General features: G+C 35.2%; 9 protein-coding genes and 4 pseudogenes across 15 annotated transcripts; 10 read left to right on the forward strand and 3 right to left on the reverse strand.

The window, feature by feature from the left end:
- Nucleotides 1-537: 537 nt before the first annotated feature.
- Nucleotides 538-18,465, forward strand: LOC110721450 (annotated as a pseudogene).
- LOC110721448 lies at nt 10,692-18,145 on the forward strand (annotated as a pseudogene).
- Nucleotides 18,466-18,704: 239 nt separating the features above from the next.
- LOC110721449 (arginase 1, mitochondrial-like) lies at nt 18,705-23,560 on the reverse strand. The gene is made up of 7 exons (XM_021900597.1): nt 23,417-23,560; nt 22,090-22,232; nt 21,784-21,943; nt 21,212-21,345; nt 20,522-20,731; nt 19,855-19,965; nt 18,705-19,167 (listed from the first exon to the last, which is right to left on the reverse strand). The coding sequence occupies exons 2-7, from the start codon at nt 22,228-22,230 to the stop codon at nt 18,907-18,909; spliced, it is 1,017 nt and encodes a 338-aa protein (XP_021756289.1). The 5' UTR covers nt 22,231-22,232; nt 23,417-23,560; the 3' UTR covers nt 18,705-18,906.
- A 146-nt stretch (nt 23,561-23,706) lies between these two features.
- On the forward strand, nt 23,707-27,987 carry LOC110721447 (annotated as a pseudogene).
- A 2,483-nt stretch (nt 27,988-30,470) lies between these two features.
- Nucleotides 30,471-33,092, forward strand: LOC110721451 (protein GRAVITROPIC IN THE LIGHT 1-like). The gene is made up of 2 exons (XM_021900599.1): nt 30,471-30,672; nt 31,398-33,092. Exon 2 carries the CDS (start codon nt 31,453-31,455, stop codon nt 32,719-32,721), a length of 1,269 nt encoding a protein of 422 aa, XP_021756291.1. The 5' UTR covers nt 30,471-30,672; nt 31,398-31,452; the 3' UTR covers nt 32,722-33,092.
- A 2,603-nt stretch (nt 33,093-35,695) lies between these two features.
- LOC110721330 (pectinesterase inhibitor 11-like) lies at nt 35,696-36,945 on the forward strand. The gene has a single exon (XM_021900468.1). It carries the CDS (start codon nt 35,904-35,906, stop codon nt 36,528-36,530), a length of 627 nt encoding a protein of 208 aa, XP_021756160.1. The 5' UTR covers nt 35,696-35,903; the 3' UTR covers nt 36,531-36,945.
- Nucleotides 36,946-39,729: 2,784 nt separating this feature from the next.
- LOC110721452 (tubulin-folding cofactor D-like) lies at nt 39,730-56,435 on the forward strand. Its single transcript, XM_021900600.1, has 17 exons — nt 39,730-40,025; nt 41,309-41,856; nt 43,554-43,656; nt 43,935-44,111; nt 44,996-45,187; nt 46,519-46,635; nt 47,126-47,230; nt 48,365-48,535; nt 48,612-48,827; nt 49,995-50,193; nt 51,851-52,056; nt 52,135-52,359; nt 52,439-52,996; nt 53,071-53,340; nt 54,681-54,725; nt 55,179-55,364; nt 55,860-56,435. Exons 1-17 carry the CDS (start codon nt 39,807-39,809, stop codon nt 56,148-56,150), a joined length of 3,828 nt encoding a protein of 1,275 aa, XP_021756292.1. The 5' UTR covers nt 39,730-39,806; the 3' UTR covers nt 56,151-56,435.
- On the forward strand, nt 56,157-63,071 carry LOC110721265 (annotated as a pseudogene).
- A 5,637-nt stretch (nt 63,072-68,708) lies between these two features.
- Nucleotides 68,709-81,520, reverse strand: LOC110721453. Of its 4 annotated transcripts, none has more exons than XM_021900603.1 (19): nt 80,296-81,520; nt 78,181-78,720; nt 75,847-77,862; nt 75,652-75,768; nt 75,321-75,503; nt 75,160-75,222; nt 74,374-74,445; nt 74,016-74,276; nt 73,454-73,573; nt 72,808-72,867; nt 71,936-71,976; nt 71,730-71,807; nt 71,529-71,613; nt 70,858-71,021; nt 70,627-70,751; nt 70,180-70,244; nt 69,726-69,871; nt 69,057-69,621; nt 68,709-68,964 (listed from the first exon to the last, which is right to left on the reverse strand). In XM_021900603.1, the coding sequence occupies exons 1-14, from the start codon at nt 81,202-81,204 to the stop codon at nt 70,896-70,898; spliced, it is 4,671 nt and encodes a 1,556-aa protein (XP_021756295.1). In that variant the 5' UTR covers nt 81,205-81,520; the 3' UTR covers nt 68,709-68,964; nt 69,057-69,621; nt 69,726-69,871; nt 70,180-70,244; nt 70,627-70,751; nt 70,858-70,895. The 4 variants fall into 4 exon arrangements, with proteins under 4 accessions (XP_021756295.1, XP_021756294.1, XP_021756293.1 ...); XM_021900602.1 differs by adding an exon at nt 70,323-70,394 and having other exon boundaries at nt 68,709-69,621; XM_021900601.1 differs by having other exon boundaries at nt 68,709-69,621.
- A 3,153-nt stretch (nt 81,521-84,673) lies between these two features.
- Nucleotides 84,674-87,749, forward strand: LOC110721457 (SPX domain-containing protein 3-like). Its single transcript, XM_021900610.1, has 3 exons — nt 84,674-85,000; nt 86,851-87,016; nt 87,207-87,749. Exons 1-3 carry the CDS (start codon nt 84,749-84,751, stop codon nt 87,572-87,574), a joined length of 786 nt encoding a protein of 261 aa, XP_021756302.1. The 5' UTR covers nt 84,674-84,748; the 3' UTR covers nt 87,575-87,749.
- Nucleotides 87,750-88,078: 329 nt separating this feature from the next.
- Nucleotides 88,079-91,137, forward strand: LOC110721456. Its single transcript, XM_021900609.1, has 2 exons — nt 88,079-88,392; nt 89,820-91,137. Exon 2 carries the CDS (start codon nt 89,870-89,872, stop codon nt 90,845-90,847), a length of 978 nt encoding a protein of 325 aa, XP_021756301.1. The 5' UTR covers nt 88,079-88,392; nt 89,820-89,869; the 3' UTR covers nt 90,848-91,137.
- A 579-nt stretch (nt 91,138-91,716) lies between these two features.
- Nucleotides 91,717-95,245, forward strand: LOC110721458 (vesicle-associated protein 1-2-like). The gene is made up of 8 exons (XM_021900611.1): nt 91,717-92,025; nt 92,128-92,198; nt 92,318-92,399; nt 92,857-92,972; nt 93,197-93,340; nt 93,444-93,485; nt 93,939-94,016; nt 94,806-95,245. The coding sequence occupies exons 1-8, from the start codon at nt 91,974-91,976 to the stop codon at nt 94,914-94,916; spliced, it is 696 nt and encodes a 231-aa protein (XP_021756303.1). The 5' UTR covers nt 91,717-91,973; the 3' UTR covers nt 94,917-95,245.
- On the reverse strand, nt 95,160-100,183 carry LOC110721454 (serrate RNA effector molecule homolog). 4 transcript variants are annotated; one of them, XM_021900607.1, is made up of 7 exons: nt 98,751-99,731; nt 96,487-96,582; nt 96,081-96,230; nt 95,929-95,989; nt 95,596-95,720; nt 95,397-95,480; nt 95,160-95,299 (listed from the first exon to the last, which is right to left on the reverse strand). In XM_021900607.1, the coding sequence occupies exons 1-6, from the start codon at nt 99,156-99,158 to the stop codon at nt 95,412-95,414; spliced, it is 909 nt and encodes a 302-aa protein (XP_021756299.1). In that variant the 5' UTR covers nt 99,159-99,731; the 3' UTR covers nt 95,160-95,299; nt 95,397-95,411. The 4 variants fall into 4 exon arrangements, with proteins under 4 accessions (XP_021756299.1, XP_021756300.1, XP_021756298.1 ...); XM_021900608.1 differs by having other exon boundaries at nt 95,209-95,299; nt 95,408-95,480; nt 98,751-99,732; XM_021900606.1 differs by lacking the exons at nt 95,160-95,299; nt 95,397-95,480; nt 95,596-95,720; ... (1 more) ...; nt 96,081-96,230; nt 96,487-96,582 and adding exons at nt 96,724-97,386; nt 97,465-97,560; nt 97,638-97,733; nt 97,865-98,011 and having other exon boundaries at nt 98,751-100,183.
- Between the last annotated feature and the right edge of the window lie 6,258 nt (nt 100,184-106,441).

Genomic DNA, 106,441 nt, shown 5'->3' on the forward strand with positions numbered 1-106,441 from the left:
GAAGGCTTTTACTTCCCGTTCAAATTGAGTCTTAATATATGTTCGAACACGAAAAAATAAGTTGTAAACTTGGGACTTGGATGAGATAGGAAATGTCCATCGAAAATTCGTGTAATTGTCAAGAAATAGAACATAATATTTGTGACCAAGAAATAGAACATAATATTTACATAATAGAAAATTCGTGTAATTGTCAAGAAATAAAACATAATATTTACATAATAATTACCAAGAAATAGAACATACTATTTACATAATAGAAAATTCGTGTAATTGTCAAAAAATAGAACATAATATATACATAATATTTACATAATATTTACCAAGAAATAGAATATAATATATACATAATAGAAAGTTCGTGTAATTGTCAAAAAATAGAACAGAAAGTTCGTGTAATTGTCAAAAAATAGAACATAATATATACATAATATTTACATAATATTTGTCAAAAAATAGAACATAATATTTACATAATAGAAAATTCGTGAAATTATCAAGAAATAGAACATAATATTTACATAATATAACACCTCGTTCTTCAGCTACTTCTACGTCGCCTTAAACATGGGTTCCTTAATAGGAGAGACAATTTTGGTATACATTGAGACAATGGGAGATTGGGTGCTTGGATTTTGGATATTACTTGTTGTGGTATTGCTGCTTTGATTTTGCTGTTTAGTGGAACTATGAGATATAGGCATTTTAAGCCTAGTGGTAACCCAATCTCTAGGTTCTTTCAAGTGATTGTGGCATCATTTAGGAAAATGAGCCTTGAAGTTCCTCAACATGGTGAAGGGCTTTATGAGATTCAAGGAAAGGATAGTGATATGATTGGAGCTCGAAAATTACTCCACTCGAATGGGTTCAAGTAAGTAATCATCTCGCTTCATAATCATCCACTCTTTTTGTAAGTAAATAAAAATTCACACTGTAACTTAGATTGTACTAAAATAATAAGTCACTTTCTAAATTGAATAAATAATATTCCGATACTACCCCTAATATAAACGAAAGTATATTCTACTAAACTTAGCTTCCTCTGTTCCTTATTCAGTGTAATTTCTCTCCTTGCAGGTTTCTCGATAGAGCAGCAATCATCACACCGGTAGACACGTCCTTCATACCAGAGAAGACATCCCCTACGAACCCTTGGCGGCTATGCACAGTCACTCAAGTCGAGGAAGTAAAATGCATCTTAAGATTACTACCCATATGGCTATGTACCATACTATCTTCAGTTGTTTTCATCCAAATGTTGTCTCTCTTCATTGAGCAAGGAGCCACCATGAACACCGCGATAGGAGCCTTCCACTTCCCCCCCAGCAAGTATGACTGCTTTTGACATAATCAGTACATCGACCTTCATCATCTTTTATGACAAACTCATAGTCCCTCTTTATGTTAAGCTCACAAAGAGGAAGCCAAAGCCCCCAAGCGAGCTACAAAGGATCGGTGTTGGACTATCGATTGCAGTTGTTGCAATAATAGTAGCAGGGTTATTGGAACAACAAAGGAGGAAATACGTTACTTTGAGTGGGGAGGATATTAGTCCTTTGAGTATCTTTTGGAAAACTCCACAGTATGTTCTAGTAGGAATTGCTGAAGCCTTTGTCTATGTGGCTCAATGGGAGTTTTTCTCCTCGCAAACACCCGATGGTATAAAGAGTATTGGACTAGGATTATCGATGTCTTCTTCAGCGATGGGAAGCTACTTATGCAGCTTGATGTTGTCTGTAGTAATGCGTATTACCACGAGGAATGGAAAGCCAGGTTGGGTGCCTCCCAACTTGAATGACGGGCACTTAGACAGGTTCTTCTTCCTCTCAGCTGCTTTAACTGCAGGAAATCTAGGGTTCTATGTATTTTGTGCAAGAAGGTACAAGTCTATCTCCTTAGAGAAGCGAGAAGGTGGTAAAGAAACGGAAACCATTGTACCGTAAGGTGAAAAGTGGAAAGAGTTGTAAGCTAAAAGTACTATCATAAATTATAAATCAAAATATGCTAAAAGTACTAGACTCTGCGTAAAAGGATCCATACAAACAAATTATGAGCAACCAGAAGTATCCCATTTTCCAATAAGGTCGATTATCATGTTACCTACTGTTCGAACATGAGAAGAAGTACTTAGATAACAAATTAATATTATCATAAATTAACTAAATTGGCAAGCAACCGTTAGAACTGTTGTTGATTGCATCACACACAGAAGAAGAATCACCTTCCACCATACTTGTGTCATATCCAGCACCTAGCCGTCTAGCCACCAAGAGCCCAAAACGTACCACCTCTGCCATAATACACCCTACCTCCCACACACCCTCAACTTGTCTTACCGCAGCCCAAACCAGCTCCTCCAGTGGTTTCTCGCCACTTCCCCCAGGCCCCAACCCCATAGAGAAAGGAGCTAGTGAAAAGTCTAGATTAGGTGATACGACTTTAGCCTGTCAAAATTTGGCGTCGTTGCTCGGGAAACGGTTTTATTTTTTTATTTCTAATTAGTATTAGAGTCTAGATTTTTTTTTTTTTAATTTTTTTATGAGTTGAAAATCTCCAAATTTTGACAGGCTAAAGTCGTATCACCTAATCAAAAGTAATTCCTAAGTCCTCTAACTAAAGTAGATAGGGAAGTAGGGTCGAATCCACTGAGAAACAATGTTCTTTTAATCCTAATTAATTATTATAATCTAAATTATCGAGTAACCAATTTATATTGTGAGAATTATACTAATAATTAAACTAAGCAAATTAAATAAGGGATAATCAATAATAAAGGTCTAGGGTATAGGTTCACCAGTAAATAATAATCCAGGGTAAAAATAACAATCAATCATTAATGCATAAATTAACCAGATTATAAAGGGTTGTCGCTACGTATTATAGTCACATAATTAATCTACCGGTATTAAATCGCATCTCTCGAATCTTGACCTAACCATTTATAGATTAACATGCCTATTGAAACTAAGCCTAAACATCAATTCTCATCTCTCAAATCTCGAATCAATATTGCAAAACTTATACAATTAAACCAGGCCTAATCTAATTGCATAGCATTAAATCAATTAATAGGAAATCAATCAATCATTAATAATCAACAATAATAAATTACCCTTTATAATATTCATGGATCCCCAAGAACCCTAGAAATAAACTACTCACACATAATAAAAATTAAACTAATCAAAACAATTAAATTAAGCATGATTAAAAGCATAAAACAAGAAGAAACAATAAATTAAATAAAATAATAAACTATCAAAACAATAAGTGACGAAAAGCATAAATATAAAACTAGCTAAAATAATAGTACGAAGTAATCCAAACTCGCTAAAAACAAAAGTGACGAAACGTAACTAACAACAGCAAAATCAATGTCTAACAAAAAACAAGTTTTTACGGAAAATAATAAACTAAGACTAAATTCAATAATGAGAATAATTAATCTCCACTAAACTAATGAAAAGCTGCGGGAAAACTTAAAACTACCTGCTAAACTAATAAAAAAACTAAAGTAATAAAAGCACTAAAAATAATGAAAAAGCTGCCCCCTACAAAACCGTGAATTGGGTTTATATAAGCAACAAAACCCAATTCCACTCAAACTCTCCCAAAAGCTGCTCCTAATCAAATACAGAGTACTATATTGGGCCCAAATCAGCGCAACCCAAATAGCTAAAGTGACAGCGTTGAAATCCGCCCAGACCGGGCCCAGTCAGCTGAAGCTACGAGCTGGGCTTCAATTCTGATTTAATTATTGGGCTCTTCTCCTTTGGGCCGTAATTCCTTCTTCTCCATATTCAAGTATTGGACTACCAACAAAACTAGTATTCCAAACGAACCAAACCCTTAATCACCGAACCAAATTTAATTAGCTCAATCTTGGGCTTCATATATATGATCATAAAATACGATCCGACTCCAATATCATTGTAGTGGCTCAATAAGCTCGGGAATTATCATAATTTTGCAAATTTCTACAAAATAATACCAACTCTACAAAAACACTAGAACAACGTATATTAGTAATAAAAATAGCTCCGTAGAGCTCAAATAAGCACAAATATGACCGTGGGACGGGGAATAAAGATATATATAAAATAGACTTATCAAACTCCCCCAAGCTAAACCTTTGCTTGTCCATAAGCAAAGCAATGAACAAATAAACCAAAACTTCACCCCAAAAATAATATAAATCAAGCACAATCGATTCAAGGCAAATCCAACAAATATGCATCAAAGTCAACCAGTCAAATCCATCCAACTACTCATCTTCCCTAACAATTGTCAAATAGAGCAAACCACAAGTGTATGTGAAATTCAAGACTAGTGCTCACACACTCTTCGCTCTTTTATGTGGCGAGTAAAAGATGTACTCGATCGCTCTCCATCCAACCCCTTTATTGTGAACAATGCCCTCCCAAACTCACGACACTCGTGTGTTTAAGAAAACAAGCACTCAACCTAGCAGTCGACTCGAAATATATCAAATCATTCTTTGCATTGGAAAACAACTAATTTCACATCCATACAACTTTATGCACAAAGGTCATAAGGTCTTCAAGGCTTGTAATGTAAGGTTAGGGTAAAAGGTAGGATAAATTTGGGAAAATGTGAGAGTAAAGCCATGCTTAAGGGAGCCAAAATCCTAATAAATAAAACCAAGAACAAAATTAAATAATGACCAATCATCTCCAACACAACTTAACTCTACCAAAAATTCACCAAACAACCAATTATATCTAAAAATTCCCAACACTTACAATCTCACTCGTATATATATAACATCATAAAAATTGAGTGATAACAAACTTTGAACTCTTTTTTTTTTCTTCTTCTCAAGCAACCTTCAATAGAACATTTGAACATCAAATAAATTTTTTTTCTTTTCTATCTCACTTGGAATTTTTTCACTTTAGAACATGTTTTTCAATATTTATTCCAATTCACAAGAATAAGAACAACTAAACAACTTCTCAAATCCACCCAAAATTGTGCAAATGAAAATGCACACTACAAACTCCCTTACCTCACTCACTAATAGCTCCCCCAAGCCAAGCTTGGGACTAGTAACCAGTGGGGCAAATTAGGCTTGTAATGAGGTTAATAAACAATAAAAGGGCACAAGCAACAACATGGGTAGCAATAAGGAAACAAATGTATCTAATATCTCTTAAGGTCACCTAAAAGAACAAATGCCTTCGCCCTCCTCATTGTGCATAATAGTGAGTTATACAAACATTACTCAAAGTTATAAACCAATACTCAACTTCATTGACATGCCAGGAACTAAAACATATTCCTAACCAAATCAACTAGTTAAGCACCAAATCCACAAATAGTTGGACAAAATTGACTCATGTTAGGACATCCAAGCAATCAAACATCAAATCATGGCTAACCTATCCACAATACTTAACATCATATACAAAGAATCAAAACAATTTTCATGTATGGGGCATAGGGAAGCATGATTTATCATTTATTGGATCGTATTTTTGTATTTTTTAATTTTTTTTCAAAGCAATTAAATCTAACCTAGAAAGCAATAAACTAAACTATACACAACAAAAACAAAAAGAGAGAGAAAAGAAAGATACCTCAATCCAAAAATCTCCCCCAAGCCAAAATCAGACAATGTCCTCATTGTCTTAAAGGGAAGCTAGTAGTCAAGGTGACTACTACTCATCATCATCACCACATCAATGCCACCAAAGCCTCGAGGATTGCAATGCATCTCTTTGGAACAAATTTGGGCAAGAATGAAACAAAGTGTTAGTGGGAAAAGATAAAAATTGAGTCATGTGCACTATTCTGATCATAACTTTTGATTTATAATTGATAATTGAGTGATTCTAATTGGGTTGGAAAGTAGACTTGAAGAGCTTTCCACTGATAGGTCACACGCAAAAATACGATAAGAAACGCAAAAGTTACGGCCTTTCAAAGTTGAGAAGTTTTGCTGATCCGTACGCGCGCCCGATCGGGCCGAGCTCTGCCCGGTCGAACCCGATTGCAGTCCAGCGTGAATGAACTCTTCTCTAGCTCAAAATATGCACAAAAACAAACTCCCACAAGTATAAGTTACACTCTCCTTACCTCTCTAAGAACCAAAAAAAAAAAAACAAAAACACGCAAAAATTAGAAAAGACTAAAATAAAAAACAATAAAATACGGGTTGCCTCCCGCAAAACGCTAGTTTATCAAGGTCCCGCTCGACCGTACTTCATCCCTCCTCAATCGGAAGAATTCAACGCCTTGAGTAACTTATCAAACGCTCCTGCAAACATTTCATTAAGCACTAGATAGAGCTTAATTGCAAGCACAGTTATCTTTACATAGAAAAAATTAGGAGCACATAAAGAGAACTCAAGGTAAAAGGAAAAATCGAAAGAAAGAGATGAAAATACACCACAACCTTCTACTTCCTCCGCTAAAAATTTAGAACTAATAGAACGAACATGGAGGTAGTTTTCGTCTTTATCATCCAATAATGACTTAATTATTGTACCCTTATGAATAAACTTATCATCAACAAAGGAATTTTCAACCACCGTTTCTACAACCAATGATTTTTCAATCACCGATTCTATAACCGATGGTTCTTCATCCTCAATCACATTCGTATTATTATAGTGTCTATAGACTTTTTCATCAAGAGCCTTCCAATAACCCTCATTTGCAACCAATCGTCTCCGAATATGATCATATGTATATGGAAAGACTCTAAAATCATCCGGAGCACGCACGAAAAACTCACTATAAGGGCATTCAGGATTTTCATGACAAAGACGATATTGACAACAACAGTAGTCAGGTGCTGCATAAAACGAATATAATTCTTGCAGTGGCGTAAGCATGGATATTTTCAACTCATAAAAAAAAATTAAAAAAAATAATCTAGACTCTAATACTAATTAGAAATAAAAAATAAAACCGTTTCCTCAATAACGGCGCCAAATTCTAGATGAGCATCCACATTACTTTAAAACGAGGAGCATAGCCACGCCGTTAACGATAGATTTTAGTTAGTTTTATGTTATTCTTTTCATCTGATCGTCTCATTTTGATACATGATACTATAGGTTAGTAAGATAAAATACTAGTATATGCCATTGGATTTGTTTTGAATATCAATCAATTGAATTGCTTGGAAAATTACAATAACATCCTCAACTTGTAACGATATAAAATTAACAAAATATAAAATTATTGATTTGAGCTTGATCCACAAATGGAATAATCTGAACATGACCCGACCTGATTTTGACTCGACCAAAACATACTTGACCCGAGAATGGTCTGACCCAAACATACCCGACCCGACCCGAGATATATACGAAACTCGAAATGACCCGACCCGAATGTTACCTGACCCGAAATGAGCCAACCCATACCCGACCCGAACGACCCATTTGCCAGGTCTAATATAGGGGGACTAACTTGTCCACTTTCAAATATATCGATCACGGTAATTAAAACACAAAAGTCTACAATATATTTTTTTTTCCAGTCAATTAATATTCAATTAAGTAGGATTAAACTTATTAAAGTTTGTAAAAAAAAAAAGTGATATTTGATATCAAATTTGATCAATCTTTCTAGTGGGATTACTTATTGTAGTTAGTAAAAAAAAAAAAGGGTAATAGTCCGTATTTGATATCAAAATTGACCAATTTTCCAAACAAGAAAAGCATATCAATGAAATGCTTATGTAGTTATTCAATTGGATTGAAAGGCATAGTTAAATTAGATTTTCTAAAAATTTGATAAGTTGATCATGAGACAAGACTAACATGAGGTATTGATGGTGTAGGGGTAAAAGTCACCCATATAATTTATACCTACTTTAATGTGGCCTACTTGTACAGAAGTATGACACTAAAAAGAACATAAATGAGTTAAAACCATACATTATAATTACCATGGTTTATAAGATTTATTAGATAATATAAATTTAATTGAAAAGGGTTCATCAGCATGGTTATGAGTTTATGACCCACATCAAACTAGCATGTAGGAAATTTGGCAAATTTCATGATTTCTTGATTAATTATATGTCATTTTGTATTAAGTGGTCCATATTATTATCATAATTATATATGATCTTACATTATTACTGTTCATTTAATTATATTGATCCAATAAAGTCCCCTCAAAAAAATATTGGACCAATAAATAAAGTAGTATTCAATTGAAGAATGATCTACATGCATTCGAAATATTTGTTGATTGCAAATAAACTAATTGTCAATGACATCCTTTGTGGTCATATACATCATTCGGATCTATGCACACAACACTCATACACTTTATAATGCATAGGGCTCATTAAGGGATGAGTAGGACCAAGATTATATATAATGGTAGGCTACATCATTCTCTTATCTCTTCAAACTAAAACCCTGGAGCACAAAGCTCTCATGCTAGCATTCAAACGACATGTACGCGTGACATGGTGTGTGTTGTTTTGTGCTCTTGATATATGAAATATTTTTTCTGATAACAGAAGTGGTATACTTTGAGAAAAGTGAAATATGCAATCTTTTAATTTCTATAAGTGGTTTGTATATCACCTACTAGTATATGAATTTGAGAGAGTATGACATAATAATGTGATATAAACTATCGGAGTAATACCAATTTTTCTTTTTAGAAAGGTAAATTTTCATTGAAGAAAAAGTCATACAACACCACAATCAACATTTTCCTAAACAAAATCAGATCTAAAAACTAACAAACTTATACTCTAAAATATTTAAATATATATAGTAGATGATATTATATTTATGAATCAATAGGAATGATGAATGAACTTTAATGTAATGCATTTTTCTAGTGTATATGGAGATTGTTGTCTTGAAATTGTCATATTTGAGATCGGTCATGGACAACATGCATGCATCCATCATAAAAATTAGACAATTTTTACATAACATTTATACATCGATTCAAACTTTTTGTTAACTTGACTCAAAAACACTATAAAAAGAATAAGAGACTAAAAAAACTCAAACTAGCTTACTACAACACTCTTGATGTAGCATATTAAAGCTAAGCTAACAACAAAAACTAGAATAAATAATGAATAGCTCAACAATAGTCAACAAATGTCCAAAGAAAATTAAAATATCTTCAACCTAAAATCCTAACAATTGAGAGCCCGAGAGTACAATATAAAAAGAATGAGGAGAAGAGACAATAAAACAACATTGATATCAACTAACATAAGTACGGTTAAACGAGTCTAACAAAGTGAGACATAGGAAGGTTTTAAAGAGATTAATAAAGGTTAGAATAATAAAGATTAAAGTTGGTGCCTAATGAATTGCACTTGAAAATAACTAAAATCCAGACTATCCAGTTGTGTACAAGTATTAGGAGATTTGTTTCCTTAATTGGTGATGTTTTTCCTAAAAGAGATTCGCAATAGATATAGTTTTTTTTTTTTTTTTTTTTTTTTTTTTTTTTTTTTTTTTTTTAAATCCATTGTTATGTTCATAATTTGATTTAAAGAGTAATTCATTATCAGCCAAAAAAAAAGAGTAATGTAAATAGGGATGTCAATGGGGCGGGGCGGGGCGGATGTTGGCTTTCCCATCCCCACCTAAAATTTTCATCCCCATCCCCGCGGCGGGTCTAAAATTCATCCCCATTCCCGCCCCGACGGGTACAATTCCAAAACCATCCCCACCCCAACCCCCACTTGGATATCCACCCCCACCTAAGACCCGCCTAATTCCTGCCTTCCAAATACACAATCCTTCATAATTAATAAAGATTGCAAAAAGAAAAAAAAATTATTGTTAATATTACACATTTTTTTGGTTTATAATATAAGTGTATTACAAAGTATTATATTTACTATTTTATTTTACATAAATTTTTTTTATAAAATAGTATAAAAGTATATAATTTTGTTTTTAAAAATATATGGATGTGGGGATGGTGCGGGTATGAAGTGGGGTAGGTGGGGATGGGGCGGGTACAAAGCGGGGCGGGTGGGGCGGGGCGGGGCGGGGATGGGGCGGGTACAACCTAAAATCCACCCCCGCCCCATCACCCATGACGGGTATGATTTTTATCCCCATCCCCGCCCCACCACCAGCCAAACCAAGATCCATCCCCGCCCCGTTGGGGCGGGGATAGGGCGGGTCTCCTATTTGACCCGCCCCACTGACATCCCTAAATGTAAAGAGACTATGAGAGTGAGTAATAGCTCAAGTGGTTAGAGATTCTGTGAAAGATAGTTCTTTGAGAGTACTCAAACAAGTGAAATTCGTCTGAAATTCTTCACGTAAGTCGAATTTTTTTACACTGTTATCTTAATAATATGATATGAGGTGGTGTTATTTTTTCAGTTTTTGACAATAGAATACTCTTATTTGCAAATAGTCATTCCACCCTTGTTCATAATTTAGTACATAATGACAAATTTAATCTAACCAATTGTACGCTTGTACCGGTTAATTTAATAATCTGCAATCTGTTTTCCAAATGAACAAATAAAAATATTGTGAGATTATGTTGTGGACGATGTACATACACTTTTGACTAATAAAGAACGAAGGGAGTATTATGTTGTTTTATATACAAGTATATTTGGTGTAGTTGGTAGGTAATTTACCTTAAGCTCATATACAATCCTACTAACGACATTGTTAATCTCACTTATCAGACCATATTTTGTCACTTATCTTGTGGTAACCATATAATCTCACTTAGTATGACATTGTTAATAAGAATCAGATCAGATTTTCTTTCACATTATATAATATCAACAATAATTAATGAAAATAAAAACTGTTACATTATTTAATTTGTTATAACATCATTTAACATGCATGTATCATTATATATAAATATATATTTTTTTTCAAAGTATTTATTTGAATATTTATCTACCTTTCCCCTCAAATTCCATATAAAATGACTAAAATACCCTTATACAAAAATGTCAGAGCCTTAATTATTTTGGTTATAAAAACAAGAGTTCCTCTGCATGGGCCAACAAATCACTTGCTGGTTTTCCTCTTCTCTCCTCATTCTTATTCTGGCATGCAGCAATCCATTTCTTTTTCACTGCCATCTGTTTCACTCTACCTCTTCACCATTTTTTCCAACCTCTACCTTTTTTTTTTCCTCTTTATCTCACAAATTAATTCCCAGAAATATAAATTAAATTAGAAGAACAAAAACAAACAAACAAAAAAAAAAAAAAAAAAAAAACAGAGAATTTGAAAGATGGAGACAAAATTGCATTCCAGTGAATCTTCTTTAGTTTGTAATGGATCCCAGGTAATATTTATTATTTTTAATTAAAAACAGCCTCTTCTTATTCCCTAATTTTATTCTATAGAACTCCATTTCTTTTTTTTTTTCTTTACATGTATAAATTCTGAAGTATTGTACTCCGTATAATTTATAATTTTGTAAAACTTTTTCTCTTTTTTCTTCTTCTTGGTTGTAAGAGCACTATCAATGGTGAGCTAAAAATTTGCTCTGGGCATTTTAGGTGGGCATAAAATTTGCTCATGCATTACAATGGTGAGCAAATGAGAAAAAGCCACAAATTGCTCATGAACATTTCTGAAAATGCCCAAGACTTGAGCATTTTTGAAGATGAATAGTGCTCTGGTGGGCCCCACAATTTGCAATGGTTATATTTTTTGAAATGCAAATTCTGAAATAAATATTTATTAAAAAAAATTAAAATTACCAACGGTCATGAAATTTAATTCTCTATAAATAGACATGCATTTTAGTATATTTTGGTATAATTTCAGAAATAACATAAATCCTCCATATTCTTCATTTTAACGATAAAAACGACACAAATAAAAAAAAATAAGTTACACAAATTTAGACTAGTTTTTATTTATTTGGAGTAATATTGTTAAAATATAAATGAAATTAATAAATAAAAAAGTGTTGTGTAGGAGAGAGAAAGTAATGGTAGGGTATTGAAAAAGTAAGAGAGAGAGAGTAGTGGGCAAGCATTTTTTTTACTCACTATTGGGAGAGAAATTGTGAAAATTTTTTGCCCATGGGCAAAACAGATTTGTTGAGAGAGAAAGTGGGTAGAGAGATAGTGAGTGGACATTTTTTTGCTCACCATTGAGAGTGATCTAAGTTTTGAATGCTCCCTTAACATACGTCACATTGGCGTTACTCTCCCCATTTTAGGAAATATATCACTTATCTGTCAAAAAAAAAGGAAATACGTAGTATATCAATTAAATACATGGTTTTTTTTTTCCTATTTTATAAATATTGTCACAAAAAATTAAATTATGTTGCCATTCAAAAGATTTTGATATTTTTCCATTCAAAAAAAAAAAAAAAAAAAAAAAGATTTTGATATTTTTTTATATACACCTGGGTGTATATAAAAAAAATTTCATAGGATTGCATACAAAGAGTAAAATAGTATTAATTTTATCAATCGTCTTTTGAGTTAATTTATAATTAAAAGTAGCAATAATTTAGTAAACATTAAATGTTTATATGCAGTTTTAATTGCTAATTATTGTTGCTTGTCTAATGCTTAGATGGGAAAACCTATCTTATAATTGCTAATTACTATAAGATCAACCTTTTTTTTTTTTGTTAATTGCTTATCAAAGATTAAACATTTGATAATCTTTTGCTTTAACATAACAATTTTCCTATAATCAAATGGAACCAATATGTTATTGAAAATGGTTGACCGGGCATTTTTCCTTGAATTTGGCGTCTACAGTACATACTCCCTACGTACGAGTGACAAGTATTGAGACTGTCTTAATCGAGTGTCAAGTATTGAGACTGTCTTAATCAATAAAAACTCCCGTCATGACAATAACAAGTGTCCGTTAGTACTTTAAACATCATGTTGATACGATCATAAGTTTTAACAACACCAACAAGACTATTGATAGTTTTAGATATCATGTTGAGGTCTAAAAGTACCGGTGAACACTTGTTATTGTCATTCATGACTAGAGTAATTATTGAAGTAGACTTTTTCTTCAATTATTTATTCGTAAATAAAGTCATTCAATATTACTAAGTGTTAATGTCTTAACAAATTTATGAGACAAGTTGTTCTCTAGCTAATTACAACTACAAAGAAAAACTTTTGAAATGACTACGTAATCGGGTCAATCCGGTTGAAATTTGGGGTATGTGCAATTAGTAATGTGTAAGATTCTGATGGTACCAACATGAACGCGAAGTCTTTATATTACAAAATTTCACTTTTTTTTTTGTTGGCAAATTTTAGAGTAGTACTTCAAAGTCAAACTATTAGAACTTCAAAAGGTCTTTTGTTTTATAAACTTTTTTTTATTTTTCTTTTATTCCTTAGTGTGGGAGGATTTGATAGCGAGTATGATTTGGTCTTGGAAAAGTATGATACAAGCCGCAAGGAGTGAAGCTTGATCATCAATTAATTAAAAAGATTGAGGAAATATATTGTACTCTCAATTATAACTAACTTGCATTTTCAAATCTACCTACCACTTAATTAATTTTCCAATAAAAGTGTACGAAAAAGGCTTATATATTTGATGATGCAATTAACTCATTATAATGTCTGGTTTTGGATGCAACTCTCTTGCTCGAAAACTCGATTACAAACTTGGATTTGGCGTTTAAAACTTAATTAACAAATGAACCGAGTTTGAACAAAGTCTTACAACTCATGTTATAAATGAGATAATTTATGAACATAGGAACATATTTCACGTATGTTTATGTACGATTAGTTTATTTTACGGTTTGACTCCACTCTATTGAATGAGTTTAATCATGAGTGAGGCAATAGTCGATGTCACTCACTTCATTTATATATAATCCAAGATAGTACGAATTTATAATTCTTCATTATTTTTGTTTGAGTAAAAATTATAATGAATTTGAGTTAACCAACCACGCTGAGTTAATAATTTGTTGATTGACTGTTATGAGCTTGATTAGCTTGTAGTACATCGTGTTATTCTATCATTAGTGGGAAAAAAAAAAATAAAAAAAAATAAAAAATGGAGCACATATAGCAGTGTACAAACATTTCTTAATGATCATAATTTGCTAGCATTAACGTTATCATATGAACTTTTTTTGTTACCTTCCAATTTATTTTGAGTGTAATAAAGAGTTATTAAGAACATTCGATTGATCACAGGGCGGTAGTAGCAGTAGTAGTAGCAGTAGTAGCGCGGAAACATGGATTTCCTACACGAAAGATGGATCACTAGATCGACATGGAAGGCCTGCAGCCAAAGGAAGAACCGGGGGGTGGAGAGCCGGGATGTTACTCTTAGGTAATACGAAGTAAATATTTTATTATGATAATTTTTGAAATCGAATTGTTGCAATTATATACACCTTGGGTTCAGATCGAGTTTTTTTTTTTTTTTTTTTTTTTTTTTTTTTTTTTTTTTTGAGAACCAGATCGAGTTTGTCCAAGTAAGGTTATGTTATTTCCTTTTATCACCCGCCATCAAAATTAATACGGTCAAAATTAATATGGTCTATTATAACTCGGGGACTAGGGAGACTCAAAGTTTGACCTCAAAAAATGAGAACAATTGTTATTTATAAAGCAGAGGTAGTAATAATATAACAACTAAATTTGTGGTCAATTGGAATTACAAATAACTGTCATTTCAATCTTTGATGAAAAAGAATGTAGGGAGAATTTTACCTAGTTCTAGTCAAAGAATAGGGAAAAACTTTATCCTCTTAAATGATGGTGCCAATTCCTAGTTAGCTAACTTGTTGGCATTCGCATACAAAATCATGAATCTTGTGAACTTAGCATGTCACCGAAAGGAAATTTCAATCCATGATATAATAAGTACAATAGATTATGATTAATTAGGTCCACCAAAAAAAATAGAGTAGTATAATTCTAGTTTGCTAATCTCTCGGTCTTTGTATATCTTAACTTTTATTATACTAGATTTATATGCATGTGATATATGCTTTAAATTTTAAACTATAAAAATTACCGGTATGAAAATAATGGCATATTATTAGAGATTTAAGGTGGACAACAAACTATTTAAGAAATTGACTTATAATACGGAGTATAATAGAGATTAAATAATTATTGATCTAAATTTTATGAATCCCAAAACTTATAATTATGTGACACCTTTTTGGTTGGTCTCATGGACCCTATGTACCTTATTTTGCTGTCAATAAATCATCATAAGTTCAACATGCGCTAAAATATGAAGTATACTATATATTGTTTAATGTTTACATAATATAAAATATTTAATTTTTGTCCAAAATTTTATTATTATGTTGTTTAGTGGCATGGGGACAATTATCACTTTGAATTCAATTAAATCATAATAGAAATTGAAGGACTCTTCCTTGTTGATGGCTAAATTTAGTACTTTTGAAAAATCATATAACCATGCGAGATTCAACCTTTTGTCACGATAAAGATAGAAGTTGAGATCGAGCAATAAAAGTTAGTCAAGAAGATAATTAAAAAGTTATTTTGGGACTTTAAAAATAGAAGTTTACTTTATACATTCATGAATGTATAACATTGGCTATGAAACATAACTTTTGTATTGAAATCTTAAGACATTATGATCACTAAGATCTCAAGATGTATTTGAAAAGGCAATCTCAAATTGTATATAAGACAAAATCCTTTAGAAAATTCTCCTTTAACGCTCCCATTTATATAAACAAAATGTTTTAACTTCTTTAATTATCTTCACACGTTTAAAGTAAATATGACCTTGAAGTAAATTAAGATATATCGACATGTGCAAATTATAACCTACCTATCAACCGTTAAATCAACATGTTGTAAGCCTATAACCATGAAATTAATGATGACATTTTAATTATGAGATGGAGATAGTAATTGCTAGGGCGACATACAACTATCTAGAATATGATGATAACGTAGTTATAATGTCTTATTTTTTTTCCGTTTTTGCTCTAAGATATGTAAGTTTTTGATGTTTTCGAAAAATAGGTAATGAAGTACTAGCCACACTAGCATTTGTGGGAGTGGAAGTGAACTTGGTGTTGTTCTCAAAATCGGTGTTGAGACAGACAAACGCCGAGGCAGCAAACACCTTCAGTATGTGGATGGGTGCGGTGTATCTCTTTTCATTGATAGGGGCTTTTCTCAGTGATTCATATTTGGGAAGATATTTCACTTGCTTAATCTTCCAAGCAGTTCTTACCATTGTGAGTATGCTGTCCTCACCCACTCTTGATCTTCATATTTTAACACGTTATGCCATGATTATTACATGTTCTTATTAAATTAAAGGGCAACTCCTAGCTAGAGAGTTGATTCAATCATCAGGTTTTGTGTTTCCTTTCATCAAAAAGAAAAGAAAAAAAAGGCACGACCTTGCCAATAATTATTTACTTCTTATGAGTATTTGATTACAAGCATTCAAATAAGCTCAAATCATATTGTCATTAGAGTTAGTATGAACAAATGAAGTTAAACAAGTGCTTCTTAATCTGTGCAGGGGTTAATTGCAAGCTCCTTGACAACCCAACATCTCCTACTAAAACCTGGTGGTTGTGGAACACTAGAGCAACAATGTGATCCTCACTCGAAATTCGAGACAGCTATATTCTTCATATCAATCTACTTAGTTGCCTTAGGTAACGGGGCAGCTGAACCTGCACTAGCTACATTCGGGGCTGATCAGTTTGATGAGGAAGATCCTGAAGAAAGCCGAGCAAAGACCTCGTTCTTCAGCTACTTCTACGTCGCCTTAAACATGGGTTCCTTAATAGGAGAGACAATTTTGGTATACATTGAGACAATGGGAGATTGGGTGCTTGGATTTTGGATATCTACTTGTTGTGGTATTGCTGCTTTGATTTTGCTGTTTAGTGGAACTATGAGATATAGGCATTTTAAGCCTAGTGGTAACCCAATCTCTAGGTTCTTTCAAGTGATTGTGGCATCATTTAGGAAAATGAGCCTTGAAGTTCCTCAACATGGTGAAGGGCTTTATGAGATTCAAGGAAAGGATAGTGATATGATTGGAGCTCGAAAATTACTCCACTCGAATGGGTTCAAGTAAGTAATCATCTCGCTTCATAATCATCCACTCTTTTTGTAAGTAAATAAAAATTCACACTGTAACTTAGATTGTACTAAAATAATAAGTCACTTTCTAAATTGAATAAATAATATTCCGATACTACCCCTAATATAAACGAAAGTATATTCTACTAAACTTAGCTTCCTCTGTTCCTTATTCAGTGTAATTTCTCTCCTTGCAGGTTTCTCGATAGAGCAGCAATCATCACACCGGTAGACACGTCCTTCATACCAGAGAAGACATCCCCTACGAACCCTTGGCGGCTATGCACAGTCACTCAAGTCGAGGAAGTAAAATGCATCTTAAGATTACTACCCATATGGCTATGTACCATACTATCTTCAGTTGTTTTCATCCAAATGTTGTCTCTCTTCATTGAGCAAGGAGCTACCATGAACACCGCGATAGGAGCCTTCCACTTCCCCCCAGCAAGTATGACTGCTTTTGACATAATCAGTACATCGACCTTCATCATCTTTTATGACAAACTCATAGTCCCTCTTTATGTTAAGCTCACAAAGAGGAAGCCAAAGCCCCCAAGCGAGCTACAAAGGATCGGTGTTGGACTATCGATTGCAGTTGTTGCAATAATAGTAGCAGGGTTATTGGAACAACAAAGGAGGAAATACGCTACTTTGAGTGGGGAGGATATTAGTCCTTTGAGTATCTTTTGGCAAACTCCACAGTATGTTCTAGTAGGAATTGCTGAAGCCTTTGTCTATGTGGCTCAATGGGAGTTTTTCTCCTCGCAAACACCCGATGGTATAAAGAGTATTGGACTAGGATTATCGATGTCTTCTTCAGCGATGGAAGCTACTTATGCAGCTTGATGTTGTCTGTAGTAATGCGTATTACCACGAGGAATGGAAAGCCAGGTTGGGTGCCTCCCAACTTGAATGACGGGCACTTAGACAGGTTCTTCTTCCTCTCAGCTGCTTTAACTGCAGTAAATCTAGGGTTCTATGTATTTTGTGCAAGAAGGTACAAGTCTATCTCCTTAGAGAAGCGAGAAGGTGGTAAAGAAACGGAAACCATTGTACCGTAAGGTAAAAAGTGGAAAGACTTGTAAGCTAAGATCATTTGTTCTAGCATTACATGTATACTTCACAGGAAACTTCAAAAAGATGATGTGGTAAACCATTGAGCTTGATTGCAGAAATAGTTCAAGTGAGGAAATTCTTGAGAGTAGCATTATACACAAGTTTTTTTTCCGAACTTTTGATCTTTCCCATTGTAACAAACTTGAGAGTAGGCGACCATGCCACATTTGACTTGAACAATAGCTAGCATCTAACTGTAAAATTTTCAAGGAATGTCATTGAACTACGTTTGTGAATTTATACTACCTTCGCAATGAGGCTATTATAAGCCTCTACAATTGCACCTAAACTGTTTTCGTCGGACCCTAAATTTTTCTTGCTCCATACTAGTTCAGTTTTAGAGAAATCGAATTGTCTTAACACTCTAATGGGTTACTCTGTACTATGCTCTGTAGAGAACCTGAATGCGGTCTTTTGCAGAGGAATTGCGCCTAAACCATAGCTGCTACGAGACTTTGTTTACTTTGTAACCACGACAATGAGCAAAAGATTGAAGATAGCTAATTAGCTATGAACCTTTTCTCACAAAATCAAAAGCTAAGCATGAATTTATTTAGATATTTGGAAATCATGCTTTCAATCTCAACGAAGTTTTGGAAGATAACAACAATTTTACAACGACAATACTACATTGAAATTAAACACGATAAACCAATTCATCTGTTGTGTAACAGAACTGTACTGGTCTAGTTTATTATATGAATGATTGAAGTTGACTATTACTTTGACATTATTGCTGATAGTTCTCTCACCAACTTGGCAGCAACCATTGCTGTCATACCATCAACAGTGTCCCTCTGAGGATTAAATTCAACCACGTCTGCAGCCACGATATCACCTTGAAGATTATGCAGAATATTGAGAACGTCACGAAAAGACAGACCTCCGGGCTCAAAGTGAGACACACCAGGTGCAAATGCCGGGTCAAGACAGTCCACATCGATTGACACGTAGACACCCTTAACTCCCTCACCCAGTTTCTGAGTCAATGCAAAAGGAGAAAAAAGTCACAAAAACGCTTGAATATCTTGATGAAGTAAAACAAGTTCACTCCACACTTCATCTTTCGCCCCAAAATTGCATGTTGGGAATTTGCACGGACATTAGGAAAGTGAAAAGGTAGATGGATAGGCATGGGAGGCAACTTTAGAGATGAAGTAGAGAGAAAAGATGCTAATATTGGAATTTATAGATTATTATGGGACATAAGGCATATTAAAGGTTTCATGGACTGAGGTAGTATGCCATCAAAGTAACACAAATAAATGACTTCGGTAATATATTGACTGACAATTGAGTACCCAAATAACATCAGGTCGTCTACAATAAGAAAATATCAAAAGCTTTGTTTAAAAAGGAAACAAGAAATTGAACACAAATCATTTAGAGAATGTACAATGTTGTTAATACTCCACCTATAACACGAAGGTTGGATTTCTTGGGCGCAAAGATTGTTAATTTAGGAAAGAGAGTTATCAAGGAAGCAAAATGAAATCTAGGAAGGGATAAAAGGATTGAAACTTAGATGTCAAACAAGTGAAGCAACTGCATAGAAAAGCATGATGTATATTTATGTGCATGAACATATATTGATACATATAAACAGTATATAATAAGTTGGCAATCATAGATTCACGAGCAGGCAGATGAGAAAGATAAGGAAATACCAAATTTTCCAAGTAATGGCGATCTTTTGAAAATGTTCTCATTTCATATTGCTCCACTCCAAATTTCTTTCCTTGCTCCCGACCTTCGCTATTTATAGATCTTATACCAACCTGAACAATTTATGACATTCTTATAGTTTCAGAGATCATTACTATGCCAAAAGGAAGTCAACAACTCTTGATTTCTGACACTTAATATCATATACCCAACAGAAAAGACACTAGGTAGTACAGTCCAGTCCATACAGGTAATGCAGGCCAATCCCAACATCCAGCCAAATGCTGATGTAAATGGTCTTCATTAAGAGATCTATTGAAATTATTCAACACAAAGCCCTGTTTTACCACCCCTCTGGTAGCTTAATATGGAGTAGCAAAGATGGTGATTAATGGCTAAAAGTCTGATTACTTAGTGGTTTCTGCAAAAACCGAGGAGTCTATAGAATATTATAATGTATCCATCTATATAATTGGTGGCCTGCAGCATGAACATACTAGATAAACCTGGTAATAGTAATCAATCTTCTCTTTTTTTTAGGATGCCTACAGGTGAGAGTGTAATTGCTTTTATAAAAGATCACAGAACACGTCACTGAAAACAAGCACAGGATGAGACTCTTTATTGTACAATTTAAAGAAAAGGAAAAACAAAAATTAACCCGAGTACCTGCAGCAGCCTCCTTGCATAGCCACCCTCCATTATACGGGCAAAAGAAGATGCATGAGAATACTTGTTCCCTTCGAATTCATGATAAATATCTGGATGGGCATCTAAATGTAGAATATCTATAGGTCCTCCAAGCTTTTCAGACACAGCTCTTACAATTGGGTAAGATATTGAATGGTCACCACCTAAAACCATCGGACGCAAAGGTTCCTGCCAATAAAATAATCAGAACAAGACAATTTCAAAAAAATTCAAGAGCTTCACCTCTGGAAATAAACGATACAAGAAGTAGAGCTATATGATGAGTGATGACATAGAAATAAGTAAAATCCTGGTCAAACAAGATCATGGTTGAAGAAATAATAAGCTGTAGATAGGATGAATGAGCATCATGTATACATGAACATGTGAGCTACCATGAAGATTAGACCTTGCCCCTTTTTTATTTATGCATTTTTTTTTGAACGTGGGTTCAATTGCCATAAGATCAAACTTGACTCTACAACTGTATATATTAGTATTAGTGGAATTAAAAAAAATTAAGTATCCCCCATGCATGAAAAAAAGGTGTGATCATGCTTGTGCAATATCTGTAGGTGAAAGCTGGAAAAGATTTTCTATATGTAGAATCAAAGCTCAAGGAAACATCAGGTTACTTGTAAGTTGGGAAGATTGTAAGAGATGACTTACTTCTTCCATAACTAGCTTGACTGACTGACTGATAATGTTCATCAGTCTATCATCATCCACTCCACAATCTCTGATCTCTTGAACAGGAAGATCGCCAACATCTGTTAGGACTCGAGGGTTATCTATTTCTTTTCCTGCATAATGTCACAGTTTTAGTGGCAAACAATTAGCTTATAAGTTAAACAAACGAAAGGTAGAAAGTCTATATCAACATCTTCTACATGTTCCCAAATTCTCATAGCATAACATATGGTACATACTTTCAGATGTAAGTTGAATTGAAATCAAACAAACCAATTACATATGAAATCAAACCTTCTGATTACAGAAAGCTATCATCAGTTACTTGATCCTGCACACATGAGGTGTTAAATGGTTTCCATGAATACTTCTTCATTTTAATTATTTTATAAGAATATAATTTTTTAAATCTTAGAAAAGGTAATATAGAACTATAAGGGGGAAACAAGGTGTCCTCGCAAAGAGACTCTGTTAAAGTTACAGATTACCATATCTTTTCAGTTACAGGGTACATGATATTTATCAACAATGGATAATCAGAGATGACTTACCTCCTTCGGTTGTAGCATTTGTGCTTCCACACCACATTGCCTCCCTAATACGTGGGGGTGCAAAAGCAGGCCCCTGGAGAAATGAAGAGTTATGCCCCAGAGGTACTCCAAGGAGTGCAGATGTTGCTTTGGCTCCTCCCAAGGCCCGCACAAGCTCGCCCTAGAAACAACAATTAAAATGAAACAAATTCACACATACTAGTGCGAGATTTAATCATCCATTCTAGCAGATAACAAGGCAGAGCAATAGGAATAAATTCAAATAAGGACAGTATAATCATTATTGTATGTGGATAGCTGAACTACCTTGAGCTTTGCCTTCTCACGAATGAGGGTGAGGGAGGCATCTATTACTCGATTTTGGCCTTCAACGATCATATCTTCAGGAATATTTGCTCCATGCAGTCTCCGCATGAAATGAATCCCCCTCCTTGCAACCTGCTGCATGACTAAGGAAGGAAAATAACACATGTAAAAAGAGAAAACTTTTAAAATTGAAGTATATATTTTTTTTTTCAAACTCAATTATCAACGCAACAAACACAATGTTAGACGGAGTAGCAGATTATAGAATAGATCAATCAAACACTTCAATGCGTAAGCAGTCACAGCTTCCAAACCATTATTTATCACCCAAAAACATGATATAAGATCACTTTATTAACTAAATTTATCCCCTTAAAATAAAAATTTCCGGAGCAAAACTAAGCATATTTCTAACTCTTGAGATGTCCATTTTGTAAAGGTGTTAATATCATCTCCCCACCCTTTCCTAAGGGCAACGAGGATTGATCTCGCATTTCAACATTTATTAACAGTAAAAATCAAAAGGTACAGAAGAATTTATTTGCCAGAACCATCCACTCATCACGCCTTTGCTATCAGAACAATCTAGCATTCTAGGGTACTAATCATTTCAACATGACCCAGAATTCGGAGGTGATCAAAGTGAGCCCGGCCCAATTTTGGGCGGGTTTTGGACAGGCTTTTCCTGCCCGACCTGATGTTTTAAAAATTTTGGATGGGCTTGGGAAAGCGATTTTATGCAATTTTAGTTGTTTTTCTTGGCCCGGCCCTAAAAGGCCGCACGGCCCGGCTAGTTTGGGCACATAATTTCCAGTCCAACATTTGGCCCGGCTTGAATAGCGGGCTGATTTTTGACCTCAGGCCTGGCACGCCCGATGATCACCTCTAAGAATTCCAACAACCATTAATTGGGATATGCAACATGCATAAATTAATGTTGAATATTAAGTGAATGCCGCAATTGATTGCTTAATTTGTACGTAGTAATTTTACAATTCAGGTATCCAAAATTAATCAGGCAGACAATTGATGCAATAAATTCCAGTTCAAATATAAGCAAAGGCACAAATTGAATTCAAAATCTAGGGTTCAATCAGACTGAATTCAAACTTCCAGTACCAAAAAGTACCAATACCCAGAAAAGTAATCATGAAAATTTCCAGAGAATTTATAACCAAAACTGAATTATAAGACATAATAATACTTTATAGCACAAAGAATTAGTTGAAACTTATAATTGAATAATTATTGTTTTCCCCTTATGAAATTGAACTTTGAGAAGATAAGATGAAGAAAAAATGATAGAGAAAAAGTAAAAGAATTGTACCTGGTAGAATGGAGGAAGAAGAAAGAGAAGTAGCTGAAAAGGAGAAAGAGGCGAGAGAGAGATTGGAATGGTTTAAATAGTTGGCGATGGCAGCAGAGGTACAGGAGTGGAGTTGCCCAATCAAACTCTGCTATTGTACTCCGTACTTCGTACTCCACGTTTTTATTCTTTTTTTTTGCACACGAGGGCTGAGGGGCTAGCCCCGAGGAAAAAACTAAAAAAAAAAAACATGTTATAAATAGAATAAATGAAAGTGAGTAATCATAAAAGAAAGGTATAATTTTGTCTAATAATGAAGAAAAGAAGTATAGCTTCCAACAGACCCGATATTAGAAGTCTACAGGTAATGTAATGAAAGTACTAGTAGATTTATTGTCCTCTATTACCCGCCCTAATACAAGAAAATGACCGTAGGGGTACAATTTGTATATCCGCTATAAAGTATAAATATTCGGTTTGACTATTCCGTTTATGTATGCTTAATTCCTTGTCATTAATGTCAAAAAGTTAGTCAAACATAAAAGAGTGAAAGAAGTAAATCCTAGAAAGCTAACAGTACACCCGTCTTCAATTGTTTGTAAGATTCACGGGTGTGTAGACTCAAACCAACTAAATTTGGAATGAGTCCAATCTAGAACAACACTCAACCGTCATTACAAACCGTTAAGCTTTCAACTCTCTAGAACATACTCAAAATTACGAAATTTTCCCACGAATATTTTATTTTCCTAAAAAATCCTTTATTTTCCATATTCAACGCAATGCAATGCCACCATTACTTCTTCCCCAGATTCTCACTCTCTCTCCACCGTCATCACCACCACCTCTTCAGCCTCCATTCCATTAGAAAATCAAACCCTAATTCCAGAATTCTACTAAAAATGTCACTCTCTTCTTCATCTTCTTCAATTTCAGAGGAAGAACTCAAACAACAGCAAAAATCCCACCATTTACAAACCTTACAATACCATCAACAAACCAAACACCATTTCACCAAATACGCAAAAGGGCCGGGTCGTTTAGATTGGGCGAATCAACCCAACCCGTTTCGAAGATACATTGATGCTCCATTAATTTCTCTCCAACATTTTCCAATTGAAGAAGATGAACAATTTTCAGGTGGGGTTCCCTTATATTCCTCTGTTTTTCTCTCTCTTCCTCCTCCAAAAACCATTTCATTTTCGTCATTTTCTCAGTTTTTTTACGATTCTTTAGCTTTATCTGCTTGGAAAACTACTGGGTTTTCAACTTGGTCTCTTAGGGTGAACCCTAGTAGTGGGAATTTGCATCCTACTGAGGCTTATATTATTGCTCCTGCAATTGGGGGTTTGTCGAATTCTGGGTTTGTGGCTCATTATGCACCTAAAGAGCATGGATTAGAGATTAGGGCTGAAATTCCAGCTGGGTTTTTTGATAGATGTTTTCCTGATGATTGTTTTTTTGTTGGGTTTTCGTCGATTTTTTGGCGGGAAGCTTGGAAGTATGGAGAAAGGGCGTTTAGGTATTGTAATCATGATGTTGGGCATGCTATTGCTGCTGTTGCTATTGCAGCTGCTGAGCTTGGTTGGGATGTTAAGTTGCTTGATGGGTTAGGGTTTGATGACTTGGAGAAGCTGTTTGGGTTTGAATCTTTCCCTAAATTGCCTATACCTAGTCGCCCCGTTAAGGGTAAGTTCCCCGGGATTGAGTTTGAGCACCCAGATTGTGTATTGACGGTGTTTCCCCGTGGGGGAGAAGGGGAGTTTGATGTGAATTTCTAGGATTTGAGCTCAAAGATATCAGAATTTTCGAAGTTGGATTGGAAAGGAGAGCCTAATGTACTGAGTAAAGAGCATGTAGTTTGGGATGTTATCTATAAGACTTCGGAAGCAGTGAAGAAGCCACTATTGGTAGGGGAGAGATTGATAATTGATCCTTTTCAATGCAGTGGTGTATGTAGTGATAGCTCTTATAAGGAATTAACAGTTAGGGAAGTGGTTAGGAAGAGGAGGAGTGCAGTCGATATGGATGGAACAACTGTTATTCATAGAGATACTTTTTATCAGATTCTATTGCATTGTCTCCCCTCCGGATCAAGGAGCGGAGAGAAGCAAGGCAAACCTTTTGCGTTGCCATTTAGAGCCCTTTCTCGGGATAGTGAAGTACATGCTGCTTTATTTGTTCATAGGGTGTCAGGTTTGCCTAAAGGTTTGTATTTCTTGGTGAGGAATGAAAATCATTTCGATGATCTAAGGAAGGCTATGAGGCCAGAGTTTACTTGGAGGAAACCTGAGGGTTGTCCTGTCGATCTTCCTCTTTATGAACTCGCACCTGGTGACTGTAAGGAGCTTTCGAAAAGACTTTCCTGCCATCAGGTACCGTTACAAAATTAGCAACTTGATTTTTTTCTATTCATGTTTAAAATTGTTTTAGTTAGTAATCGGATAAATTTTGATTTGTGCAGGAAAGTACTTTTTTTCTTTCTTCCTGCACATGTCATCATTATATTGCTTCCTGTGTTGATTATCAAGGTACTACTATGAATGAATGAAATGAAATTAGCAAAAGCTACTAAAACCATTAGGGTCTGTTGTTGTGCTGAGTTGAACCTTGCTATAAAGGAATGAGGCAGAATCAGAGGATTTAAATAAATAAATAAATAAAGAGGGGGAAAGAGAAAGAAGTGTAAAGGCAATCAATTTACGGAACTCTGTGACTTATATTATTTGTGTAGTGATTAGATGTCTTTCAAACTCAATTGTTGAATCTGCATCTGGATTTGGACACAGGACATTGCTGGTGATGGATGTTTTAGCCTTGGCATGATATCGCATTTTGAGCCTACATTGCAGGCAAAGGGTGCATGGATGTATCCTCGACTTTTCTGGGAGACTGGTGTTCTAGGACAGGTGCTTTACTTAGAGGCTCATGCGGTGGGCATTTCTGCCACTGGAATTGGCTGTTTTTTTGATGACCCTGGTAATGATATAAACTTTCCCCTTCATGCTCTCCTATCTCTTTGTATTGTTCTTCTAAAATTCTGTCTTTACTTGATACAGCTTGACTAAAATTTAGAGAATTGTTACATCTTTGAGGTAGAAATTGGATCTCCTTGTTGCTTGAGTTGTTCGAGAGGATCGCTAAACATCATCACTCTGTGTCATTGGACCCTGTAGGCCCATAGAAAAGGATTAAAAAGTGTACATTCTTCATCTTTGTTTATAAATAAGCTAAGCATTTTTACTCTTATCAGTATAAAAAGATTTTAAATCTGGTCAGGACTTAGGAGACCTTTAGTTTTATCCAGCAGAAATTAGGTTTACAGCTCTTTTCTATGCTGTGTCAAGATCCCAATCATCTTTCTTATTGATGTCTTGTATTACTAACTGTCATTATATGATGTCTCAACCGTTAGATACTAATATGTATCCCAAAAAATTATTGGAAGCTAATTTACTATTCGGGTAATGATATATATATATATATATATCCCTTGGGGCTTAATAAGCATTTAATATCTTTCATAAATTGACCTTTCATAAATTGGTATTAATTTAGGATTGTACGACAAATTCATGAGTCATCCGTGTAATTGATGTTTTGTTTTATTTATTATTTTCACTTCTAGCTCCTTATATATAGCCCTTAGAGCTTTATACTTCGTATAACATTTTCCTTGTTAATCAAAGAGGTTTAATGGCTTACTCATTGTATGTTCTTGGCTCCAACTCATACCTTACCTTGAAATCTCAGCTTGAACCATTGAAGTATTAACAATTATGAAGCAAGTTACAATCTTTTGTGACATACGGTAGACTTACCTCCCTATTGTATTTAGGTAAAAGTTATCGTAAAACAGTTAGCAATATAGCAATCAAGAGGGTTGGGAGAATGTGAATTGTGAAACAAAAAATGTCATGGAGGCAGTTGGTGCTAAAAGAAAATTACACCTTTTAATTGTTCTCCGTAGTATGAAGGTTTTTTTTTTCTTCTTCTTTTACAAATTGCAACTTTTCAAGAATAGTTAACAAGTACCGTAATTTGTTGCAGTGCATGAGGTGCTTGGCCTGAAAGGATCAGATTATCAAAGTCTTTACCACTTCACAGTTGGAGGTCCAGTCATTGACAAGCGAATAATGAGCCTACCTGCATATCCAGGGCCTGAGATTGATGCATAGTGTATGCTTTCTGGCTGCTTCATCTAGCTCTAGGAAAACAATGATAGGTTGTATGCTCCTATGAGGGCTATGACATTTGTACATACCCGCTGTAACAGAGTTTGACGTATATGTAATAGTAATACCTCCAAGAATTCCATTGTCAAATAGTGCATGGAGTCTTTGGCCGGAGGTAATCAGACTATTGCAGCTGAGAAGTTATTAATTATCTAAGCTGCATATCCAAGGCCTTAGATTGATGCATAGTCAAACCTGTATGGCTGCTTTATTAAATCGTAGAAAATGAAAAAAACGAAGGATATACATTCCTTTGACTGTTGTAGTTTGGCATGTACTATGCCCCCAGCGCAGGGGAGGTCTTATTCGAGACACCTCTGATTGATTGCATTATTTCTTTTCTGCACCATAAACATCGAATTGGAGTGCCTTGGCCAAACTGACCAACTGGAGTTGCTTTCTTTCTCAAGGAGAATTTCCAAAATAAATTAAAATTTGGATAGTTTTACTCCCAAATGACATTTCAAGCACTTAGTCTACTCCCCCACATACAACCATATAAATGTTCTCATAGCATAATTTTCTACGCACAGAATACAGTACATCGTTAACTTAAAAATTGTTTAATACCTATAAAAGTGTATGACTTAATACTGAAGCAGGTATCATCAATATGGCCCCCCTTCAAAAATAGCAATTGAGTAGGGAATGGAGAAGGTAGCAATTGAGCAGTGAATGGAAAGATCAAGTCTTTTGCATGACCTCAAATCTTTTTCCACCTCTGTCAACTAAAATCAAGGTTAATCATTCACTAGCAACTCCTTGAAGACTCAACTTTTTTATATGTTTTTCAATACAGAATAAATGATAATTCAATAAAAAAAAAAAATGATTTTCATTACAAAAAATAATTGCATTTTTATTTTGTAAAACATTGTTAAAGGTATATGTTTTTTTATATATTAATAGAATTAATACGGTTATTTTTAATATTTTTATATAATGTATATACTGAATTAAAGCTTGTGTAATTCAGAGTTGAAATAGAATTAGTTGATAAGATATGAAAAGCTAAATAAAACAAATAATATTAAAATTATTTACGGATTAACAAGTTAAGTGAAATTATTTGTAAAGTTACAAATTATGCGTAGCTACGTTAATATTATATTGTAAATAGTTAACACATCTAATTATGTGTATTGATATATTACACAAAATTTGCATATTATCATTCTCATATTAAATAATTTAATGTTAAACAAATCATTAATTCTTCATATTATCAATTTCTTACCCCACTAATTTTTATTAAAAATAAGTGGGTTACTTTAACCTTAGATCCGCCCATGCAGGTTAGCTAAAAGCTCGGCATTAGAAGGATAAAACCTTACGCCGGGAATGAATTGAAAACAGAACGAATGCACTCGACCCTCGTTTTTAGAATTGTCTTCAAAATCTCCTCATAACTCATATCCATTGCAAATCTTGAAATTAGAGTTTAACGAATCTTGAAATAAGGATTTAGCGGATTGTAGAGAAGTGATGAGAAAAGAGGGTTTTAAGTTTGAGGAGAGAGAAATGAACAATTTGAAGGTTACAAAGAAAAACGAAAGGACTGTTAAATTTCTTCCATTGATGATCGAAGCAGATAAAAATGGTGGAAAAGGGAGTACAGAGAAAAAATGTCGGAAAAGGAAGGAGGGAGCAAATGCGGTAAAAATTCAAATTTTAAGACGTTATAAGTAAATGACAAAAAATTTGAGTTTTGACGTGTTTGTTTAAGAGATAAAAAAAAAAAAAAAAAAAAAAAGAAAAAGAAAAAAGTCAATATTGTAGTTAAAAAAAAAAATTAAAAAAAAATCAATATTTGATATGGAGTACCATTTTTCCAAATGTTAATACTCTATACTCCGTATGTCTATAAAAATTATGATGTGAAATGTGCAAAAGGTAAAAAATAAATTGATGATAGTATGCAACAATTTCTAGCGAGCAATAAGGAATTCGGAGAGGTATTTGGTTGTTTTGGAGGGAGAGAAAGTGTTTATAACTTCATAGAATGAAAATTCTCAACACTTAACTATGGAGATTAAAAAAAAAAAAGTGGGAAATGATTTTTGGTTCTCTTCTTAGTGATTAATGTGACCAAGTAGTAGTCTTTGTCACGATTTGTAGTGGGAAGAATTAGAAAAAAAATCTAAGATAGGTAATTAGGAATTATGGCTGAAGACGGGAGTCTTCAATCAATGAGACTACAACTTTCGGAGAAAAAAATGAAGTAGGAGATTTGGAGATGCATAAAAGATGTAGAGAGTTTGCAAATTGGAATGATGGAAACTTCAACAATCAATACATTTCTTTTGTTACCATCCCACAAAATTGTATTTTCGATACATGATTACAATGGAAACTTAACTTTATTCTCTCTTTGGAATAGTCCTGAATAGGCAAGGGATTAGGGAATTCAAAGTCAATCATTTCCTTTTTTTATATATTCTTTTTCGCATTCCATTCAATTTACCTTTGTCGAATCAAATTCCTGCAACTATAGATCCAGTAGTGGTTTTTTTTTTTTTTTTTTTTTTTGAACACAGATCCAGTAGAGTTTGTCCCAATTTATGTGGTTGATAAACAAAAACAGAGTGTACAAATCAAGGGGCAAATTTACTCTTTAGATGAAAAAATCTACTAATATTTGTATTAGCGTTTTTTTTTTTAATCGCTGGAATTAGCAATGTTACTAATAACGCAAGTGCGCTACACAATGTCATTTTATCACAGTTTACGAGTATGTCAAACCAAATGAGACTGTAATAGAAAGTGTTACGATCATTACAAAACGACATCGTAACGAGAATGGATTGTAAAAACACCAATGAATGCTGATTGTTGATACGGAGCATTATTTAGATCTGACGGTTGGTATAATGCGCATCGTTAATCATCTTCCTCCATTGTACTGTTATGTTTACAATTTTTTTCCTCTTTCGAGCTTTTTACTAAGGCTGCACCTTTCTCCCTCCACCATAAAAGCGGATTCCGAGCTCTCCATTAAACTGGCTTCTTAGCTTTCTCTCCTCCATTAATACTGCTTCTGAGGTAAGATGTTTTCATATTTATAATCATCGAATATTAATTTCACGATCTAGGGTTTTAATTTCACACTATCGTGAATTTAAGTGTCCAATTTAGGGTTCTTCTAAGGTGAATTTTTGAACAATTGATTATAAATTACTGAATTTATGAAAGCTTATATGCCGAATTTGCTGCTAGAATTTTTCTTTTTGCAATTTACGTTGATAATCTTAAGCGGAAATGATTTCATGTGATTTTTCAACCCTAATTTGATAATTAAGTCAAATTTGGTTGCTAATGTGTTTCATTTTTAGACTAATCGATCCGAAAATAGCTTTTCAAGCTCGAACTGAGTCTATTCCTATTTGGGCTTGTTTCGAACCCTAAGATTGAACCCTTAATGCCCATTCCCTGGGCGGCCTTGGATCTATGATTTAGGGATTGGAGAAAGAGAACCACTTTATATTGGCTTAGATGAATTTTAATGCATTTCAATGATATGATATTCTGGCAAATGCTAATAGGGCATTGTTATAGTGCCAGTGTTAGGCATTCCTAGATCACTGTTAAGTATCGTTGATCATCGATTATAAGCCGGTTTTGTTTCGACATTGAGTTGTGTTCCATATGCTAATGGCTGAATTATCAGTGATGAAATGAAATGTCTGGTCTGTTTTAATTCTTCATTGGATTCAATTTGTTCCTCTATATAATCATGGCTGTGTGAATTGTGCAAATAATTCTTGCAGTTATTGCTCTGGGGAGAGCGGTGTTTGTTTGACCACCTGTTCTGTTGAAGTAGCTATGCTACCCAGTGAAGTGAAGGAAAGTCAACTTCGTGAGAGCAATAGCCAGAAAGTACACCCTCAACCAATGGAGGAGGCCATGAATCAAAATGTAGAAGCTATAGATGCTCTAATATCAAGAATCTTTAATAATATTTCCTCTTTGAAGACTGCTTATATCCAGCTTCAATCAGCTCATACTCCTTATGATCCTGATAAAATTCAAGTTGCTGATAAACAAGTCATTGCAGAGCTGAAGAATCTATCAGAGCTTAAGCATTTTTACAGGGAAAACAATCCCAAGCCTATGTGTGTATCTCCTCAAGATTCTCGGTTAGCTGCAGAGATCCAAGAGCAGCAAAGTTTATTGAAGACTTATGAGGTCATGGTGAAAAAGTTCCAGTCAGAAATTCAGAACAAAGATTCTGAGATAAATCAGTTGCAGCATCAGATAGAAGAGGCTACTCAAAAGCGAGAGAAACTCGAAAAGAATCTCAAGCTTAGGGGCTTGTCAACAAGGGACTCAGAAGCTTCTGGAGAGCAAAATGGATTTTTCCCTGTGGATTTAACTCCTGATCTGTTCATTTCAACTGTAGAATCTGTATACAAAGCTATCCATGACTTCTCAAAACCATTGATTAACATGATGAAGGCAGCTGGTTGGGACCTTGATGCTGCAGCTCAGTCTATTGAACCAAGTGTTGTTTATGCAAAGAGATCTCACAAGAAATATGCATTTGAATCCTGTATATGCCAAAGAATGTTCTTAGGATTTCAACAGGAAAGCTTCACAGAGAAACCTGAAGATCTTTCAGTAAACAGAGAGAGTTTCTTTCACCAGTACCTTGCTTTGAGAGAAATGGACCCTTTGGATGCTCTGGGTCAGAATCCTGATTCCATTTTTGGTAAATTCTGCAGGAGCAAGTATCTAATATTGGTACACCCCAAAATGGAGGCCTCCTTCTTTGGTAATTTGGATCAGCGTAACTATGTGATGGGGGGTGGACATCCTCGCACCCCTTTCTACCAGGCCTTCTTAAAACTTGCAAAATCAATCTGGCTCTTGCATAGACTCGCACATTCTTTTGATCCGAGTGTCAAGGTATTTCAAGTCAACAAGGGAACAGAGTTCTCTGAGGTTTACATGGAAAGTGTGGTAAAAAACCTGGTACTAGATGAAAGCGAGCAAAAACCAAAGGCAGGGTTGATGGTTATGCCCGGATTTTGGATTGGTGGCATAGTAATTCAAAGTAAAGTTTACTTAACAGGCATGAAAGTGGCTGAGTGAGTCTTCTCTTTGACGGTTTGATCACAATCCCATTGTGCTATTCAATATGTAATTTAATGTTGTCTATCTTACTGTATGTTTAAGTGTATCCTTGTAGTTGCTGGTTGCTCTGTTCGTAGTGCCTCTTTGTTAAGTGTGTTACTCCAATTTGTTGTTGTATGAATAGAGTATCCTGATGTGCTTATTGTTCGGAGGCCTCAAGCCCTCAAGGGCTAGTGGCATTGGTTCCCAATTGTTATGTTGAGTCTACATCTTCAAGCTTGTCCTACAGTGTAATGCTTATTGCGTAAGGCAATTTTGGTGCAGCATTTGCGCACCTGGTGGTCCTCGAATTATAGCATATGATGATCGGTGCATACCTTTTCTTAGTACTTTGTATATTGTTACCTTGTGACTTACGTTTGAATTATTTGATTTATTCTGTTTCTGCCAGGACATATTTGCCCCTCCTTGGCTCTTTGCTTTGCACCCAAAAAAAACCTTCCTATCATCTTATGATCCTGAATTCCTGATTTTGCAAAATTGGTTTCTTACTTTGGGCTGGTGTCTGACCACTGTGGAAAGACTCGGGTTTTTTTGGGTTTTTGTTTTTTGTTTTTGGTGGGTGAGGCTTCACTGGGTTGGAAGTCTTGGAACCCTTTAGGGTTTAATCCAGCATGGCTAAGTGGGCAAAGCTCTCAGATGTTGAGGGTCTGGGGGGGGATGGGGGGTGGGGTTGGTGTAGGAGTCCTCGGGGGGTTGGGGTAGGAGTCCTCTCTGTCAAAGAGTCCTTGGTGGGTTTTGATTCGACAACCATGATACAAATTTTTTCTTCAGACCAAACCTTGTTTGATATGCTGAGGCTCAGATTGATTATAAGAAATTGTATAGTGCATGTGAAGTGAAGAATTTGGGAATAAATATAAGAAAACCTTAGTGAAATTGTTGGACGCATGTATAATTCATATTCTAATTCTTGGATCTTTCTTTCCTTGCCTTCTACGGAGTAATTATGGAGTGTACTAGAACTATCATTTACTCAGTAGCAATTTAAGCTACTTGTACTATGATTAGCTAATAGTTACCGTTCGTCCTTAAACAATCATTCCTAATTTTAAACAACTGGTTAATCGGTATGTAATTCTTACATACCCTAGTGGCACATGACCGAAAGACTCCATTCTCTATGCTATGGTGGTTATCAAACTCCCTTGAGTAGGAAAAAAGAGAGGAATTACTTGAATTAACATTAAACGAGTGACACCTAAAACACCCTTAAATGAATTGTAAGTTGTATCAGATATTGGGACACCGACCCTTATAATATGGGGTACATTGAGTAATATTGATCTCATTGACTAGTCTCTCTTGTTCCCAGTAGCACGTGCATATACCAGTATCTGCTAGTGCAAGTTGAAGCACATGCTTGCATTGCTTACACCTGATGTTGCCTTCCTTCCATGCATCTGGTTAGTTGCTAGAAACTTCTTCAAATTAATTATTTGCCTTATGGCCACCAAGCTTTGGCATGGTCTAGTGGTGCAAGCTCCGCGCTTGAATCCCCGGGTGGGTTAGGTCTGTGCTAGCGTATGGGAGGAGTTTACCTTAGTTCGGTGATTTTGTGATTTTATACTATTTATTTCAAATTTCTGTTGATAAGGTTACGAGTCCATCCCGTTAAAAAGAGGTCGGGAAAAAATGAAGGGAAAGGAAATAGGGTAGTTGTTTGTTAGTAACATAGGAGTAACATAATAGCATGAAGTAATGCTTCTGTTGGCTAATAATTTTTCATTTTAATTTTCCTTTTTTTTTAATAATAAGTAGTTGACAGACAGATGGAAGTAGATGCAAGCTTGGTGGTTTATGTCGGAGTAATTATTCATGCTACTGGTCTTAAATTCTTAATATTACTCCACTAGCATTTTGGTAGTTTTATGAGATACAATGGATATACTTAACACCTTTGCTTGTATTTGAAGTGATTGTCACAAATATTTGAAGGTGATATATGTGAATTATTAAGAAGATTTTTTTTTTTCCTTAGATAAGACCCAAATTTAATTAAAATTCTTTTTACAAATTTTATTAAAATTCTTTTTAGATAAGACCCAAATTTTATTAAAATTCTTTTTAGATAAGACATGAAAAAAATTGTTTTTAGATAAGGCCCAAATTTTTATTTAAAGTTTGGCATCTACTAGACTACTATATCAATTCATAATTTTATATGGACACTTGCTTAATACTATGTATATAGTACATCCCTTTCATTCTCACTAGGAGGGTTTATAATGTTCTTTTTCTTACCTTTATTAAAAAATTAAGAACCAGAGTATACTCGTGTAAATACACAGGGATATTCATTTGAAAAACAAAATTCAATTTTTGTACTCGCATTTTAGTTTTGATAGAAAAATTGTTTCGTGATCCCATTTTTAGCGAAGACTTGGGCTAAACAAAATGTATGGGATTATTTTCTCTAATATTTTAGGAGTGTCTATATTATGAGAAATGTCCTTTTAGAGTGTCGTGGTTAAAAGTAAAAAAAAAAAAAAAAAAAAAACTATAAAAGGTTTAAATTGTAAACAACTTGTTGGAAAAATAAAAAAAAAATTGCACTCTTATTCTGCTATATGTTGTAATGTTGTATATAATAATTCTCCTAACTTTGAGCTGGATTTAAATCTTTTTTCATACAATAATTAAATTATTAGCATGTTTGTTACTATTGAGAAACCCTAGATTTAACATCTCAATTTCTTATGTATTATGTGCCCAACCATATTATTAACTTATTTTTCTTCCAAGGCATCTTGCTCACCAGATTTTATAGATGCGTATACCTTGACATTTTATATTAAATGAATTAAAAATTATATAGAATTAGAGAGATCTATTACAGATCTTTCTAGGTCTCCCTCTTAGTAACAAGGTTCATATAAATTATTAGTAAAAGATCCATCTCTTAAGTATCATATATAGTGCTTTGACCTTAAGCTAAGCTCAATTTGCACTTAATTATGCACATGGGATTACCTTCAACATTTGACCCTAAACTAAAGCTGGCATATAATTAAGACACTAATTTTCCCTTCTATATATACACCTTCTCACCCTTCTAATACCTCTCAAACACCACCTCCAAAATCCTTCTAAACATCTTCAATACTTCATAAGAAATATTTGTATAACCCATCAAGCTAATGGCAAGATACACCATTCCCTTCTTGCTGGTATCGATTTCTCTCCTCCTCCTCGCCAGCAATGTTATGAGTTGTCATCGGTGTTCTAGGGCTAGAGCCTTCACTATCATGTCATGTAGTGCCACTAGCTTCCCCAAAGTGTGTGAAGAATCTCTAGCAAAATTTGTTAACTCAACCAACCTTGGCCATCTGCAACTAGCTCAGATCGCATTAAGGGTTAGTATAACTGAGGCTAAATTTACAAGATCCTACTTGACCAAGTTGGCTAGTAGGCTTGAAATAGCCCATTTGGAAGAGGCCCAAGCCATAGGGGATTGCATAGACCAAATTAATGATAGTGTTGCCCAACTTAGATTATCATTAAAGGAGCTCCGAAAATGCACCAACAAAGTTGGTGTTGATGAATTTTTGTGGTATATGAGTAACGTCGAGACTTGGGCTAGTACAGCCCTTACCGATCAAATTAATTGTGCCGCGACTTTTGAAGACAACGTTCATGGGAAGATTGTAAGGAATAAGGTTAGGGCAAAGGTCGAAGGTGTTACTAAGGTTACAAGTAATGCTTTGGCTTTGGTTAATCGCTACGTTACAAGACATCGTTTTTCTCGTAGCACCCATCGTCCTTAATTAAGATGGATGTTTTTGTGATGATCATATTGTTTGCATGGCTAAATGTTCATTACTAATTTGTCTTATATATACTAAGTAATTATTATTTCATGGATTTTTAGCTGTATTTTTTTTCTGGATCTACGAATGCTTTGTTTGTTGTTTTTACTACAAAGTTAAGCGACCTATACAAAGTAAAATGTATAATAATGGAAAGATTGTAATTATTGGTAATATTAGCAAAGTTTTGTAATAATGATATTATATGAAAATCGTGTGCAAATTGCAGCAAAAGGTGGCACTTTATACTCTAGATAAAGTTTGAATGAAGAATGTAATTATGAATTATGATCAATAAGCATTTTCTGAGATCGCTAGATCGTGTAAACGTCTATGTTAGTTCATGCTTGAACATATCCCTCGAGCATCTTGATCATGTTTTTTTTTTTTTTTTTTACTTACAAAGTTCCAAAGCAATTTATTCCGTGATATTGATGAGTTGCATTAGATGAACTTCGAAGCGTAACTTATCTTACAAAAATAGTAATAATTAGTACTAAAACTATTGTTTGATGTATTATTCATACCATATAGCTTATAAAAAAGAATTATTCTTATCAATGTACAAAGTAATTTACAAATTATTGCGAAATATAATTGTACATGTACATAATAAATAAAGAGCGGCGAGTTGTATTATACAGCTTGATTATATGATACAAAGTCATGGTGTAAGACTAAAATAGTAAAAATTTGACCTATTAGTTATATGAAAACTTAAACATGTAACTCAAGTAAGTTGTACAAACATTTTTTTTTTTTTGGACAAAGGAGTTGTACAAACATACAGAATAAATAATGTTGAGTTAAAAGTAGATTTGAGTTTAATTAGTTGATAAATTAAACAAAGTCAACGATGATTACTCCTATGTTGAACTTAAGTTGCGCATGCGCAGCCACGTGATTACAATTGGCTTACTAAAAAAACTACTACTCGTATATATAATTCTTGCTTATTTTAATTACAATTGTCTTTGACTATCTAGCTTAATTTCCACCCATGTATTAAAGTGCAACAACATCTTGTGTTTACTCCACTAACTCACTAAGTAATTAACCTTAAAATGTGGCGACTCGAACTATTTGAGAACCTTAATAATTACTTGTATAGTTGTATTTATATGGGATGTAAAAGTTGATTATATTAATGCGAAAAAGGGTACATATTGTTAGATTCAACTTATAAGTGTCGTCCCTAAGGTGTAGTGCTTGTTTGGTTGACATCAAAATTCATGAATTTTGAGAAAAAAGAAGAAGGTGAAATTATTTGGTTGATAAATTATGAAAATTACACTTTATGTAAGGTTTTATTTCCCACAAATATGGAGGAAGTAATTTTCCTTGATCTTCCTATGTAAATGTGTAAGTGAAATTTTCTATACTCAGCCAAACAACTACCAATTGTGGTGGAGCCATGAATTTTAAATCGGGGGGACAAATGGACGACATTACTTAGTTTGACAAAAATGTTGGAACAAATATATACTTAATTAGTTGATGTTTTACAAATTTAAAAATTCAAAATACAGAGTACTTATTAAAAAAAAAAAAAACCAACATTTTATACCAATTCTTCTTCCATAAAAGTAATTGATTATGTGCTTAGAATTTTAGAACAATTTGAACATGAAATAATATAGCTAATTAAATGTAGTACTTGTCATAATTCCCTATTACAAACGTAATTTGGGGTATTGTTCATGCAAAACTACAATTACAATTATTCAAATAATTTGTGGAGTAATTGTAAGGAAAAAAATAGGAATTTTTTTTTATATTTTTTTTTAAAAAAAGTGAAATGGTTACTGTAAAAATTGAACTGTCTCTTGAATCAAGCTCATTTAACTAACCATTAAGGCAACAATTGATTGTTACAAGAATATTGCGGGTTTAAACTTCATATCTAGTCATTTGCACTTATTCAAAAATAAGACTCTAAAATGAACGTCAGGGGGTTTGATCTCGCGTTCTATGGCTCCACAAGTCATGCTTGCACTGCTGAACCATTTCATTTGCAACAAATTATAATGCACAAACTAACGTATTTAAATTGATTTTTTTTTAAAAAAAAAAAAGTGGGGGGAGAGCTGTCCCACCCTGGCTCCGCCGGTGTCAATTCCTAATTAAGAGTTGAAATTACAATAGAAAATATAGTATAGTAATAATACTTCTCATATCTGATCAAACAAGCAAATGATTTGAGATTGTTTTAGAGTTTTTAACCCCACATTTAAACCTTATGAGAAAATCAATCCTACAAGTTTTGATTGGAGCAAAAAGTTCCTTAACATTATCAATAAAATCAATCCTATAATGCGCAATAAACTCCAATTTGTCACTTGCCAACCAAATTCCACAAAAAAATAAAAAATATAGAGTAGCTTGATATTGCAATAGTTGAAACTTCAAAAGGAAAAATAAATGAAGTAAGTTATTATCAATAAATTACCCTTTTAATGATGAATTTACTAATGAACTAAATGAAAATATTTCCATTAATAAGTTTGGACAGTTTGCCTAACACATGTATCCCAACTATTACATAAGGGATTAACCTAAGTCAAATTAAGTTTGAATGAATATTACACTATTATCAATAAGTAATAGACTAGGTTATAGTTAAGATTTTATCAAATTTCTCATTTACATGATAAATTGCTTTAAGAACATTAATAACAAAGCCTCTTATTGAGATCGAGCATTGAAAATGAAATATTAAGACCCTATTTTTATTATCATGGTGGACCAATTTTAATTGATGAGTGGATCTTTAGTAGCGAGCTCAGATAACATTAAGTGACTGAAATCGAGTTATGTTTTGTAATTTATATTTTGTTGAATTTGACTCATTATTTTTGACCAATCTTATGTCATTTGAACCTCCCTTATATTCACTTAAACTTTTATTTAAGTAGACTCAATTTTTTCTAGACTTGTTATTGGCATGACGGGCAGAAGAAAAACAAACTTCCGAAGCACAATGTATTCCGAGAATTTTATAACTCAAAGTCTCTCAATCCAAAATTTCAAACCGATTGCACATCACATTATCCAAATGTAACTCAAACATGACCCGAACCGAACATGACCCGAACCGAATAAACCTTAATCGTACCCATTTCAATTTTCAACCACCCAATTACTCACTCTAATATTAGGAACACAAGAGCCCAATGAAATTATAAACTGTATCAAGTGTATAACTGGTGGCGGGAAACAGAAACACGAGAAAAAATGGTGGTGATGGAAGATACAACAGCAGCAAAGCTGGATAACAATGGCGGAGAAACTGCAAATGAGAAGGTTGAAGAAGATGACGAATACGATTGCAAAGAAAGGGTTTTGCAAAAGTACTTCCTTCAAGAATGGAATGTCGTCAAATCCATTCTCGACGAAATCGTTTCTGCTGGTCGTGTCACCGATCTTTCCTCCGCTTACAAGATCCGCTCCATTGTAATCTCTCTCTCCCGCTTTTAATCATTGATTATCTTTCCTACGTTTGATTGTTGTTTATAGGTGTTTTGATTCGTAGTTTTGTTGCTAAAAGTTGATTTTAGGGTTTTTGATTATAAATTGATTGCTATAGAAAGTGTTGCATTTGAATGGAGCTGGTTTTTTTATCAATGTATTGAAATTTATTAGTAATTATATGATAGAATTGATCTGCGTATTAGTTACGAAGTAATTCAATTTAGTTATTACAGTTGCCTACCTCTATAGTTGTATTGGTTGTTCATTAGCGCTGATTATTTTTTTTTTATAGTTGCGTTTATCTGAATTAGATGGCTTCCTTGTCGTCGGATGATTTCAAAGAGTGGAATGGCGTCAATGCGTGGATGTATAGGAATATTTTTTGACTTGTGTTGCAATGTCATTATTTTTGTTGAATTATGTAAAGGAAAAACAAGAAATCAGCTGGGGACGGGTTAAGAGGATGTAAATTAGGTCCCGAGTGACGTTAATGGTGATTTATACAATTCTGAGATATCTTTTGGACATAGATTTGTGAGTTGTTGGTAAGAGTAGAGATTGGTTGGGTTGGAAGAAGAGAGGGGGGGGGGGGCTTCGAGCAGTTATAGTGTTGCAAGGTTTCTTGTCAGGTCTGGCATTTGTTTTGAGGCTATAAATTACTGAGCATGGTAGGGTTACGAGTAATTTTTATCAAGTAATATCCCAGTCGATGTGTAGAGGTTTTTCTCATTCACTTGTGGGAGTAAAATTCATACCTAATCACAGGGCCTCTCCTGATTTCTAAGATAATATCCACAGGCCACAAATGGTTCGATCTTTATTTAAGGGTGCGCGTAAATCTGTTATAAACGCAATTACTTGATATTGTTGGTAGCATCCTTATTTCAAGATGACTCTTCTAGCACTTGTTTTTCTCCGTATTACCTCTTCTAATGTGCTAAAAGCACTTAGATATCTTCCTGTGCAATACTCTTGTGTGTCAGCATGGAGTTGTTTGCAGTACTCTGTAGCCATGGGATTGATAAAGAAATGTGAAAGCTTTAATTTCTCATAAAAACTTGTCAACATGGGGACTATGCTAGTCCCAGAAAATTTAATTTGGTTATAGATTATCCTGCAGGGTTATCCAATCTGGTCATTTTGTGGCCTTTTGTTGGTGTTTTAATATCATTTTTTAGGCTACCCATTATTTCTATTGGTCAATGAAGCTGTGTTTCTTGCTTGCTTCTCCATAGTACTGAAGATTGTTTTATTTTATTGTGTAGATGGACAAGTATCAGGAGGAAGGACAACTATTGGAGCCTTACCTTGAAAGCATAGTTTCTCCTTTGATGTTCATCATCCGTACCAAAATAATTGAACTAGGAGCAGAGTCTGACGAGATTCTTGAAGTGGTCAAACCTGTTTGCATAATAATCTACACATTAGTTACTGTTTGTGGATACAAGGCTGTTACCAAGTTTTTCCCACATCAGGTTTCTGACTTAGAACTTGCTGTGTCTCTCCTAGAGAAGTGCCATTCTTCAAATACGACAACATCCCTGCGCCATGAAAGCACTGGAGAGATGGAAGCAAAATGTGTTATACTATTGTGGCTATCTATCCTTGTTCTGGTTCCGTTTGACATATCTTCAGTTGACACAAGTATTGCACAAACTGGCCATTTAAAAGGAGATGAGCCATCACCCCTGGTACTTAGGATATTGGAGTTCTGCAAGGATTATCTTTCAAATGCAGGCCCCATGCGTACCATTTCTGGCTTGCTACTCTCAAGACTTTTGACACGCCCTGATATGCTGAAGGCTTTTATCAGGTTTCTTCTTAAGATCACTCTTCTATTGATTAATGTTTCAAGTCTTTGAGTGGAAGAAAGAATAGGTGTATGCTAGGATGGAGGTGCTGCTTGCGTGTGGGGTTGAGGATGATATAATTTTAATCATCTTAGATCATACATCCTCTGTTAGCCTCTTGGCACGTAGTTCAAGGAAGATATTAGAGAAGGTAACTGTACAATTGGATCAAAATAAATCAAACACCGATAAGAAGATAGTGTTGGTATATTAAGGTTTAGTGTTAGTTTTATTAAGCTGTCCTTTACCTTCTCTAAAATCTTCCTAAAACTGCGTGTGCTCCAGGTAAAATGGAGTAGCTGCCATAGATGATTTACTTATGCGTATGGGCTGCAGATAAAGCAATCAGAATATGAGATAACAGGGACCATCGTCAGGTTGCTCATTGTTTGAATTGGTGATTGGTGTTGCTCTGCTCTTAGATTTCTTGGATTATGCGGAGTGCATTACTTCTAATGAAATTTGGGTTGTTTGTATAACTAAATCGCTAGATGACTTTTGACTAGATGCAAATTTAGGTAAATTTTCTTCATTGTTGCTTACTTTTAAGGCCTTCCTCATTTTATATTTATTGAAAGAATTCTAAGGAATACAACACCTTTCCTCACATCTCTATTTTTAAGTAGTTGCGACTTGGAATGATGCCTCATCCCTTACGAATCCCTTATTAAAAAAGATTTTGCAAAAAAGAAGAAAGATTTTAGATAAAGAAGTCATTTGTTAGGGGATAGAGTCCGAAAAGAATTTTCTTAAATGGAAGTTGAAATCACTGCCTTGAACAATTTGAAGGGAACTTCCATTGAAGAGAAGCAAGTGATAGGCTTACATAAAAATTCACATATAAAGATGTCAATTCATAGAACAGTTACTACCTGAGCAAATTTATAAAAGGACTATGTCGATTGCTTTTGGGAGTTTGCTTAATAAGAGGCTGTATCAGCTGTCAACCCGAGAAAAGTTGTTAAAGAAATGGGAATTGCTAACTACCTGTTCAAATTTATGCATAAAACTTGAGAGTGACATGGAGTAGGGAGATTCCACTGGGTAGGAATGCTTCCTGTCCCTATAGTTTATTTTGCATCTGAAGGTCTGAGTCATCGCAGGAGAAGCTGTGGCCATCCATGTGCTGTCCTACAACCAATCAAGCCTGTTGTGTGTGATTAGCAAGCCTTGCGATGATTATTTCACTAGTAGTCATTCGCTTTCTGCACCTATGAGGAGTATTTCCTGAGCTTTAGGTCATCAAATGAAAAGTAATGGGGAATTTGAAAAGTGGAAGCATTGTATTTGAGCATAATGTGAACCTTCTCAGATACACTTTCTACCTACTATTATTGTCATATCTAGGGCATTTAACAAGAATAAGTAATCAACAATTAGATTTGTGGCTTTACAACAGTTTTCTCTTAGCATTAGAAACTTGAAAAACATTTAGGGACATTTAATAAAGGAAAAAAAATGAGAAATATCAGTTGACAGAGTGATTACTTTTAGGTGTTTTATAATGACTAACTTTTAGTTATTTTGTTACCTTTTTTCAGTAATCCATCTTTGATGTAATCTTTTTTTGAACATATTTGACTTGCTTCTTGATTTAATCTTTGAAGTAAAAATTTACCACTCAACTCAATGGAATTAAAAAATCTGATTTGTTTTTCAGCTTCACTGAATGGACTCATGAAGTATTGTCTCTGTCATCCGATAATGTCATGGACCATTTCCGTTTGCTTGGTGCTGTGGAAGCTTTGGCTGCCGTTTTAAAGGTTGATTCTTGCTTATTATACTGGTTTCTCTTTATTGGCTGAACTATTGTTTTTGTTTTATTGTTGGTTGGTAGTTTGGGAAGAGGGGGTAGGGGAGGGGATCAAACAATTGGCAAGATTAGAAGGACTTTTAGAATTGATATGTTCTATACATCTAATTGGGGTGTCTAATAACTCTGTTAGGATCTGATTTGCTCCATGTTATTCTTAGTTCCTCTTTCTTTAAGACTCAAAGCTGAGTTTGCCACACAGTAATGTACAGATAATGTTTGATGCAGGCTGGTAGCAGAAAAGTCCTACTTGATGTGGTTCCCATTGTCTGGAATGATGTATCTGCCTTGATGAAGTCCAGTGTGGCAGGGAGAAGCCCTTTGCTTCGCAAGTATCTTGTAAAGCTAACTCAGCGTATAGGTCTTGTTTGCCTTCCTCATCGTTCTCTATCTTGGCATTATAAGGTCAGGACAGCTGAAACTCCTAGTTCTTTGATTCTGTAACTTTGTACTTCCTTTGCTTGTGTGTTCCTGGATCGTGAACATAATTCATTATTTGATAATATCTCTTCTCCATGTTACAAAATATATGTATTTTTGACCCTTTTTGTGATGGAGAAAAATTAGTATAGGAAAAGGATTGTACTCTTCTCTTCTAGTCAGAGGTGGATTATGAGAATTGAGTGTTTCCCTTATTTTTTGAATTACTCATTTAGCAAGTTTGATAGCTGTCTAATCTTGTATAACAATTTAGGATTCAATTTTTTAATTTTAACCCGCAAACCTCTAATAATGCTCCAATTTAGTTAATTTCTAATTCAAAAAAAAAAAAAAAAAAAACCTTGACATAGTAACTTCCGGTCTCTTCCGAACATTTATTTACTTTCAGTCTTCTGCTTATCATATCTGCAAAAGAAAATGTTATAATAAAAACTGACGTTGTATATGATTAATGTACCCCGTGTGCGAGTATATTCTAGTTTTAAATATTTGTTGAGAGAGTGTAATCGCCCCCACCTCCTAAGATAGGGCGAAAGTGTTTCATCAAAATAACAGTATGAACATATAACGGTATGAGACGAGGAATCCTTCATAATTTAGTAATCTAGTGTCTTTATTGGTCAAGGCGGCTGGGGCTTTAAGAATTATTTGATTAGATAGGCTTGAAGAAATTGACATGATTTGTAATTTAGTTTTCTTATCACGCTTCTCTTTCTCTACTCATTTTTTTTCACTGGATAATATGTTCTAATTTCTGAAACATATATAATTATAAAAACAAAATATGGTTTGTCCTAATATTCCTCATTTTTGTCAAGAAGCTCACATATATATATGCTTCTCTGCAGGGTAAAGTCGCATCACTGGGACAGGATCTATTAACCAATGATGTGAAAGGAACAGATCACTGCTGTCATGGTGCTGATATGAAATCATCCAGTATAGATCAAAGCATGAACAGTGAAGAAAATGAAGGCATGGATGTTCCAGAACTTGTAGAAGAGATTATTGAAGTGCTACTGACTGGCTTGAAAGATACGGTATGTTTGAAGGGGTGAGATTCTTTTTCATTTATCCAATCTCCATTGCACTCTTGTGCATTAAACTCGGAAACAGAAATCATATTGCATGATGCCTCAATATTGCATGGTCTTAACAAGAGAGCTCTCTAATAGGTCTTGTGTTTGTTTCTGGTTTTGAAGGCTATACACATAAATGCTATTTTTTTTAAAAAAAAAAGATTTATTAAAACCAAAGCAGTAATATCATACACTAGGATCAAATTTTTTCATTACAATCCCAGACTAGGCTGCCAAAACAAATGACATACCATCTTGCCTAAATAAACTCAAATGAATTACCCTTCGAAAACAGAACATGCTATGCAGGAATCAACATTTTGAATGCTTCTTTTTCCTGGCTATCCCAATAGCATACATAGATTGTGCTGAGCAACTCGTCAAGATCTTATCTGAAGTACTTTTTTCTGACAATATTTTTGCAACCAAACAACCTCAAGGTCTCAAGATGAGCAGCCAAGCCATTGAAGAATATCTTTCCAAACATTCTTACTAAAATCACACTCAAAGATTTGTGCACCATATTTTCCACAGCCCGTTCATGCAAAACACAATAGGGATCATGATTAATCCCAAATTGCACCGTATCCTCTTTTATGGGACAAACACAGCTCTTGGGCTGGTCCTATTTGAACACACCTGATTTTTCCATTGGACCTTTACCCCTCTATGTTTCATGTAGGCATGTTAAATGCAAAATTTCCCATCATTTACTACTGGTTGCCAACTTGCCACTCTGTAGATGAGGTCCAATGATCCTTAACCAAAACCACCCTTTTCATCATCCATGACATACTACTCCAGACATTAAAATCCCACAAAATTTGATGATTAATATAGTAAAGGGATCCATCCTGAATTTGAAGATCAAATGAGTTCCAAAATTGTCGATCCATGGCAAGTTAGACATGTTCTCAATACCCATATTTAGCCATGGTAACTTAATACACATCATCAGTTGCCTTAGTCTATGCCATATCTTGATGCAGTAACTTAGTGTATCTGCATAATACATTACAATACTTTTTACGTAGTGAAGAAGCTCAGCAGAGCTTCCATGCTCTATGCTTTTTGCTGATAAGGCTAATGAATGGCCCAAGTTTTTCCTCCTACTCTCTTACCGAAGAATAATTTTTCTTCTGTGTTACGTATTTAGTGCTTTGTTTCTCTTAGTTAAATTGATAATTTAATCCATGATTGTTGAGGCACCACCTAATATATCCACCTGAATTTTAGCCATGCTTCTGGTCTTCAACATCCTTGCAGTGATATTATAATAAAAAAAATTTCAGGACACTGTTGTCCGTTGGTCTGCAGCGAAAGGTATTGGCCGTGTAACCTCACGTCTCACATTTTCCCTATCTGATGAAGTCCTTTCATCTGTGCTGGAGTTATTTTCACCTCGTGAGGTATGCTGTCTTTGCTTTAGTAATAAATCTTGCATGATGATTTTCCAAATTGAAATCTACTTTCACTGGACTTTGCAAATCATGTTGTTTATCAGTGCCCCTTTCATCCTTTGTTCATGGGTGACTCCTCTGTGGTGTCATTTTTGATATATCTCTTCATCTCTTGTCAAATAAAAACCATCTAAATAAAAACCGTCTATGTGCTATTTTATGAGTTTTTTTACTCAGAACTTTTGTTTCACATAAGATTTTGGAAATGAACTGAGTCTGTTACATGTGCCAGGCCTCTAAGACTTGGATACAGTTTCATTTAACATAGATATGTTTCACCATTTTAGCCCTTCCTTTGTGGGGCCGTTGGAGGCCTTTTGTCTTCGTATCAATTTTCTGGAGCATTATGAAGCTTCAACAGTTAGAGATTATTATTTACATTGTATATGTATATGTAATATGCTGAAAATTAATTGGCTTTTCTGGCTATTCTTTCCAGGGAGATGGTTCATGGCATGGAGGCTGCCTAGCTTTAGCTGAACTTGCTCGTCGGGGGTTGCTGTTGCCAATTAGTCTTCCAAAAGTTGTCAATGTTGTTATTAAGGTTAGATCATCTGGTATAGAGATGTTATGACAAATAGATTGAAAGATCATCTCTTAGTCTTTTGGTGTCTTTAAAATTTCAAACAATACCAACTACCATCCATACTTAGCTTACTAGATGAAGCTGAATTACAGTACCAACACATGGACTATATGTTTTTATGTTAACATGTGCAGTGCATGAAAACAAAACTAACACTTTCTAGCTATAGGCCGGCCTATGCAACCTCTTTTTTTTTTTTTTTTTTTTTTTTCCCTTTCCAAAAGAACCGGTGCCCTGTATGAACGAATTGAAAACAAGATAGGTAGTAATAGTGACAACTAATGCAGAAACAAGTAAACAACAGTTCTGATAAAATTAATGTTCTCTATGGTCTTTTAGACTCTCTATGCCATCCTATTCCTAGTGGATATGTATCTTCCATAGCCTTAAAATCTTTAAAAAAGAACAATGTTGAACATCTAGCACATGGTTTGAAGAATATGTATATATGTCTACTTAGATTCCCCCCCCCTGATTTATAAGGATTCACAGATTAATCAAATCTTGTAGAATTAAGTCTGGATGGCTCAAATGGAGAGCAGCGACTGGGTTTATGTGTGATTGTGATCATAGCTTGTCTTTAAGGTTAAAAGAAATTTTTTACCATAAAACAATTAGAACACGGTTATCATACGGGTTAGGATGTTGGGCTTTTTAAGGAGCATGTTAAGATGAGTGTAGAAGAGATTTGTAAGTTGAGATGAATGTATGGTAACACAATGGGGGAGAAATGTAGATAGACGGTGGAAAGTTGGAGTTGCAAATATAGGATAGAATAAGGGAGAATTGACACATTGGTTTGGTTTTGTAAAACATCGACCTCAAGGATGCACTGGTAAAGAAGGTGGAGGGTCAAGATGAAAAAGATCTTAAAAGAAGCTGAGGTAGGTCGAAGATGACTTGTAAGGATGCAGTTAAAAACGATCCATGAAAAGCGGTTTTGCAAACCATGTAGCCCTGGATAGAATCATAGAAGTGAAAGTTGGATGAGAATTTTTGTGAAGGACCTCATCCAACTCCATCCTTTTAGATATAAGGCTTTTTTTTTTGGGGGCTATGCAATGACTATTCTTATTAATTTCATTTTTACAGGCACTGCATTATGATGTTCGTAGGGGCCCACATAGTGTTGGGGCTCATGTTCGCGATGCTGCTGCTTATGTTTGTTGGGCATTTGGTCGTGCATACTACCACACTGACATGAGAAGCATACTGGAACAACTTGCTCCTCATCTTTTGACAGTTGCTTGTTATGACCGTGAGGTGGCTACTTATCTATGGTGTATTTATACTTGGATTGATTCTTGTTGCCAGCTGAATCTTTTGAAATGTGATTCAGGTGAACTGTAGAAGAGCAGCTGCTGCAGCCTTTCAGGAAAATGTAGGAAGACAAGGAAATTACCCGCATGGTATTGACATTGTGAATACTGCTGATTACTTTGCTCTTTCATCACGTGCAAACTCATATCTGAATGTGGCCGTTGGCATTGCTAAGTATGAGGGGTATCTTTACCCTTTTGTGGATGAACTGCTAAATAGCAAAATGTGTCACTGGGTATGAATTTCTAAATTTGACTCTCCTACCATATATGTGTACTGTTTCGCTTAAAGACATTTCATGTCATTTAAGTTGTAATATTGCTCATTCTTTATATTGCATGATGATGTTGTCTTGCTATCAGTATAATGTCATTCTCTCATTTTCAAACCTTGCGAATTGTTGATATTTAATTACCTGATTGGCTTAAAATGTCTAGAGGTTGTAGCCCCAAAGCATCTTCTCTGCTTCCTCTCGTTTGCAATTCCTTCCCCACTTGCTTTTTGTTATATTCCTGCTATGCATGACATAGTTAATGTACTTAACTGCCCTCTGGCTGACGTTTTCTTTATCCCCTTACCCCTGTCGCTCTCTGTGCTGTGAAATATTACAGCATATTCTCCATTAATCAGTACACTTATAGGGAGCTGTTGATCTTATTCCTTTTGAATGCACTTAAGCTGTCAGTTATTCTAGTTTGTTGGGGCATAAATCTCTTGCTTGCTTCTTGGGAATGGGTTTCGGTTGCTGGAGAGGATCTTGAACGAAAATTTTAAATGGAGATTTAGGCCATGTACTCTTTAATTAAGAGAGAATAATATCCACTACTCCAGTGAAAAATAGTTATAATCATTAGTTGTTTGTTTAATCAGCAAAATTCAGTTTAATTTCTGAGTAAGTTATGATCAGTGAAAATTAGTTTTTATTGGTAAAACTCAGTATTAATCTGTAACTGCTCATGAGAGAATCAATTGAATAAGTAAAAAGAATAGTATCAGTTTTGATAAGATTTACTTGGTAAAAACTGAATCCAGTAAACATCAGGTGAAGTGAGCTGGCCTTAATGTAGTGATATAACTTATTAATATATCAAATACTTAAGTGACTATGAATGTACAGCACACATCACTTTAGGCGCCAAGTTGGGCCTAACTTTGCACCATATGGACTCATATAGTCACATCCATCAAATTTGTTAATTATTTAGCTTAAACAGTTATATGTAAAACTTGCTGGAGCCTGAAGAAACAATCTTGATTATTGTCATATGCGCATGTATAATCTAGTGGTATAATGCCATTATATACATCATTTCCATTATGTGTAATATTACCAACTCAGGCCTTTTCTTTGTATTTTTTATGCAAAATTTTGCTATAATTTGACTCTTGTATATATTTTCAGGATAAAGGCTTAAGGGAACTAGCTGCTAAAGCCCTTTCTGCCCTTGTAAGTTATGATCCAGAGCATTTTGCAAACTCTGTCCTAGGAAAAATAATACCGAGCACACTATCAACTGATTTGTGCATGCGCCATGGTGCAACATTAGCAGCTGGAGAAGTTGTTTTGGCTCTACATAAGCTCAATCATACCCATTCTGCTGGTTAGTTTCCTTCATGTATGCTTTTGCAGATAGTATCTTTATCTTTATGAGGAGAGACTTTCTCCTGTACAAAATAGATTGCAGTGTTCCTATTCAATAGATTTTCATTGGATTAATTTACTTCTTAACATCAGAATTTTCTGTTTGTAGTTTACTTCTGGCATCCTTCTTCTAAGCTTACTTTTTAAAGATCTTACTGTCAGAAAGTTTTTTTTGTGTATATCACTACATTTTAATTGTGATTTTGAATTATTTAAATGAAAACTTTATGCTTATTACTGTAAACAACTCATAAATGGATCTCACATTATTTTTCGGATTAAGGCTTCGATTGTTGTTGTATGGACCTCACTATACCTCAGATTTATGTTTTTCCGGCCTTCATTGAAGTGGATAACCCTTTCTGCAGAAATGTTACTCTACTGTATATTTCCGTGATGGGTAAATTATGGAGAGAAGGGGTGGGGAGGGTTAGGTGAAAGAAAAAAGAACTACAGGGAAATTTGGGGGGAAATCAAAATCCCTGAAGAAGAAACTGAAAATAAGAACTTGACAGGATTTTCAAATCTAAACTGTCAATTTAAGTGGAGCAAAAAGACTTGAAGCAGGTTTGCGGATGCAACTGAGAGATGATAGATGATGTTGATGGGTGAGATGGTCAGAAGATGGAGGGAATTCTCTTTTTTTTTTTTTCTTTTTGAAGTGTAAGGGATAATCATGGTTTACTTAAGTTAAATTTAAACGGATTTATGAACTAAAAATTTATCATTTATGTCATGTTGTAGAAAATTAGTAACATAGGGCTGCCATGGAAATTTCAAAATATTATGGCTAACAAATGGAATGAGTAATAATTAATGGCCACTTATGAAAATTTCCCTTTCATTTTTTTATGTCTAAAATGCTGAACGCAAGTGAATCTATATTGTTGAACAAAAATTAGCCAATGCTGAGCTGTTTAGCTTTTAAAACTTTGCTCTGGATATGGAACGTTCTAATCTTTATCTTCATTTTGCCAACTTTCTTGAATTCCTAAATGGCTGCTAGTATGCTACCCATAGGATCTCATTTTGATAGAGTTAGTGAGTTTGTTTATGTTTTGGCTGTAAACAATGAGCAATCATACTAGTAACCATTGTCTGAGCTCCAAAGTTTTGCTCTCCCACTTCAATCTTTCTAATATATTTGTTTGGAGTGCTCAAAATTAGTCTGGCCTCCCTGAACTGTAATATAAGGCACAAGAGTCTTGACTTTTATTTTTGTTTTATTTTAATATTTGAAGATTTTCCTTCTAGAGTTGCAAGTCTTGCAACTACTTTCTAATACATCTTCATTGGCTAGGTATGTCCCAGATTCCTTCTAAGAAAATCTGATCAATTTTTCTTGTTTCCTGTAATAGTTGGGAATTGTTAGTAGTGTATTGTTAAAAAAAATTCTTCAGCTTCTTTATAGTCCTTTGCGGCCTTGTAGTTTATACCGGAACATTCTCTCTGATCTGATATACAGTATGTTTAGATCTTATTCTCTGATTGTGAACTATGGGACCTGACCCTTCTTTACTGTGATTGGTCTTATTGAAATTTTCTGTATCCAAAGATTTAATAGATAAATAAATTAAATAAAATTAAAAGTTAAACTTTTGTATTTGCTATTGCAGATAAGCAGAAACAACTTGCTGGCCTTGTCCCTGCTATTGAAAAAGCACGTCTTTATCGTGGAAAGGGTGGAGAAATAATGCGTGCAGCTGTTTCTCGGTTCATTGAGTGCTCCTCTTTGGCCCATATACAATTACCGAACAAAATAAAACAAAGTTTGCTTGAAACACTCAATGAGAATCTGAGGCATCCAAATTCTCAGATACAGGTCAATCTTCTACCTGTGTGTGTTTGTGATTACAACTTAGATCCGAAACCTCACTTTATTATTTAATGTGTTGAGTAGATAGCTGCTGTTGATGCCCTGAAACACTTTGTTCCAGCTTACCTTCAACCGACTAATGGTAAAGGCTCTTCTGATATTACATCAAAGTATATCGAGCAGCTGAGTGATTCTAATGTCGCGGTAAGACGAGGCGCTGCATTGGCACTTGGTATTTTACCTTGTGAATTCCTTACTAAAAGATGGAAGGATGTACTCATAAAGCTCTCAAAGTCTTGTGAAATTGAGGTAACGAAACCTTCTTTATGCCTTTTTGCTCAGAAAATTTTAAGGTTGATTGGAGAAGCTAAAAGGACTGGACTTTCAGGAAAATCCTGATGATCGGGATGCTGAAGCACGGGTAAATGCTGTCAAAGGTCTTGCTGCTGTATGTGAAAGTTTGGCTGACTCAAGAGCCACATCATCTGTTCATATTAGGGAAGATGATATGGCACTTTCTCTTCTCATTAAGAATGAAGTTATGAGGAGTTTGTTTAAAGCCCTTGATGATTATTCGGTGGACAACAGAGGTGATGTTGGTTCTTGGGTTCGTGAGGCTGCTATGGTTGCCCTTGAGAGATGCACGTATATACTTTGTAGAAGTGATGCTGTAGGCGATCAAAGAGAAATAGAAGAATCTTCACAAGTCCCAGAACTTGATGCAATCAGAAAAAACCAGGTGAACTCATTATTCAATGAGGAACTAGCTATCAATCTAGTCGGAGGAATTCTCAAGCAAGCTGTAGAAAAAATGGATAAGTTGAGAGAAATTGCTGCCAAGGTTCTTCAAAGAATTCTTTACAACAAAACAATATTCATCCCCTTTATACCTTACAGGGAGAAGTTGGAAGAAATTGTACCAAATGATGCAGATTTGAAGTGGGGTGTAAGTATGTTTTCATTGTTTTATATCAATCTTGTGAGAGATTGATTGTTTCCTGATGGAGAGTTATCTTGCAGGTAGCTACTTTCTCATATCCTCGTTTTATACAGTTACTTGAGATTAGATGTTACAGTAGATTTTTACTATCTGGACTGGTTGTAGCGATTGGTGGGTTACAAGAGTTTCTTGGAAAAGCATCACTTGCAGCTTTATTAGATTATCTGCTAGTGACCAAAGCTCAAAATGCTGATGAAAGAGTCTCCCGTGAGCTTAATCTTTCCACAGACATACTTTGGGTCCTGCAGGAATATAAAAGATGTGATAGAGTCATCACACCAACTATGAAGGTAAGTTTGCTGCTGAAGCACTTTTGAGGTGGTATCTTTATTATTATCAACAGATTACTTTTATGCCTATTGAGCCTGTCTGAAGGTGTTTAGATAGCTTAGTATCACGCAAAACTTGTGAGCATTAGAATTCAAGTGTGAAAGGGATGCAGTTTTTGGTGTTTTATTATAGATTTTGGTGCTTCCAATCCCTTTTGCTGACTGTGGTGGCAGTGAGACTTTGTGTGTATACTTTTCATCATAATCTTGAAATATAAATTAGAATTATGATATTTTTTTGATGGCATGCTGTCCTGTAGAAAGACTTGCAGAATTTGCCAAATAGAAAGTCCACCTATATCCTGGATTCTTGGTATCCTTGTAGCCAAATTTTGTAAATAAAATCCTTTCACATGCTCAGAAAAAGGTAGTATCCTTGTGTGCTCAGTATATCAATACATTTTGGGCTTGTGTCTAGGTTAGGGTCCAGGAATAGTTAGCTGCCTTGTGTGAGATATGTAAGCTCCAGCAAATAACAAATGATTGAATTTCTCATATTTAAAATTTTTTTTTTTAAAAAATAAATTGTTATTTGATTGTCCTTGTAGTTTGGATTGTGTCTTCTATGTCAAAGATGTGGTACTACTTTGTTGAAAATCAATCCTTCTCTTTAAAGTATTTCTTTTCTAAGACCAATATGTTTTAAACTTTCTTACAAACAAGTATGCAACTCAGAATTATTATTTGATTCAGCTTGCGGATTAAAATGAGATCTCAAGCTGCTTCTTAAAGTTACAGGACGTATGTTAATAAATACAATGAACCTGTAAGAGCATGCAGATTAGTTAGTTTTTTTTCTTTTTTCTTGTATACTTTTCCCCCCTTGAAAGGCTTCTGTTTTTTGTATTGAGGAATAACAGCTGATGTTATTCAGTCTGATTTAAGGCAAGTTGAAAATCAGTAAATTTCTTATTATATTTTATTTTTTGATCAATGCAAGATCATTACAGAATCACCCTTAAAAAATTGAAGGTTTTGTATCATTGGCTCGTGCTCTCAGCATAATCTAAAATATTGGCCTGCTTGAAGTTTGGTCTTAAAGATGTCAGTGAAAAAAATATCAATTTGTTTTTATGAGAAAAATTATTAAATCCAATAATAATTCTTTGAAGAAGCTGTTGTGAAGATGTGTTACTGACTTACTGAGCTGTATTATTGCCTTTGGCTTCTAGTGGCTTTATTTGTTCTCTTGCAAGTATTTTGGAGTTTTGTATTCTTTCTTATTGGTCTGTTATGTTAAAGTTGTTTTGCATAGAACCATAGAGTAATTTCATTCTAATATAATTGCCTTTTTGTTTCAGACTATAGAGATTCTCTTCAGTAAAAAGTTCTTCCTGAGCATGGAGGTATTTCTCTGTAATGTCTCTTTAGTTTAATCTATTGCTGATAGACTTGTCCCTGGTCTTCTCATCATGTTCTTGTTTCAACATAGGAAGACTGTTGTATTTGTCTATAAATTCAAGATGTGCAATAGGAACTTGAAACTTATGAGTTGTGAAGCAACAAAATCTTTAAGTTCAAGTGGAATTTACAACACCACATACTTCCTGAAGGATCAATTGTATTTTGATTTGATATCTACGGATATACTTGTTGAAGTGTAATTTCTCTGTATTTTGCATTTGCCTTTTCCTGGATCCAATACTCTGTTAGAAATTCATGCTTATGAAGAGATAAAGTCATGTCTTTGCTATATTCACCATAAGAAGCCTGACGTCCATTAATTGAGTGGTTTCTGCTAGTTGTTTGATTGCGTTGATGATGCTTCTGATTAATGTGCCTTTGGTCATTGGTTTCAGGCCCATACAGCAACTTTCTGTGCAGGATTGTTGGATTCAATTAAAGTAGAGCTGAGGGCATGCAAAGACTTTATGAAATTGTATTCAGGAATTGCCCTACTTGGTTATATTGCATCCATTCCTGAACCTATTAACATGCAAGCCTTTGCCCATCTACTCTCTTTCCTCGGGCATCGATATCCCAAGGTTCGCCAGCTTTTCGAGTATTTGGATTCTGCATTTTCATTCTTTTAGCCAAAAATTAATCTCTGTCCCTTAATAATAGGCCACATTTGATTTGAGGTCTTTTTAAAGAAATTTAACTAATACGGAGTATGCCATAACTATCCTTCACTATCTAAACTTTACATCACCTAACCAATGTGATATTTCCTTAAAAATCTTGTGAGGGTATCAGTAAGGTAGATATGGCCAAATTCAAAATGTAACTTAGGATTTGAGAAATTGGCTACAGTAAGGTTAGTAACCCTGTAGTTCAGCTTCTTACTTACTCGCATTTGACATTTATTTAATGACCCTAAACTTGGAAAGATACTGTGGAAATTACTAACCTTAAAGAGGCTGCTTCGTAAATTTAGAAAGTTTGGGATCAGCTAAAATTGAAATGTGGCCTGTTATGTGACTGAGGGAGTAAATGGTAGTACTTGATCATGGATTCATCTAAGCTATCTGTTGTATCAGATACGGAAGGCTTCAGCTGAACAAGTGTATCTTGTCCTGCTACAAAATGGAAATTTGCTGCCTGAGAACCAGATGGAGAAAGCTCTTGAACTTATTTCTGAAACCGCTTGGGAAGGTGACTTAGAGGAGGCCAAGCAACGAAGATTGCAATTATACGAGCTAGCTGGTTTGGATCCTGGGCTGCTTCTTAAAGCCAGCTCTGGTGTGTCGAAGAGGGATGTAGAGCAAAAACAATCGATTTATGATGAACATGCTTCGTACTCTGCTTTAGTTGAATCAACAGGTTTTTAGAATGTAATGCTCTATTTGTACTTCAGGATGAGATACAAACCCCCTGTTGCTTTTGAGGAATTAGATGGGGTTTGAATTTTGGAATTTCTATTTCTGTACATAACCAATATTATTGATAGACTGATAGTATAAACTATAAAGCAATCATGGTTCTTTAGAATGGAGCTTTTACTCTTTATTCTAATTAAGAAAAATTATTACCAAAAAGCAATCATGATTCAAAGTACAAATTGCACAAAAGGCAAAAAAAAAAAAAAAAAAAAAAAAAAAAAAAAAAAAAAAAAACTAGAATTATTACATACCCTATGTCCTTACCCATATATTACTTCCTCGGTTTCTTTTCACTCTCTTTAGTCACGTTTGTCAATGTATTTAATCATTAATATCTTTATCTCGATATTTGATAATCTAATCTAATATATATAAATAAAGTAGGCATTTTTCAACAGCATTCGGCGAGCCACATAAGCAAAGGTATATTTTCGACCAATTAAAAATTAGATTTCTGGTTTATTTTGGAATTAAAAAATTCGTTTGCCACCTAAACAAAAGTGACGAATGAGAAGAATTTTGCCACGTAAGTAAAAACAACGAATATTGATTTATTAGGACTTACATTATATACATCATTTCCATTATGTGTAATATTACCAACTCAGGCCTTTTCTTTGTATTTTTTATGCAAAATTTTGCTATAATTTGACTCTTGTATATATTTTCAGGATAAAGGCTTAAGGGAACTAGCTGCTAAAGCCCTTTCTGCCCTTGTAAGTTATGATCCAGAGCATTTTGCAAACTCTGTCCTAGGAAAAATAATACCGAGCACACTATCAACTGATTTGTGCATGCGCCATGGTGCAACATTAGCAGCTGGAGAAGTTGTTTTGGCTCTACATAAGCTCAATCATACCCATTCTGCTGGTTAGTTTCCTTCATGTATGCTTTTTGCAGATAGTATCTTTATCTTTATGAGGAGAGACTTTCTCCTGTACAAAATAGATTGCAGTGTTCCTATTCAATAGATTTTCATTGGATTAATTTACTTCTTAACATCAGAATTTTCTGTTTGTAGTTTACTTCTGGCATCCTTCTTCTAAGCTTACTTTTTAAAGATCTTACTGTCAGAAAGTTTTTTTTGTGTATATCACTACATTTAATTGTGATTTTGAATTATTTAAATGAAAACTTTATGCTTATTACTGTAAACAACTCATAAATGGATCTCACATTATTTTTCGGATTAAGGCTTCGATTGTTGTTGTATGGACCTCACTATACCTCAGATTTATGTTTTTCCGGCCTTCATTGAAGTGGATAACCCTTTCTGCAGAAATGTTACTCTACTGTATATTTCCGTGATGGGTAAATTATGGAGAGAAGGGGTGGGGAGGGTTAGGTGAAAGAAAAAAGAACTACAGGGAAATTTGGGGGAAATCAAAATCCCTGAAGAAGAAACTGAAAATAAGAACTTGACAGGATTTTCAAATCTAAACTGTCAATTTAAGTGGAGCAAAAAGACTTGAAGCAGGTTTGCGGATGCAACTGAGAGATGATAGATGATGTTGATGGGTGAGATGGTCAGAAGATGGAGGGAATTCCTCTTTTTTTTTTTTTCTTTTTGAAGTGTAAGGGATAATCATGGTTTACTTAAGTTAAATTTAAACGGATTTATGAACTAAAAAATTTATCATTTATGTCATGTTGTAGAAAATTAGTAACATAGGGCTGCCATGGAAATTTCAAAATATTATGGCTAACAAATGGAATGAGTAATAATTAATGGCCACTTATGAAAATTTCCCTTTCATTTTTTATGTCTAAAATGCTGAACGCAAGTGAATCTATATTGTTGAACAAAAATTAGCCAATGCTGAGCTGTTTAGCTTTTAAAACTTTGCTCTGGATATGGAACGTTCTAATCTTTATCTTCATTTTGCCAACTTTCTTGAATTCCTAAATGGCTGCTAGTATGCTACCCATAGGATCTCATTTTGATAGAGTTAGTGAGTTTGTTTATGTTTTGGCTGTAAACAATGAGCAATCATACTAGTAACCATTGTCTGAGCTCCAAAGTTTTTGCTCTCCCACTTCAATCTTTCTAATATATTTGTTTGGAGTGCTCAAAATTAGTCTGGCCTCCCTGAACTGTAATATAAGGCACAAGAGTCTTGACTTTTATTTTTGTTTTATTTTAATATTTGAAGATTTTCCTTCTAGAGTTGCAAGTCTTGCAACTACTTTCTAATACATCTTCATTGGCTAGGTATGTCCCAGATTCCTTCTAAGAAAATCTGATCAATTTTTCTTGTTTCCTGTAATAGTTGGGAATTGTTAGTAGTGTATTGTTAAAAAAAATTCTTCAGCTTCTTTATAGTCCTTTGCGGCCTTGTAGTTTATACCGGAACATTCTCTCTGATCTGATATACAGTATGTTTAGATCTTATTCTCTGATTGTGAACTATGGGACCTGACCCTTCTTTACTGTGATTGGTCTTATTGAAATTTTTCTGTATCCAAAGATTTAATAGATAAATAAATTAAATAAAATTTAAAAGTTAAACTTTTGTATTTGCTATTGCAGATAAGCAGAAACAACTTGCTGGCCTTGTCCCTGCTATTGAAAAAGCACGTCTTTATCGTGGAAAGGGTGGAGAAATAATGCGTGCAGCTGTTTCTCGGTTCATTGAGTGCTCCTCTTTGGCCCATATACAATTACCGAACAAAATAAAACAAAGTTTGCTTGAAACACTCAATGAGAATCTGAGGCATCCAAATTCTCAGATACAGGTCAATCTTCTACCTGTGTGTGTTTGTGATTACAACTTAGATCCGAAACCTCACTTTATTATTTAATGTGTTGAGTAGATAGCTGCTGTTGATGCCCTGAAACACTTTGTTCCAGCTTACCTTCAACCGACTAATGGTAAAGGCTCTTCTGATATTACATCAAAGTATAATCGAGCAGCTGAGTGATTCTAATGTCGCGGTAAGACGAGGCGCTGCATTGGCACTTGGTATTTTACCTTGTGAATTCCTTACTAAAAGATGGAAGGATGTACTCATAAAGCTCTCAAAGTCTTGTGAAATTGAGGTAACGAAACCTTCTTTATGCCTTTTTTGCTCAGAAAATTTTAAGGTTGATTGGAGAAGCTAAAAGGACTGGACTTTCAGGAAAATCCTGATGATCGGGATGCTGAAGCACGGGTAAATGCTGTCAAAGGTCTTGCTGCTGTATGTGAAAGTTTGGCTGACTCAAGAGCCACATCATCTGTTCATATTAGGGAAGATGATATGGCACTTTCTCTTCTCATTAAGAATGAAGTTATGAGGAGTTTGTTTAAAGCCCTTGATGATTATTCGGTGGACAACAGAGGTGATGTTGGTTCTTGGGTTCGTGAGGCTGCTATGGTTTGCCCTTGAGAGATGCACGTATATACTTTGTAGAAGTGATGCTGTAGGCGATCAAAGAGAAATAGAAGAATCTTCACAAGTCCCAGAACTTGATGCAATCAGAAAAAACCAGGTGAACTCATTATTCAATGAGGAACTAGCTATCAATCTAGTCGGAGGAATTCTCAAGCAAGCTGTAGAAAAAATGGATAAGTTGAGAGAAATTGCTGCCAAGGTTCTTCAAAGAATTCTTTACAACAAAACAATATTCATCCCCTTTATACCTTACAGGGAGAAGTTGGAAGAAATTGTACCAAATGATGCAGATTTGAAGTGGGGTGTAAGTATGTTTTCATTGTTTTATATCAATCTTGTGAGAGATTGATTGTTTCCTGATGGAGAGTTATCTTGCAGGTAGCTACTTTCTCATATCCTCGTTTTATACAGTTACTTGAGATTAGATGTTACAGTAGATTTTTACTATCTGGACTGGTTGTAGCGATTGGTGGGTTACAAGAGTTTCTTGGAAAAGCATCACTTGCAGCTTTATTAGATTATCTGCTAGTGACCAAAGCTCAAAATGCTGATGAAAGAGTCTCCCGTGAGCTTAATCTTTCCACAGACATACTTTGGGTCCTGCAGGAATATAAAAGATGTGATAGAGTCATCACACCAACTATGAAGGTAAGTTTGCTGCTGAAGCACTTTTGAGGTGGTATCTTTATTATTATCAACAGATTACTTTTATGCCTATTGAGCCTGTCTGAAGGTGTTTAGATAGCTTAGTATCACGCAAAACTTGTGAGCATTAGAATTCAAGTGTGAAAGGGATGCAGTTTTTGGTGTTTTATTATAGATTTTGGTGCTTCCAATCCCTTTTGCTGACTGTGGTGGCAGTGAGACTTTGTGTGTATACTTTTCATCATAATCTTGAAATATAAATTAGAATTATGATATTTTTTTGATGGCATGCTGTCCTGTAGAAAGACTTGCAGAATTTGCCAAATAGAAAGTCCACCTATATCCTGGATTCTTGGTATCCTTGTAGCCAAATTTTGTAAATAAAATCCTTTCACATGCTCAGAAAAAGGTAGTATCCTTGTGTGCTCAGTATATCAATACATTTTGGGCTTGTGTCTAGGTTAGGGTCCAGGAATAGTTAGCTGCCTTGTGTGAGATATGTAAGCTCCAGCAAATAACAAATGATTGAATTTCTCATATTTAAAATTTTTTTTTTTAAAAAATAAATTGTTATTTGATTGTCCTTGTAGTTTGGATTGTGTCTTCTATGTCAAAGATGTGGTACTACTTTGTTGAAAATCAATCCTTCTCTTTAAAGTATTTCTTTTCTAAGACCAATATGTTTTAAACTTTCTTACAAACAAGTATGCAACTCAGAATTATTATTTGATTCAGCTTGCGGATTAAAATGAGATCTCAAGCTGCTTCTTAAAGTTACAGGACGTATGTTAATAAATACAATGAACCTGTAAGAGCATGCAGATTAGTTAGTTTTTTTTCTTTTTTCTTGTATACTTTTCCCCCCTTGAAAGGCTTCTGTTTTTTGTATTGAGGAATAACAGCTGATGTTATTCAGTCTGATTTAAGGCAAGTTGAAAATCAGTAAATTTCTTATTATATTTTATTTTTTGATCAATGCAAGATCATTACAGAATCACCCTTAAAAAATTGAAGGTTTTGTATCATTGGCTCGTGCTCTCAGCATAATCTAAAATATTGGCCTGCTTGAAGTTTGGTCTTAAAGATGTCAGTGAAAAAAATATCAATTTGTTTTTATGAGAAAAATTATTAAATCCAATAATAATTCTTTGAAGAAGCTGTTGTGAAGATGTGTTACTGACTTACTGAGCTGTATTATTGCCTTTGGCTTCTAGTGGCTTTATTTGTTCTCTTGCAAGTATTTTGGAGTTTTGTATTCTTTCTTATTGGTCTGTTATGTTAAAGTTGTTTTGCATAGAACCATAGAGTAATTTCATTCTAATATAATTGCCTTTTTGTTTCAGACTATAGAGATTCTCTTCAGTAAAAAGTTCTTCCTGAGCATGGAGGTATTTCTCTGTAATGTCTCTTTAGTTTAATCTATTGCTGATAGACTTGTCCCTGGTCTTCTCATCATGTTCTTGTTTCAACATAGGAAGACTGTTGTATTTGTCTATAAATTCAAGATGTGCAATAGGAACTTGAAACTTATGAGTTGTGAAGCAACAAAATCTTTAAGTTCAAGTGGAATTTACAACACCACATACTTCCTGAAGGATCAATTGTATTTTGATTTGATATCTACGGATATACTTGTTGAAGTGTAATTTCTCTGTATTTTGCATTTGCCTTTTCCTGGATCCAATACTCTGTTAGAAATTCATGCTTATGAAGAGATAAAGTCATGTCTTTGCTATATTCACCATAAGAAGCCTGACGTCCATTAATTGAGTGGTTTCTGCTAGTTGTTTGATTGCGTTGATGATGCTTCTGATTAATGTGCCTTTGGTCATTGGTTTCAGGCCCATACAGCAACTTTCTGTGCAGGATTGTTGGATTCAATTAAAGTAGAGCTGAGGGCATGCAAAGACTTTATGAAATTGTATTCAGGAATTGCCCTACTTGGTTATATTGCATCCATTCCTGAACCTATTAACATGCAAGCCTTTGCCCATCTACTCTCTTTCCTCGGGCATCGATATCCCAAGGTTCGCCAGCTTTTCGAGTATTTGGATTCTGCATTTTCATTCTTTTAGCCAAAAATTAATCTCTGTCCCTTAATAATAGGCCACATTTGATTTGAGGTCTTTTTAAAGAAATTTAACTAATACGGAGTATGCCATAACTATCCTTCACTATCTAAACTTTACATCACCTAACCAATGTGATATTTCCTTAAAAATCTTGTGAGGGTATCAGTAAGGTAGATATGGCCAAATTCAAAATGTAACTTAGGATTTGAGAAATTGGCTACAGTAAGGTTAGTAACCCTGTAGTTCAGCTTCTTACTTACTCGCATTTGACATTTATTTAATGACCCTAAACTTGGAAAGATACTGTGGAAATTACTAACCTTAAAGAGGCTGCTTCGTAAATTTAGAAAGTTTGGGATCAGCTAAAATTGAAATGTGGCCTGTTATGTGACTGAGGGAGTAAATGGTAGTACTTGATCATGGATTCATCTAAGCTATCTGTTGTATCAGATACGGAAGGCTTCAGCTGAACAAGTGTATCTTGTCCTGCTACAAAATGGAAATTTGCTGCCTGAGAACCAGATGGAGAAAGCTCTTGAACTTATTTCTGAAACCGCTTGGGAAGGTGACTTAGAGGAGGCCAAGCAACGAAGATTGCAATTATACGAGCTAGCTGGTTTGGATCCTGGGCTGCTTCTTAAAGCCAGCTCTGGTGTGTCGAAGAGGGATGTAGAGCAAAAACAATCGATTTATGATGAACATGCTTCGTACTCTGCTTTAGTTGAATCAACAGGTTTTTAGAATGTAATGCTCTATTTGTACTTCAGGATGAGATACAAACCCCTGTTGCTTTTGAGGAATTAGATGGGGTTTGAATTTTGGAATTTCTATTTCTGTACATAACCAATATTATTGATAGACTGATAGTATAAACTATAAAGCAATCATGGTTCTTTAGAATGGAGCTTTTACTCTTTATTCTAATTAAGAAAAATTATTACCAAAAAGCAATCATGATTCAAAGTACAAATTGCACAAAAGGCAAAAAAAAAAAAAAAAAAAAAAAAAAAAAAAAAAAAAAAACTAGAATTATTACATACCCTATGTCCTTACCCATATATTACTTCCTCGGTTTCTTTTCACTCTCTTTAGTCACGTTTGTCAATGTATTTAATCATTAATATCTTTATCTCGATATTTGATAATCTAATCTAATATATATAAATAAAGTAGGCATTTTTCAACAGCATTCGGCGAGCCACATAAGCAAAGGTATATTTTCGACCAATTAAAAATTAGATTTCTGGTTTATTTTGGAATTAAAAAATTCGTTTGCCACCTAAACAAAAGTGACGAATGAGAAGAATTTTGCCACGTAAGTAAAAACAACGAATATTGATTTATTAGGACTTAATTTATTTAAAAAACTAAAAATTATCTTTTAAAATAATCATCTTCAGATATAGGATTTATATACCTACTATTATAAGATAAATTTTGATAGTGTTTATGATAAGAATATACCTACTATTATAAGATAAATTTTGATAGTGTTTATGATAAGAAATAAAAATTATTCCTTAATTATAATTAAATTAAAATTTGTGATATTTACCTTTATAAATTGACGCATTATATAACATCAACAAAATTTCGTATCAATACAAACCAAACCAAGCAAATTTTGTGTCATTAATTTTGTGTCAGTTTTATTAGGTCATCAATGGATGGGTAATTCTTAGCCTAATTTTTAAAACCCATGTTTAAATGTATATTTGTGATTATTGCTTAAATTGTGTTTATTTGGGATACTTAATGATTATATGTTTATGTTTTATTTACTGAATTTTGTTTTTACATGCAGATCTAATTTAATCAGAGAATTATATTCGAGCAAAAATCTTTGGAATATCAAAGTACGAGTTTCTCACCTGATGATCCTATTGGATGAGGAGGTATTATATCTTTATAAATCTTTTACATTTATCAAATCTTTTAATGAACCTTTTAATTTTTATCAATTAATTTATGATTAAACCAAATTTTTTGTGATTTAGGTAGCTTAATTAAGTCATAAAATTAACTTAATTTTTTATTTTTAATTACAGGGTAATTACGTTCATGCCTCAATTAAAGTCAACTTTGTTTTACAATTTTGTTCAAAATTGATTGAAGGAAAAGTTTACTTCATTAGATACTTTTCAGTCGTTACAAATAAGAAGCAATATTGTCAGCGACAATAAAATAATGATTCAATTTTCCAAAATACTATTGTTTGGGCGATTGGGGACGATAAAAAAATTCCAATGCATAGATTTAATTTTGTATAATTACAATTTTTAGATTAATTTCACAACAATTATTCACTTTCTGGTAAATAATTTAATTTATTTTATAAGACTATAAAGATTAATTTTATATAAATTTTATTTTTGCTTACATGTTTAATTTATCCACTTTTATCAGATGGAAGAGATATGGCGGTGAACAAAATTGGTGATCCTATCGAAATTTTTTTAATACAATTTTTTTTACATAGAAATATTACATCTAATAACTATTATTTTTAATGTTCTTATCAAAATATTTATTAGGGGAATAAATTACATAAAATTAATAAAAAATTATCCTTAACAAACAATAGCAAAGTAATTAAAAATATTATGAGTTGGATTCTAATTACAAAAATTATTTTTATGAGATTTTATGTATAAAAAATCATGGGATATTAGGATTTAAATTATTAAAAAAATAAAAATTATCTTATGAAATTAATGGTTTTATCTAAATACCCGATTAATAAGATGTTTTTTTCATAAAAATAAATTTAAAACTTATTACGCAATAAAAAAACTTTACCTTCTTTAAAAATTTTATGTCTAAAAAATTGAAAAGACAGATAATTTGTTAGAGATCAAAGAAGGTCACAAGAAATATACAAAATGGTACTTGTATATAGATTTGAGAGTTTAATTTCAAGTGTAAAAAGCAACGAATAATGATTTAGGATTTAAATTATTTTAAAAATAAAAATTATTATCTTTTCACATTAAATATTTTATTCTAATATGTAATCAATGAAATATCATATTTACAATTTTTTTTTCTTTTTTTGAAAGGTATCATATTATTGTCATATAACTAATAACAACGAATAAAATACAAAACAACAATAAATTAAGTCGCATTATAAATTACATTAAAAAAATTATACTTTTATAATTGGCAATATCATTTTAATTAAATTATTATTTGTTTTTGTTTATTTTTTTTGTCTGAAATTATTAAATTGTAAAATAAATCAAATAATTATAATAAAAAATAAAAAAAAAAAAGAAAAAGAAAAAAAAACTTAGAGTATATAGGAAAATATCTTTCCCTGAGATATATGTATGAAAAATCGTGCATCCACGGGCTTTCATCTAGTGAAAGTGAAATACTGAAGAGCACCTGTTAAACTGCGGTATAAAGTAGGATCCCGGAATGGTGGTTCCGAATCTGCACTAAGTTTGGGCTTAGTATTGATAGGAATTGTTGAGGGTTTACAAGAAGCCATACCTGCCGTTCTAAGATCTCATGTGCATATTTCAGCTAAGATAGAGATAAATATGAGTATATGACGGTGTACGAGTCATTGCAATGCCCAAAAAATAGCTCAAAGGCCCCAAATCTGACATAGGAAACTCATTTTGTAACTGAGAAATAATTCCGGCTCGCAACATGTCATTAGATGTGGCTAATATAATATCATCAATATAAAGAAGCAAATAAGCCATATAATCACCCTGTCGGAAAGTAAACAGTGAATTATCACTCTTAGCAATGATAAACCCCATTTTAATTAGTAATTCGCAAATAATAGTTTATTAATTTTTTTTAATCCCAATAATTTTTTTTTATTTTTTTTTGCACCTTTTTGTTAGTGGGTAATTTAAATTAGAAATTCGTAGGTAAAATATAATATAATTTTTTATCTTACTAAAAGATAAAAAATCGTTAAACTACTACGTTGAGAAATATAGAAAGTTTTATCCTAGAAACTAAAAGATAGATTAGTTTAGCTCTGCTTTGCTTCAATCTGCTCTGCTGACTTCTGCTCTGCTCTACTCTGTCCAGAAGCTCAAAAGAACAGGGCCTTAGTATACAATTGGTTCAATTCTAAACTTGTATGGACTAATGCTTGTAATTTTATGCCTACTAATGTTCACATGATCCATTATATTTACAAAACCTGTGACATATTACTTAATTTATAATGTTTTACAAAATATTGAGTAATACACAAGATTTATTGTGAAAGGCGCAACCTAAACTCATATATTAAATATATTATGTAGTAATTTAATAAGCTTTATGATTTTTTTATGAAAATTTTTTTAAAAAAAATAAACTCATACTCTTTTCTTTCTTTTTTTTTTTAAAAAAAAAAATTGAAAAATTATGTAATTTTTTTTTTTTAATTTTATCTTTGTTGATAGAGAAAGATATAAAGTTTATCTTAAATATCTATCAAGATAGGTTAGTTATTTAAGCTCCCTTAAAGGGTTTTTTCAAAGAACAAAAAAAAAAAAAAGATAGGTTAGTTATTTCCTAAAATAAATAAATAAAGGATAAGTTAGTTATAGTACGTATTAGCCGACTCCCTCCTATTATATAAACTATTCAAATGTCTTAATTAATTCTCATCATAATTCATAAAACACAATTCTACGTAGCAATCCCTATTCTTTCTCTTTGTTTTACATGTTCTCTAATTAATTAAGAGTAAAAAGAGTATTGACCCTTGATTAGTGAATGAACATGTCTAAACTACCACCCGGCTATCGTTTCAATCCCAAAGACGATGAGCTGATTCACCATTATCTTGTCCTAGGATGCCTCTTGTTAATAATATTTTCGGCGAAAATGCTGATCATCCGTCAACTGTGTTCGACTCTTTCGAAGAATCTGACCGTGAAGAAGAGGACACAGTCCGGTATTTCTTTACTATCCCCAAGAATGTGTCGTCTGGTGACAGAGATTGTAATCGTGTTAAGAATAGAATACGAACGGCGGGTAGATTTGGTACTTGGAAACTTCAAAGAAGTGATCCGGTTGTTGCCAAGAATACCTGTACTGGCGAAGAGGAAGTCATTGGACTTCGAAACCTGTTGAAGTTCATGGAGTTGAATTTGAATGGAGTATGCATGAGTTTACGAGTAATGTTTTGGAGGAGAACATTAATAATGTCTCCACAATTAGACAAAAAAGACTACGTGTTAGTGTTGGTAATACTACTAACAACGATAATGTTGTTCAAGAAAACAAAAGGCAACACATAAACTTGGTACCGCCGGTGAATGAACAAGGACTTTCTTATGCCGAAATCTTTTAACCAACAAGGTGTTCCCGTTGATGGCAGTACAACTAATAATAATGATGTGGTGCTTCCACAACATGATGAACAAGAAAATCATGTATAAGAAGGCGGCAGTGATCAAATGCAACAAGCAGGTTTCGTAGATAATGAGCATTTAGGTTGTGGCGATGACGTGTTATCAATACAGGATTATTTGTGTGGTTCTGACTTTGATCTTGCACCGGAGTTTGCAAAGTGGTCTGGTCAAGTACATAATAATCAAGTTGTATGCGGCGATTCTCAAATGCAACAAGGATGACCAATTAGGTTTTGGCGATAAATTGTTTTCAATACAAGAGTTGTTTGGTTTAGATTTTGATCTTGAAGCGGAGTTAGCATAGTATGGTCAAGGAGATAATAATGAACTTGTATACGGGGGTGATCTAAAGCAAGGTCCCGTAGACGACGAATTAGGTTTTGTTAATGACATGATTTCAATAGAAGAGTTGTTTGATTCAGATTTTGATATTGATGCGTAGTTAGCAAAGTATGGTCAAGGAGATAACAATGAAGTTGTATGCGGGGGTGATCTAATGCAAGGTTGTCACGTAGACGACGAATTAGGTTTTGGTAATGACATGATTTCAATAAAAGAATTGTTTGGTTCAGATTTTCATATTGAAGCGGAGTTAGCAAAGTATGGTCAAGGAGATAATCAAGTTATATTGGCAAATCAATTGGAATTGCAACAATAGATTACTGTGAATGAACAAGGGTTTGTTCTGTGAATGAAAAGATTGCACAATATTAATTTTATTAATCATGTATTTTCCAATATTTTAGTTGAGATTTTACATTATCTTAGAATTACACATGTGATTAATATTAATCTGTGATAATGTATGAATTATTCAAAATAGAGTTTGTCCTTTGATTTGCTATTTTTCTGTCCCTTTTATTTTAAACTTCGTATTTTATAGCCTTGATCGTTAATAATGTTTAACAAAACCATAGTCGGCTAAATATACTAGTATGAGTAGTATCTAATTTTTTTTTGCAAGATTTACGTCTGGCTAGTAGCTACTAGCTAGTCATAAAACATAGGATCCAAATTAAAAGATCTTACCAAAAAAAAAATAAAAAAAATAAAAATTAACCTACTCTTTATATTTTCAATACGACTGAATACAAAATTCGATTGAGGATTAAGTTTCAGTTTAAAAACTGTAAGAATACACAAAAGAGCAGTAAGGTTTACAATAATGGCTTCATAAATCAGTATGACTATAAAATTTTGCTAAAATTCTCGACTTTTTCTTTACGACTTTACGAGGACAATGCACTATCATCTTCACTTTATCATGATTCATGACCACATATTTCAAGGACAGAACTGTTCTTCAAAGAGAATTTTTATTGAATGAATGGAGGGATCAGATCTTGAATTTGTATCCTTGATAAGAAAAGCAGAGCTTAGCAGCATACCTGTCAAGACGGCCGCTTGTGAAAAGACCACCTCTCTAAGTGTCAGTGATGACATTGCAAGTAGCTTCATCGGCAGATCATAGAATCCGTACATACACAGATCCCGAACACGCCAAACCCTCGACCAGTAACCAATTGAGGGGCTGAATGGCCCACAAGGATCACATAAATATACGAAACTTTTCCACACAGATTCCCACCATGAAATCAATGCAGTTTTCCATCAGCATAACTCATGAACTTCACTCTCTGATTGGTTTAAGTATATCCAATTCTCTTCCAAAAACCACTCATTGCAATCTATAATAAGGGTCTCCCAAACAAACATATTGCCACCTCTAGGTTAAAAGATCAGTTTGAGTGGCTCAGTGGCCTCTTTTTTCGATAAAATGACAATATTTGGTGAAGAATGAAGTCAAGTAGTTCGGAGATTTGATCAATAGATCTTGTTCCCTTACCCAAATCTATTTTTAAACAGCCAAGAAAGTATCCCGTCTCTCAAACTAAGTCAATCAGATATCTAACTCAAGTTAACTTCGACCAGAAGTGGTTACAGCATAGCACTCTGAAATATGTGCAATAATTAAAAAAAAAATTAAAAACCATCAAGGCAATTAATGTGAAGTTCCCCAGCAAGAAAAAAGAGATTCTTATTTCTTAAGGATTTACCTCTTCTCGTCAACTTAAGTTTTCTGTATTCAGAGGTGAGCTCTGCAAGCTCTACTGACAAGTGACAACAGGAGGACCATGCATAATACAAGGTCTAAGGATATATCCAAGCAGGTGAAGCATCCATCAGCTCGCAGCATATTCACCTGTAATTCCGCATAATGAAACACCAGTCAGTAATCGCAGAGCAGAAATTGTTAAGTTTACATAGATGAATCTACAGATGCATGGCTGACTGGCAAAAAAATAACAAAAAAAAAAAATGACTAGCTAGCAAAAAAAAAAAGGATAATTAAGGTAGAATATGCCAATTGCCAAGGCTCAAAGCAAGAGCCACTCAACAAGCAGACGTTATATATATCCAGAAAAATGACACTAATCTATCAGAAGCAGTGGTCAGACCTTAACAGATAGTTTTGATGGTTTTACTATGTGTCCTATATCCATATCTCACCTTCAACATTGCATATACTTGACAAACTCCAACTTAATAAGCAACAAGCCTCCGACCATTGAAATCTACCAAATAAGCAAAAAATAGTCAGCAACAACCATTCAACTTTTACCAGCGAGTTATACAACAATTTGGGCCCATACCAGAGATAAAGGACATGTGCCCATGTTTTGCAGTACCATTCTAAGTGCAATGAATGACCAAGCATGAAGCATCTACAAGTATTTAAATGTGTCCATCAAATATTAAAGACATTTGAAACTAAGAGCATAGAATAAGCCCACAGACAATTAAATTAGCATGTGCCAGTTTGGTTCTGGCCAATTTTAATTAAACCAGTTCAGGTCACATTGGCATCAGTGTCAACGAGCTTGCCAATATAGTCCAATTAGTTTTGTCACCCTTGTTTGTTTTGGTCAACATTGATTTGTTTGAGAGTGAGCTTACCTTGCCATGAAACATCTTGGGTCCTGGTTAAGCCAACTCCAATAATCAGTCTTTCCAGTTATCAAAGCAAAACACCTCAACCAAGCACTGGAGGGAAACAATAGAATTGGAGTAGAGGTGGGTGCCTTGTGGAGAAGTAGGGATTGTCAGTTTGTCTCTCTTTTATTAATGAAAAAAAAAATTAAGGGAAAAAATATCATGAAATAATAATTATTCTAAGAAAGAACTTACCACAGTCATCAGCTCATCACAACACATGAGATGGACCACTATGGAAGACTTATACTTGGGATGACCTTTGGAAGCAGTCGGTACTGCTGTGTTGTGTTTGCATCACCCTCAGCTAAAAGACAGGTTAGCTCATTTTCCAAAGTAGCGTAAGCATCTGCAAATGCCTGAGCAATACCAAAATTGTCAAGAACTCAAGACAAATGGCATATGTATTTCTATTCAAAGATATGTGCCACTAAATCCAGTTGACAAAAGTCCGGGTCAACCAAAAAAACAAGCAGACATTTTTGTTTGATACCAAAATGGCAATAGTCAAGGTTACAAAACTACTTATTGTAAAAAAGATAATAATAGTTCTCTACTGAAACACAAATTCTAAATGTCATCATCATTTAGAACGTACACATTATAGAACTTGATGATAGTTTTATTAATCACCTGGCTTCAGCCCTTATATAAATTGAAGCTGGATCATGATTATTGTATATATTAAATTGAAGATTTAGTCTGATCAACATTTTCAAAATAAAGCCAGCCACAAAGTTACGGTAAGCAGCTCAGCAAGACACATTTCAGGAAGTGAAAAATAAAAAATAAAAATTAAAACAAACAATATAAATGGACCAACAAATAGATGCAAGTATGTATAAATAAATCTATTTCAAACAAACCTTGATACACTGATGAATCCGGAAGCAATTCTTCCCCACGTTATTTGTTGGAAACAAAGGATCATCGATGTAGATTGGATCAATGCTACAGTAGCATGCAGGCGATATATATCAAGATAAGACAACAATCATGCAATCATAAAATCATGATAGCAAATCAAACAAGAATGTATGCTGATGCTACAACAGTCATTCAGTTACCTGCATCCTCTTTCTCTGTTTATATATAACCCACTCCCTTGTATTGAGACACGCATTTGTCGAGGATCAAACACATTCCTGCATCCAGTTAATTAAGGTGTTAGAATGAAAAATGCCAGATACCATTTTGAGATTTAATGTTTAGTCATTGAATTCAGCAGAAATAAAGATATATACATAATATGACTAATCATCCTTCAACTCACCCAAAGAAGTAAAGAAAATCCATGAAAAGACTCCCAAGGTTCTGCAAAATATTTTACTCTATTGTTAATAAAATCAAGAATATAACCCAAGTTCAACTAATAATTGGGAACACAACAACATATTCCAAATACCAGGTTTTCTGATAATTATTTGACAGCCTATATTATTCACAAATGATGCACCCAAATAAAACTGAATAAGTTATTCGGTCAAATGCAAATGTCACAAATCCAAACCCATCTAAAAATACCCTTCCCTTTCTCCCTCTTCGCCTTTTTTTTGAGGATGATTTTACCAAATTATACTTCAGTTTAGCACCGAGGAATATAACTTGGTTATAGCCATCTCTACCTCTAGAACTGGTCTCAGTCAACTAGTCAAAGATACATTTTCCCTTGACTGTTTCAACAAACATGGAATCAAAGAGTGTACATAAACAAGATAATTAAAATTTTTCCAGCTTAGATATTTAACCTGGACAACAAAGCCCCCTAACATCATAAATCATTTATTGTCATGATTTGTGAGCAAAGTTTCTTTTAGGAAATTTTTTATACTTATGAGCAAAATTATGCAGACAATTGAGGATATATTAATTTTTTCCAACAATTATAATATCAATATGGCCCATTCACACAGATGACATGAAAGATCTAACATGCCAGACAAGTGACAGATGTCTGTGTATACCTAACAGATGCTCCATTAACAAAATGCAACACCTGCCTGCTTTTATTATTAAATAGAAAAAATCTCCCTCAAAGTCTATCATTTTTATTAGATATTTTATAAACCGTACAGCAAATCTAATCAGGGAAAAATAAAGTCTCCAAACTTTATGGAGCACCAGCAATTTCACTAAGATTCATACTTGGTTAATAGGCCGGCAATGATGATGCTCATGCTGAAGAAAACGTGTAATCAGCAAAACCTGCAAAAGATTGCAAAATAGCTAAGCATTGCCCATGGTTACGAAACTCTTACCAACAAATGTAAGTGCTACAGGAATTTGGTAGAAACATTAGCCAAAACAAATCACCATATTTCAATTCTGATTAATTAAAGCAAGAATTCATCCTAATCCATGTCAAGATTAGGGCATGTAAGACGGAGACCCGAGGATGCACCGGTACGAAGAGTGGAAGGGTGGGACCATGGAGGGGTTAAACGAGGCAGAGGGAGACCGAAAATGACTTGGTTGGAAGGAGTTAGGAAGGATATGAAGTATATGGACTTGCATGAGGGTGAGGTATTGGATCGTAAGGGATGGAGGAGGAAGATTTTTGTGGACGACCACACGGAATAATCAATTTTGGTTCATGTAGCCGAGCCCATTTATGGGATTAAGGCTTTGATTGATTGATTGATTGAAAGCAAGAATTCATCCTAATCCATGTCAAGATGAAATCAGGAAGCACATAGGGAAGAGGGTAACAAAACTAGGAACAACAAAACTTGGCAAGCAATTATGTACAAGTAACAATGTAGCATAATAGACAATCAGGTAAAATATTTACCAAACAGTATGAACTCAAGCCTCCCGAGTACGATTGATCAAGGCTACGGTCTGCTAAAAATTGCTTTAGTACCAAAGCCAGGGGAATGGCAGCAGAAAACTGGTCAGTAAGCTGTTTAACCTGCATAGCACATTTTGGCATGAAAACAATGCTGATACAGAAACCCATTAATAGCTTCATCACAAAATAAACAAAAGGGATTTGTCAAAGGACCAACTAACCAAAAGCTTAAACTGATGGTTGGAGTCCCAAGATTGGTTTATATTCTATCAGAATTTTCATTAGTTTTCCGACATAAGATTATAAGATATTAGCAATAACAAATAAGTAATTAGTTGAAGCAATTACTTTCAGCACCAAATTAACCATTATATATGTCCAGCAGAGAATTAGCAATTATTGTCTCGACTTTAGCATCATTATGGCCAAATAAATGACTGCAAAAACAGCCTACCTATTTTAACAATTCACTTGCAGTTTGCAAGATTTTAACTGGGAACCAATAGGTTTAAAATGATGATATAATAAGAAAACAACTGAAAATCGAAGTAGAAATGTATACCAATTCAGTTGTTTGCAGCCCTGTATGTGAGGGTGACTTAAAACTAATGTCTAGACGAACTGATATACAATCTTTGTCACAGTTGATAACTTTTGAGTGAGTCGGTTGAGGAGCACTGTCTGAGCCAATATTATCATTTTTATCAACAGATCGTCCATCATTCAGCTTATTTTGACCCCTTAAGGAAATGTGCACAGTAGGCGCAGCAGTTGCAGTAACAAAATCATGTGGAACATCCACTACTAGCATGATAATGGGGATCTACAACAAAGGGAAAAAAATATATTGCAAAAGATGAATCATCAAAATCTGAAAGAGCAACCTCATTTTGTAGAGATATAATAAAAAGAGTTGTTACCGCTGTATTCTCCACGGTCTTCAAAGAATCTGCTTTTACCCATTCCTGATTTCCCAGGTATCGAGCAGCATGCTGGAAGATTCATTGTGTCAGATTAAGCTTTCTAAAAGGTCCACAATGAACCACTTGAAAACTAAGCAAACAAAAGAGTAATGATAGGAAGACAAAAGTCAAGAATCAAGAAGAAAATCAGGCAGATGAAAATCAATGAGCATAACTAGACTTTGAGAGCAGCTTAAATCATAGATGAATCTCATTTGAAGGTATGATGCCACTTATCTAAAAAGTGAAAGGTACTCTATGTAAGCCAACAGCAGTAGCAAAGTATCTCATCTATCAATTAACTCAATGCCCACAACATTAAACTTAACATAAACATAAATTTTTACATATGCGTCCAATAAATGATGTCCAGGAAGTAAGAATCAGCTGTTTAAATACAATAACTGGAGCAACAAGCAGCATAGAGTAATGAAAGGAGGTACTAACTTACAGAAGTAAGCTAAATGAGTAGTCTAGAAAATTAAATGGATTTGGTGAAGCTAATATTCTCCATTTTTTTCATCTGCAAGCAATATGATGGAGCAAGATATGACAAAACACTCGGAAAAAAGCAAGAAGATCAGACACTGCAGTGGACAGACATATGGTTTAGAAAAATAATCAATCAATGACTTAGTGCTGCTTGCTCATTACATCTCTACCACAATGACCAGTGTAGCAAAAGAAGAACGGAATCATAACAGCAATGGCAGTAACACCAAATTAAAAACTCTATCCCCGTACTTGTAGACATGTTTCCTTTATGCTATTACGACCTTCTAAGATTCCAGCTTCCTTAATAGGCTCCTGGAAATGCATCAATGTACACGTTAGGCCAAAGCACAGAAATGAGCACAAACTTCAAAGAAGAAATTACAATTTAAAAAAGAACAAAGAATACTCACCAAGTTTCTCACTGGAGGAAGACAAACCACAAGATCCACATCACTTGTCGGAAGGGACAAGCCAGTGGCATTGGAACCAAATATATTGGTCCTGGAACGAGGCCAGAGAACTTGGAGCGAACGTGTCACCCGCTTCACCGCCCAATTAACATAAGGTCTCCTAATTAAATTCCCGGTAGCAACCTTGATCATTACAAGAGGAGAAAAAACATTCATATGCAGCATTGCTGTAGGGAAGAGAATGTAGACTTGGAGGCACTACAATGTACAAAGAAACGCACACAAGCTGCATCCGAACTAAAAAAATAATAATAAGATTTCAAGAAACTACCTGCTTACAAAAGTAGTCAATTTCTTCATGAAGAAGATTGTGCATCAACGGGAGAGACGCCTTCTGTTTTGAGCAATTTACAAACTCAGGTGGTTGCAGGGGAAGAGCAACATCTGGCTGCAGTTAAGTAAGGTGACAAGCTGAGATTTATTGTGAGCAAAAAAGTAAAAGCAACTACAAAGAGAACTCACATACATGTTCTTGATCATGAGTTAACTGGGAGATTGCAATTAAGCGATCTTGCAGTATTGCTCCCGGCAAAGGCTGAACCATTTTCCGAGCAGCAAAGTTCTTATTTTTCCAAGATGGCCACATTACTTCAGCACCATCAACACGTACACAAGCTTCTTCAACGTTAGTCCCATCATGAAACCATCCTCTTACACCCAGGTGCCTCGGGCTGGAACTACCAGACCTAACAGTTGGAAAGCCTCTATGTTTTCTGGAGTCTCCTACAGGAGAAGGTGGAGGAAGACGGGGAGCACGTGGAACACAAAGCACTACAGGTGAAGGTGGGCGTTTAATTCGAGGATGTTCACACCTGTTTGGAGGAACGCGAGGACTTCTTAATTCACGATTACACTTGAACTCGGATCTTGACCTTTCCCTTGATATACTTGGAATTATTATAGGCCGGAGAATTGGGTAAGGAAGCGAATCTCCAGATTTGGCATCACAATCACCAGATATACTGGCCAAAGATCCTGGAATTTTATCTTCCAACTCCAAGTCTGTCATTGTTGAAGAGCTATGAACCATTTTCCCTTCATTCCCGGACCTAACATAGCCGATTGGTTGATGTCCTGGAGGCAAAGACTCGAAAGGAGAGCAAAAAGGAGCAGCAGATGGGGAGTTTAGTCCATTTGTACTATAAGATGATGAAAATGCAACCATGTCATCAACAGTCCTATTCATGTCAGCTTCACGCCAAGCCCATGAACTGTCATCAGAACTAAGTGAAGGAGGGCGAGAGAAACTAGCTCCCCGATAATCAGAAGGATTCCAATACATGACGCCGCCACCAAAGAACTGATTGTAGTCTTTGCCAGAGACAGCATGGACTTCATATTCTTCTTCTGATACCCAATGGCTATCATATTCATCAGCTAACTCTTGTGCGCTAGGTGGTTCAGAGAAGTCAAAGTAATCTGCAAAGTATTTTCTTTCTTCTTCACTACTTAAAGCACCTTTATGGGGACTTTGGGCAGCAAAGCTTTGTTGTTTTCCAGTTTGACGCCTTGAAATAAATGGAGAATCATAATTACAAGTCTGTACAACAGGGGACCAATCTAAACTAGCTGGTAATGGTTGTGGCATAATCCTACCCATCTGTCCTCCAATATTAGAACTTGTCTGATGCATCTGTCGTATGAAAGAATGTTGAAAATGATTTTGCCAGTTGTGACCAACTTCCAAATGCAATCTGTCTGTAGCAGGTGGAAGATGATGTGAATCGAAGCCAGCCAAACGATTAGGGGCCACAGTAGGCCATTCATATGAGGGATAATATGCAGGAATTACAGCTTCACCATTATACCAACTCTGGTTATCTTGTTCACGGATCAGGTTTGTTTTACTTTTATCATCCACGGTTTTTCCACACGATGACATGGCATTTGTGCTGCAGGAAGCATGGTCCTCATGACCATCATCGTCTTTTTGAGCAATTTGATTATTCTGATACTCTGCTGCAGCCACTGTAACAGGGTCTCCATCAGAATTAGCTTCATGAACACTTTGAAACTCTGTCGTCAATTCAACAGGACTCATATCAGATTCCGCTAAATGATGATCAGTTTCCATGTTGGGAACTACAGCATTCTTCAGCTTATTCGAAAGTAAGTGACAGTCAATCCTGGGACTATGTTGGTCTCCCACAGAAGATGTTATATCACCTCGTTCAGAGCTACACAGATTGACCTCTGTACATCCAGCCTTTCCATAGCAAGGAGCTAAATTCTGCTGACCATTCAGACAACTAATAGAAGTGTCATTTGACAACTTTTTCATACCAGCAGCGTTATCTGTAGAGATATGTTCTTTCTCACATTCTGTGGTGGTACAGGAAGAGAAAGCAGTCTGTGTTTCAGCTGAAGTGTTGAGGACTTTACTTGAAGCATCCGGCTTCCCACGCAACTTCTTTTTATTTTGTTTTCCCTTCTTTACGGGAGAAGTTTGTGACCTCTCAGGAGCCGACGTCTGGTCCTTTACCTGTTTATGTCAGTGCTTCAGTAGTCTTAAAGGATTAAAAAAAAAAAATTGAGAATTCAACATTTAAGAAGACAGTCAACCGAAACAAAAACTACACTGTGCAACCTAACATTATTCCTTTCCCCAAAGATAGAGGCATTATCCATCCACTAACTCCCTCAAGATTCGCCACCCCCCCACCTTGCTCAACAGGTTGATGCAAGCATGCACAAACCAGATTCATTGCCTTGAAATATCTTAATTCATAAGTAACAAAATCATGTTTTCTCTATTATAAAACTGGTCCGCAACAAAAGCTACAGAAGGAGAGAGAAATACCTCATGAGTCTTGTCAAGTACAAAGGCATTATCGCAATTCCTTATAGCTGGATTAATCTTTTTAGAATTACGATTCTTCCCCTTCTTCTTACGTTGAGTTCCACCCTGCTTCTCCTTTGATTTGTTTGCCACAATATAATGATTCTCCTCATCCATTAGTTCAAATTTAATGTAATCAAGTGAAACAGCCATAAGTAATCCTCTCAATTTGCTCAATATGCCATCTGCAATCATATTTACAGATTCCAAAGAGCTGAAAAAGATCTTCTCCTTATTAAAGTTATCATGAGGGCAAGTTAGTGCCATTTCAATTATAACCTGAAGCACAAACAACCGGTTCACAACATGCCTTAATATGGTAGGTGGCCTGGAAGAAGGTGAAACTAGATCAGATGTCAAGCCTAATTCTGCTCGTCTTTGTAAATGCTCTGTAGTGGGTGCATTTTGATCTCTGTATCTCACAGATTGCTCCTCCGCTAAACCGAAATTCCACAATCCGTTCTCCATGCTCCCATCAGCGCCTTTTAAGATTTCACCCGTCTGAAAACTTAGAGTAGTCAGAAGTCAGACTATAGTTCAGCAATGGCCAAAGTCCAAGGCAGCAACTTCATATTTTTCATACAAAAAATCCCCTATACCAAGTGTCCAAGTACCTATATACTTTACAAGAAAAGCTTGAGTTCTTCCCCACCATAAGCTCAAAAGAAAGCCGTATAGCAGAAAAGTCATCGACATTTAACCTCCAGACTTGCCAAGCTTTTTTTAGTAAAGCATGGCTATGGTATCTTGGAAATTGGGATAGAAGCTTCTTTCTTTAATATTGGACCATCAAGATACTTGTAACATAAAAATTTGAGAACCAGGCAAGTAGTTTTACAAATAAGTGAGTTTGCATAGACTTCCATTGCCAATGCCTATGTTCTAATAACCACCTCCATGCTCCAGGAGGTGAGCATTCTCCAGATAGCCTCAACTAGTCATACCTTGCAACCCACATATAGATTTGCAACATTGCATCAGCTGCATCATCTGCGTCTAAAAAGGAGAAAAAACGAGGACCGGGAGAATGAAAAAGAAGAAAAACTAACTCTTCTGAGAAAAATTAGATAGTTTCTTCAAGAGAGCACTATATCCTTCTAACAACAGCATCTTTAAATCCTTTTAAAAAAATAATCGTGATATGCCTATAAAGCTAGTCCAAGTTTTAAAATAATAATAATTATTATTATAAAAAAAAAAAAAGGCATACTTCTCAGTTCTCACTTGTCCTAACAAAATAGTGACAAAGAGAGTCACACATACATTACCAAAATAAAAAACATGTAGGTTTACATTGGGGTTTTGGACCCTAATATTTAATTTGGCTGAACATGTTGAATACTTTTGATGAAGGAAAAGCAAATGGTTGAGATTATTTATCCTTAGACTTGACATGCTTGTGGGCGGTTAACAATTTAGCAAAGAACTGAAACTAAAGAAAAACAGTTCAAAGATCTTACTATATGTTTATTTTTTATTTTATTTACAGAAACACCTTACTGTCTATCTATGTTAAAATACACAAACTTAAGCTTTAGTAGCAAGACCTTTAGTTGTGTAGTCTTAAGCCATTTCCACCTATTTCATACGCTTGTAAAAGAAAGGCAAACATACGCTTTTTTGAGCAATGCAAGAAAAGAACAGTTCCCCAACATTCAGCATTTGTGTTTCCTCACTTTCCAAACATCTACAGTCTATACAACCTAAAACTACTTGATTCCAACATAGTTTCGAATCATTTCCATCTAATACTTCGTTTAACACTAGAATGCACTCAACTCTTTCCGACAAATACCATGAATATTAACCTTGCTTCCTCAAATCCAAAATGCAAGTGTTTTTAGCCAATTGATTTAGATCCCATCATACAAGTCATTCAACCATATCAATGCAACATTATTGTTTTTCTTATAGTACAGTTACAAATAACATTATAGGTCATTGCACAATTCAAATACAACATTGTATGCCACTTCACAAACCAATGCAATTCAAACCAATTCTCATAATTTGAATCAGAGGGAGTAAATTAAATTAAATGACAATATCAAAAACCAAAGAAATTGGAGAAAATACCATAGATTTCGCGGTCTTCCCCAAAACCATCCGAAACACTTTCCTTTTCATACCATCATCCAACTTCTCCCACCAATCAACACACCCTTTCTTCCTCCAATACGCATTTACCCCCAATCCAACAGCATTGTTAGCCTTCTCTTTCAACTTCATCCCTCTCTTCTTCCCACCACTACCATTCACCCACGCCAACCTCAACGCCACCTCAACCCGATTCGCCACGAACGCCTCGAGACTATAATACCCTTTACCCTTCAACCACCCCAACTCAGGCCACTCATTCCCCAACTCAACCCAATCCGAATTCGACCCATTTAAAAAACCCGAGTCCGAAACCCGGTCCATAACCCGAACAAACTGATCAAATTCCTCAACAAACCCCTCACGAAACGTCACCGTGTCGAGGGTTTCAGCACCCGAAGAAACCCCAGAACACTCAGAAGAGGAAAACAGGAGAATCGAAGATCGAAGCAAACGACTCGACTCATTCGAATCTGCCACTCGAGCGAGTAACCCACGAGATCGGCGAGTACAAATGGTGGGTTGAGAATCCTCTGAAGGAAGGTCAGGGAGGAGGAAGAAGGTCACGTGAGGAGAGAGAAAGAGGTGGGAACGCATGCGGAGAAGAAGCTGAGTGAAAGTGGGGTCAACAATGGTGAGGTGGGCCAGTCTTTGGGGAGGAGAGAGAGCAGAAAACCATTTCAAAATGGCGGATTTTTCTGGGTTCGGGTTTGGGTTTCGGGTCGGGTTAGAAGAGGAGTTTTTGTAGAGAGAGATGTAAGAAGGTAAGATGTCGATGATTTGCTTGGCATCCATTGATGCAGAGGTTTTTGCGAAGGTGGTGGTGGTGGTGGTGGTGAAGGGTTGTTTTGACGGCGGCGATGATCGTTGATTGTGTGATTTCTCCATTGAAGAGGTGAATTGAACTGTAACAGCTAACAGGTAGGAGGAGAGAGAAAAGAGAGAGTGTTGTTTTTGATCGCCGAAATGTATGGAGTGTTGTTTTATTTTGTTTTTTAAACTAATTCAGTCATTTCTTTGGTTAATGGCATGGATTATCCCTCTATACACGCAATTTAATTCTCCGATTACAAGTCTGGTTTTCTTTGCCTTATAAAAATTAATATTCTTTGTATAAATAACTTATGCTTTTTTTTAAGAGTGTGAAAAGGTATTACGAAAATTTATGCTAAATGTATACAGTATGTAACAAAACCACGTGTGAATTATAATATACTCCGTACTTTGTTACTTGCAAATTATGAGTACAAATGAAGGTCGATGTAAAGTATGTGAATATATACTACATATTGACAAAATGCAAAGCATGAAGGCCTTAACAAATGATGATGGAGTACTGAGTAGTCAAGTATAGATACACATGCAAATAAAAAAATCTTCTTTGAATATGCCTTGTTCATCTTTGGATATGTTCAACTTAATACTTCTTATGATTTAATTTGTAATATATATACTTATTTGAACTTATTGATCTTATTATACCTTCATTTTTGACCAATTTGCATCATTATTGAAAAATATCTTTAAAAGAGAGCAACACAAATCAAGAAATGTATGTAACATTATTAATGATCTGATCTTTCAAAAAAACAAAACTTATATGGAAGAATTCAATACAATTTTATTATAGGGGTGCATTTTAAAAGAGAAAGTTAGTCAAGGAAAGGGAGAAAAGCTCAATTGTGAGGCTTGTGACACATTTTGACAAAAAAAATTTGAAAAAATAGAAAAAACTATAGATTGTGTTAGTTAATATTATTAGAAAATTAAGTTGAAACTCATATATAGTTGATTAAAAAATATAATAATATGTGTGTAAAATTTTGAAAACAATTTATCGAGGTTTGTCATCCTAATCAATGCACCAAGTGAAATATCCATTAAATCAATTCAAGCATGTTAGTCAAGCATATAAAGAGACCTTATGATTAGTCAATTACACAAATTTCCCAAAAAGCTTGGAATTTCCTTGAAATATAGGTCTTGCACGCCATGATTATTCAAACCGTCTTAATAAATATTTTCACTTGGTACATTGATTAGCATTATTTTTTTTTTCCCCTCTCGGTGACTAGTTGAAGAAAATTTATTGGACCACTGTGTAAGACATTACTATGCTACACCAATGTTTATATAATTTATGATAATATCTAGAGGGATGAGAAAGACAATTTACCACCACTCATTGTGTTATCAACATCATTACCTAACTGATTAATTAGCTCATGAGCAAATTAAAATTCTTGCAAAAATAGTCAAGAAAACCCAAAAAAATGGAAGAAAAAAAGTGTCCTTTAATACTTATAGAAACCTTGAAAACAGTAATAAAAATTAATAAATAAAATAGGCATATAGAAGAAAAAAATCTCAAAAACAGATCATACTTTAATGTAATTTTATTTTTTTAATAATTTTCCGTAAAGCATGACTTTGACCAATTACTAAAAATGCAAAATCAAAGCATAATTTAATTTTAAGTTCTAAGTTAAGGAGATTCGAAGTAGATTCCTTGGAACAAATGTAACCATCAATGAAGGCACCGAATCTAACACTATCGATATGATGTCATCGGATAATCTTGTCTTCACCAATAGCATATACTCACGACATTATATTAAAATGTAATTATATATTAATCCATATTTTATATATGAGCACTACTTTATTTATTTTAATTAAATAGGATTTGTTTAGGTTATTAATCTTCTTGTCCCTTGTTACAATCATATGGATACATGTACGATCCATGCTTCAATTGTTACAATCAACTAGATTTATATGATGCCATGCAAATGTTTGTCTTCAAGTTTCTACGAATAAATAAATGAAATTTTATTTTTTATTCTAAATTTCCACAATGTATCATTACATCCTAAAAAGTTGCATTAATTAAAAGAGTAAGACTTAAGACAAATTCTACAAATATAATTCTTTTTTTTCAAAAAAAAAAAAAATTATGTAAGAATCAAGCTAAGGAGGGGGGAGGGTTATTATTAATCCTTCATATTTATTAAGACAATTATCATGACACGTAATATTGAATTTAGGGGCATATATTGGTTTTGTTTATCAATTGATATCTTGTTGAAACTTGACATTAAAAGGAGAGTGGAGTTACTTTTATCGTGAAAATAGTATAAATGCAATGTGATAGAAAATAGTGAGATATTATCTTTTATTATTATTGATTATGAGAGACGATGTAATACGGTAGAGAACTCTTTTTTTAAAAAAAAAATTAATTACTGCTTTTAATTAAGGAATAATAATGTAAAAACTAGTCTAGGACAAATTGATTAATATTCCCTTAAAAAGACATGGTAGAACTTTAATTCAAGATTGTCTATACAGTTCAATCTCATCAATTATCCACACAAGTTCATACAATGCTTAAGCATTATCAAATCATTATAGTAGCTTCATGGGTTGACTTTTATTCAAATGTCAATTGTAAGGGTGACTTTCGATTAGATCATCTTATATTAAAGTTTATGCCTCAAATTATTTTGAAGATTGCCTTAGATTTTATTTTTTAAAAAAATAATAATAATAATAATAGTAACAATATAAATATCCCTATATTATATCAAAAAAAAGTACTCGTAGTTGTTATATATTGATCACAATAAATGAAAAACATATCTTATAACAAGTTAGCAAGTATCTTTTTTCTAGTGCAAATAGAGCCATAAAGAGTAGTGATTTACACTGAATATGATCCCGGATCTTGCGTGTCACCTCTCAAGTCTTTAATCTTTAACCAATTAAGTTAGGTGGAATCCACAACAAGTCAACGTTCAGCAAGTATAAATACCCAACACCTCCCACTTGTATAGTTGTATCTACTACGAGTATATAACATCTACATCAACAAAAATGAAACTTGTAACTACCTAACATGAGTTGATTTAGTCCCTAAAGGTACATACCCATGAGAGTGGTGTCAAACTAAAGATGGAAAATTTGAAATATCCCAATTTGATGCTCTTCTTAAATACCCAAAATCACTAAAAATCCTCTTCCCATACATTGTCACATGGCATGCCAATTTGACAAGCAAAGTCATTCCCATGCCTTATTCAATGTTGACCCAATTGGTAATTAACGGAATATACCGCCAAATTCCTATTTTCTACCTAACGTCTTTATTTACTGTCCTTTTATTTTCTTTTTCTTATTCATATGTACTTAACATTATTGTTTACCCAAAAATAAATAAATAAAAAAAATAAAAATAAAAATATGTCACTCATAATAATAAGCATATGCTTTTTAATATTCTTAGTGTGTTATTAATTCCACCCCTTTTTTCCACATTATAAAAAAGCTCAATATATTGGTTGCTATCTTTCCCATATATATACTAGTGATTTTGATAAGGTAAATTATTTTCTTAGGAATTAATTTAATTGAGTTGATTAGGAAATAAAATATGAAGTTTGGCAAGAGATTGAAGCAACAAATTCAAGAGACATTGCCGGAATGGAGGGACAAGTTTGTGTCATACAAGGAGTTGAAGAAGCTTGTACGTTTGATCTCCACGACGACGATGCCGCCCGGTGGTGATATGTTGCCGGAGTATGGCAACCCTGAGTCTGAATTTGTCCTGCTATTGAATTATCAGATTGATAAATTCAACACTTTTTTCATGGAGAAGGAAGAAGATTTTATTATTAGGCATAAGGTATGTACTTGTAGAATGCAACTAACTTCTTTACTTTTTATAAATCTCAATGTTTCTTTATATTTTAATTGAGATTTTGTCTTGAGGTTTTGGAGAAAAGGTATTTTTTAAAAGATAAATTCCGTCATAATTATCATACGTCATATATAGGTTGGTAAATGTTCGATCAAGACTCATATATACTATACTAAATACTATACAGTGATGTGTACATATCTTTATGAAAGAGAATAAAACACGTAAAACATATGTTAGATGAGTATTATTTATTATGAAATTTAATATTTAATAAGTGGATCCGAAACAGTGTTGAATGCTACTTTCATCTTCCCAAGCATTCGGGGGTTTGATTCTTATTGTGGTTTTTAGGATATGACTCTAGGTTAAAGTCATTAAACTGTAACAAAAAAAAACCTTGTGGAGAGTGCATTAGGATGGTTATGTATGAAAGATTTGGCCAGAAATATTCATCAATGTAATTTTTCTCCTTTTATTTTCACAATCTACTATTATACGGAGTAATGAACTTCATCATTTTTTTTCCCTGATTTTAATAGCAAATTTTAGTGGTTTCGTAAATTATTTGATCAGCTTCAGTGCCTCATAAACCAAAGACTAGTAAAATGCAATTGTATTTATGTCCTGAATTTAGGAGTTGTGTAATCATGTTTTACCATTTTACACACATTTAGGTGCACCGAATTGAAGAAGTTAATGGCCTGAAAAATTAGCCATATAATTAAGTTAATATTAGTAGGTGGTCACAAAATAGAAAGGGTGAGAATACTCCCCAAAAAAGGATATGCCTAAGCCCTGTTCTCAGAGAGAAATAATTGCCAAAAGAATATGCTGCCACTCTGCATGCTTACGTAGATACTTATAGCATATACCCAGCTATTAAAAGGGTGTTACGCCATAACAAGTTATGTTTGCTATATCTCAACCCGACACCCGATCCATCCATTCATACACTCCGTAGCTTTTTATCATTACGCTAATATATCTCTAACAAATGGGTCTATTCCGACCAGTATCTCTAAATCTACATAAATAATACCCTTGTGACTAAAATATACGGAGTACGTTAAAAAGGTGAATACGTACAAATAGAGCATGCTCACACTGTGAACGTTTTAGATTACTAAAACAATTGTCATTAGCTCAATTAATCGGTATTTAGTATATTTGTTCATTTGAATGTTAAATGGTCTTATATATTCTTCGGAAAAAAAAAAAGTACAAGTTAACAGAATAACAAACCTCCTATTAGTTACAATTAAAGGTGTTTGTATAAAAATTAGCTTTCAAATTAAAATGTAGCTATATATTGATCACAAATTGATATAAGTGGGCGTATTGATACCATACCTTGACTTGCTAAAATAATGAAGATTAAAAGAGAATATGATTTTCTAAAAAAACTGTATGTACTTTATGAACCTTGACTGGTCAAATAATATTTTGCTAATAGTACTTTGGTACTTTCTAATGGCCTCTTGGAATATATTTAGCAATAGTATTATGACTTTTCGTCAGGTTAACAGCTTTTCTAATCTAAGCATACATGTACATTGCTCTCCACAGACTCCAATAGGTGAATATAGATAACAAAATCAAGCCATTTTATTTTCTTACGGAGTACATGTCACCAAAAGGCGAAAGCCACCTTTATCGCCCTATACCACTATACATGACCTTTTATTTGTTACGTAACACCACCTTTTTTTGTGCACTATATATATGGCATGTAGTCACGTAATAATTGAAATTGTTTCTTTAGAGTTTTATTTGATGTTATATATATTCGAAAATGTAAAGTACTCAAAAATAAAAATGCTTCGACAATGCAGGAATTACAACAGAGGATTCACATAGTTCAAAATACACGGGGGCCAAAAGGAAGTCATCCTTCTGAATTATGTTACAAAGAAGAATTAGGAATGATTAGAAAAGACATAGTCAATTTTCATGGTGAAATGGTGCTTCTTATCAACTACAGCAACATCAACTACACTGGTATATTCCCTTGACACCATCAAATTTTATTTTCCTCTTTATTTTCTTGCCACACAATTTTAAAAAAAAAAAAACAAAAAAAAAAAGGATTATAAAACTTATGTTAATTTAATGAAGAATCATATTCTAAAATTACTATATACATGAAAAGTCCTTCCTCACTTTTTTTTGCCTTTTCTTGGTTTCAAAGGGCTAGCTAAAATCCTAAAGAAGTATGACAAAAGAACAGGAAGTTTGTTGAGATTGCCATTCATACAAAAGGTGCTTGAACAACCATTCTTCACGACCGATCTCATATCGAAGCTTATCAAGGAGCTAGAGGCTACAATAGAGGCAACGTTTCCTCGTGGAGTCGATCACGAAGAACATGTAGAAGATACTAAGAGAAAGAGAGAAAATAATTATGAGTTACTAGTTGTGGGTGAAGGCATATTTAGGAATACAGTGGCTGCTTTACTAACTATGCAAGATATAAGAAGAGGAAGCTCTACTATTAGTCATTTCTCTTTGCCTCCTCTTAATTTGCCTAAGTTTGAGGTTGTACAATCCATGCTATAACCTTAGCTACTTCAAAACCAATTGTCTAATTAATTATATTTGTTTTGATCTAGTATAACCATTTTTAAATATCAAAATGGTTGTATAACTTTAGGGTAGTATGAATTAAATTGTCATGATTTATATGTTAAAGATAATTGCCATGAGTATTGATGACAATTTACCTTTCTACTAATATTATTATTTGGTATAGTTTTGCTATTATTTTTAGATTATATATTTAAGATCATATACCTCTCATCAAGTTTCTAAACACCTTAGAAAGTTTTCCATTAAAATAACCTTCTAGATTGGTTACTATGATCCATTTTCTACCCAAAGAAAATGATTTTAGAATTTGATTTTCAAAACGAACACTTACTTTTTAAAAAGAGAAATGAAAGTAAGGTTATATCTATCATCTCACAAAATTACTCCGTATGATTGTATATATTAAACCGATTTTTCTATGTACTTGAAGTATGTTGTGGATTCTTTATCTATAATTCTATATCTACTCGGTAATGAACTAATCATTTTCCCACAAAATAAGATCCGATTTCTACCCTAATGTCATGTAAGACCCGTATTTAAGACCCAAAAGGCCCAAATGTTATTTTCAAAATGTTTCCAAGAAAACCGAATATGATTGTCAATTGTATTCTACACAAACAAGTTGATTGCAGGACAACCTATTTTACCTCTTCAAAACAAAATTAAAATTTTCAATTCAAGGTAAAACCCAAATTGGGATATAAGCTTAATGAATCGAAATTAATCGAGGGATTTTCATTGATAAATGAACAGCTTCAATCTGCAACAAATCATATCAACTACTGGTTAGTCCCCTTTTCCTCATAGATTGAGTAATTTATATTTGTGGGTTTTCTTGTTTTATTGGAACAATTGAATTGAATAAGTGAATTTCTTGTGTTTAATTTCTTTCAGAATTATAGTTTATTGAAATTTAATGTTGATATGGGTTTATAATTTCATTGTTGATTTCTGCAGAGTGTGCTTTTGTGATCATATATTACAGCGAATTACCTTTATGAAAATTTCTCAAGTTTTACGAACCCTAATCAGTAACTAGGGTTGAATGAAGGGAAAAGAGGGATTTTTGGCGAAAAGAATACGAATTGGGATTAAATTTAAAATGGGTATTGAGTTTGCATAGAAAATTACTGAAGCAGCTAGAAGTTCATATGTTAATATTTCAGCTTTGGGTGTGAAGTCTTGAATAGACTATTTCTAGGGATCAGTTTGAGTCAATTGATTACTGATATAGAGGTAGTAAAGTTGAATTTTGTTGATTCAACTTATAAAACTTTAGAGCAATTTTAGTGTAATACAGTTTATAGAACTTTTGATATCCTGAGCAAGAGGTTTGCCTTTTACTTTGTGATAATAACCTCCAAAGATTGGCATGATAAAAGGAATATTGTTAGAACTTTGTCTGGTTGCAATGTGGCATTGCTGTTTTGAACCTTCCGAGGTCAGAAATTGAAGTTTAGCTTAGTATAGAGACAAAGAGAGCACACGTTGGATTTTCCAAGAGTTCGTCGTGGATATCTGTAATATGCTGCTTCCAAATCTTTCATCTTAGCTTATGCTTCATTACTAACGGGAAAAATCCTAGATGTGAACAAGGTTCAGTATTCGGCAATTCTGTTCCTGATACCTTTTTTTGTAGATGAGCTGTACAGCTTCAGTTTGACTATTATTGAAGGGAGCTTCTTCCTGTCTAAGTATTCTTTGTCAAGTCATCACCTAATAATTTTGTGTCGTATTACCTCTTTATTGTTTTGTTGTATTTTGTTTTGAGGTGAATCAAGTTGGGTGAAAAGACTATTCTCAGTTAGCTCTAACAAGGATTGTGAGTGGTTTTGAAATTGGAAACAGAAATGCCATCAATGTGGATGGGGGGCTTAAGGCAATGGTTTTAGTTTTGTTTTAATATGTCTACCTATCTTTCTAAATTCAGACCTGGATGTGTTATCAGGCTACTGTTGTTGGTCTTCAGCCATTCTTCTTTATGGTGTTTGACTGTTGATCACTACTTTTTCATTAATATATACTCTGTAGAAAAGTTACTTCTAAGCTTAATTCTGCGACTGAGGCTGAAAATTGAGTATTCCGAAGTATAATTCCACAAATATGTACCTATGGATCTTTTGTCCCCCCTCCCTCCCCTAAGCTCCTCCTCTAAGGCAGTGTTTTATTCTCAGTCATTAAGGTTGACATGTTTCTTTGTTATCTGTTGCAGATAAGGAGTAGCAATTGGCTAGTTCTGTAAATCAAGTGCTTACGGGAGCCATGTCATCACTGATTAGAACTCCAGTGCCCAACATTTCTGTTCCTGGATTTCGTTACCAGAGCCAGAAATATAGGAGGTTTACCAATAATCATGTTGGACTTACTTTTCCAAAACTCCATATAAAACGCCTTTTGGTTTGCTGCTCAAAGTTGACACCATGGGAACCTAAACCTCTTACGTATGCACCCACCGATGAAGCAGAACCCGAGCTTGTGGAAGAAACTCCCAATTTATTTGACACCCTTAAGTTGGAGGACACTGCAGCTACACCAGCTACTGATTCTGAAAAATTAGCTCAAAAAGCCAGCAGCCCATCACGAGGGGCAGGTTTTCTGAAATGGCCATTGTGGATCTTGGGTCCTGCTTTTCTTCTTGGCACTGGCATGGTCCCGACTTTGTGGTTACCCATATCGTCTATATTTCTTGGGTCCAACATTGCCAGCCTACTTTCCCTTGTTGGGCTTGATTGCATCTTCAATCTCGGTGCAACTTTGTTCCTCCTCATGGCTCATTCTACCACCCAACCAAAAGACCCGATGGAAGCTCCCCAAAGCAAGGCTCCTTTCAGTTACCGATTCTGGAACATGTTTGCTTCAATCATAGGCTATGCTATCCCCTTGGCATTGCTCTTTGGCTCACAAAAGGGTTTCCTTCAACCACAGCTTGCACCCATCTCATACTTGGTACTTTTAGGTCCCTACCTCCTGCTTCTGTCAGTGCAGATATTGACTGAACTGCTGACTTGGCATTGGCAATCGCCTGTATGGCTCGTAACTCCTGTTATATATGAGTCCTATAGAGTGCTACAGCTAATGAGGGGTTTGAAGCTTAGTGCAGAAATTAGTGCGCCTGCATGGATGATGCATACTATAAGGGGGTTGGTGTGTTGGTGGGTGCTGATTCTTGGTTTGCAGCTCATGAGGGTTGCTTGGTTTGCTGGATTCTCTGCTAAAACGCGTAAAGAGCAGAGATCATAACTGTAAAATGCACCACCGGCTATGAGTGTGGTCAATATTTTCTTATAATGTTGGTTTAGCTAGAATCTTACCTTCTGACCGTTCTGGGAATGGATTTTCGTCTTTTTAATGTACGTGATGTAGTAGGATGATTGCTGGTCAGTTGTAATGTCCTAGTTCAGTACTGTATTTGTAACTACTTGTATGTACTACTAGTAATTAAACCTGAGCGACCTACATTAAATTTCAAAATAAATATCAAATGCCTCCCTTTATTGGAATAAAATGCGACAGGCCCACAATTATCTTCTGTAAATGTTAATTTTGACGGCCTTTTTTTTGGTTTTTTGAAGGCACATTTACTATGACAATGAGTATATCGTACCGGGAATGTATGTAGTATGAGTAACATTTATATAGATAGTAGATCTGTCCAACTTTATGTTTTTCACATAAAAGATGCATATTTTGATGATTTAATAACAAGAATCATCAATATTTGAGCACTAATTTTTGTTGTTGCAAGAGTGATCACAGCTGAACAGCTATTTCCATCTCCTTACAATGGTTATTACTCCGTACTATACAGTTCTAACTTTCAAGTAATTAAATTGCGTGATCGCATTATTTACAGACAAACTATATAAATTGAGCATTGTATTGGTATGAATTACGGAGTAATTTGTAATGTTCGAGGTCAATTCATTTGATATCATCAACAATTAACGTTGAATTACCGTTAGTAAGACAAAATTGACTACTGTACTACAAATTCAGTCAAAGCAATTATATCATCAGGTGAAAATTATACTCTTGTAATCAAAATCAAATCCATTTATATTTGAAAAAAAACAAATAATAATAAAACCTTTGATGATAAATTACAATGATGATAAAAATAAAAATTTGGACCCTACAAAAAATGAAAGAAGAAAACACATAAAACACAGACATAGTCGACACTATTAACACTGTACCACGTCTCCCCTGTCTTCCCATTTTCTCTCTCCTCAACTCTCACTCTTGTTTTTTTTTTTCATTTCAAACCTCTTTTTTCTTCTTAGATCTTCTCTCTCTTCTTTCTCTCTCTAAAACCCAGTTCTTAATTTTAATTTTGTTTTGATTTTCTGGGTAATTTCATACAATTATGAATTCAGGGGAATATCTCAGCATTCAACCTCAAGAACTTCAATTCCCATGTATTTTTTTTACTTCTTATTTTAATTTCTTTGAATTTTTGCTTGTTAATTTTTGTGATTTTGATCTTTTTATTTTTGTTGTTTAATGATTATTACATGCAGTTGAGTTGAACAAGCAGATCCCTTGTACCATGCAATTGACTAATCATACTGATTGCAATGTTGCTTTTAAGGTACTTCACTTTTAATTACTCCTATATATATATATATTTCTACTACTCAAATTTCAAAATTCAAGTCTTTTTTGTTTTTTATTTGGTAAAAATTGGTTGATTTTTTCCCCAATTTGTAGGTGAAAACAACAAATCCGAAGAAGTATTCTGTACGGCCTAATACTGGGATCGTTTTGCCACATTCTAATCATGATCTTTTAGGTAAAAAAAAAAGTATCTTGATTGTTAATGTCTCTAATTTTAGCTTTATTTTTCTGGGTTTGAGTAAAATTTTGTGATGATTAACTGGAATGCTAATACTTTGTGTGTTAGGGGCTCGGTCCGGAAATAATAATCGCATATACTAATTTAGTATGTTCGGAAATAGTTGTCGCATTTACTTGAATTATTTATTAGTACAGTTTAAGTTTAATAAATGATTTTGCCAACTACTCAGTATTATTGCTTAGACCTAATAAGGGGTGTTTTGATTGATTATGCCAAGTTCCAATTACACTATTAGAATTTGTAAGGGCTGTTTTAGTAAACTTGTGTCAATTATGTCTTTAAATCCAAGGGGTTGGGACAATGCGACAATTATTTGAGGCCGGAGGGAGTATCAAGTATGATTATACTTGAAATTGATTTTATCTTTGTTGGATTGGGGGATAAATTGTAGTGACAATGCAAGCGCAAAAGGAAGCACCTGCTGACCTTCAATGCAAAGACAAATTTCTTCTTCAGAGTGTGATTGCCAGCCCTGGACTCACTGTCAAGGATATCACTTCTGATATGGTAATCCCTTTTTCATTTTGAAGCACTAATCGCGCGTATTGCTATTTAATTCGGCATGCCATAAGTTGATGTATACTAGCCTGAGTGCTAATGCTTAATCAGCCAAACTTTGATTCATCAAACAGCCTAACAAGATTGATGGAAAGTTGATTTAAGGGTGCATTTAGTGTATTTTGTTGTTGATGAAAGGTCAAATTTTAATTTTTGCCGTGTTCCTTTGATAGTTTAACAAGGAATCTGGGAATTATGTTGACGAGTGGAAATTGAAAGTCTCTTACATTGCACCCCCACAACCTCCAATGACTGTACAAGAAGGATCAGATGAAGGTTCCGTATCAGACAATGGGAATATGGATACTTTTTCACCTGTAAGTTATTCATATAGCTATTCCTTATGCTTGCTCGTTGAGTTTTGCAAAATACTTTTCTCCTTTTCAACTTCAAAAGTAATTATGACTCTCGTATTTGCAGGCTACAAGAACCCATGTTGAGCCGGAAGATGATTCACTTCAGGTGATTTTCCATCCTTCAAAGTTTTAATCATTGGATTAGATATCAGATCCTAGCAAACTATCTGCTAGTTTGTGATTTGAATATGATCAGCCTTTGTTAGAATTTTACGTTTGTCGAATTGCTTCCTTGTAAATAATGAATTGTTTGCACATTTCGAGCTTATTATACGAAAAAATAGCAGAATTTTATATCATGTCGCAGAATGTGTTTTCTTTTATTGTTAGGTAAGTATTTTTAGCCTTTAGGCTAGACCACGAATGCTTGAAGTATATGATGTGCTGATGTTGTATAATCAGCAAGACAACAACCAAATTTACCATTTATTTATTACGAAGTAAATGTTTTAAGCATCTGATATTATGCTGTTCACTTAGCAAAAAAATTGCCTAAAATTTTTCAGGGTGCTCTGATTCCTGTAATTGACTACTTGTTTTGATATTTTCCATATTTCAGGTGGATGCTACTATTTCTAGGCTGATGGAAGAGAAAAATTCTGCAATTCAACAAAACAATAAGCTTCATCAAGAAATGGTATGCTTCTGGTTCTTGCTAATATTTTCTAATGGCTTTTCTACAGCATGAATAAACCATGGTATTGGATAAAATTGAAATAAACGGAGTATTATTCTAATACGGAGTATTATTCTGTTAGCAGAAATCAGATTTAGTTTGTTTGGATAAAGAAAGGGGAGGGAGGGGAAGGGAAGGAAGAATGATGAGTTATCCTTCTAAATCTCTCCATTGTTGGAGAGATTAATTTCTTACCATTTAATCACTTCATTTCTCTCTCAAATTCCCTTCCTTACTCATTTGTTATCCAAATTAAAGATACTCTATCCTTCCATTTCCCTTCCCTTCACTTCTTCTAATCCAAACACACCCTTAGTATAAATAAGGGAGAGTTAGCATAGAGAAGGCATGTAAAATATTGTTAAATAGTTGAAACACTTTGGAGAGCTTCAACCTCACGAATGTTGGCTGGGGAGAGAGCAAGCCTCTTGAAAGCTTGTACTATTTTTCTTATTTTCAGATTTTAGTGCAAATTTCATCTTCTTGTTCCTTTGAAATTCTGCCTAAATTTCTATTTCATAAGTTTTATTATTCAAAATTATCATTTATTATTTTATTTTGAAAACCTTGTTTTCAAAAATGCTTAAAACAGTGAACTGAAGCTTGTTTGTTAAGAGACTGATGACTGCTAAGAATTGTGAAGCTTTATATGTAGTATGATAGAATTGGACATATTCACATTTGTTTGTATAATCTATGCATCAACTTGGTCTCCTTTTTCACCCTTTACTGGAAAATTTGATGATGCAGGAGCTTTTGAGGCGTGAAATTAGTAAAAAGTGTGCAGGAATTCCATTCATGTATGTTATCGTTGTTGGGATTATTGGCATCATTCTGGGATATCTCGTCAAGAAGATATGAATTGTGAAGAGAAGACCTGGCCTATCTGGAGGCTTGAAGTTAAGATTGCTATTTGGTTATCGCTCTAAGAAGTAGCTGACCAAGATTTTTGGTTTGATTAGTCTGATATATGCAACTGGTTGGTATTAGACGATGATCTTTCAATAGATTTTTTGCATTTGTATCTTATTATCATACATCTAGTTGTAAAGTAGATGATAATTAAACAAGGATTAACTTTGTCATCAAGTTGTGCATTTCTTTGCCAGTACATCATTTGCAACTAAAGAATTAAAGCATGTACTGTATCATCCTTCTTAGCTATTACTCCATTGTTTGCTACTAAAGCATCTTCAGTGCATTCAATCAATACTTCTCATTGTTGTCCGGAGGCTCAAAATAATCTGCATCAGTCAATGAAATGCAACGTTTTGCTGTTACTATTTATGAGTGAAAGCATATGAAACTATATAACTTGATACTCTTGAAAATTTTGATTACCCGTACAAAACCTTTTTAAGGATTTTCTAGCACATGTAACATGTTGCACTGCAGAATAATGTTCCGAAAATCATCCAGAGTTAGCTGAAATGTGGACAGATAAGTGTCACAAGCGCTATACTCCATGTTCATGCAAATGATAATATGGTAAAGACTTAGAAAAGATGGATATGGAGAATCTCGAACAAGTAGAACAGACCTTTCCATCTTTATCACTGTCAAAACAGCGAATCATATCAGCTAACTCCTTGTCAGTCCAGATAAAATCATGAGAAGCAGCCATCCGTTGCAAGTCTCTTAACGTTATGCTCCCCTTCCCAGTCTCTGCAACTCATATAGAATGATAAAGAATGGCTTTTAACTTCATAAGGTAGCTGCAAAGCTGATGTTAAGCTTTCGCAAAGGGTAATCAGAATGCATCATATCATGTTATTATATGCTTTTCTATGGTTAAGCTAAGGTTTCGAAAAATCATGTTGAAAATACAAATTAATTGACAGTACAAATAAAATAAAAACAAGTCAGAAATTACCATCGAATTGGCAGAAGTTTATAACCAGGTCATCCTCAGTCATTTGCACACGATTCTTGAACTGCCATATTGCCATAGTATAGAAACATCGAAACATAACATGAGTGTAAGACGATAGCAACATGTAAGGGCTACAACACAGAAAAGCTTACTGATCTTTTCTTCCTCCTCGAATTGTCTTCCCGAGAGTGATCATAGCTCTTTTCATCAACATTAACTGCTTGCTTGTTTGGGCTTTGAGATAATCCAGCATGCTGCATGTCTGAGGTTTCTCCAACATCTTTTAAAGAAAGAGCTATAGCCTGAAGTTGCAGATATCTACCAGAATAAGACGAGTGTTTTACAACAAGTAAAAATCTTTTCAATTTCCATTTAAGTCAGCATATACCCTTCTAAATTTAACTCTGGGCGTGAATGCATGATCAATTGATTATAAAAGTCACCCTATAATCTTCTAAGTTTAAATGTATAATCACCCCAGTCTCACATTATACCCATCTTACTTGTAAATCCCTCTTGCTGGTTCCAGGTTTTTGCAGCCAGTAATCTGAAAATTACCTGCTTCAAAGCTTCATCTTCATCCATAAGACCTGTGGTGTCTAATTGCTTCTGCGGAGATTTTTGCTTACGAGACCTCGACTTTCTATCGTTTACCTGGCACAAGCAAAGCAAAGAATCAGTTAAGATAATTTCTTAAATTTTTGATTGGTGGCAGACTTTACTCATAATTACTTTTTTCTTTTTTTTTTGTTAAACCTAAGGAGTTCCTTTCATAGCAGATATTTGAATCATGCAAGAGGCAAACTTAAAACTTCATTATCTCTTTGACCAGTCTGATTGATGAGTGAGTGCAACACTATTCTTTCATACTTGCTTCCGGGGAAGGAAGAAAGCATTTAAATTGCAACAAAGCATAAGACCGGATTGTTTTTGGGAAAGGGAGAGGGGGCAATATCATACAAGCACAAAGTTCAACTCTCTAAAATGTTCATAAAATCCACTAAATCAACTATCATCCTCTCCTTTGGTCATAAAACCACTCTATCCTCAATGAGATTGCAACCATGAAGCAACCTGTTGATAGCTGACGGGCAGAGCAAGCACTCCAACACCTCAACTAATTTTCTACGCATACGTCCATCAAAACTAAGGCATTCCAGAAGAATTGCCCATGTAAGGTGGAGCATAGTTGGCATTATAAGGATTCCATGCAGTTGGGGCCATGCCAAATGGAGTCATGGGAGGACACCAGTAAGGAAAAAACTGCCCGTGATCAGGATACATAAGAGCATTAAATTGGACAGGGTCAGTGACAGGAGTGGCAGCCTGATGTTGGGGACATGGAACTTGAGTGGAAGCCTGATGTTGGTGACACGTAACTTGAGTGAAAGCCTGATGTTGGGGACGGAAAACTTGAGTATAAGGCTGATATTGGGGACACGGAAAACTTTTGGATCCCTGCAAGATGACAGAGCAAGCTGAGTAAAATATGGTGGGATACAAGGAAAAAAAAAAAAAAAAAGAAAGGAGTTTTACCTGCACATATGATTGAAATAATTTCTTCAGTCTTGATTGAGCATTTATTAAAGCAACAATCACTCCACAAATTTCTTTACTTTCTTCCAGGTTAAACTACGCATAACCAAGATATATTAGAGATTTCAATAAGCATAAAATGCAAAAGCATAAAACTCAAAAACAAGGCTTACCCCATTAAAACCCTCAGGAAAAGGCAGTCCCTCCATTACCTCCTCACAGAACTCTGGATATATAACATATGATCTCCTCAATTTCCAGCAATCTGCCTTAAGACAAGCAATATATCTAAGAGCTCTTTCACCTGTCTCGCGATTAAACTACAAGCAAGAAGCAATCTGAGACAAATTGTGAATTCAATTTGCAAAACATCCACAAAAAATTTGAAATGAAGGCTTACCCCATTAAACCCTTTTGGAAAACAATCCATCAACTCCTTAACCTCCTCCTCGGGACCCTCTGGAAACGTTAAGCATATTTTCTCCCCGCAATGACCCATAAACTGCAGACTGCTATCAGGAATGACAACCCTTGAATCCAGCTCCACCTAGAAATCAAGTCGGTCCATTGAAAGCCGAACACTGGACCAGTATGAATGCAGGTAATCCTCACATTTCACAAATGTGACAGTAGCTAATTCCTCGTATACAATTTAGAATATTGGATGCTTAATGAGGCAACAGCCAACAGCCAACAGCCAACGGCATAAATATAATCAAACTACAACATTTGTTAAACAAATATCCCCTACTGATCCCCGGTGTAGCATACTTGACTAGTTGACTCCAAGCCTCCAAGGCACACACATATAGATCCAATCCTTGGGCAATGTAGCTACCCAATACCTATTCTAACACCTTCCTTTACGCTTTTATCATTTTCCTTAGAAAGTCATCGTTCCACAACTCAATCTCAATATAAGGCAGGACAGACCATACTTAGTGAAATCGAATTACAAAAGGTCCAACCATTGTACAAATGGAGGCCTATTTTTTTATTAACTCACCCACATTGTCCAATCCACAAAATGAAGTATCAACAAAAACCAACACCAAGAATACAATCACATATACTAATCCAAAGTACTTGATCATTTCAATTGAAGCCATGAGATTCACAATGTTACACCAAATGCACAAACTACAGCAATTTAGAAAGCAAAAATCAAGAAAATCAAAATGAATAACTCACCAAATGCACAAACATTTTACCACAATTCAACACCAAAAACACACAAAAGTTGCTTTAAATTGGAAAAAAAGAGAAAGAGAGATTAATCAATGTACCTTCTTCTTCTGCTTCTTCTTCTTCCTCTTTTCTTGCTCCTCAAATTCTTCACTGGAACTATCCAAACTAGAATCACTACTATCATCTTTTGGGTCTTCATCAATAGGCTGATATTCATCATCATCTTTGCCATTCTTGGGAACCCTTTTGGAATTGAGGTTTGATTTTCTCTTTCCTCCCTTTTGGGATAAATTCATCAAAGAATTCGCAATATTACGCAAACCCAAATCCTCAATTCTCGCCTTATTTTGAGCAATTCTTAATTCTCTTTGTTTCTCATACTCTGTTGCTTTGTTTTCTGGGATTTTGGGGTCATCTGAATTCGAATTTTCGCTAGTTTCAGAATCACTGGTCTCTTTCTCCTCCACTACTTTCTGGGTTTTCGGTTTTCTAGGGTTCTTTCTCATTTTTTTCTTTTTGCTTTTGGGAGTCTAATGAAAGATTTCAGTGCTTCAATATTTTCTCAAATTTTCTTTCTTTCTTTCTTTCTTAACCTCTTCTTTCCAAGACTCCTACAGTCCTATTACTCCGTAATTCAGAATCTCAGATACTCAGATTAGATACTCCATAAAACGGAGTACTTGTAAATTGTTGCACACAGACTTTTAACACTTGACAAGGTTTTGATACGACTATATGAGAACTTTTTTTTTTTTTTGGCACGAATTACTAATCCAGTAATCCTACTACAATTTCTACGAGTAAGACGTAACCTAGTCACTTGATCGTAAAAGAGGGTGTGACACTGACAATTAACCAGGACAAAAACATTTGTGACGAAATTGTTGTCAACCTTAGAATGAATTTGTTGTCAATTTGGCAAAAAAAAATGTAAATAGGTTGGGGAAAATGGAATACAACATTAGCATGATTTGTTTGATTGATTTTTTATTTTAAGTTTTTATTTATACATAACTCTTTTTTCTTAATACATATCTAAGGAAATTGTTATTGCAATGTTGCATAAAGAACCATGCAAAAAACAAAAAGAGGGCAAATAAACAATAATAGGGGGTAAGATAATAAATTACATTTATAACAGAGTTTTTTTTTTTTTTTTTTTAATAGACATTTGTAACAGAGTTTTTGTAAGTAATGAAACCCATTATTTTTTTTTAGCCAATAGGCCCAGTTTTTGTAAGTAAAAAAAAAATGGAAGTATATAGCCAATAGGCTATAGGCCCAATATTGGCACTAATGCAAACTGTATGGCCTTCACTCACCAAATCAGGAAATATGATACTTCCTCCGTTAACGGTTATTTGCAACAAATGTACTTTTTGCGGAGGCCTAGGCAAAACTTTTACAGCATGATTATTGAAATATAAGGACATGTAATTAAGTATTAATCCAACCAAAAAAATCACAATTAACAAAAATCAACAAACCTAAACCCAGAATCACCAAAACCACCGACACCCACAACTAACCACCACCAAAACCCACAAACCCACAACCACCACCACCACCACCAAAACATGAACCCACAACCACAACCACTGCCAAAACCAGAACCAGAAACCACAACCACCACCAAAACCACTGAAACGCACAACCACCAAAACCATAACCCACAACCACCACCAAAACCCACGAACCCTAACCAAAACCCACAAACCCCCGCCGAAATCCACAAACACCACTAAAACCCACGAACCCACAACCACCACCAAAACCCACGAACTCATGAACCAACGAAACCCACAAATTGAACCCCCACGAACCACCAAAACTGTTTCGGGGTTTTCTGATGTCCTGCGGGAGAGTTACAATTCCGAGACTGGAACCGGACGCCTGTACCTGCAAAACAAACGGATGCTCCGGATGATTGGAGATCCTCCTCCGACGGTCAAGTTAGTACTTGATTAAGGAGTAATTAATGCGGAAATAAAAGTGATTGGGTCTCTCTAGGTGAGAGTGTTAAATGTGCGTAATCCCCCTTAATGAGGATTAAGGGAGGTATTTATAACCTTGGGAAACGTGCCAATCCTAGGTTTAGGTTAACCTAGGGCTGATTGGGCTACCCTTGGAAGTTGGGCCTAGGTGGCCGGTTTCTCCATTAGGCATGGAGGATGCCACGTGTCATGACATAATAGGTCCAGGGTGGACGAATAGGAGTGTGCCACGTGGCAAACCCTGACAGTTCCAACTGGGGGACACTTGGCAGGACCTGATTGGCCCACGTGGCGCATTCCGATTGGTGGGAGCAAAATCCCCTAATCATTTGCCCCTCACAGGTGGCACGTGACTGGTCACGTGTTACCTGTGACAGGTGTCGCACTGTAACAGGCGACGACCTACTACAGGTGTCACTCGGCGAAAGGCCGAGAGATTCTCCCGCCCAAATTTTGAATTTTGGAAGTGACCCTTCGCCTTCTCACTTCGCCTATATAAGGGAGTGTTGACTTCAGTCATTTTCACACTTGAGAACTTTTAGAGAGAACATTCGGACCCCTGAACTTGCTCTGACATTTCGGACCCTTTCTGCCTACCGCCTGCTCTGACAAGCCGACTGCACAGGATTTTCAGAACTCCATCAACTTCACTCGTTCAGGTAATCGTCGGTTCTCTTACTCTTAATTTTTTCTTTATTTTATTCTTTTTTTGAAATGTCTCCACGGAAGCACACGACACGACCTAGGTTAGTGATCAGCCGGTCACCGGGGACGGCTGAATCTAGGACTAGGAGTGTCGCTTACCCTTTTCCGGACCCATCTTTGCCCTTTATACAAAGTCCGACTATCTCTGTGTCTATGCAGAACATGATGGCCAGAACAAAAAGGACTGCTAGGATTTCGAACTCAGACGGCTCCTCCCACAGGGTGCCGATTAGTGAAACATCTGACCAGGCGCCAGATGTGGAAGTGAACCAAAGCGGCTTGAAAGCCGGCAGCTCTGAGGGAGGAGTCAAAGTGACCCCTTCCAATTTTACAGTTGACAAGTCTACATTCTCTCCTGCTCCTTTTGAAGGAGAGGAGGCGGGCCCCTCTGGGAGAGGGGAGGAGTCGTCCTCTTCGGACTCGTCAGAGGACGAATCCGAGTCTAGCTCTTCTGGTCATGCTTCTCTGGACACAGAAGAGAAAAACAGCCGCCTACAAGAGGCGAGGCTTTCTCACGTAGTTGAGAAGGGGGACAATTGGGCGGAGCCATCCGCCTCTCACCGAGAGCAAAATACCCCCTACTACTGCACTGTCCCACGGGGCCGGATCACGGCCATGCAAGAGAAAGTGGGGAGCTTTATTGCGAACCACACAATGGGCCCCGGCTTTTTAGTTTTCGTGCCGGATCCAGAAGACACAGTCGTCTGGACGGCTGGTACTAGTTATGATGTCGCCTGCTTTGGCTGCTACGAGGCGGCCATCAAGGCTGGGCTGCGCTTCCCACTACATCCGGCTGTTCAGCGGATCTTGGATGGGTATGAGTTGGGGTTATGGCAGTTAGCCCCGAACTCCTGGGTCAACGTACTCGGCTATGTGGCCGGGTGCGAACTTCACGGGGTGGTGCCAAACTTCGAGGCTTTCGCCCACATGAACTACCTCAGCCAGACCCCTAAGGCAGGCGGTACCGGGTGGTATCAATTGACGAGCCACAGAGGCTTCCTCATGACAAGAGGTAAAGCAAACAAGTGGAAGGACTGGCGAAGCACCTTCCTTATCATTGAGAGTTCAGACACAGAGCTGAACAAGCGCTTCAACAGGTGGAACAGGAATCCGCCTCTTCTTGCAGGCGGCCGCAGCATGCCTCCTGTTCCCCCCAAAGCTATGAAAGAGATCCTAGATAAAGGACTCTTTAAAGTAGAGTCGAGGGTCGACTCTACTTCAGGGGTACGAGAGCAAGTACCCCTGCACTGCGTCCCGAGCTTCAAATGGCTCTACGACGAGTACTTTTTGGCCGCCTGTGGCCTCAACAGTCAGTGCTCAAGAGGTAGCCGGCCTGTCGAATACTCTGTTTTTCCATGAATTATTGTTATGACTTTTTATTAACTTTGCTATTTGTTTTTGCAGCGGACGCCATGAGCAAAATTACCGCCTCCAAGACTGCGGCGGCCATGTTGCGGGCCTCCATCATGCAACAGTCCTCAACCGACTCCCCCAACAAGGGGGCGCCCTTGGTGAGCTTCGAACCTTTCACTCTCTTTTGGAGTTGGGTTTATGCATATACTGACCGAGTGTTGTTTTGTTTTTGTTTTTTTTTTTTTTTTTTTAGACGGGCACTCCAAGAGCCTCTTCTTCCCAACAGCCGGACTCCAAGACCCGGAGGACGACTGTTGCGAGCTCTCCTGGTTCTGCCAGGAAACATGCGGCGGCTGAGAAACTGCCGTCCATTCCTTCTAAAACTCCAATCGGGCCGCCTAGAAGTATGAAGCTGTCTTTGTGAATTTAGACTTGCTCCCTTCTTTACTAGGTCTAACTCGTTTGTTTATGATTGATGCAGCCGACCCTCAGGAGCCAGACTTGGTCGAGGTGGCCAAGTCTATGATCAAAGCCGACCCTCCGGCTGAGAGGGAGGCGGTCAGCGGTGTCGGCACCCTTGACCTAGACGGGATTGCAGGGGTCCTTGCTGAGGTATACTTAGCATATTTTTGGTTATTTAAATTCCAGGACGCTTGTTTTTTGTTTGAAAACTGACGCCTGTTCCCTTTTACTTAGGCCCTGCTCCGAGTGAACGGCCTTCGCAAGCCGCTTGACAGGAAGAACAAAGAGGTAAAGGCTGCAAAAGCTATGGCCGCCTCTGACTGTGATAAGGCAATGTTTCAAATTGCCCAAAATGAGGTTCTGACAATTGACATTCTTTATTATCAGGCCCAGGCTACTTTGTTATCCGGGCTCAGTTAGAGGCGGCCCAGAAGAAAAATAACGAGCTGGAGGCGACCATCAACAATCTCAAGGCCGAGCTGAGACCTCTTCGCCAAAAAATTTCCTCATACGACACCTTGGAGAAATCCTTGGCGCACGTTAAGGAACGCCTGGTGACCCAGGAGAAGAGTCTTACTCAGGAGCTCTCGGAAAAGGCCGAGCAAGAAAAGAAGGAGCTGGTCCGAGAGATGATGGAAGACTCTGCTCAGATCCAGCGCCTGACCTGGGGCCGCCTCTTCCCCAATGCCGACTTTTCCTCCTGGGAAAAAACGTACCGCCAGTGTTCTGATAGATATAATCAAGAGATCCTGGCGGCTGCTGAGGACGAGGCGTTGGAGGAGGAGGAGCCGGTAGTGGCGCTTGTGCCACTTGGGGGGAATGCATCGAAGAAGGATGCAGCTGAAGCCGAGTCCAGCGAAAAGAGTGCTGACCAGGCGGCAGCTGCTACTATTGAAGATCTTCCCCCTTCTTAAGCTTTATGTCTTCTTTTCACGGCCTGCGTGCCGTTTGTTTCTGTTTACCCGACCAGGGGGCCGGGGTTTTGAATATTTTTCCGGTTTTAATGACCGGCTTCTTTTGTATCTTTTACCCGGACAAGGGGCCGGGGGTATGTTTATTTATGCAAAAAATGTTTTGTTCCAAATTTGTTTCAATTTTGCTAAGTATCGAAACTTTGATATCCAATTTCATACTATACCGACTGTTTTGCATGGCCGATAGTTGCGGACAGGTACGAGGTAGTTAGTCACGCCACCTATGCCCCTGGACGACTGGTTGTCTGTTTCCAGGCTAAGCGATCAGTCGGCCACTTTAAAGACTGGATCTCCTTCAACCAAGTAGGAAGGTGGTTTCCTACCTGTCTTGTTTGTTTTTTTGTTTTTTAAGCTAGAGACTCTAGTCGGTCCAGGCCGACTATTCCCCGCCACATTTAATCTAGTGTGAACAGGCGCTGTATGAGCACCTTTTTAGTTTCATACTAAATCTTTAAGGAGTGGCCAAGTAAACATAATTGTTACCTAGTCGCCAAATGACTGAGTAGTAGAGGTATCAAGCGGTGGGTACCGGTTGTTCCCCTTTATTCGCCAATGTTTGTTGGCTATTAACTCTTAAGAGACCGACTGTTCTTATCCCAAGTAGTTCAGTCGGTTGGTTGACCTGGATGGTTACTGCGAACACTTGTTTGTCCTGATTAGTCAGTTAAGTGAGAGGTATCCTTGTCCGAGAAACGGCTACGTGGTTGTCTTGGTTAGACAGTCGTATAGGTGTCGTGTAATGATTTTATAGAACAATGTTCCACCCAAAAGGGAGCTGCTCTCTGCGACGAATTTCATCCGGATGGATGCCGTCGGACGCCTGCTATAATGTTGGGACAGGTCGAATTAAACTTATATTTGGATCAGTTGGCTTGGCGCCTGGTTTGATCATTTTAGCTATGAGCCTTGGATAGTTCTTGGTGAACTGTGTTGTGGGAGAGTAGCCGGTTGTGTGGAACAAGCGGCGTGCCCCTCTTAAGTAAAAATGAAAATTAAACATGGAGAGTAGCCGACTGTTTGTCAGTAGGCATGCCCCTCTTAAGTTAAAATGAAAATTAAACATGGAGAGTAGCCGACTGTTTGTCAGTAGGCATGCCCCTCTTAAGTAAAAATGAAAATTAAACATGGAGAGTAGCCGACTGTTTGTCAGTAGGCATGCCCCTCTTAAGTAAAAATGGAAATTAAACATGGAGAGTAGCCGACTGTTTGTCAGTAGGCATGCCCCTCTTAAGTAAAAATGAAAATTAAACATGGAGAGTAGCCGACTGTTTGTCAGTAGGCATGCCCCTCTTAGTACAAAATAGAATGAAACATCAAACTTTTATTAAGTAGCCCTCGACTATTTACATTATTCAAAAGAAATATTTCTTAATATTATCTACATTCCAGGTTCGAGGCAACGGTTGGTCGTCTGGTGTTTCCAAACGGTAGGTACCGTCCGTGACCTCTTCATAGACTCGGTAGGGTCCTTCCCAGTTGGGAGTTAATTTGCAGACTCATTAGCCCTACCAAAGTACAAAGTCCCCCACTTTGAGTGGACGCCTGTGTACTTTTTTTTTGTATGATCTAGTCATTCTCGGGCGGTAAATTTCATGGCGCAAGACAGCATTGCCCCTCCTTTCTGGGAGTGAGTCTAATGCCAGGCGCATGGCTTCCCAGTTTGCCTCTTCGTCATATAGCATTACTCGAAGAGTCGGCTCGTAGTGTTCTATTGGAAGAACAGCTTCCGCACCATAAGTTAGGAGGAATGGAGTTTCTCCAGTCGCCCCTTTTTCAGTCGTCCTAATGGCCCAGAGAACATGTGGTAATTCATCCGCCCATAGGCCGCCTGCTCGTTCAATCTTTTTCTTGAGACCGTCTGAGATGATTTTATTAAAGGCTTCTACCTGGCCGTTTGCTTGTGGACGGCCGACTGATGCAAAGTGGTGTGCAATTCCTTGGTCACCCAACCAGCTTTTGAGAACAGGCGTCTCAAATTGGGGACCATTATCAAAAACCATAGACATGGGAACCCCGAACCGAGTGATGACATTTTTCCAGATGAAGATGAATGAAATTACATCCTTCGTCTTGATTCCCTTTACAGCCTCCGCCTCCACCCATTTAGTGAAGTAGTCGACTGCAACAAGTATGTACCTCCTTCCGCCTGTAGCAGGCGCATAGGGACCCAGAATATCCATGCCCCACTTAGCAAACGGTAGTGGGCTACGAATGGTAGTGAGGTCAGTAGCCGGACGGTGAATTAGTTTGCCAAACCTTTGGCACTTGTCACATTTTTTCACCATCTCTATTGCATCTGCA

This window comes from Chenopodium quinoa, unplaced genomic scaffold, assembly GCF_001683475.1.
Source record: "Chenopodium quinoa cultivar QQ74 unplaced genomic scaffold, ASM168347v1, whole genome shotgun sequence".
In the NCBI taxonomy this organism is placed as follows: Eukaryota; Viridiplantae; Streptophyta; class Magnoliopsida; order Caryophyllales; family Amaranthaceae; genus Chenopodium; species Chenopodium quinoa.

Excerpts from the sequence above, each read along its gene's own strand:
- LOC110721449 (XM_021900597.1), bottom strand. The coding sequence starts at position 22,230 with ATGCAGCAGGTTGCAAGGAGGGGGATTCATTTCATGCGGAGACTGCAT. Across the intron at positions 21,346-21,783 it reads AAATGCTACAACCGAAGGAG|GAAAAGAAATAGATAACCCT; the intron begins GTAAGTCATCTC and ends GACATTATGCAG. Across the intron at positions 19,966-20,521 it reads ATGCAAGGAGGCTGCTGCAG|GTTGGTATAAGATCTATAAA; the intron begins GTACTCGGGTTA and ends TAAATTGTTCAG.
- LOC110721454 (XM_021900605.1), bottom strand. The coding sequence starts at position 99,158 with ATGAGAAAGAACCCTAGAAAACCGAAAACCCAGAAAGTAGTGGAGGAG. Across the intron at positions 98,012-98,750 it reads AGAAGAAGCAGAAGAAGAAG|GTGGAGCTGGATTCAAGGGT; the intron begins GTACATTGATTA and ends CTTGATTTCTAG. Across the intron at positions 97,387-97,464 it reads TATTTCAATCATATGTGCAG|GGATCCAAAAGTTTTCCGTG; the intron begins GTAAAACTCCTT and ends GTCATCTTGCAG.
- LOC110721453 (XM_021900604.1), bottom strand. The coding sequence starts at position 81,204 with ATGGAGAAATCACACAATCAACGATCATCGCCGCCGTCAAAACAACCC. Across the intron at positions 75,504-75,651 it reads TTGACTACTTTTGTAAGCAG|GTTGCTACCGGGAATTTAAT; the intron begins GTAGTTTCTTGA and ends GTAATGATCAAG. Across the intron at positions 72,868-73,453 it reads GCTTGAGTTCATACTGTTTG|GTTTTGCTGATTACACGTTT; the intron begins GTAAATATTTTA and ends AATCTTTTGCAG.
- LOC110721330 (XM_021900468.1), top strand. The coding sequence starts at position 35,904 with ATGGCAAGATACACCATTCCCTTCTTGCTGGTATCGATTTCTCTCCTC.
- LOC110721452 (XM_021900600.1), top strand. The coding sequence starts at position 39,807 with ATGGTGGTGATGGAAGATACAACAGCAGCAAAGCTGGATAACAATGGC. Across the intron at positions 41,857-43,553 it reads ATGCTGAAGGCTTTTATCAG|CTTCACTGAATGGACTCATG; the intron begins GTTTCTTCTTAA and ends TTTGTTTTTCAG. Across the intron at positions 44,112-44,995 it reads CTCTATCTTGGCATTATAAG|GGTAAAGTCGCATCACTGGG; the intron begins GTCAGGACAGCT and ends GCTTCTCTGCAG.
- LOC110721458 (XM_021900611.1), top strand. The coding sequence starts at position 91,974 with ATGAATTCAGGGGAATATCTCAGCATTCAACCTCAAGAACTTCAATTC. Across the intron at positions 92,400-92,856 it reads TTCTAATCATGATCTTTTAG|TGACAATGCAAGCGCAAAAG; the intron begins GTAAAAAAAAAA and ends GATAAATTGTAG. Across the intron at positions 94,017-94,805 it reads ATAAGCTTCATCAAGAAATG|GAGCTTTTGAGGCGTGAAAT; the intron begins GTATGCTTCTGG and ends TTGATGATGCAG.
- LOC110721456 (XM_021900609.1), top strand. The coding sequence starts at position 89,870 with ATGTCATCACTGATTAGAACTCCAGTGCCCAACATTTCTGTTCCTGGA.
- LOC110721451 (XM_021900599.1), top strand. The coding sequence starts at position 31,453 with ATGCTACCCAGTGAAGTGAAGGAAAGTCAACTTCGTGAGAGCAATAGC.
- LOC110721457 (XM_021900610.1), top strand. The coding sequence starts at position 84,749 with ATGAAGTTTGGCAAGAGATTGAAGCAACAAATTCAAGAGACATTGCCG. Across the intron at positions 85,001-86,850 it reads ATTTTATTATTAGGCATAAG|GAATTACAACAGAGGATTCA; the intron begins GTATGTACTTGT and ends TCGACAATGCAG. Across the intron at positions 87,017-87,206 it reads CAGCAACATCAACTACACTG|GGCTAGCTAAAATCCTAAAG; the intron begins GTATATTCCCTT and ends TTGGTTTCAAAG.